Genomic DNA, 144,179 nt, shown 5'->3' with positions numbered 1-144,179 from the left:
ATGGTATTGATGGTGTGCTGTGTTGTCATGAAACTAATAATACAATGCATAAAACCTTAATGGTCCTAAAAAGATTACAGTTTCTTTCATTAAGCATAATAATGTAAGTATTATTTTATTTGATTTTGGAACACATTGCAAATAGTTTTCATTCAGTCATTTATTATGGATAGTTCTGTATGAATTGGCAGTGATTCCCAGTTCAGACTGGTCTGAATGTTAGACGTTGTGTGTTTTGGTCCTTCGGGGAAGAAACTGCTGAAAGCTCATATAGGTTTTAAAATCACATTCCTCACAGTTAATTGCTTGTTCAAATGAATGAAAGCAGTTCTAGTCACGCAAGTGGTTTACAAGTCGACCCAATTAACTAGTAAAATGAGCAAGAGCTCAAAAGACACCGGCAAACCCCGGTGGCAGATATATCATTTCTGTTTTAAAAAAGGAGACAACTTGAACTTTTAAAATAGGCTTTAAACTTGACAGAGTTCCCAGAAGGTTTAAATAAAAGGAAATATGTCATTTGAAATAAACACAAAGAGATAAAATATAATTTCCAGCTTTCACGTTTGATATTGGAAAACTGAGAGAGAAAAAAAAAAAAAAAAAAAAAAGTACTATAATGCATTCATGCAGTCTGCAGTACTTTTATACGGACGTTTATAATTTGTATTTTGTATTTTTATATCATTCAAGATGTTGTAGGAATTGGTTATTTTAATAAGGAATTAAATGTACCTCCAAATACACTCAGACATACGCACACACAGACACACAAGAAGAACAATGGAAGGAAACAACGAAATAATATAAGAGTGATATTATCTGCAAGAGGACTTATCTGCATCCTTGCAGGATTGTGTTGCAAACTAAGCACAAAAATCTCAAGACTGTGTTTTCCCCGGTTCCTCTGGAAAAACCTGAGGTGGCCGAACCAGGAACAGTGCATGTGGTTTAGAGTATATATATATCCGAAAAAGAATGTTCAAATGTGTTCATTTTTTAATGTTCATCAATGGAGAGAAAGGATTCTCGCTAGATTCTCATTTTTGCCTGCTGCTATTTTATAACCTGAGAAGCTCTAGATGAGAACAGGTTATTTTTATCAGATTGCTTGCGTGAACTGCTTAGAAGTAAGTTACTCTTTGTACATCCATTTTCCGGGACTGCCCCAGGAATGGATTAGCTGTAGAATCATAATCTGTAACCTTTTGATTATTTGCTAACAAGTTTTTAATTATTATGTAACCAAGTATATTTCTCTTTTGTTTAAATAAACTTTTATTTCATTAAAAGACAAGTATTCTTTCCGTCATACTTCAGCTGTACAAAGAAAGTTCAATAGCAATAGAGTAGGCACTTGTATATCTTCACCTGACCAGGACAACAAAGATCCAGGAAGCTTTCACTGGAGGGTAAGCATGAAAGATCTTTTGAGTCAATGATTGTTATTGTTCTATATGGTGATAAGGGACATACCTTAGATTTAACTGGTATAATAAACTAGCCAGTGTAATAAATCTGACCTGACAGCAAAAGACTACCTGAATAGGGGTTAATCAGGCAATGAGATAAAAACCAGATCTCACCACATGGGGGCTCGTCCGGAATCTATTATTATTAATTTAATAAGCAGAATCCTAGTAAAACAATAACTATTAAAAGCAATACCCCAGTACCATTCGAACGCTCACCATTGTCTCTAGTAGTGCATGGAGGAAGATAACTAGGGTGGTTACTTCCCTTCTAACCCTAAAGCCTTCTCGGGGACGCCTGAGAATGGTTTGGATTTGGATGGTTGGCCCGAACTCTAGGCATGATTCGTCGACCGAAGATGCTTGCAGGTCCCCTACCCTCTTGATGGCCAGTGCAATCAGCAGCAAAGTCTTCAAGGAGAGAAGCTTTAAGTCTGCTGACTGCAAAGGCTCAAAGGGAGCATCCTGAAGTGCTCGAAGCACCAGGGAAAGGTCCCAAGCGGGTATGAACTGTTTTGCCATCTATGTGGTCATGATATGCTGAAATAGCGGCAGCATGTACTTTAAGGGGGGAGGGAGACAGCCTTCGCTCCAACCCTTGCTGAAGAAGGAAAGCACTGACCCTATGGAACATCTTCGGGGGTCCTTCGAGGGACACCATTCGACTAACAGGTTCCACTTCAAGGCGTACGCACGTCTCGTAGACGGCGCTCGCGCAGAAGTGATGGTGTTAAGTAACTCTGGGGGTAAGTCACCTAGAACCACCGCGTCCCGTCCAGGGACCAGACATGGAGTTTCCAGAGGTCCGGACGCGGGTGCCATAGGGTGCCCCGTCTCTGAGTCAGAAGATCCTTCCTCAGAGGAACGGGCCAGGGAGGGGCTGTCACGAGGAGCATGAGTTCTGGGAACCAAGTCCAGGTGGGCCAATAGGGAGCCACCAGAAGGACCTGCTCCTCGTCCTTCCTGACTTTGCACAGGGTCTGTGCAAGTAGGCTCACTGGGGGAAATGCATATTTGCAGAGGATGCATGTTCAGCATGGCTCTGCCCTGTAGCAGCCTCTTTAAGCGGCTCAGAGCGAGACGTACTGCTAGCAACTCGAGGCAGTTGATGTGCCAATGCAGTTGGGGGCCCGTCCACACCCCTGACACTGCATGCCCGTTGTACGTGGCACCCCAGCCGGTGGCAGAGGCATCTGTGAATACCACAGCATGCCTGGACACCTGTTCCGAGGCTCCTGCCCGAAGGAGCAAGGGGTCTGACCACGGGCTGAAGGTCTGGCGGCACGCTGGTGTGATTGTGCCTATTTTTTCACATCTTCATGGACACAACAATGATTTCCCTCGTGTGTTAATATTTAGTGTATTGTGTAATAATGTAGCCTATGATTTGCAAAAATGAAAACTGCTGCTTCTGTGTAGATGAGAGAATCAAAGCGTATGCGCTTTGTGCACACACTACATTATGGCCAAGCATGCGCCCTCAAAATAGCATTTAAATAACATGTGCAGCGCGCCCCTGACTTTAGACTAGGTTTTTCCTGGTCAGTGGCGGAATTGTTTTCTGAAACTACAAAATAGCACCAGGGAACGTTTGCACTGGAACACGCCTCCTCTTTTCGCTGAGCCGCCCCCGGGAGCGCAAGTTCATTCCCTAATTTACCGACGTGTGTCTGTGGAGGGAAAAGTCCGCTGTGCGTGGGTGCAAAATAGGATACATGCGTCGGTGTACAAAGTCAATTGCACTGGGTGCAAGATAGGGCCTCAAGAGTGTAAGTGTACAAGCAATGAGCATGGTCGTCTGACCAGGTGTGTAGAATGTAATCTTTTGCTAAAAAGATGATGGATGGTCATTACTAGCCAGAAAGGAATCTGGCAAACCAGAAAAAGTGTGACCAGTCTAGGTTGCTTGGTAGGAGACAAGATCATGAGTAAATGGGAAGTTAACCCATTAGCCTTGGTTCCTGATAAGGCAGGCTACTAAATAGTAGAGGGCTTATACCAAAAGACTCTGAACCATTAGTGAAAGGTAGTGTACTGGATACGGTACTATCCAGGGACACGAACTTGGACCTTTGGAAAGAGGTGGTAAGGGTGTCAACCAGAAATGGGGACAGCGAAGTTTACCATAAGGTTCAAGGGAAATATGAGAAAACAGTGATTAAAGAAGTAATGGTAGAAATCATAACAAATATGTCTTTCCAGGAGGAATACCCTATTTCTATGCCAAGAGAATATCGCCATTATGTTACAGAAACATCACTGACTGTCCTAGCAAGATCACAACAGACTTTTGCAGGGACAGGTAGAGTAAAAGTCAAATTTGGGCCAGAAAGCAAAAGTGAGCTGGCACATATAACGACCACAAGTGATTACATGGGTCAAGGTAAAGCCATTGAAGGGGTTAAAGTGTCAACCCTTCGGATGCCTGAACCAAGCTCAGCTGAAAAACTGGCCAAACGGTGTGAAAAGAAATTAGGGAAAGCATAGGATGATAACCTGTTCTCTCTCTTATCTTGTGATTGCAGAAACATGGGTGTACAAGGAACTCATCTAAGGAGGAAGTACAAGAGATAGAGCCTGCTGGCTTGCATGATTATCTGGGTAGCCAGCATATTAGTATTATTCTTAGGCCTTACTGTAAGTAGTAATGTCAACAAGAAAAGAGTAGCCTCCTGCTCGTCTAAAGAAGTAATCGTACAGAACATTTGTTATAATCAAACTGTATATCTAAATAACAAAGCAAAATATGGCCCAGAAAGGATTAGAGATATGTTTGAAGGATTTATAAGAGATATTTTTGAACTGCACGGATACTTTTAATAAGAGTGTCCCTTTATTATACGGTCCAACTGTGCAAGGAAATAAAACCAGGATAAGATGGACTGTACTTAGAAGCCATAACCTGACACATGTAAAGCTACAAGACTTAATCTTAGTGATATAACAAATGTCTCGGACACCGTAGTATAAACTGTGAAACAGTCCTTTTTTGAAAGTTACAAAAATAAATGACTGGAATTGTTTGACAAAAGAGGTTGTTTCGGTAGTCCAGAATCATAAGACCAAAAGAGTTTGATAAAGTCGAACCAATAAGATTGGATATTAAAAAATCCAGTCATTTAACATTTACACCCTCATGATGTTACAGTATATAAACACACAACTAACTTCCTTCCATGGAAGACTAAATGAAAAGTTGGCATATTGACATGTTGTTTTTAATGACAAAAGGGTGAACTGTTTTATATGTAAACTATTCTAATCTGTAAGATCATGATCTGCATGAATGTCTCTGAACAGGAAGCATGCACAAATATTAATATGGCGTGCAAAACTTATAAAAAAAAATTTATTTAGCTTCTATCCAAATGTCATAAAGCCAACAATAATCATAAGACACAATTATGTTAAAAAAAGAAAGTATTTTTGATTAGTAAACAAGCTAATTTCAGAGGTGAAATGCAGAAATGTATCATTTTAGATTAAAAAAAAAAAAATCTGACCATACAAAACAAGTTTGTGAAATTCTCCTTATTATAGTGCTATAGCTTTTCACTGAAGGATTCACATAATAAAGTACGTCTGTGCAAGTTTAGGGGACTTTGTCAATTGTATAGTCCTTAGTTAAATGGCTAAAAAAAAGTGTTTTAAATGATATTTTACATTAGTGTTGAGGAGATGAGTGTTCCTTGAGTTCCCAAACTTCCCATGTGATCGGTTTCAGGTCAATACACTGTAAAAACTTAAAATTTAGCGCAAAGAATAACTTTCTAACTTTAGTTATTTTGAGATAACTCAAATATTCAAGTTGTCAACTTAAATTTTTTTGTTTAGTTAACTTAAAATGTGAATGCAACACAAACACCTTTTAATTTTAAAACAACAGTGTACAGAATTCAGTTTAACCTTTTAATCTTCAAAGCAACATGAATAAAATTTCAACAACCCCCCCCCCCCCCCCCCCCCCCCCATCAAATTAAGATGTGTAAACAAGAAAAAACAAGGATGAATGATGTTTGAGAGGTAACACTTCATTCTTACAAAATACGTTTTTATACAATTTAATAATATTAATATAGATTCAACATTACAGAGAATGAATGCATGTAGACTAATTCTGTCATGTGACGCTGCATTTTTTTGCATTAAAAAAGCCCTTGTTCTCGACTTGTTCTTGTGACATTTGAAGCATCGACATATAAGCCTTACTACTTGTTATTGCAAATACTAGAGTATAGAGAACAGAAGCACTTTGAGAAGAATGTTTTAGTGTTAATGTTTGTTCCCACTAATATGTAATGAAAGAAACTCCAGAGAATGCAGATGTTTGAGTGTGTAATAGCCGAAACAGATGGCTTTGTGTGATGCAGAACCCTGTAACTGCGTTTGTATATCCTAAACAGCGAGCCAGCTGAATGCACCATGATTACAGTGCATGCGTTCAAGGAAATGTTTGATGTTTGAGCATTCAGAAACAAGCCAAACAAACCATGTGACGCTTGCTTGGAAATCCTCATCCTGTGTTTAAGGACCATAGCGTTCATTTACCAGGTTAAGAGCATTTAATGACAAGGTGGCTTTCCTTCAGGGTCAGAGGGCATCACATTCATTACTTCCTGACGAAGAAGAAGAAGAGCTGCACGTTTCATCATATTTACCTCTTTCAACCTTTCCATTCAAAGCAGTGACTTGCATTATCCACTGTTTCACATTCTCAGACTTAAAGTGGCCTGATTCTAAAATGATTTAACTTATTGCTTCCTTTGCTATAACATGTCTTCTCATGTTTATTTACACAGACTAAATATCTCTCACTTCTTTTGCTCACTTTCTACACACGCAGTTCGCAGACATGCTCAGCTTGACTCTCTTCTACATTGATGTAAGTGTAAAAATATTAAGTCAAGTCAAGTCAAGTCAAGTATATTTGTATAGCGCTTTTCACAATACAGATTGTATCAAAGCAGCTTCACAGTATTAAATTAAAATAATACAACAAGGTTTGTTTCTAGTGGAATTTATTGATAAAATCAAATTAGATATCCAGAATATCCCCAACTGAGCAAGCCAAAGGCAACAGTGGCAAGGAACCGAAAGACTCCATCAAGTGACCTAATAGTGTCCTAAAACTCCATCAGGTGACCCAATGGAGAAAAAAAACCTTGGGAGAACCCAGGCTCAGTCGGGGGCCAGTTCTCCTCTGGCGTTTATTAACTAGAGGCCGGATTGTAATTTGGACTGTAAGATTAAAAATATTATATGAATGCCTGGCTGAAGAGATGCGACTTTAATCTAGTTTTAAACTGGGAGAGCGAGTCTGAGCAACGAACAGTATCAGGAAGGCTATTCCAGAGTTTTGGAGCTAAATGTGAAAATGCTCTCCCTCCTTTGGTGGTTCTGGATATCCTAGGTATGACCAAAAGCCTTGAATTTAGTGATCTTAAAGAGCGCGATGGATTATAGGGCGATAGAAGATCCGTTAAATAGACTGGAGCTAAGCCGTTTAGGGCTTTATAAGTCAGTAGCAATACCTTGTAATTAATACGGAACTTTATAGGTAACCAATGCAGTGATGATAAAATCGGTGTTATATGATCATATTTTCTTGATCTAGTAAGAACTCTAGCGGCGGCATTTTGGACTAACTGTAGCTTGTTAATTGAGGATGCAGGACAACCGGCTAATAAAGCATTACAGTAATCTAGTCTCGAGGTCATGAATGCATGAACTAACTTTTCTGCATCAGAAACTGATAGCATATTACGTAGCTTAGCAATGTTTCTAAGGTGGAAAAAGGCGGTTTTTGTAACATATGAAATATGATTTTTGAAAGACAGGTTGCAATCGAGTATAACACCCAGGTCTTTTAATAGTAAAAATATTAATAGTAGTCTATTTTAAAGTGAATTGTATATAATTCATTATATATATATATATATATATATATATATATATATATATAATTTGTTATTTTTTAAGCAAAAACTCACTGCATTTTGATACATTTAAAAAAAAGACTTAATATCCTCAGTTATTTTGTTCTAAATCTATCTTGATTTAAGAGTCTTTAGATATTTGCGCTGGAAAACAAGACAAAAGTACAGATGAAGAGCATAATTTATGGCAGTATATCTTTGCATGTGAAAACTCATGTTTTATGCAATGCACTTTATGATGCATGTTATGAAGTTGAAATATTGTTTCAAATAAGTCAGTCATAAAGTATAAGCTGATGCGTCCATGTTAAGGATGCTTTTGTACGATATTAAATGCTCCCACGGACTCACTCTGAAAGTAAATCTAACTCCCAGTATTTCTAGTTTTTGGATATCTGATCATCCGCGTGACACGTCCTTTCGGAGATGCCAGTCTTCAGTTCATGCCCTTTGACAAACAGAAATCTGCTGAAACAAAGACATGTGAACATGGACGATACCTGTGCTGTAATTCAGCTTGAATGCAAATCTAGATCAGTTAAACTGCAATGAACTGATGTGCGTGACAGTTGTTGTGATGCCTAGGAAAATATGTCTCTTCTTTCCAGCTTTCTTTTCTTGTTTTTATTTTTTATTTTTTATTTTTTATGTCTGGTATGTGTGATCTGTGTGCTACACATAGTTTTATGTCTTATCTCAGTTCAACAAAAAGAGAAATTCTACAGAAGCGATCAAGGAACTGTTTTTACTTTCTCACCATTCATTCGAGGTCAGCGTGTCTGTTTCCAGAGAAAATATTTACCTGGAAACTCTTTGAAATCGAAGCAGGTCTTGTAGGGTTAGTTCACCCAAAGATTCTGTCAGTAATTACTCTCCGTCATATTGTTCCAACCCCGTAAGACTTTCGTTCATCTTCAGAACACAAATTAAGATATTTTTGGTGAAATCTGAGAGCTGGCTCACTCCTCCACAGGCTTCTGGGTAATCGAGATCTGCCATCCCAGAAAAGTTAGTAAAGACATCGTTAAAATAGTCCGAGTGACTACAGTGGCTCAACCTTAAGTTTATCAAGCGACGAGAATACTTTTTGTGCGCGAAAACAAAACAAAAATAACGACTTTATTCACCTATTGATCTTCTGTGTTAAGGTTGAGCCACTGTAGTCACTTAACGATGTCTTTACTAACTTTTCTGGGATGGCAGATCTCGATTACCTAGAAGCCTATGGAGGAGTGAGACAGCTCTCAGATTTCATCAGAAAAATCTTAATTTGTGTTCCGAAGATGAACGAAAGTCTGACGTGGTTGAACAACATGAGGGAGAGTAATTACTGACAGAGTTTTCATGTTTGGGTGAACTAACCCTTTGAATGATGGTACCGAGAGTGACCACTGTGTGTCAGCATCAGTCCTCCTATCACACAATCCCATTTCACACTGTTGAAATCATGTATTCTTAACTATTTCATATTTATGAATTTAACGTGTTATATGATTGTGACGTGTTTGTTGAGCGTTAGTGAAACTAAGTTCATAGTTATTTTTTTGTGTAACTAGAATTATTTGAGAATTGACACTACATCCAAAGTTTTTAGGAATTTTAAATGTCTCTGAAAGAGTCTCTTCTGCTCACCAAAGCTGCATTCATTTGATTAGAAATACAGTGAAATATCATTACAGTGTAAATCAGCTGTTTTCTATGTGAATATATAGTAAAGTGTCATTTATTCCTGAGATCAAAGCTGAATTTTCAGCATCATTACTCCAGTCTTCAGTGTCACATGATCCTTCAGAAATCACTCTAATATGATGATCAATTATTATTGGTGATCAATTAATAATGGTCCTTATTATCAATGTTGAAAAGAGTTGTGCTGCTTATTATTTTGGAAAAAGCGATGCGTTTTATTTTTTCCAGGTTTCTTTAAGGAATAGAAAGTTCAACTATTTATTAGAAATAGAATCTTTTGTAACATTATAAATGTCTTTACTGTCACTTTTGAACAATTTAGTGCATCCTTGACTTGATGAATAAAAGTATTAATCTTCTTCTTTTTTTTTTTTTATCGAAGTTGAAACTTATCCACAAAATATGAATCAGCATTGATAACATTGATAATAATCAGAAATGTTTCTTAGAGTGATTTGTGAAGGATCATGTGACACTGAAGACTGGAGTAATGATGCTGAAAATTCAGCTTTGATCACAGGAATAAATTATACTTTACTAGATATTCACATAGAAAACTCTCACTTTATTATATACAGATGGTTAAAAGTTGGTTTAATTTTCTAAAGTTTTTTATTTTTACATTTTTTTAAAGTTCTAAAGTGAAACGTTTTAATGCTTCAGTCTGTTAAAGACTACAATGCTAATTATGTTGCTTTGTTAATTATTTCTCTCAATATGAGAGCAGGTAAGTGTGATAAACAAGAAAATTAGCTGATAATGTTAAAAGAAATGAATTGAGGTGCGGGTTGAATCTGAGCTAATAAGCATGAGCTCAGTGTGAAGAATAATGTGTAATGCTCGCTGTCGCCTGAGGGAGGAGCCGTACGTTTACACCAGCTCAAGGAAAACCAGAAAACCAGAGCAGAAATAATTGGAAAAGCGATTCAATACTAATCCTCGCCAGTTTACCTCAGCAAATATAGACAACACGCTATTTAACTCACTGTTCTTTCATGTCTGCCTATAAATTCAACCTTGTATGTTGTTCTCAGGGCATGGTTATATCAATGTGGCTATATAGCTCAATGTGGATGAGCAGAGCGTATTGTCATTTCCTTAAACATTCTCTCTGGTTTGAGCTGATTAAACATGTGGGCTTTTTGTGTTGTATAAATATTCCTGCTGTGGTGCAAAGATATGAAACCAACTAACCGTGATCCTAAGGCCACTGAGTGATAATAAAAAATTAAATGAACTTACATAGGCTACATAAACACTTGAAAGCACTGTATATTTGTCTTGTTCGCTCCTTTCCTCTTGTCATTCAGTCCCTTGACTTTAGCCGTTCAATAAAGTTGCCCAGTCGAGGCGAATTTAAACAGACCAGTGCATCTGGATATTGACTTGTTTTTTGATAAATCATTAAATTTGCAATTACAAAGCCTTTAAAAGTGCATTTTATTTAGCTTTTTCCCAATTTTATTGGTAGGCAATTCAAGTCATCTTTATTTCTATAGCCCTTCATAGGCCTACAGATTGTTTCAGAGCAGCTTCACTGTAATAAACAATCAATGATGCAAACATCATCAGATATGAGACAAGTTCTGCAGTAAAGCAGCTCTAAAGAGGCAATATGTTGTAATTCAGCTCAAGTCAGTTCAGTGCTGATTCAGTTCGGTTTAATAACTGTATTATGAAATGAGTTTAATTCAGCTTTAAGCAGCTCTACGGACGACAATAGTGTCTTTATTCAGCTCGAATCAGTTCAATGTTTATTCAATTCAGAATCAACATTGCAAGACAGAAGGCAGCTTCTGGACAATGATGCTGTGCATCTGCTTTACTGTAAGAGCAATTCAATGGATTTTTCAGATGAAGAGCCGCATTCTAATTATGAAATGCAACTGAACCACAGATTTTACCTCAACTTTGCTTCACGTTAATTCATTCTGTTAGCTAAATGTTTTATTTATTAAGCTTTATTTAAGGCTAGAGTAAACGTTTGGCCGTTTGAATAAAACTACACGTGATTTGCGGAGGAACATTGTTTTGATCGTTTCGTGAGTTGTGCTTCGGCTCCGCTGTTCTGCGCGGATGAATCTGATGTTTTTGAGGCGCACTGATGTGCTCATGGTTACAGATGATCGCTTATCAATGTTTACCAACAATTACCAACCTAGTAGTGTGATGCTAATGCTATATAAACTATGCTGATTCGTTTTTTATTGGTGACTTTTTTTTATAATGTGCTTTTTTTTGCATGCAAAAACTATTTTTGTTTCGATTGTTGTGGCTTCAAGCTATAGTGCATAGGCTATGGGCCTACAGGAGCGGTAGCTTGCTCTTCTTTCCTTGATTTACGGATATGACACCCACAGTTGATTTAAAGGGTTGGTTCAGCCAAAAATGGAAATTATCCCATCATTTACTCAAGTTAAGTGTTTATGACTTTCTTCTTTCAGCCAAACACAATCGGAGTTATATTAAAAAATATCCTGGCTCTTCCAAGCTTTATAATGGGAGTATAAAGTAATTTCCCTGGAAATCTGTCCCGACAACTCTAAAATATAAATAATTATTACTTACCATAGTCGTTTAGGGTTAGGAAGGTTTGGAAGATGGTTTTATGATGTACTCTGGCATTATTTAATTCAGAAAAAAAAAAAAACAAACATGATTTAATTTCAAATATGATGTAAAAAAAAAAGGAAAAAAGCCTATAGCTTTTTTTTTTTTTTTTTTTAATTTACTTTTATTTATTTATATATTTACTAAATGTGATGTATGGAAGAATAAAGTAAGAAAAATTACCATATATCATTGGTCAGTTAGTGAAGCAATATTGATTTGATTTGCTTTTACTACTATAGATTTCACTTTGCAGTGCTCACCATAGAGAGTAATAGTGGACATTACACAATTGTGGATGATTCAGAATTTCTAAAATATATATTTATAAAGAAAGGTTAACTATAACCTAAAATATAAAGAAAAGTGTTTAACTGAAGACTGTGTGGTTATGGAATGAATACTGTATACAGTGAGTGGATTGGATGTTGTCATATTGCCATAACACATGCAGTAATTGCTATGACAATATGATTGACATCTGTTTGTCTGAGCTTCCTTTTTAAGTCACAGAGAATGACAGTGAGCAAACAGAGAGGAAGACATGAGGCTATCACTGAGATAAACACAGAGAGAGATAAAGAGAAGCTTTCTTTTAGACTCTACTTTTGTTCTCGTTCACAAAGACAGTGTCAGTGCTGGTTCAGACGATGAGGTGAAGAGATGACACCTCTTTTTTTCTGTCTTATTCCTTGAAAACAAACGCAGTGGGGCTTAGATGTCCCGCTTTCTTGCTGGACGGATGATTCTGAGGTCTGTCAGATGTAAAATACCTCTCTACTGTTAGCATGTCTAACACTGACTGAGAGTTCACCTCATTTCACCCGCCTGTTCCTTTTATTAGTGATTAATGGGGAAATATTCTAAGTCAACATTATTTTATGACAGGTTTGTATTGAATAGAATTGAGTTGTGAGTGTAATCATCCAGTGATTCGCTTCAGATTGTTTGAGTCTTTTAAGATTAAGATTAAGATATACTTTATTGTCCCCGAAGGGAAATTTGTTTTGGACAAAGTTTTTAGAAAGACAACACAAAATACAAATACAAAGAATAAACGTCTCTCAACACATCCTCTCACCAAAACATGTTCTCATATACATTAGACAGGTACGTATATTGTAGGCACATTAACACCTTTCATTGGCAGTTTTAAAAATTACAACCGTTATTGATTACAGCTCCCATATTGCACATCCCCGATGGTATACATATTGCACATCACCAATGGTATACATATTGCACATCCCGATGGTATACATATTGCACATCCCTAATGGTATACATATTGCACATCCCGATGGTATACATATTGCACATCCCCAATGGTATACATATTGCACATCCCCAATGGTATACATATTGCACATCACCAATGGTATACATATTGCACATCACCAATGGTATACATATTGCACATCACCAATGGTATACATATTGCACATCCCTAATGGTATACATATTGCACATCACCAATGGTATACGTATTGCACATCCCGATGGTATACGTATTGCACATCCCGATGGTATACGTATTGCACATCCCGATGGTATACGTATTGCACATCACCAATGGTATACGTATTGCACATCCCGATGGTATACGTATTGCACATCCCGATGGTATACGTATTGCACATCCCGATGGTATACGTATTGCACATCCCGATGGTATACGTATTGCACATCCCGATGGTATACGTATTGCACATCCCGATGGTATACGTATTGCACATCCCGATGGTATACGTATTGCACATCCCGATGGTATACGTATTGCACATCCCGATGGTATACGTATTGCACATCCCGATGGTATACGTATTGCACATCCCGATGGTATACGTATTGCACATCCCAATGGTATACGTATTGCACATCACCGATGGTATACGTATTGCACATCCCCGATGGTATACGTATTGCACATCCCGATGGTATACGTATTGCACATCCCAATGGTATACGTATTGCACATCACCGATGGTATACGTATTGCACATCCCCGATGGTATACGTATTGCACATCCCGATGGTATACATATTGCACATCCCGATGGTATACATATTGCACATCCCCGATGGTATACATATTGCACATCCCCAATGGTATACATATTGCACATCCCGATGGTATACATATTGCACATCCCGATGGTATACATATTGCACATCACCAATGGTATACATATTGCACATCCCTAATGGTATACATATTGCACATCCCGATGGTATACATATTGCACATCCCTATGGTATACATATTGCACATCCCTATGGTATACATATTGCACATCCCCAATGGTATACATATTGCACATCCCTATGGTATACATATTGCACATCCCGATGGTATACATATTGCACATCCCAATGGTATACATATTGCACATCCCTAATGGTATACATATTGCACATCCCTAATGGTATACATATTGCACATCCCGATGGTATACATATTGCACATCCCGATGGTATACATATTGCACATCCCTATGGTATACATATTGCACATCCCTATGGTATACATATTGCACATCCCCAATGGTATACATATTGCACATCCCAATGGTATACATATTGCACATCCCTATGGTATACATATTGCACATCCCTAATGGTATACATATTGCACATCCCAATGGTATACATATTGCACATCCCGATGGTATACATATTGCACATCCCTATGGTATACGTATTGCACATCCCCAATGGTATACATATTGCACATCGACATCCCAATGGTATACATATTGCACATCCCCGATGGTATACATATTGCACAAATGACTTTTGACTGAATATGAATATCAGTCGACTCGACGGAGCTTAAGAACGTTCATTCATCATTTCATTATTTAAACGTTTTTCCAAAGTCCTCCCATGGAATTGTTAATTGTTAATTAAATTCATTCATCCATTGAGTCAATATAGTCCATTTTAGTGAGTGTCTTTAGTTGTTGGATAAGTCGGATCCCATACTGCATTAAATATATATTTCAAAATGTACCAGAAATTGGCAAAAACTCAATTGTTGTTGCAAAAATATGTAATACACATGCATCTGGTATTGCAGTCTCAGGCCTCATGCTGTCTAACATCTCCCATCCTACACAACATCATCTCTGAATCTTGATTTGATTCCCACTTGTCTGCAGTGCCAACTTTCATTTTCCTCTCTCCTATATTTGTATAACTTAATAAGCATCAATTTTCATTGGGCACCTGTCTGCACTTGACATGAGACAATATCTTATGAGTAGGAAGACAAGCATGATCTCCAGCCATTCATTCTTTTCTGCTCTAATTTAGTTTTCCAAATAGGATATCTGTTGACAGTGCTTTGTCAACACTTGTCTCCTGCGAGAAAAATAGTATATGGAGCCAGAACAATCCCTCTTCTCTCAATATATCTCAGCCTTGTTGTTTTTGCTGTGTATATCAACACCAAAGTGCCTTGTAAATAACTGGCCAGGAAATGTGATTGATATTTTGTGTTGAAATTATGGGTTAAGAAAGGCCAACCACACAATATCTGTCATATAAAACCAGCCGTTTAGCAGATTGAGTTGAGCAGAGCAGGAATTTTCAGTTCATTCCTTTATCGGACGCTGTGAATTGTGGGATTGACAGTGGGCTGAAGAAAGCAATGCAAACTTTATGAAGAACATTTGAATAAACTAAAGAATCTTTTTAATTTCCACTATTTGATCATTACGTGTCAACTCAACCTGGTTCAATTTTTAAATTGTCCAAATATCTTTTCTGGTGAAAGACATACATAATTGAAGAAGAAAGCCAAAATATTACATCTCATGGAATTTTTATTTAGTAATCCAGTATTTTGTCAAAATGAGAATTGTCAGCTGAGATCTGGAGCCAAATTACAGGGGGGTAAAAATGACTTTAGAAAGATGGCAGCATCAGTAAGTATTACTGTTAGTAATATCTGCTTACTTTAGCAATATTTCCTGCATTATATTCCAATGGCAACAGTTCAAAAATGGGGAAAAAGCAGTTTTCAAGTGTTTTCCCCCAAAGTTTGCATCCCTGTAACTCAAGAAGTATTAAAAATATCTTAACATCCTTTAAAATTTTGGTTCTTCACAAACTTTTCTATTGGTGTCTTTATTTTGAAGGCCCTATGTGGTTTAATTCCAGAGATATTGCTCAATATGGCTCCAAGAATAAATAGTTTGGTCAAAAAACTAATAAGGTTCACTTTGCACAACCGATATTTTTTTTCTTTTAAAGAGAAATGTCTCAAGAACAAATAATGTTTAAACTAGAAATGCATCTTGTTTCTTTGTATGAAAACGATAGCATAGAACATTCCATAAGACCATCTATGTCAATGAAGCACCTTTATGTGTTTGTCATGTGTGTTAATATTTCAGCGGTAATCGTAAGGGATAATCCAGCTAGCGATTAATAAATAAATTAAACACCCGAACCATTCTACCCGCTTTAAGTCAGACAAGATTATTGAATTAATGAATTATAGCAATTATTTGAATTAATTGTGAGTGTGTGTGTGTGTGTGTGTGTGTGTGTGGTTGTGTACCTGTTTTTCTATCCCGGTGGGGACTTCAACCTGAATGCACACAGACTCATGGCGACTCGTGCCACAGTGGGGACCTAAATAGAGGTCCCCATGGGTAAACAAGCTTATAAATCATACAGAATGAGTTTATTTGGAAATGTAAAAATGCAGAAAGTTTTCTGTGATGGGTAGGTTTAGGGGTCGGGTTAGTGTAAGGAGATAGAATATACAGTTTGTACAGTATAAAAACCATTACGTCTATGGAGAGTACCCACAAAGATAGTAAACCAGACATGTGTGTGTGTGTGTGTGTGTGTGTGTGTGTGTGTGTGTGTGTGTGTGTGTGTGTGTGTGTGTGTGTGTGTGTGTGTGTGTGTGTGTGTGTGTGTGTGTGTGTTTCAATGAAAGTAGCGCATTAATATAGACACAGTGATTAAACTGACTGGATCTACCTGTGCTTCTGCACTTTCGGAAACTGTCAAGTCTTGGCATGTTTTATATAACAGCTCCTGACCATCTGTAAGTGCCTTCTGGGACTCATTTGTTCCCCTCAAACAAACGCTAGCTTCGCGGTCCGACTCGCTCGGAGAGTTTCAACCCGGGCTGGTTTTAAATCTGCCTGTTGTTCAGTCTGAAAATCAAAGCTGTCTGTGTAGAAGAGGAGCGCTTTGAGACCCGTCTGATCTTCACACACATGTGCATGTCCACACTTCACTCTCTGATCTTCACACACACGTGCATGTCCACTTCATTGTCTGATCTTCACACACACATGCATGTCCGCTTCGTTGTCTGATCTTCACACACACACTGTGCATGTCCACTTCAAAGCTGACGGCGAGAGAAAGCACAGTCTGCATTAGCATCGCAAAGAGAAGATCGTAATGAATGCAAGCCTATTCATGTAACGCTGCATGCTGCAAGTATTCATCACAATATTAATATTGTGACGTAAAATCAACTAATTGATTGCACTATAATTGTCATGCATGAATATTAATGAACTGCTTTGCATATTCCAAACATTTCTTTTACATATCGCACATCAGCTCATATTGTTAGGACCTACCGAAAGAAATCTTAATTAGGTGATTACAAAAATGCTGATGTTCTTGATGGTTATCAGAGGACACAACCAGAATATAGTTGGAATATTGCTGAATATATTTGAACATTGATGTGTGTCGTATTTCAGCATGCGAGAGGGATTGTAAGAGTCCTTTGCCTATTGATGAGATTTATTTCGAGGGTTTACAAGAGCAAGTGAGGGCTTTTCTTTCTTTTAGAGTGGAAGAAAGGGAGGGAAAGAATGAGTGAGAAGAACATGCATCATCTAGGCTATTTAAAGGGCGATTGTCCTTGACCTGTTTCTGATTTTTTATTTCTTTTTTCTGTGCTGAGAAATCAATTAGCAAATTTAACAGAGAATTTATAGATTGATTATGATAAAAACATATTTTGTTTTACACTAAAGGCCAAGTTCACACCAAGGACGCTGACTTAAAACTATAAAGTTTTAATTAACATTCGAATTATTTGAGAATAGGAAGTACACACCACAACTAATATGTTAACACACAGGGGAAAGATATCATCTGAATCACTTTTAGAACGATTTTTTTCCCCAACCTGATGAATGATGAAAGCATCGACAACCAATCAGAATCCACCCGACTTTGAAGCGCGCGAGCAATGCAGGACTTTATCATGCGTTAATCTTTTAAAACGGGTGGTTGAATATGATTTCACTTTTCTAACTTTAGTTAGTGTGTAATGTTGCTGTTTGATCATAAACAACATCTGCAAAGTTACGACGCTCAAAGTTCAGAGCAAAGGGAGATATTTGCTTTTACAGAAATCGCTTTTTAAGGACTACAACAAACGGCTGGTAGAGACTACACCACATTCCTCCCAGGTTAGTGACATCACAAACCCTAAAATTTACATAAACCCCGCCCCCTGAACACGATTTATAGATTATCAAGACAAAATATGCTAATCAATGACTAGAAGATAACTACACATAAGCTACATAAATTCATCAGACATTCATTCAGAAATGTCCTGTTGCTTCTACATGTTGTCACTTCTTCTTGAGTCTCTCCATCATTGTCTGACTCCGGTTTGAACATAAAAGGCTAAAAGTTTTTTTAAATGTTCAGTGCATGTGTGTGTGAGGTAAAAGGACACAAGCTGTTGTAGCTCCGCCCCCTGTGCCGGGAGCAGCAGCTCATTTGCGTTTAAAGAGACAGACACAAAAAACTGTGTGTTTTTGCTCACCCTCAAAAAGTGACAACTTTAACATGCTATATAAAAATATCTGTGGGGTATTTTGAGCTTAAACTTCACACACACACTAAGGCAAGTTCACACTATAAAGATAACTATAACTGAAGTTTTACAAATCGTTCTATAACGACACAGAGGAACGCTATCATTGGAATCACTTTTAAGGCCCATTCACACCAAGAATGATAACTATAAAGATTAGCATTCACACCGGATGTTTATTCTAAGTGCGCGCTTGTCTGTCACTTTAAGGCTATACGTTCAGACTTGTCGGTCCAAATCCAATTTTTGTGCATATCCGATCATATTTAGTTTAACACTAAAAAAAGGTTAAAACTAATAAAATAGACACTTTAAAATAAAGTGCACACGTGACGAAAACAGTAATAAAAGTTTTATTTCATGTTCATGAGATCACATGCTTTCTCTCGTTAACCCTCCTTATTATCAGACACGTTCATAATAAATGAATCATGGATGACTGTCACTATAAGGTGTTTTTCTAATGGCAGAAAACTTTTGCATGATTCTGTATCCTGGAAAATATCACACAGGTTTGACATGAGGGTGAGACAATGGTGACAGAATGTTAATATTTTAGATGAATTGACCTTTTACCTAAATGAGATGATGCAACTCTCTGGCAAACGTGTCGCTTTTGTTGTAATTGCTTGAGTGTTTGATTAATCTGCGTCGGGTTGCAGGTTTAAATCCCATTTCAGAACCAAACCATCATAAAAGCACATGAGGGAATCATATTTTTTCCCCTCTCAGAAAGTTTATTCACATAACGTGCAATACACACATTCACATTCACGATTCTGTTGAACATCATGTCCAATTCATCTGTGTATGTTCATTCATCACAGGCGATTCAGCAGATTAATGATGAGTTATCTGTCTCTTAATGACTGTCTGCCTCAGGGACGTGTCCTTAATGAGCAAATCTCTGTGAGGATATATTTATTCTCTCTCTCTCTCTCTCTCTCTCTCTCTCTCTCCCTCACTCAGTGTCACTTTTATTTCATTGCTTTCCTGCGTCATACCACCTGAGCATATTAAAAAATGAATTCTTGCCAGAGGATCAAGTTTATCACCTCATAGAGACTATCAGTCAACCATGTGAACGCCTGAACGCAAATGTTCATCCATTTGAATTCACACAAAAACCATTTAGATGTAAAATGTGTTTATATGAATTGCACATACAATATCCATCCAGTTGGATTACGCTGTTTAAACTTAATGTAATGCATATTTGTTAGTCATACATAGACCCACTGTAAATGAAACGAAGCATGTATGATTTTTGCTGATAAACTGAATGTGTTTTAAATGCACAATAACCAGGTCTATTATCGTCAGTGATTTGAATAATTTGTTTCAATGTCGTACGTTTTATTTGCTTGTTCCACAGACATTTTTGAACCACATTTGGTTTGGGATCTTGGTTCACATGTCTTTTATTTTGTAGTTTTCATAGTTCCTGTTTGTCATGTCCGTCATGTGATCATGTCATGTTCTTCCCTAGTCTTATGTGTAATGTTCTGATTGGTTCTTCAGTTCTGTTTTCTCATTGGTTCACTGTCTGATTGTTCACAGGTGTTTCTTTGTTCCCTGTAACCGCTGTTGGTGAGTTTACGTTTGTTCAAGTTTAGTTGATGTTCCAAGTCAAGCTTTTGCTAAGTCTTTTGTTTGTTTTGTGTTTCTTTCATGAATAAACTGCACATGGGTTCGCACTACTTGCCTTCAGTGGACATGATTACACATACATTTTAACTGAGTAAATGTAGTTGTTTTCACAATTAAAGGGGTGGTATTGCCCTTTTCCCAAGATGTAATATAAGTCTCTGATGTCCAGAGTGTGTGTGTGTGAAGTTTTAGCTCAAAATACCCCACAGACATTTTTATTTAGCATGTTAAAGTTTTTTGAGGGTGAGCAAAAACACACCGTTTTGTGTCTGTTCCTTTAAATGCAAATGAGCTGCTGCTCCCGGCACAGGGGGCGGAGCTACAACAGCTTGCACTCACACACACATGCACTGAAAATTTCAAAAACTTTTTGCCTTTAATGTTCAAACCGGATTCAGACAATGATGGAGAGACTCAAGAAGAAGTGACAACATGTAGACAACATTTCTGAATGGTTAGTTGATGAATTTATGTAGCTTATGTGTAGTTATCTTCTAGTCATTGATTAGCATATTCTGTCTTGATAATCTATAAATCGTGTTCAGGGGGCGGGGTTTATGTAAATTCTAGGGTTGGTGATGTCACTAACCCGGGAGGAGTGTGGTGTAGTCTCTACCAGCCCTTTGTTGTAGTCCTTAAAAAGCGATTTCTTTAAAAGCAAATATCTCCCTTTGCTTTGAACTTTGAGCGTCGTAACTTTGCAGATGTTGTTTATGATCAAACAGCAACATTACACACTAACTAAAGTTAGAAAAGTAAAATCATAATCAACCACCCCTTTAACAGATTTATGCTGATTCGTCTTAATGAATGCACTTTGAAAATATGATTATTTAGATCAAATAAAAAAAATTAAAAATAGTTAATAATTATAAACTATGCTATGATTTTTGAGTGCATAAGTTTCACTTGACTGACAAATGTGCATCAAATTACATAAACTATGTAATCCTATGTAAATCCAAATTGACTGAAATTTAATATGCAAATCAAATAGGCAACTTAAATCTTAAATTTAGATGTACTGTAAAAACTACTTTTAATGCATACTCACAACTTTTGTAAATCGACATTTGTGGCCTGAGAGTTTAACGTTGTTTACAGACATCAATGCATCTAATAAGATCTCATAAAAGTTTCTCTCCTGATATGGAAATAAGTATGAGGCTTTTACTCACTGTCAGCTGTTTGAAAACCTATTCTGGATGAAAGATTGTGTTATTGCCATCAAGAAAAATAGGAGCAAGAGGCTCCATATGCTGACAACAGTATTTACTGAGCAAGTGTTAAATTAAATAGACACAGTAGGCTATAATGTCAAGCAGATAATTATGTTATCAGTCTTTCTTTAGATCAAAACATTGATTTATCCTGCTGAATGTGAAATAGTGTTGGGGAAACTACTTGAAATGTAGCTTACTAAGCTATAAGATACACAGAATTTAACTTCGCATTCAACAACAATTAAGCTGTTCCTAAGCTGCTGAAAAGTAGTTACTGTGGTGAAAATCCAGCTTTTAATGTTGTTTATATGTGTATGTGGTGTTTTTAATATGCTTTAAGACAAACCATGTGTAAGTTCATAAGTCGACACCATTGCTGAGTATTTCCTCCTTAAAACTGCAGTGAACCAAAGACAGTCTCAAAAACACGCTTTGAAATCGCTGATGTTTCTGACGTCACAAACTACCTTGTAACCAACCAGATCAACGTGTGATCGTCAACCAGTGGATCTCTGAGCTGAGTGAGTGAGCGGAGGCGGGGCTCATTTGCATATTCATAGAACCGCGCATACTAAATGAGGCAAGGGTGTCGAGTTACATTCAATTAATTTTTTTTAAGGAAAAATGTTTAAATATGTCATTTTGGTGATCAAACATGAGTTTTATTCATAATATTTGAGTACAGGGGGACTTTAAGTGTATAAGACAATATAATAGAAATGCACACAAGGACAAAGAAAATAAAGCTTGCTGTGTCTGATCAACCTGTTAAAAAAGTGATAAAAGACTCACTGATGTATTCTGTGAGGTGCTGCAACCGTGAGATATCAACACATGCAGTTCGCCCAAAAATTCCATAGTGATGTTTTTTCCTACAATATATGGGAATCAATAGTCACGTTTCAATTACAATTTTGCGCAAAACTTTTGCGACATTTTTTAAATGTCAGTAAAAAAACGATGGCAAACTTACGCCGTTTCCATTGCGACTGACATCATTTTTTCCAAACACCATGGCAACGGATGTTTATAGGTTTATATCCCAGCCACCGCACTAGCCATTATTTTTAATGGAAGGAGATATAGGTGTGTTTTCCAAGCAATAATGGCAAGGAAAGAGCATTATACGAGTGCCACATATTAGGTGTTTCTGGGTGTTTCTCCCTCAGATCTGCTTCGAGGTCTTGATTGTGGCATTTCTTTGTGGTTTAGAATACAGTATTCCTGTAATTCTTTTGTCTTTTATGAGTTTAATAAAGAACTCTGTCTCGTCTTCTGTCCAAACACACCGCGTCATCTTTAAAGAATGATCATGTGACTTTTATGTAAGTCAGGTGACCTGTAAATGCGCAAAAACTGTTTCCATTGCAGTTTTGTGAAATATTTCTTTTTCGAACTGCCTGGAAAACCACCTCATGCGAGCGTAAAAACTTTTTTTGCGATATATGGGAGTTTTTGCGAAATTGACGCGTTTCCATTTCAATTTGCGCAATTTGAAGGGTAATGGAAATACTGTCTGGTTACCACCATACAAAATATCTTTATTTGTGTTCAACAGAAGAAAGAAACTCATACAGGTTTGGAACAACATGAGAATGAGTAAATGATGACAGAATAAACATTTTTGGGTGAACTGTCCCTTTAATGAATCGTTCAGAAAGACTCACAAGGTCGTATTAAGTCACAGCGATTTGTGAATTAGCAGGGATTGGTTTGCGATGTGGATTACTTAGATTGTTGCTGTATTTATTTATTTATTTATTTATGTTCCCTTTTATTCAGGTGTTGTTTGGAAAAATGCTGATGAAACTGAGCCTCGTTCTGAAACATGAAAGACACGTTCTTTTGCATTCATAAATCAGTAAATTGCATTGAAATGAATGTGACAATGCAACAATGGTTTCGTTCCAGTGCTTCATTGTGACCTAATAAAGACACATCCTTCTGCCAACCAGCAAAAACAAGTGTTTCAGTTTACCTATTTATTTTTACATTTCATCTAATTTAATGTGACTTGCCAAATGAAAGTAATTCATATTCTGTGTTTCCTCGGGCAGATACGATCTAATATTCATCTCTGCAGAAAGTGATGACGCACTTTTCTCTTCGCCTGCTCTTGCAACTTGCATTACAGTTGTATGTAGAGACGCTAAATGCATTAAATACATAACTACTGTACATACTAGGCCTAGATATAACAGATGGCAGATATAAAACGAGGGCAATAAACATTTACTGCAGATGCATGTAAATAATGAACTCCGAATCAATGTTATAATCATTATTCAACGCCGTTTAATGAGCTCTGTCTCCATTCTGGGTCAGGAATCAATACATGTGATTACTTTTACAGCTTTACATGACGAAGGCATGTTTATTTTATATAGTTTTGTGTAAACCGTGATGCCGAGACAGAAAGTAATGGCAGTTTCTGCTGCTCGCTATAGAGTCTCTGAAGACTTGCTTTGTCAAACTTTGCAGTGTTGTATTAATAGCAGGTCATTTCTCCTCTCCGGAGTTGAAGCTCTTCGTCTGAAGAAGCTGTTGAACTGACAGGAGTGCGAGAACAAGTGTCAGACTGCAAACAACCTCCTTCAAAGTAGGTGGGCGATGAAGCCCGTATCATATTTGATACGCACATTTCTAAGGCCTCTACATGATCAACATCTGCTGATAAACCTGTCGCTCACAATCTCCTCCAGTCCTTCTGTCGTCTGATTTATAGTTTTAGTATAAACGCCCTCCTTTCACGTGTGTTTTTTCTGTGAAAACTTTACTGATTTTTATGAAGCAAACATAAGAATAACTTTATATTGTTATTAATATTTCAAGATGAACACTTACTGGACTGAAGCAACTTCGCTTTACTTGATTATCCAGACATCTTTTTTTTTTTTTAAATCATGAGTCTCAAATATGATCATCAGGCTTTTGATGAAGGTTTATTTGTTCATCTCTCAATCATCATTGTATTGCATTGCATTATATGTTTTAAAACTACAGAGCTTTGATCAGAAAACTAAACATTTAAAATATCATCTTACTATATTATTGGCAGATGTTGATATATGCAGTTTATGTAAGTATCTGCTATCGCTGTTATAAAGATCTCATTGATTTACATTATACAAGCATCAGAATTGAATCTTACATTTCGTTCATATAAATAACATCTGCATCAAAATGTGCATATTTTTGCTCAGTTTGACCCACTGAATCAAATCCTCGAGTTTGAGCTTCACTATATCAAGAGCCATAAAAGCCTGACGTGTCAAACATGAGACTCAACAAAAAATACATATGCAAACTTTATATATGAAGAGTTCAGATGCAAAAGCCTCTAAGTGCCATCATCTGAAATTTTCTTCTAGAATGATCATTTTTATCAAGCTTGTATTTTAGGTTCAGTAATTTCACTTTAATGACAATTAATAGTTCATTTCCATTGCCATTCAAATGAAATAACTGAACATAAACATACAAGCTTGATCAAAATGATCATTCTAGAAGAAAATTTCAGATGGCACTTAGAGGCTTTTGCATCTGAACTCTTCATATATTCGTCTAAGGTTTAATAAACTGTTCCTTTTTAAAAAAATAGATTTTATTTCATATGTCAGGCTTTACAGGGAGAAACATGTCTTTTGTTTCCTTCCTTCCTTCCTTCCTTCCTCAGCCAGCCACAAGTCTCCATATTCTGAATGAAAACGAACACAAAGAATGTTTGTTGTTGACTAAAGGCAGACATTAGACACATTTGCAGAGAATGATTAAGTTTATTCTCCCACACTATGTCATATATTCCCTAAAGCGACCAAAATCTGAAGCAGAGAACACCTGGACAGTGACATAGATCACCCATATCTGTGAAATCCGTGTGGGATCCTCATTTCGCTGGACTGACGCCACAGGGCAAGAGTCCCACACATGCCAGGAAGACTATATGCGACTGAAAGCATCATAAGTTAACTAAATAACTATTGATTCCTTCCTCACACACTGAAAATCTTCCAACTGCAACTCAACGCCAGTGTAAGACTTATGAATAATAAGTCCCGCTGGATATTATACCATTTGTCTTGCACTGGCCTCGCTGAAGATTAGATCTGCTCTTATTGTTTTGCCATGAAGATTTTCAGTGTGTCCAGAATGAATCGATGGTCGTTATTTAAAGTTAACGTATGGTTTCAGAAGACTTGATAAAAGTCATGTGGCACTTTGGGATTCTCCATGATTTTGGACCGCATAAGTGTATTTTTTATATTTACTATATAGGTAAGGTACTATGGACAGTTAAATAAAATGATAATGTACTCTACCGTTCAGAAATTTGGGGTCAGTGAGATAAAAAAAAAAGCATTTTTGTTAGAAGTCTCTTCTGTTCATCATTTATTTGATCAAAAATACAGTCATTTTATAGGAAAATATAAAGGAAAATATATATAAGAAAAAATATAGGAATTTACTGTATATCTGACCTGAGTATGTATAAATCTCTCCTCTCGTCCTTTTCTGCTGATGTTCATGCTGCAAAATCTTCTTATTTCCACAACAAGATCAACAGCTCCTCCAACGCACGACTACTCTTCAAGACATTCAACTCACTCCTCTGTCCACCTCCACCACCACCCTCCTCCTCCTTAACTGCCGATGATTTTGCAAACTTCTTCACCAACAAAACAACAACTATCAGCAGTCAATTCTCAGCTCCACACACACAGGAACCCAGACCGACCCCTTCCACAGCCAATACCCCTCTGTCCTCCTTTTCGCCGCTAACAGAGGAAGAAGTATCTACACTTCTCCTCTCCAGTCACCCTACCACCTGCCCTCTAGACCCCATCCCCTCACACCTTCTACAAGCCATCTCTCCCACACTTCTACCAGCACTCACACACATCATCAACTCATCCCTCCATACTGGCACCTTCCCTACAGCATTCAAGCAGGCTCGGGTCACTCCACTGCTTAAAAAACCAACGCTAAACACATCTTTTGTAGAGAATTACAGACCCATCTCTCTCCTACCATTCATTGCAAAAACACTTGAAAGAGCTGTTTTCAACCAAGTAACATCCTTCTTGTCTCTAAACAACCAGCTGGATGTCAACCAATCTGGCTTCAAGAAAGGGCATTCAACTGAGACTGCATTACTGTCGGTCACAGAAGCCCTACGGATTGCAAAAGCTGCTTCCAAATCTTCACTCCTCATTCTCCTTGATCTGTCTGCTGCCTTCGACACCGTGAACCATCAGATCCTTATGTCCAGCCTCTCATCACTGGGCATCACAGGAACTTCACTCGACTGGTTTGAATCCTATCTCACAGGTAGGTCCTTCAAAGTCGCATGGAGAGGCGAGGTATCCAGAGCACATCAACTGACCACAGGGGTTCCCCAGGGTTCAGTTCTTGGTCCCCTCCTCTTCTCCATCTACACTACATCACTGGGACACATCATACAGGCACATGGTTTCTCCTACCACTGCTATGCTGATGACACACAACTCTTCCTCTCATTTCGACCAGATGATCCCACAGTAGCTGCACGGGTCTCGAGCTGTCTGGCAGACATCTCCACATGGATGAAGGAACATCACCTGCAGCTCAACCTGGCAAAGACTGAGCTGCTCGTCCTCCCTGCCAATCCGTCTCTACAGCACGACTTCACCATCCAGCTTGATTCATCATCAATCACACCATCAAGGTCGGTCAGAAATCTGGGAGTAACGTTTGATGACCAGCTGACCTTCACAGATCACATTTCAAAGACAGCTCGATCATGCAGGTTTGCGCTGCACAACATCAGGAAGATCAGACCTTTCCTAACTGAGCACGCAACACAACTCCTCGTCCAGGCCCTGGTCATTTCTAGGCTTGACTACTGCAATGCTCTTCTGGCCGGACTTCCAGCATGTGCTACCAAACCTCTTCAGATGATCCAGAATGCTGCAGCTCGTCTTGTCTTCAACGAGCCCAAGAGGGCCCACGTCACCCCTCTGTTAATCTCTCTGCACTGGCTACCTCTCGCTGCTCGCATCAAGTTCAAGGCATTGACGCTTGCTTACAGATCTATCACAGGCTCAGCTCCCTCCTACCTTCACTCACTCCTACGAGCCTACATCCCCACCAGACGCCTACGATCAATCAACAAGCGACGTCTCGTGGTTCCATCACAGAAAGCCACAAGATCACTTTCCAGATCATTCTCATTCACAGTTCCATGCTGGTGGAACACTCTCCCCACCCTCATCCGGAATGCTGAATCCCTGACAACATTCAAAAAACAGCTGAAAACCCATCTCTTCCATGAGCACCTAAACTCATAAAAAATAATAAAAAAAAAAAAAAAAAAAAAAAAAAACCTTTCCCTTAAAATCCCACTTATCATGCTTATGCTACTCTGAATAATGCCTGAACTTCGTATTCTGAACACTTCTTGCGTTGTTGTTGTCTTTTGCCTCTTCATGATGACTCGCTTAATTTAGTCCTGATTTGTAAGTCGCTTTGGATAAAAGCGTCTGCTAAATGACTAAATGTAAATGTAAATGTAAATGTAAATGTATATAGGTACGCTATATACTGTAAATATATAGGAAAATCTTCCATAATATAGGAAAAAGTGGCCATGATATTCATAGATTCTCTATGTGTAAATGAGGGAATCTGAGCATCAAAATTTGTATGAAGCAATCCATGTTTGTTAGATGTCAAATGATAAGCTGAATTAGTGATTGCAGACCGGATTTGAGAAGGTCTTTAAGTGGAACCGAACAATAATTAGACGTGAATTAAATGGCATTGAGAAAGAGAGATTATTACCACAGTTCGTTCCTGATTGGTTATGATTCACAATTGGGAAGTTCAATACAAATGTTTTGTATGATGTGATTAGATAGAAGCAAGTGAGATGGTGTGATACATAAAGCCATATTTGTGGAGTAAGATTCATATTTGTGGGATTAAACAAGCATTCTTCCAAGTGTCCTTTATGGACAGTTAAATGAAATGACAGTGTACTAGCTAACAGTGTACTATACCGTTAAGAAATTTGGGGTCAGTGAGATAAAAAAAAAAATTAAAAAAAAATTGTAAGAAGTCTCTTCTGTTCATCATTTATTTGATCAAAAATACAGTAAAAAATTGTGAAATATTACAATTTAAACTAGTCATTTTCTATGTGAATATATAATAAAATGTAATTTATTCATGCGATCAAAGCTGAATTTTCAGCTTCATTATGTTATAACAGCATTATAAACCATACTGTCAATTTTGATCAATTTTATGCATCCCTTTTTTTTTTTAAATGCACTGATCCCAAACTTTTGAACGGTGGTATATATATACTGTATATGACTCTTACACAATCTTTGTAAGTGAAGTAGGCCTATATTCATAATAAAGTCTGACTTCCAAATTTGAAAATTGTATTTCCTTGAGATGCGAGTGTCACAATGTCCTGTGATAAATGGAGATGTACTCAGTTGGTGATAATAAAAAAAAGTTACCACGTAACATATGATAAACCTGATTAGCGAATGTTTGAAGAGACACGGTAAATGCCTGTCTGTACCACAGAACATGATCTATAAAGGAGATTAGAATCTGGGTGACAGCATGAAACATTGATAGAGACAGACAATAAAAGTGACAGCTGTCATTAATTTTTCATACAACATTCAGGACTACATAACTTCCAGGGAAGCTGAGATCTCCATTCACCCATGAATTTAGCACATTATATCCCAGAACCGCTTAACTATAAAGAGACAGGTTAGTCCATCTTTCTTTCTCCTTGACAGATCTGCCTCTCAATCACCCGTTCTGTCCGTCCCAGGAGCCTGTGATCTGGACAAGACTCTGACGTCCACTGTTGGGGAAAGTTACTATTAAAAATAATGTTATTGCATTCATCCCTAAAAAAGTATAGCCTAACTAATTGCATTAGGCCTACTTTAGTTACTTTTAATGGAAAGTAATGTGTTACGGTGCTTTTGCGTTACTTTTTCTCACCTGGGCTTGCTGGGTTTTACTGTGTGTTTTTTTTTTATAACAAAAAAAAAAAAGTTATATTTTTGGCAAATGTAACTATCCTTTCACTCCACAAGTGAAATGAATAAGACTCAGGCTGAAAGAAATGCAAATTCATGCAAATGCAAATTCATCCTTTCTGGATTACAGAAGAATTGGACGTTGGGGAAGAAAGTTCAACACTCTTACTTCAGCAATAAAAACTAAAACAACATGCATGAAACACAAATATGATGTTTATCTAAAGTCATTCTGACGTAAAAGTATGGTTGAATTGGATCATCAAAGGTCAGCAGCAAAGACATTGGTTAATAAAGTGAGATTAAATGCCACTCTAAAAAACGCAGGGTTGTTTTAACCCCAAATTTGGGTCAAATATGGACGAACCCAACCATTGGGTTATATTTGACCCAAATTTGGGTTGAAACAACCCAGCATTTTTTAGAGTGTATATTTGTATTATTTAACATAATTGCAGGTTTGCATCATATTTCTATTTATTTTGTGGAATACTGAATCTGTTTTTGTGCAAGTGAGATTAAGGGACCGTTTACACAATATTGTTTTCTACTAAAAACGTAAAAACGTTCATTTGCATGACAACGGCGGTTTAGGGGCCTGAAAACGCAAACTTTTGAAAATGGGTTTCAAAGTGCAACTTATAGTTTACTATAATACTGCGAATTGGTGAAAACAGTCTTCATGCACATGAGTGTTACATGTTAAATCTGTAGGTGCCTAGTGTTTCTTTACAAAGTGACATCGCCATCTACTGGCCTGACATGAATAATACAGCGTTTTTAATCGTTTTCATGGATGTTGTGAATGAGGATCGTCTTCTGTACAAGCAAACTGCTTTCCTGTTTTAGAACATCATTGTCGTGTAAACGTATTGGAAAAAGTAACTCAAATATTTTGTTTTAAATTTAAAAGTAATGCATTTCTGATAATAGATTTCTGATAGATAAGTAATCTGATTACGTAACTTGCGTAACTTATAACTCCGAACTCTTATGTCATATACTGTTTTAAATATTGGTTTCGAAATTATTTAGTGGACCCATGAACTATTGTAATGATTGTCTTAATTGATCTCAGGTCAGTTTGTAATGCAAGTAAAGTTCGTTTTTAATGAATACTAATAGGCTTATAAATGTATAATACAAAACGGGAAATGCTTTAATTGCTTTGAAAGGCTAGTTCTAATACCACACAAAACCTACACAGAACCTTCATATTTAATGTTTAATTTGTAGATAGATTACACTTTCGAGAAAACATTTGCATTTGGTTTGTCATTCACTCACATGAGATCCACCAATAGCAAACCACAACCACCCAACCATCCAATCAATTCCCCACGAACAAAATCAAGCCCCGCCCACATTTGTTCTTGTCCACAATATGAGAGATAAGACTATTGCAACTTTCGTTTCATCCCGACTTTAAAGATGCCATTTGACCTCTAAGCAAAATGATGTGAATTTTTGGTATGAGAAATTTCATATGACCAAGAAAGAAAGAAAAAGGCAGTATGACTTCGGCTCCCACTTGAGTCTTTTAAACATGGAAAGGTTAATCTCTTGCAGAGGGGCCGTGTCTCTTTTGTTTTCCACTGGACACTGAGACTCGACGCGGACACACACAGCGCTTCTTATTGACTGACTGTCTATTCAATTGTGCTTAAGTGCATCTGGCTTCTGTGTGTCTTCTGCTCAATACGAGAGGCCGATAATACAGCGGGACATTAATGTTCTTCTGCTCTCAGAGGGAAACATATGCAGGATACTTTGATCATGAGAATCAAACGCCGTCCTCATGATGGAGAGAAGCTTTAGAGAACCGAGAGCTCTTCATTTCTGCTCTGATTTCACTGAGATAAATGTGAAAAGGTCATCTGTGAAAAAACATTTTACTCGTGTGTGTGTGTGTGTGTGTGTGTGTGTGTGTGTGTGTGTGTCTGTGTGTGCAGAGATGATTACTAGTTACATTTTCATTCTCTAGTCTAAAGTCTTGATAGTTTTATTTTGAGTTTAACTTTGAGAATAACACACACACACACAGACACGCAGACAGTCACTCACACGCAGACATCCACACACACGCACACACACAGACACACACACTCTCTCTCTCTCACACACACACACACACACACACACATTTACACACTCACATGCACACTTTCTCTATTTAACACACAGACACACACACTCACATTCTCTCTCACACACTCACATTCACACACATGCATAGACAGACACAGACACTCAAAGACACACACACACACACACACACACACACACACACACACACACACATGCAGATACACTCACTCACAGTCACACACACACTCTCCCACACACTCATATGCACACTTTCTCTCTTTCACACAAACACACACACACACACACACACAATCACACACACTCTCTCTCTCTCACACACACACACACACACACACACACACACACACACACTCACATTCATACACATTCTCTCTCACTCTCACACACACACACACACACACACACACACACACAGACACGCAGACAGTCACTCACACGCAGACATCCACACACACGCACACACACAGACACACACACACTCTCTCTCTCACACACACACACACACACACACACATTTACACAATCACATGTACACTTTCTCTATTTAACACACAGACACACACACTCACATTCTCTCTCACACACTCACATTCACACACATGCATAGACAGACACAGACACTCAAAGACACACACACACACACACACACACACACACACACACACACACACACACATGCAGATACACTCACTCACAGTCACACACACACTCTCCCACACACTCATATGCACACTTTCTCTCTTTCACACACACACAAACACACACACACACACACACACACACAATCACACACACTCTCTCTCTCACACACACACACACACACACACACACTCACATTCATACACATTCTCTCTCACTCTCACACACACACACACACACACACACACACACACGCATACGCATAGACAGACACTCAAAGACACACACACACTCTTTCTCGATAGTTTTATTTTGAGTATAACTTTGTATTGTGACTTAATTAGGTCGATCTGTTCCCAAATGATTTCACACGCCAGTGACAGATGCTGAGTTTGCTCTATTGATAAGCTTTATCCAAATTTCAACAACTGTTCACCATAATTATGATTATCTATGATTCCCAAGCCTAATTTAGTTCAGCTAGATGGCTCACACCGAGAGAGAAATCAAATGGTTTTCTCATGACGTATTCTCTTCAAAGACAGAGAGCAAAGCTCCTCATTTAACTGCAGCATCATTAAACAGTTATTGATTAGATTGACCTTTGTTTTCTTTTGTTAATCCAATGCATATGAAGATGTTTGTCAGACCACACAGACAACCAAACATTTCACCGGTAATTGTCTGTCAGCGCTGTTATTGATCAAGATGTCCTCAGGCTTTCTCTTGAGGAATCAATCTCTTCGTGTCTCATTCCATTCTCTCGAAGAATCAAAGTCTTGATATCTGATAATCATAAACGTCAGACTGGATTGTCAAACACAATCAGACAGTACAGTAATTATTATTTTTTTTTTTTACTAATGCATTTGCAATAAAACAATAGACACACACACGCACATATATATGTTGGATGTATTAAAATTTAAATATTTATATTTTATAGGGACATATGTAATAAACTCTAATAGTTTAAATAATAGTGTTTATTTTATAAACATTTTATTTAGTCAAATTCTTGGAAATGTTTTAGTCAAATGGTGAACTTACAGTTTTTTTCCAATTGCTAACACACAGTTTTGCAAACTAGGCTGGTTTTATCAAAATACTTAACACAGTTCACAAAACCACACACCCAAACCGCAAAATACCTAATTATATCGCACTGCAACCAAAACTACATATAGCATTATCAAAATCAAACTTTTGCACGAAATGGCGCACACTTCATTCATATTACCAGATTTTTGTCTAATCAACTACACACTGTTGGGCATAATGAAAAGCACTCTCATCTTTAGTATGCTTTGCCATAATACTAAGCACTCACACAAAAGCCTAATTGATAATTGATTTGACAGTGCCTTGATTACCCTTTGACCTCGTCTTGTTAATAATAACGAGGGCTGTTGATTGAATGATGTGGGCGGGGCTGGTGCTGTTCTCCTGTCACTCACACGCGCACGCGCACACGCACGCACTCGCGCGCACGCTGGATGCTGATGCTGGATTCTCGCTCACTCAGAGAAAGAGCATCTCCTGCAGTCAGTGTGTGTAACACTGGAGTCCCGCGGAGTAGACTCACTGCCGCATGTCCATGAAAGCCAGAGGATCCAAATACCAGAAAAGAGTGTCGTTTTCTGAGGATGAAGATGAGCAGTGCTGGAAAGAGGAGAACGGCGGAGTGGACGCACATCACCTGACGACCAGAGACTCTTCAGCGGGATATTACCGACACAACATGTGAGTGTGTTCACACAACTCCACAAACTCACGCGAATCTCTCTGAGCTGACTGGAGTGACGCACAACGCGTGAAAAAGGCACAAGAAGTCATTTTAATAATATGAAAAGTCAAAGCAATGAGATTAAATAGGCTGCGTTTCTATGAGTAAAATATTAACGTAAAATATTACGTTTTATTAACATAAAACCTGAAGTGATTTCTAATTAAAATACATTAAATACTTTTTATATGCTGTTTATTTCCCTCTGTAAGTAGTTTTTCATTAATAACATGACACATTAACAAATGTAAAAGGTTAAACGACGTCTCTTAACATATATTTTATTTTCTAATTTAAGCTGTGACATAAACCTTAAAGCGCCACCTAGCGGATGGTAATTTGCCCTCTGAAGATTAATGAACTTGTGTGGATTTACTAAATCTGACCAAATCTTCCGTCTCGATGACGTCATTATACGAAAAGCTATTTATTAATAAATGAAGTCTTTCAAAATCTCTCAATCGTTAAAAATACGAAAGTCCATCATATAAATGTTATTATATATACATATAGCCTATTTTTAGACTATCATAATGTAAACAAAAAGTGAAATAAACATCAACCATGTCAGTATTTATTGTGTACAAATTATGTATTGCAGTTTCTTAAAAACTAGCCTGTATAATTTCCATCACAATGAAAATAATAGTTTTTTCAAAAGATAATCAAAAGTGTGATGTGTGAGGGAAAATATCTCTTGAACAATATTTTCATTGTGCATCGTTTCCAATCGAGATGCAATTTTGTCAAATTATGCAAAACCGGCAAAAAAGCCATTTTACACTTACAATGTTTTGAATCTCATTTCCACCACCAGACAATTCTATTAAACATCATCCATGTTTGCATTTACATTTAAATGTGCGTGTTTCTGTTTATCCAGTAAGATCTTGATTGACAGCTCCAGGTCATGCGAATTGGCTTCCTTCAAGTGCTTTATTTGACTCTTTCAAAACATGTGGTTTTAGTATGAGTCAAACTTCAGTCATATAAAAGCATGCTGATCCTACATGCATGACAGATAAATGCACAAATATTGATTTTATCAAAACAACTTACTTGCCTTCAAGGTACAGTATACATTTTACCAGCTCATGTTTGTAAAATGAAATGCAATTCAGATATGTCCACTGTTGACAAGGCCACATTAATGCACAGGCTTACCTGGGCTGAACTGAAGCCCAGGGGCCTCCCAAGTTCAGGGGCCTCCCATGTTCAGGTTCCTGATGAGCTGAAAAGGTCATATTGTTTTGTAACTTGTCAGGTTTTCTGTCAATCACTCTAATCGCACGTTACATGTCTGCTGACTGGGTGACCCACGTGGCCCCATAAGCCCCGATCACACAGTCGCTGTATGTCGCTAGTCTCTATACTGTGAAGTCGCCTGTGGGCGTTGGTAGTGCTGTCGCTCTAATGTTATTGGTAGACCGCTCGTCTGGCCACATCTATACAAAACACCATCACAAGTGATACAACTATATTATTTTAATTTGACTAGGAATTAGGCTCAAAAGAAACAGTATGCTGTTGGGAGAGTGTTTCTATATTACCACACAGCAGTGTTCAGTGGATTAAATCATTTATATTAGATTAACGATCGATCAGTCTACAAATTAAACTCACTCATACTGTCATAAATTACTAAAACATCATCCGAATTTGACAATTAATCAATTTTCTTGTCCCTAATAGTCAACATAATGCAGGGGAAACTGTCAAATGAACTGCTGCAGTGCTAAACTTGCATCATAAAACTACAATACTCAAATTATAAATGTATGAATTAAACTCCCTGAGAGTGTCGACAGTTTCTTTTCCATGCATCGTTTTATTATATCCATGTTTGTGGTTACAGTCAAATCATATAAAACAGTGAAATCGCCCTCGAACTCTTCTGTCTTGCCTGCACTCGAGACTCGAGACGGGAGCTGAGCTCCACTGAAAGGCTTCTTTCCTATTGGTTGTCGCTCACGAAAATCTCTTCTCATTTGCATAAAGTTGAAATTTCAACTGATGTAGATTACTAGCCTGGGAAAACCCAGACAAACTTCCGGCAAATTTAGATTTGCTCTGCAAGTAGTCTGGCAAAGAGCCCATTCAAGCCGATTTCTAATCCGTCCAAATCGAGGCACCGATCAGAAACGTTGAGGCGGGCTTTACACGATGACGATCGCTCTGATTGGTTTTAGGTCTATCCAATTGCGCCCAGAGGCATTTGAGCGACGTCCGTTGGTGAAGCGCACCAACTTTTAAATGCATTATTATATTCAAATTGCAAACACACGAGGACAGTCTCCATGAAAGACCCACTGGCAGATGAACGTGCTGCTACATTTCTCTCCGAAACGGTAGGAAATTAAATTAGATTTAATGGAGGATTTTAACTGTGACAAGATGATTGACAGGGCAGTTTACGTGACAGGATGCACGCGACAGATCCGTCCGATAAAGATGACGAAGTAGTATGTCCCAAAGCTTGCCTACTTTTTTTTACACATTCAAAAGTAAATACCTTTTCTTCACAAAAAGAGTACGTACTTTTATGGCGTAGTGTAACTTAGGCGAATTGGGACGCAGCATATGGCTTTACACGATGACGATCGCTCTGATTGGTTTTAGGTCTATCTAATTGCGCCCAGAGGCATTTGAGCGACGTCCGTTGGCGACGCCCCTTTGGAAATGAGTTATTAATGAAGCTTTGCCAGACCATAACTCAGTTACTACTGAGAATGGTCTGGTTTTAACCAGACTAGTAGATTACCTAGATATTACACTTTTTTAAAATGAGACTCTATAAATCGAGGGGATGGGGGGCCTACAAAACCTCTCAGCCTCGGGGCCTAACATTAGGCTCTGACTGTTGAACATTAAAATATTTATAAAATTAATTAAACTAATACTTTTTACAGGAGCTCAAACCTGAAAAGCTGAAAAGAGATTGTTATATTTTCTCATAAGCATGTTTTATTGTGCAAAAGTTGGGATTTTTTTCACTCATTTTCAAGTCTTCTTGATCAATTAGAAAATATAGCACAGCATTTGAGGTCCTGCTCATGTCTGTGGCACAAAGTTGCAAAGTTCAAGTACTCGTGATGGGCAATGATATAGTGATAGATTTTGGCCACTAAAGAAGTACGACGGCTGTCTTGATTTATGACCTCTGTGTTGACGTGTGCTTTTCAGGATAGACATGATAATGAATGAATTCAGATCTGGAACTGGTCTTTCAATACATCAGCGAGTCAGAATGAGCATTTGTGTGAGTGATGCTTTCATTAACGGTGGATGTGCTTCTGTGCACATGCTGTCCAGACTCTGAAATGCCCACAGATGTTGATCTGCGTGTTGTTTCTGAGTAAAACAGAGCTGCAGAATGACAGATATAGGCCTTGAAGCATTGCTGTGTGTGAACATATATGCATAGCAGGCACGTTTAACTCTCACTTCTGCACATGATTAACAGCGAGCTGCATAATTTACATCAATTGATCCATTTTTCACCATAACGGAGAGGGTGTTTTAATGAAAGGAATAGAAATAGCTTCAGCTCACTTTTTCTCTCTTTCTCCATAAATGTGATTCAACTCTGAATTTCTGATTTCTGTGCTCCAATTTGCTTTACCATGAGTCACCTTTTACAGCAACATCATCATCATCCTTAATATTAGGAAAGCATTCGTATTAGATGATGTGAAATTGCAGCAAAAATTCCACAAAACAGATCATCTATGTCTGATATTAATATTAATATCCAGTAAACGATATACTGTAGCCTGTCAAACAGGACCATTAATTAGCCCATATTTGACCATTTCAATTATTTTCGCACATTTTTGAGAATGTATGTTCATTAAACAAACACTGAATGTTCTCACAACATTCTGCAAACCTAAAAACAACATTCTGTCTTCATGAAGAAAACTGTCCTGGCGCACCTTAAAAATGCATGTTCTGAAAACGTATTGGGAACAAAACAATTTGTTATGTGGGTTATGATCTTAAAAATTTTTTTTTTTTTTTTTCATATGAATGCTTATGCTTAAATGCTTGATATTCATCATGTTGTAGACAAGTATAAATTGAGCCATATGCACAAATATGCACAAGTGTATAGCTCAAGAAAACGCCAAGGTCATGGGTTTGATTCCCAGGGAATTCATGAATTGAGATATACGTTGAATGCATGTAATGTAAATATATATTTTTTAAAGTAAGCTCAAATGTAAGAGAGTTTTTCTTTGTTTCTCACTACATTTGGTCATTCCATAATTCCCATACTTGTTATTTAATAGTTTTGATGAGGTTACACGCAGAAGGAAGTTCACTCAAACTTCTCTCCAGAGCAGATAAAGTCGTTTTCGGGTTGTCTGCTAGAGTCCAGGGGTTTTAGGGCTCTGCGTTTATTGAATCATGGTAGAGTTTGAGCCGCAGATTTCCAGCTGAACGCTTCTCTCCTCCTCTCCTCCTCTCCTCCTCTCGTGACCTGAGCTGAGCTGTGTGAAATCAATTACCCTGCTCAAGTAAATCCTGAAGACCGGGTCCAAATTCAGCCTTTAAATTAAACAAACTCATTCTATTAGGGCTGTACGATATATCGATATATAAGTCACATCGTATGATGTGGATGTCAAGTATAGGGATCGTAGTTGATCCGTACGGATTGCAAAGTTTAACCTGTTTATCATTTGCACATGTTTTAGGTCCGGTCAGCTTAAAGCTACACTGTGAAAGATTTTCTCCCATCTAGCGGTGAAATTGTATTTGACTACCATCTGAATATTACTTTCCAGCCCTTTCCAGCCCCGAGGGCGTTTTAACTCCTACGGTGGCCCGTATTATTCCAAGATTATAGAGCTATAGATGCTATAGTTAGCCAAGCAACTATAAAACTTTGAATTTACACAAATAGGCGGCATGACCTGTCGAGAAGAAAGTGTTTAAACTTCCTTTTAAAATCCTTGCTACTCCAGTATTGACTTTGGTCTTGTTGATTTTCCTGTCGCATTATCTTTTTAATTCTCTCTTTCGCTTCCTTGGCGACTCTGTTACATTGTCCTCGAGAATCGCGAGATCCTCCATCTTCAACAGGCTTTCAAATCTGCCGGCAGTCGAGAGTAATCTCCCCCTCGCGTTCGTCACGGTGCCACTGAGTGTAAAAGCACGAAAGGCGAAGCTTGAATTTCCAGGTGCGTCCCTCTTGGGCTAATGTATTTTCAAGATGGAGGCGCAACATGGCTGCCGCCATTCGAGCGACTCGCTCGTATGTATTCTGAATGGCAGATTCTACGCTTAACGGGAATACTTGATTAGTTGGTGGAAGTAATTACACATGAATGAGCACATATCATTTTGAAAGAACAAAGGGATTTTTGTGAAGAATCAACTTAAAAATTACCCAGTGTAGCTTTAAAGGGGTGGTTGATTATGATTTGACTTTTCTAACTTTAGTTAGTGTGTAATGTTGCTGTTTGATCATAAACAACATCTGCAAAGTTACAACGCTCATAGTTCAAAGCAAAGGGAGATATTTGCTTTTAAAGAAATCACTTTTTAAGGACTACAACAAACGGCTGGTAGAGACTACACCACATTCCTCTCGGGTTAGTGACATCACCAACCCTAGAATTTACATAAACCCCGCCTCCGGGAATGCGATTTACAGATTATCAAGACAGATTATGCTAATGACTAGAAGATGCTACACAAATTCATCAACTAACCATTCAGAAATGTCCTGTTGCTTCTACATGTTGTCACTTCTTCTTGAGTCTCTCCATCATTGTCTGAATCCGGGTTGAACATTAAAGGCTAAAAGTTTTTGAAATGTTCAGTGCATGTGTGTGTGAGGTAAAAGGACACAAGCACTTGAAGCTCCGCCCCCTGTGCCGGGAGCAGCAGCTCATTTGCATTTAAAGAGACAGACACAAAAACAGTTTGTTTTTGCTCACCATCAAAAAGTGACAACTTTAACATGCCATATAAAAATATCTGTGGGGTATTTTGAGCTAAAACTTCACACACACTTATCAGAGACTTATTTTACATCTTGTGAAAAGTGCATTACAGCACCCCTTTAAACATTCAAGTGATTTTAAACCATTTCAGTGGAAGAAGACGAGAGAGAGCTGAACACGCGCTGAACACCGAATCCTGTGCTCTTTCGCGTCTGTTTGTACTTTAAAGGGATAGTTCACTTTGAAATAAAATTTTGGTATGTTTTAGCTTACCTCAAGGGCATCCAAGATGTAGGTGTCTTTTTTTCCGCAGTAGTTTCAATTTTGATATTTTTAGGTCAAACCATTCTTGTCTGTCAGTCATATAATGCAGGTCGATGGTCACTGTCTCAAAACACAAGCACAGAGTCCAAATTAAAACAATTCCCCATCGTCCAAATGAAACAATTCCCCATCATAAGTACACATTGATGGCCTAAGACACGAAACGAGCGGTTTGTGTGAGAAAACGAACAGTATTTATATCGTTGTTATCTCTTGAACACAGCACACGTCCAAATGATCTGACGGCGCGGGCCGTTAAAGTGACAGCAGCCTAATAAACCTGATGTTAAGATGTTAACCAAACAACAAAATAGAAGCTTTTCATTTATATTTAATTTATACAGTGAAGACTATGCAGTGTTATTTTAAATTTGATAATTCAAGTTCTGAATCTGATTCTGAATACTGTTAGATTTACCTGAAAAATTAAAGCAGTTTAATTTATATTTATCTATGCTTGTAATTTGTTTATAATTTTCTATGCAGATTCGCAAAAAAATCACCTAAATCAATCTAGAATTATTCATTCTTCCAAATAGAGCTATTCAAGTCATCTGGTGGATTTATTTTTTTCATATCGCAATATATATATATATATATATATACCAGAAAAACTAAATATCCCAATGTCAGTTTTTTCCAATATTGGGATCACCAGGAAAAGCATGCAGTAGATAAACTTTCGTTTGATGTCTTGAAAACTATTTGTATTTATTTATAAGAGAACAATAACAGAATCAATACGGTTTCTTTCGGCTTTTCATTTCTGAATCTTTTTTAATGTGTTCTTGAGATTTGCTGGCACTGTGTGTATGTTTTGAAGGATTATACTGTGTTGAAGCAGAGAAGTGTGTCTGTGGCGTGTAATGTGTTTTATTAGTTTAATACAGCATGATTGTGGCTCAGGAAACAGTGTTGGTGGATTCTCTTGAGATTTTAATACTAGGGAGTTTAAAAGCACAGAATTACTGGCAAAAGTCATGGAAATTCATCGGTCAAAAGCTGTGGAAACCCTTTCAGAATAAACATTTGTAATTTTGGGAGAGTTCTAGTACCAAAATCCCAACTCCCAACCAATTCCCCAAATGTTTAGGATGTTTTTTAGACTTTGTATGATACAGACTGTAGAGAGGAAAGTATAGGATTCGACTGACTGCAATCAAACCGGCAGCTTTCACCATGATGTATGTCTCAAGATGTCAGGAGTTTGTCAACGCAGGCTCAATAACTTTTAAAGCCCCCCTGTTGTCAATAATTTTATTCCTTAACTCGTCTTTGATCACCAAAATGACATTTAAATGTTTTTTCCTTGAAAACAAATTCTTCATGCCTTATAATAGCTTGAATGTAACTCAACACCCTTGCCTCATTTAGTATGCGCAGTTCTATGAATATGCAAATGAGCCCCGCCTCCACTCACTCACTCAGCTCAGAGATCCACTGGTTGACGATCACACGTTGATCTGATTGGTTACAAGGTAGTTTGTGACGTCAGAAACACCAGCGATTTCAAAGCGTGTGTTTGAGACTGTCTTTGGTTCACTGCAGTTTTAAGGAGGAAATACTCAGCAATGGTGTCGACTTATGAACTTACACATGCTTTGTCTTAAAGCATATTAATGCGCACCACATTGACACATAAACAACATTAAAAGCTTGATTTTCACCACAGGGGGACTTTAATACTGTAATAAGTATTCACTGTTGCCTGTTCTGTTCCCCTCGAGTGCTTACTAAATGTGAGTCAGCTGGATTTCAGCACAGACGTCACTCCACCTGTTGTCTGAACGTGGCATCTGTTGCGTTTCATTAAAAAGCTATTAAAAGCCAGAGGGCGATCTCGCCTTCAGCAGGACCGTCCGACCCGAATCACCTCAGCTTTGCATCCCTGTGGGATCACGTCTCTGACGACACGCCACTTCTCATCTCTCTCACTCTGAGAGACACTCAACATGTTGGATGAAGAGTGACGTGAGGTTTAACCAAGCGACTATACGTGCACTTCCATTTGGATGAGCTTGACGTATAGGGTCTGATTGTCAACCATATAGAACTGGATAATATTCTGAATGTTCTGATCCAATCTGACTTCTGACACTAATCACACACGGTTCGTTCATTGGCCAGAGGAGAACTGAGCGACTCAGGTTTCTCCCAAGGTTTTTTTTCTCCATTCTGTCACTGATGAAGTTTTGGTTCCTCGCCTCTGTCGCCTTTGGCTTGCTTAGTTGAAAACATTTAATTTAATATTCAACAATATTATTGAAAATGCATGAGTCCACATTACAATTTAGAGTGATCTGTTATCAGAGGTCACTGTCTAAGTTATGTATTTTAGAAATGTACATATACAAAAACTGTATTAATTTAAACAATGTAATAATTTAATGCAGAAACAAGGAGCTCATTGAAGTAATGAATACTTGTTTGTTAACAAATGATCATGGCATTTAGAAAAAAGTAGCATTGGTGCATGTTGATTCAGAGTTGGCGTCATCTGAAGTCTTCGCGGGGGTCGGCGCCGTCTCGTCACAGGTGTTGGTCATCTGAAGTCTTCATAAGAGGCTGGAGACCCAAACCGGAGCTGACATACTCTCTCGTTACCTCAGGACGGGCATCCCGAGATAAAACAGAGAAGCAAAGAAAAAATAATTAGCATTAAGCAAGAATAATCATGTGCATTTGATCTGATATAACTCTATAAGGTGAGGAGATGCATTATATGAATGCTAGGCTAAAGAGATGCGTCTTTAATCTTATTTTCTTCTAGAAACAAACTTTGTTGCATTGTTTAACTCTGCTTTGAAACAATCTGTATTGTAAAAAGCGCTATATAAATAAAGCTTGACTTGACTTGATTGTAATGCACACAAGGTATAAATACTTGTTTTTCACTCTGCAGGAAATCCTCGGATGCTTTCCCCCATCGCAGGATGACCCTAACGCGAGAAAAGGGTCGACGCCAAGCGATTCGCGGACCGGCGTTCATGTTCAACGCTCGGGGAAGCAGTCTGACAGCAGAAGAGGAACGCTTTCTAGACGCAGCGGAGTACGGGAACATCCCAGTGGTCCGAAAGATGCTAGAAGAATCATCCACGCTCAACGTGAACTGCGTGGACTACATGGGACAGAACGGACTGCAATTAGCCGTGGGTAACGAACACCTAGAGGTCACCGAGCTTCTCCTGCGACGAGACAACCTGGCCCGTGTCGGGGATGCCCTCCTGTTAGCCATTTCCAAAGGTTACATACGAATCGTGGAGGCCATTCTGGGACATCCGTCATTCGCGAGCAGCGAACGATTGACCCGAAGCCCCTGCGAGTTGCAAGACGACGACTTCTACTCGTACGACGAGGACGGCACGCGGTTCTCGCCCGATATCACTCCGATCATCTTAGCCGCGCACTGCCAGAAATACGAAGTGGTGCACATGCTACTAATGAAAGGCGCCAGGATCGAGCGACCACACGACTACTTCTGCAAGTGTGCCGAGTGCACGGAGAAGCAGAGAAAAGACGCGTTCAGCCACTCGCGGTCTAGGATAAACGCGTATCGTGGACTCGCTAGCCCGGCGTATCTCTCTTTATCCAGCGAGGATCCCGTACTGACCGCGCTGGAGCTGAGCAATGAGCTCGCCAAGCTCGCCAACATCGAAAAGGAGTTTAAGGTAGGAGGAATGGACCAACATGGTGTTTTTTTTTTTTAAATGTGCACCATTTTTTTTGCTTTAATATCATGTTTTGATTTTTCCTTAAATATTTTGCATAATAGTTGTATTGGCCACGTACACACAGCAACGTTTTGGGGAGTCACAGCCACTTTTTAATTAAAAGAGCGAATCTTTTAAATTATTGCGTTGCGTGAAAATGATACAGGAGTCACTCTTATGTTTCCATCCAAAGTTGCGAATTTAACTTATGCGGAACTTTGGATTATCGCATAAAAATAAAAGAGTAAAGCAAAGTTTTCATTCCATAATTTAAAAATCGTCAATTCCTGAGAAACTGAAGCTAAATATCACTAAGAAAAAGTATTTTTTGGTGCGCATCGGGGAATTGATTCGGTAAATGTGTTTCCATCATAGTTTATGCACATGTTTTCTTATTGGATAAAAAGCTTTTGAAGGGATGAAGCTTTGTTTCCACCACTGAATAAAAAACTAAAAAAGCTAATTGCAACTAATTGCAAAAAAAAATAAAAAAATTCTCAGAATTGCATGATCTAAACTTGCAATTGCAAGATATAGTCAGAATTGCATGATATAAAGTCGCATTTGAATGTTATAAAATCAGAATTGCGTGTTATGTCAGAAATGTGAGAAATAAACTCGCAATTTAGTCTTTTTTCCTCAGAATTGAACTATAATAGAAAAGACAGAATTTCGAGATATAAATTGCGAGAAAAAAGTGAGAATTGCAAGTTATAGTCAAAATTGTGAGGTAAACTTGCAATTGCGAGTTTATATCTCACAATTCCGACTTTTATAACTCGAGTTTGTTGACATCATAAATTGCATTTTGCAGTCAGAATTATGAGATTAAAAGTCGCAATTATCATTTAAATTGTTTTATATCTGTGGCCGAAACAAGCTATATGTATTCGTAATTTCGTACAATGTGCATTGTGTGAAAATGTGTGATTTTTAGAAAAAATAAGCTTGAAGGTAAGCAGTTCGTAGGAAAGCGTACGGTTTCATTTGAATCGGCCACAAATTAAAACATAGTTACGTGTCATTGCCATGATATTAATAGGGTTGCCTATTTTTTCCAATTCCCACAAATAAATTACACTTCTGATTTTTATGGCATTTATCGCAGCAGGCAAAGTGTTTTTTTCATTTGCTGTTGCATAAAATACGCATAAAATACGAAATTCTAACCCTGCGCCTGTAAACCGTTTATTTTTGTTGCGCAAAAGACGAATGACATTCTGTACCTTAAAGCACTAAATACATTCGAGTAACTTGTATTTTATTTTTAGATATTAGTGTTCTACCGTGATTCCGATTCGTAAGCACATGACTCTTTTGAGTTGTCTTTGATGAATCAGTCAAACAGATCTCGAATCGAATCAGATTCAGTGAATCGTTCAGAGATGACAAATGACTCCCTCACTGAACTGAGTCATAATGAACCTGTGTGAACGTGGCCACTCTTTCTCCAGCTGCATTTTGTTGTGTTAAACATGAATTTCCTTCTCCATCCCAAACTCTCTCTCCATTTTAACAGCATTTTAACTTCTGTTGCGTGTGTGTATGTTTGTGTGTGTGTGTGCTGCCGCCGTCGACAGGATAAAAAGAACCGTAATAAAGAGACATCGCAGCACAATGGCTTCACTCTGGTAAATATGTTTGACTACATTCACTAACTCAGACTAACAGTAAATGTCATGCTTGCTGATTCAGCTTTTATGTCAAGGTTAGACTGTCTGTCAGCGTATCAGTGCCGAGCCAGGGATTCACTTCGAGCTCTCTCTTCAGCTCTGTATCAGTACAAGAGCTTTTATTTCAGACAGAATTATGAATTATGTTGTATGTTATATTTTGCTGCAGATCTCATGTGTGTATTCAAAGGCCGCTGTTTCACAAAAAACACTGATAGATAGATAATGCATTCATGTTTGAATCTCACAAAGCCTGTCTAGAACAGGTCATATTTCAAAAGAAATGAAAAATAATATATTTTGCATGAAGAAAATGTATACTATTTGTAAGCACATCTCATTACCGTAATACAGTACAAATGTTTGAAAATTATCTTTTGAGATTTTTTTTCAAGTATTTGTTTGTGATGTTAGTTTATTTAAAGGTGGTACAACATTATGCAGATTTAAATGTATGAGAATCAAATGAAAAGTAAATCATCTGAATGCATTACAGCAATGAGAATTTAGAATTAATTTATATTTATTTAATTAATTATAAGATTTCTGTATATTTTATGTTTATTTCTTTTGATTTGGTGACTTTGGATATGTTCTTTTGTGAGATTCACCAAAATATTGCTTTAGCTCTTGGTGTACTTTTACCTTCTGTCCTATATTGAGCAAATAAATGTCACATTTTCGCAGCTATTGTACACTCATAATACCCACTTTGATAACGTCATGATGTCTGGGTTCAACATATGGTCAGTTATATTGCTTTCCTCATGCTGATAAGAGGTTTGTTGTCGTCCTGGTGGTGTGAGAAGGTAAAATGAATCCCACAGAGAACAATAAAACACACAGCATGTCATGTTTTAAACAGAACCTCAGCAGCAGTGCATGCTGGGAGATCACACTCATATATGACCCTGGACCACAAAACCAGTCACAAGGGTCTTTTTTTTATTTATTGAGATTTATATATCATATGGAGGCTGAATAAATAAGCTTTTCATTTACATTGCTGCATGGTTTGTTATGATAGGACAATATTTGGTCGAGATACGACTATTGTAAATCTGGAATCTGAGGGTGCAAAAAAATCGAAACATTGAGAAAATCTCCTTTAAAGTTGTTCATTTATGTTCTCAATTGTGCTGCATTCACTCACAAATGATAATTTTTTATAAATTTAAGGTAGGAAATGTACAAAATATCTTCATGGAACATGATCTTTACTTAATATCCTAATGATTTTTGGCATAAAAAAATAAAAATGTATAATTTTGACCCGTACAATGTATTGTTGGCTATTGCCACAGATATACCCGTGCGACTCGTGACTGGTTTTGCGGTCCAGGGTCACATATGGATGACTACACACTGTTTGATTATGCTTATTCAATCATTCAATTAATTTCTGCTTGGTAAAAGATTTATTCAGTGTAAATCAGTCAGAGAATCATCCAGGATGATTCACATAAACACAGACTCTCATGATTCACATAGATTCTCATGATTCACATCTCATGATTCACATAGACTCTCATGATTCACATAGACTCTCATGATTCACATAGACTCTCATGATTCACATAGACTCTCATGATTCACATAAATTCTCATGATTCACATAGACTCTCATGATTCACATAAATTCTCATGACTCGCATAGACTCTCATGATTCACATAGACTCTCATGATTCACATAGACTCTATCATGATTCACATAGACTCTCTCATGATTCACATAGCCTGCGTCCCAATGTGCATACTATCCATCCTATATAGTATGTGACATTAGTAATTGTCAATACTATTTAGGGCAGATAGGGCGGATAGTATGCACATTGGGACGCAGGAATAGTTTCTCATGATTCACATAGACTCATGATTCACATAGACTCTCATGATTCACATAGACTCTCATGATTCACATAGACTCTCTCATGATTCACATAGATTCTCATGATTCACATAGACTCATGATTCACATAGACTCTCTCATGATTCACATAGATTCTCATGATTCACATAGACTCTCTCATGATTCACATAGACTCTCTCATGATTCACATAGACTCTCTCATGATTCACATAGATTCTCATGATTCACATAGACTCATGATTCACATAGACTCTCTCATGATTCACATAGACTCATGACTCATGTCAAGTGAATCAATCAAGAGTTCTAGAAAACACAGTTCATTGCTATTGGAAATAGTTCAGAGTTAAGACTCCATCACATTTAATTAATTTCAGAGATTTGTTAATTTCAATGTATTCAATTTTTTTTCTTTGAAATAATATGCACAAGTGATTCATTTACATTAAGCCCAGTAATACATATTATAAATTGTGTGAGTTTTGATTTCATGTTGACTTTAACTCACCCATTTCTGTTGTTTTATGGTGTGATTTTAATGTGTAACTCTTTTCTGTTCCAAGGACTTTTCTAACAATGAAAAAAATTCTAACTGGACTCAAATTATTTATTTACTGTACTTAACATATGAATATCAGTAGCTGTACATTTTTAGAAGAAAATGTTCTATATAGAATCTTAAGGGGTTCCATCATGGGGTAATTTTATACATTTAGTTTTAATGTAGTTTTAATTAATTAAATTAAATGTTATGAATTACGCAGCTTGCAAACAGAGTTTGTCATTCGAAAATATTGAAATAACCCGTTAATCCTGAAAGTATTATGCATTCATTTGAGACATTAAAAAATGAAGCATTGTCTTAGTTTGTTAGACTTCAAACATGATGAATAAAAGTGATGTTAGTGAAAAGATCCGGACAGATACAGACCTTAGATTTAAAATGTTATACAGTACGTTAATACATTTGTATAAATGTCCAAATACTTTTTGTGGTCAAATCATGTTTTGCTGCTTCCCTGCTGTTCAGGTATGAACTAGTGAAAAATGTTCTAGACTTGCGGTAATGTTTTGATATCAAGAATGATTTATTATTCCAGGCCAGACAATTTTCCTTAAAGAACAACAAAACTTTAATTTAGCCACAACCAACGATAATTGTAGTTTGATCACAATCACGAACTGAACCATGTTCCCTGTGAAAAAATTGCAAGTCTTGGAAGAATTTTGTTGGATCAGACCATTGCTTTCTTTCTTTTTCCAAGAGAACTATAACTTTTTTTTTGCACCGTGTTTGAACTTTGTTTGATGGATTCTGACATGTATCTCCTTGAGTCGGCTGTTGGTTGCAGTGGTTGTTTGAGTCTGACAACCTTTTCAACCGAAAGGCCCCTGTGGACGGTGAATTCATTTAAAGAGGAGCTATTCTGCTTTCTTCTCATGTTCATCTTTCTTCAGTGTGTAATGTTGCAGTTTGATCATGAAAAATCTCTGCAAAGTCACACAGTTCTTCTCTATATCAGTGTCAGTGTTTCTGAACTCCTGAAACGCCTCCATTGTAGTCTTGAGTTTCTTCCGGGAACGAACACGTCACAATATTCCTCATTATAATAATTAATGCGCAGAATAAAGGGGCGGGGCCTGGTTGAGTTAGTTAGTAGTGTGTTAAACTGGCGGTTATGGGAAGGAGCGGGACATTTCCCCAACACACTCGAAGCACTCGACCAATCACAACACACTGCTCCAGCCGACCAATCAGAGCACAGTGTGCTTTTCAGAAGGAGGGGCTTCATAGAGACAGGAACTAAACAGGAGTGTGTTTCCCGAAAGCATCGTTAGCCAACTATGTTCGCAAGTTCCGTCGTTATCAGCAGTTCAACGAGTCTTGTGTTTCCCGAAGCCATCGTTCGTGTTTTAGTTTGTCAAGAGATTTAAAGCGTTGTGTTTGAAGAGTGCGCATGTGTGAACGAGCTCTAGTGCGTGAGAACGAGCCTAGATCTTATATAAATCTTTAAATAAAGCAAAATAACTGAGAAAAATAAGAAATATTCCTCAGATGCCGTCTGTAATTTATAGCAAAACATCTAGCATTAATTCGATCTCAAGCAGATTCATTAAAGAAGTTATTACTCCACCACGTGCGTGACGTCATTAACCAACATGGTTCAACGACCAATTTGCGATTTTCGGGAAACGATGCATCGTACTGTGATAGTGAAGCAGAGAGTTACGTCGCTGTATGGGAAACACAGTCCAGAGCGTTACTGACAGACTGGGAAATGTGGAGCTGCAACAATGGAGAATATGAGGAAAATAATCAACATTCAAGCAGGAAAACCTGTTCTAGAGCTCGAAAACAATAGACTTTGTAAAAGGTTATAATAGGCCTCTTCTAAACAACTGATCTGCTCTTTCTCTGCTTCTCCACAGAACGACTACAGAAAGCTGTCTATGCAGTGTAAAGACTTTGTGGTTGGCGTTCTGGATCTGTGCCGAGACACCGAGGAGGTCGAGGCCATCCTGAACGGAGATATATCGGCCGAGCTCGAGGAAGGCCAGCATCATCGCTCACTGCTCAGTCGAGTCAAGCTGGCCATTAAATACGAGGTCAAGAAGGCAAGTGTCCGTATAATCATGCCTATTCATAGGGAACACTACACTTCTTCTTTTTTACACTTTTTTTTTTTTTTTAGATGTAACAAAATTATGGCAGCATATTACAACAATATTATTAAGTAAAATATCTCTTTTACATAATATTAATAAAAAATTATACAAAAAATTAACTGATAATAAATAAAAACAATTCAGTTATCTATACATTAACAAGAGTTGGAAATACTCATGTATACAAGAGAAGCAAATTATGATATAAAAAGGGGTGATTTAGGAAAACCAGTAAATTAATAAATTATTAATGGTTTAGTAGGAAGAAAATGTGAGTATTTTATCTCCTTCTACCTCATTTATTATATTACTAAAATCATAGTTTGAAGTAAAGGATATTAAAGGTTTCCAAATATTCTAAAAAAAACACAGTTTACCTTTCAAATGTCACATGATCCTTCAGAAATCATTCTAATATGATGATTTGATGATCAAGAAACATTTATGATTATCAGCAATGCTGAAAATGAAAGTTTGGGGGCAATATAAAAATGTGAACACATTAAATTTATCGAAAGTGACATATATATTTATAAAGATGCTATTCTTTTTTAATTTTCCATTCATTAAAGAATTCTGAGAAAAAAGTATCATGGTTTCCACAAAAGTATGAAGCGGCAAAACTGTTTCTAACACTGGTAGTAATAAGAACCATTATTAATGATTAAAAGTACTGACAATAATTGAGCAACAAATCATCATATTAGAGTGATTTCTGAAGGATCATGTGACACTGAAGACTGGAGTAATGATGCTGAAAATTCAGCTTTGATCACAGGAATAAATTACACTTTACTATATATTCACATAGAAAAGTTTTTTTTTAAGTGTTAATAATATTTCACTATATTTTTACTGTATTTTTAATCAAATAAATGCAACTTTGGTGAGCAGAAGAGACTTCTTTTAAAAACATCCATTATTTATTTTTTTGCTGCCGTATGTGCATTCAATGTTCATCAATGCACAAAAAAAAAAAAAACGTTCGAAGCAAATATAATCTTTCATAATCGGGTAAATCTCATGCTTTCATAATAACACATCATATTTCATCATATAACCACAGTATGTATCGCTGCAGATTGTTAACCTCAATATGCATTTATAAAATAACCTTGTAATAGCCTAAGTGTTAATGAAAAGCTGCTGAAACATTATTTAGGAAGGACGAGGACTGGCGTTTGTCAAAGCTGCTTTGATTTATCGGTCTCTAGTTTCTTCCGAGGACACAATTAACCTTCCCTGGAATCCTGGGTGAAGGATGTCTGCAATTCACTGAGAATGTAATGACGAGAAGTAGATAAAGAGGGACACTTTAATCACATGTGTTTTATTGTGGAAGTGTGACTAATCCTCTGTGCCGACTTAGTTTTGTTTAATCACCGGACACACACACACCTCCAAACAGGCTAACACACACTCTCCGGGACGTGATCGGATGAAGTGTTAATCAGGCTAACAGCAGCATGCGTCAGCGCCCAGCCACCCTGACATAAAGTGTCATTTAAAGATGAGATTTCAAGAGCCCTAAACGCTCCCAGGAGGACCAGGAGTGTGTGAGGACGAGGAGTGTGTGAGGCTCCGGCTCGCGTTAGGAAATGAGTTCAGAGTCAGCCGTCCGCATTACGATGATTACTTCAGTGGTCGCTTCATGCCTGAGAAGTGTTAAATTAAAAGTCGTGAAGCGATTGCTTACTTTCAATGAGAATGACTCTGCTGGCTGGTTGCATTGTCACTTTAAAAAATAAATATTCGATTGGGTGAATCATATGGCGATCATTAAGTTCTTCAAATTTCTTCAGTTTTAAAAAGCATGCTACTAAATTACTCTTAATAGATGTCTTTAAATAGCAGAAATGGTATTTTATAGTATTTCGCCCACTAAAGGGACGTGTAAAGTTACTAATTAAATCTGCAATCGATTTTAACACAGAGAGCAAAGCTCAATGCACAGTTACAGTTATTCTGAATGTGATTATTTGCAATAACTACGATCTTTTTGCACTTTTTACTGATTTTATTCTTATTTTACTTCTTTCTGGTGTGTGCTGGGTTATAAAAAGAACAGTGTGAATCAAAAAAAGAGAAATATTGTAATAGTTATTGTATAGTTTACAAAGCTCTAAACGGAAGTCATGCAATTTATTTGTTAAAATCAGTTCTATTTAAAGTGGCGTTTTATTGGCATGATTGAATGTCACAATAACAAATAAGAATAAAATAGAATTTAAATTTCTAGTTTTTATATATATATATATGAAGAGTTCAGATGCAAAAGCCTCTAAGTGCCATCAGAAATTTTCTTCTAGAATGATAATTTTTATCAATCTCGTATATTTAAGTTCAATAATTTCACTTAAATGGCAATGAAAATTACCTATTAATTGTCATTTAAGTGAAATTACTGAACTTAAATATACGAGATTGATAAAAATGATCATTCTAGAAGAAAATTTCAGATGGCACTTCAACTCTTTTTATATATATATATATATATATATATATATATACATACACACACACACACACACACACATACACATACACACACACACACACACACACACACACACACATAATACACACGCACACAAATCAAAAATACAGAAAATAACACTGAAATATTATTACAATTTAAAATAATGGTTTTCTATTTAAATATTCTTTAATATATAATTTATTACTGTGATGCAAAGCTGAAATTTCAACATCATTACTCCAGTCTTAAGTCACATGACCCTTCAGAAATCATTCTAATATGATGATTTGATACTCAGTTATTATATTGATTTTTATCTTATGTTGAGCGTTAAGAGGTTTCAGTGGTTGTGCAGCTAAAAAATCAGTTTGTGTCTAAATAATTGGAAAAATAACTTTATTTTAGTACGATGTACAAAAGTGACGTGCGCCGCATGAGAGACAGAAACTGTTCCTGCAGCTTCAGTTCGTCTTGCAGATGTAATGTGCCTCTCTGGTGCAGTTTCAGCGATTGCATGATGAGGGATTCGCCATTACCCAGCAGACCGATAGAAACCCGTCTGCCTTGATTCACAGCCAATCAGATTGGACCTTTGCCAGGCTGTTGAGAAATCCATTTTTATGTGAGTGTAACCCGAGAGGAAGGCAAAACCTCAGGAACCTTTTCAAGGTTGTTTGGATTCGCTCCAAGTAGCATTTACTCATCAGAAGAAACGTCAAACCTCAACGGCTGCTTTTGACGAGACCAACGCATCTTATTTCCTCACGCACACATCCCAGGAGAGAATTAAACACGTGCTTCATGACTTTGCTGTGATAGCAGTTAAATGTTTGAGATTTTAGAAAACAAGCATTAATCTCTCTCTCTGGGGGGTGGGGGAATCTGTCGTCTTAGCACGAAACTTTAGTACTTAAACCAGCGCTGTCTCAGACACACAGGGCCCTATTTTAACGATCTAAGCGCATGGTCTAAAGCGCACTTAGGGAGTGTGCGAATCCACTTTTGCTAGTTTAACGATGAGAAAAATGCTCTAAAAGGGTCGTCCCTATTCTCTTAATGAGTTATGGGTGTGTTTTGTCCCTATTCTCTTAATGAGTTATGGGTGTGTTTTGTCCCTATTCTCTTAATGAGTAATGGGTGTGTTTTGGGCGTAATGTGCAATAAACCAATCAGAGTCTCATCTCCCATTCCCTTTAAAAGCCAATTGCGCTCGCGCCATGGCGGATTCGCTATTTACATGGAGGACTTTGCAAGCGGAAAGACTGAACGTTTCTCCAGAGCGCAAACGGATGGTAAATGGTAAATGGACTGCAGTTATATAGTGCTTTCACAGACCTATGGCCACCAAAGCGCTTTACATATAGCCTCACATTCACCCATTCACTCACTCATTCATACACCGACGGCATCTGGTCGTGCGCGAGGTTAAAGCTGTGTGTGTGTGTGTGTGTGTGTGTGTGTGTGTGTGTGTGTGTGTGTGTGGTTAAAGCGTAAGCAGACCATCTACGGGTCAAGCCGGATTCCTCCATATCTTTATGTACACAATATTAATCTTTTAAAAGTGTATGCGCGTTGTGGACCCGCCTATTGGCGCACATTACTAACACGCTCTTTAAATATATTTCGCCATTGACTTTAGAGCAGGTTTCAGTCGGTCAATGGCTCAGTCTATTTCTGTTCCTCAAAATAACAACGCTCCAACAATGCGCCAGAACACACACTCGTTCTCAGACCAGCAGCCCATGGGCGCACAAATAGGCGCAAATACATTTACTATTTAAACAACGAGGCGCAGGACGTGAAAATGATAAGTGCGTCAGGCTGGAACTAGCAAAACACACTTGCGTCGCGCCTGGCGCTGCATTGCACCGGGTGTGTGATAGAGCCCATAGACTTTAACAACCATCAGCCGTCTCTAAAGGTGTTGAAAGATGTTTGTGGGTGGAAAGAGATGTTTTGACAGTGATAGTTGTGTTGTAATGAGCCGGTTTGTCCCTTCAGGCCACACTCACTCACTCACTCCAGAGAATCAGATGGGAAAGTCTGGTTCTCGCTGTAGCTTTAGGGCGTCTTTTTACAAATGACAGGAGTGAAAGCAGCGCCACAGGCTGCAGACTCTACGCTGATGATCTTATCGTTTAGTGAATTACACTAATGTCTGGTGATTCTTCTCATGGGATTTAAACTATTTTGTCTCTGTTATTTAGGCAGAGTGTCAGCGTTTAGTGTGGTGCTGTTGATTGAATGGTACAACAATATACTAGAACAAATTATTGTGAAAATATAACGTGTTAAAATGTCCCTATATGAGATTTTGTCTCGTATTTATATCATATGATATAGTTAAGCAATATCACACGAGTAACGAGCGCAATATCACACACGACTGCAAATTTTTCCCCCGAATGGCACGAGTGCAAATGTGACACTGATTTTATACATCAGTTCAATAAGAAGTTAATATTGTGTTATATTTTAGACACAATATTGTCTGTTTTTGTTACCTATAAAGCCATAGCAGAGTGACTGTGCTTCTCCGAGCAACGCACATTGGAGTTTCTGAATGAATTCGCGTTTTGAACGAATCGGGTGAACCAATGATTCAAAAATCCATTCCTAAAGAGAGGCATTTACTTAATTCCTGAATGAATCTGCTGTTCGAGTGAATCAATCGGGTGAATCAATGATTCAATGATTCATTCATTAAGAGAGCCATTTACTTAATTCCTGAATGAATCAGCCGTTTGAATGATTTGGATGAATGATTCAATGACTTACTCATTTAGACATTTACCGCCACCTACTGGCAGTTGTAGTTTCTTATTTAGAGTAGGCCTATCATTAAATAAATTAATAAAAATCCATATTAATAAAAAACCTATTAAAGGTATAGTCATAATTTACTAAATCAGAGTTTATGTGTAATAAATTCTATGTTGAATCAAATAAAATATTTTAGCTACTTTTAAAGTATTTTTTAAAGCTACTTTTTGTAATGTCTATTTGATGCTTTTCTCATTTAACACAATGACTTTAAACGATCATTCGAGGGTCATTTTTCAGCCAAATTTAATGTGTGATTTCATCGCCACATTTAGTAATTAATTAGCTTTAAAATTTTACATTTTCTTTTATTTTCATAATTTGACCGCTCTAGTTTATACATATACATGACAGCTAAAACATTTCAAATTTATGTTGTGTCTTATGCTCACCAGTTCATTTATTTGATCAAAAGTATAGCAAAAGGATTAATAATGTGAAATATAATTTACATTTATATAGGCAATTTAGATGCTACATGGTACTTCCATGGTAATATTATTGTAATATTGTTGTTTTTACAGCATGAATAGTTTTGAATATGCTAAATACTGTTTAAATGAAACAGAATGCATTAAAAACTGATTGTCCCCGTTTTCAGTCTTTCAGTTTTCTGTCCTCTTCTCAGTAATATAATTGTGGCCTGTTATTCATAGCCGTTCTTTCGTCCTGAGTTCATTCTTTCATTTAATTATGTGGATGTATTTTCAAGTCATTTATTCTGAGCCTCATAATTTATGGCAGGAAGGGGTTTATAGGACAGCCGTGAAATTAACACCTGTTTTTCTCTGGGGATTGAAGTTAATTAACCTACTACCTTAATACAGACCGTCCGACACACGGGAAGTGGCGGTGTGTGTGTACGTGTGTGTACGTGGCCCAGAAAACACATGTTGGATTGCACACCTGGGGAGGAACGGAGATAGTTTTATTGAACTTTGTTTGAAATAACTAAAATAAACTTCTCATAACAGGCATCTTTAAAAATCTGTGAATGATTTCAGCCATTTTACTAACTTCAACCCCACACTCTCTGCTTCAAAACGCTCTTTAAACTGATGGAGTGCATTCTTACTAAAAATGTTAACGGCAAGATGTCATTTGCTGATATTGGGCCCATCTTGCACCCAGCGCAATTGACTTTGTACACGACGCATGTATCATTCCTTTTCTGCACCCGACGCACAGCGGACTTTTCCCTCCACAGACACACATCGGTAAATTAGGAAATGAACTTGCGCTCCCGGGGGCGGTGCAGCGAAAAGAGGAGGCGTGTTCCAGTGCAAACGTTCCCTGGTGCTATTTTGCAGTTTCAGAAAACAATTCCGCCACTGACCAGGAGAAACCTAGTCTAAAGTCAGTGGTGCGTTATTCAGATGCTATTTTAAGGGCGCATGCTTGGCCATAATGTAGCATGTGCACAACGCGCATACACTTTGCTTCTCTCATCTTCTCTTATACAGACGCAGCAGTTATATAATACTTATACTAATAAGGTAATACATAATTACAAAAAAAATATTACCACATGAGGGAAATCATTGTGAAAACCCATTTTAGATTTCCGAGATCCGCCCACAAAGTTACTTGCGTTTCGCGTTTGATTTCAGATAATTAAAATAGGGCCCATTATATGACTATCCTGAGCTGTTATGTCAAAAACAGTCAATGTCATGCTTTTAAGAGCCTCTAAAACATCTACTGTAATAAACAGTGCTATTTTAGTATCGTTGAGGTACTGTTGTAGTTTTTTATTAATTATATTTCAATCATGACACCTCTGAATAGTTTTAGCATGTTATTGACTATAGCTATGTTAATGGATTTGGTCTTGCTGCTGCTGTTGATTATTGCAAGTGTGGACTTGCTACTTTTAAAAGATACACAGTAGGGCTGTCACTTTTGTGAAAAAATCCAGTTTGATTTTTGAGACATAAGTGTTCATTGAATCGATTGTAAAATAGATTTTCCATGTCTAAAGACGTTTCCATTTTAGGCAAATCCACGGACAACTAACAGGCATTAGGACGAACGTAAAGGCTTGAGACACGCGTGCACAAGTCAGCAAATATTTCTGATGATTTATTGGCGTGAAGTTTCGTGCACAATGACAAACAGGAGTGCAACATTCTCGAAAAACAATAATCAGAGTGACACCGCCATAACATCAGTGAAAAACATTACTGCAGTCTTCAACATGGCTGTGTTTATGATTAGAAATGTCAAACAAATTTCACCTACGTAGGCGATTGTAGACTGTAGCCCGAATCTGTATCTGAATGCATGAGACTGTTTGAATACCGGCAGAATTCACAGTTTTGTAGTAAAAAGAGACACATTATGCAGAAGTATAATTTGCTGTAAAGTGTGTTTGTCAGAGCCTGCCGTTGCTGTGTGACGCGCGTTCGCTGCGGGCGTATCGTGACGAGCTCCGAGAGAAGGCCGTTAAAATCGATTCCCTATTTTCGTTTTCGAAACTTGCGTTGGTTGGTCCAATCGATTGCGCAATCGATTTTTGAACGCAAAGTGACAGCCCTAATACACAGACACACTGCCGTGAGCATGTAAATAATGCTGCTGCTGCTGCATAAGACATACATAAATCCTGTTGCAGATTTCTGCAGGTGGAGCTGGGGAGGTGGAGGGGTTCAGAGGAACTCTGATAGCGCTAGTGATGTCCAGTTCGCGAATGAATCGTTCTTTTGAACCGGTTCTTTTTAGTGAACTGGTTGAACCAGTTTCCGATCAGATCGACTGGTTGAACCGAAACAGTTCAGAACTCGAGTCAGCACGGGTATACAAGTTACTAAATTCAAAACTCACTTTTGGACGTAACTGACAGTCGCTCCGTCTCAAAATTAGCCAATAGCAAGGAGAATATGATCCTATGATGCCGGTTATATATATATATTTATATATATATCTGTAAAACTGAGATCAGGACTGGACCACTGTCTCTCTTTACTGTCCTTCTGTTCTTCCTGCTGATAGGAATAATGCATGCTCTCTAAGTTAATTTTTCAGTGATTCCACATAACATAATAATGGCCAGAACCCTTTTCTGCGCCATCCGCTCCAGATCAGTTATGTGTCTGCTGGGATGTCTCAATGGTTAGTTGCTATGGTGACGTCTTGAGCAAACTTCGCAAGATGCCATCATCGCACGCAAAGCCATCGTTTTAAAGAAGGACATATTTCAGTGTTTATACCCGAGACAGAATTCTTTTTTTGCAGTGTTAAACAGCTAATTTTAACCAGTTTGCATAATCCAACGTTAAAAAAAACCCTCCAGTCTTCAGTGTCACATGATCCTTCAGAAATCATTCTAATATGATGATTTGCTGCTCAAGAAACATTTCTGATCATGTTGGAAACAGTTGTGCTGCTTCATATTTTTGTGGAAACCGTGATGCTTTTTTCAGAATTCTTTGTTGAATAGAAAGTTCAAAAGAACAACTTTTATTTTAAATGGAAATCTTTTGTAACATCATAAATGTCTTTACGCACGTTTGATCAATTGAATGCATCTTTGCTAAATAAAAATATTAATAAAAAAAATACTGACCCCGTACTTTTGAACAGTAGTGTTAATTATGCCACAAATGTGCCTCTCTTTCTTCAGTTTGTGGCTCATCCAAACTGTCAGCAGCAGTTGTTGACGATCTGGTATGAGAATCTGTCTGGTCTTCGGGAGCAAACCATTCCCGTGAAGTTTCTGGTGGTTTTGGTCGTGGCACTGGGACTCCCCCTGCTAGCTGTGGGGTATTGGTTTGCCCCGTGCAGTAGGGTAAGACGCTTTTACACACACACACACACACACACACACACACACACACACACACACACACACACACACACACATATATATACAATATATATATATATATATATATATATATATCATCTGTAATACCATGGCTATTTAGCCCTTTATATAAACATTTGAGCCCTGCACGGGCCAAGAATTCCAGCCCTAATCCGGCCCTGGCCTATGGCGTTATTTTTTAGTCAAATGTCATGAGCGTGTAAGACATGCTCACGAGCACATTATGTTATTTCACACGCGCAAAAATGAACCTTCAGCTGGCATGATAAAAGTACTCGCGCACAAATTCAACAACCGAGAGGTGTACAAGTAGCTGCGAGCGAGCGCCTGGCATATGCTCATAGGTTAACTCTGCTTGTACAGTGGAATCCTGCTCGCGCGCACCGGGCTTCTGCTCGCGGAGTGCTGTTTTGCTCGCGCAGTGGATTTCTGCTCGCTCAGCTGATTTCTGCTCGCTCGAGTCTACATGACTTTTGACAATTTGGGGGCGGAAACCAAGGAGGGCACTGACCCTCTTATGATTGGTCACTTTCATCATGGAAAATCTTGGGAAATCCTAACCCCGCCCACCTTCTGACGCAGCGCGCGTCACTCAGCTCGCTCTGCTACTCTGGCTATCTCTGTGTATATTTTACAACGAAATATGTGATAAAACACCATACTAACTCTTTTCGTTTTCATTTAAAGAAATCTTAAACATGATAGCCACACAAATGTGGTTCAGGCAACGCATATTGATTATATTCACTGCACATTGCCTATTTATAAAAAAATATATATATATAAAACACAAACCTGCCTCTTTTCGTTTTAAATATAATATAAAAACATTAAACATTTTAATATGGTCCAGGCAATATGTGCATTTGTACTAAACAACAGATTTTGCAGTAAACAACATTACAGTTTTTAAAAATTTTACATACAATTATTACAATTTAAAATGACAAAACTCAACCCAGTCTCTTTTAGTTAAGTTTCAGTTTTTATCAATATTAGCCATTATAAAAGTATCCACCTTTTTCTGCTCAGTCTAAACAATGCGCGCTGCCATGACGACGACTCTGGTTGCCTACTTCCGGTTCGTAGCTTGACCTGTACTAGCAGCGAGAGAATGAGTTCAAGCTGAAGCTCCTCATGTGCAGTTGTTGGTTGTTTTAACAATTCAAAGAAGATTTCAAACTTTTTAGAAACTGAGTGTTTCGAGCATAAGATAAGGAGATAAGAATTTATTTTCTAAAGAGCCGTGAGTCAAAAGAACCGGCTCTTTTCAGTGAGCTGAGTCAAACGAGCCAAAATGTTTTTCACATCTGTCATGTTAACATGGACAAAAGACAATCTCACAACAACATCACATCCTTTTAAAAATAAAAACAGTACAGTATACAGTAGTCATAACTTAGAATTTTATTATAATTGTATTTCATATAATATACAATAATGTAATTTTTACTTGTCCATAACAACCCCAAAACTTGCCTGCTTGCCTTGCACATCTAATTAATGGGCAAAGTTTTCCGACTTTTTTTCTTATGCTTTAGTTTTAACGCAGCTAACCACTCTAAACGTTTACTTTATTGAATGTATCTGATACGGAACCGGACATGGGCATTATCTCCTTCTTATCTTATGCTCGAAACACTCAGTTTCTAAAAAGTTTGAAATCTTCTTTGAATTGTTAAAACAACCAACAACTGCACATGAGGAGCTTGAACTCATTCTCTCGCTGCTAGTACAGGTCAAGCGCTACGAACCGGAAGTAGGCAACCAGAGTCGTCGTTATGGCAGCGCGCATTGTTTAGAGCAGAATAAGGTGGATAAGTAAAAGGTATAGACCTTATGCACCAGAGAAACAAGGGCGCCGCCATCTTTGGAAAATTGTCTTTTAACTTCCGTTTTGCGGTCGCTCTGTATATTTATATGGCATTTCTGTTCAGGAGTAATTAGCTTTTTAAGTGGATTTACTTAATGTAAAGTTAACGAAAGTTATCATGAGGACTGTAATGTTTAAAGCAGATGACTTAACAAATGAAAATCGACCGGGAAGATTTTAAAACGAGCCGTTCATTAATAAACACGCAAAACGCTGTGAAAATACAGACCGGAAGTCTAAAGACAATGAGCGCAGCGCTGAAAAGGGGCGGAGCTACATAAGGTCTATAAGAATCTATACAAATAAAGCAAACAATTCAGTCAAACATACAAAGTCAGCGCTCTAGTCTAACCATACAACGGTAAAGTTAAATAGCTTATATGTATAGCTTTATTTGTATAGCTTCTTATACCTTTTACTTATACTTTTATAATGACTAATATTGATAAAAACTGAAATTTAACAAAAAGAGACTGGGTTGAGTTTTGTCATTTTAAATTGTAATAATTGTATGTAAAAATTGTAAAAACTGTAATGTTGTTTACTGCAAAATCTGTTGTTTAGTACAAATGCACATATTGTTTATGTTATTAAACATAAACAATATGTGGACCATATTAAAATGTTTAATGTTTTTATATTATATTTAAAACGAAAAGAGGCAGGTTTGTGTTTTATATATATATATATATATATATATATATATATAACGTTATATATTTATAAATAGGCAATGTGCAGTGAATATAATCAATAAGCGTTGCCTGAACCACATTTGTGTGGCTATCATGTTTAAGATTTCTTTAAATGAAAACGAAAAGAGTTAGTATGGTGTTTTATCACATATTTCGTTGTAAAATATACACAGAGATAGCCGGAGTAGCAGAGCAGCTGAGTGACGCGCGCTGCGTCAGAAGGTGGGCGGGGTTAGGATTTCCCAAGATTTTCCATGATGAAAGTGACCAATCATAAGAGGGTCAGTGCCCTCCTTGGTTTCCGCCCCCAAATTGTCAAAAGTCATGTAGACTCGAGCGAGCAGAAATCAGCTGAGCGAGCAGAAATCCACTGCGCGAGCAAAACAGCACTCCGCGAGCAGAAGCCCGGTGCGCGCGAGCAGGATTCCACTGTACAAGCAGAGTTAACCTATGAGCATATGCCAGGCGCTCGCTCGCAGCTACTTGTACACCTCTCGGTTGTTGAATTTGTGCGCGAGTACTTTTATCATGCCAGCTGAAGGTTCATTTTTGCGCGTGTGAAATAACATAATGTGCTCGTGAGCATGTCTTACACGCTCATGACATTTGACTAAAAAATAACGCCATACTGGCCCAACAATGTCTGCAATTTTTCTACCCGAACCCGACCTGACCCGAGACCATTATCAATATCACTTTAAGCTCTCTCTGATGCACACTCTCTGATACCCGCTGTCTCTGCCACACACACACACACACACACACACGCTACTAACACGCTAGGTAACTTTTATTATAGGCCTCAAACATAACTACCACCACCGACAATCATGCCCACAAATATACAGACTGTTCATTACAGAGAAGCATAAGCATAGAGAAGAGAATATGCAGTAGAGAATATTATATACCCAAGCTATGTGATCCAGCAGCAAATAAGTAAATAAAGATTTACGGCCTTCCTTTTTTTGATGTTAAGTAACTTTACTGAAGATCAATGTTTCAAAGAACTCTTCGCCAACTGGCTAATGTTAAATAATAATAATAATAATAAAATTAGTTGAACTGAGTAACGTTAGGCTACATGTATGTTTGTTACTTGTACTTGTATTAGGTATTGCATTTGGATATATATTTAGACATTATTAAAGTCTAATTCATAGCTTTATTAGCTTTATTGGTAAAAAGGCTTTACATTGCCAAAGCATTGACAGAGCTTTGATCCAATGGTGTTGAGCATTGTCAAATTTACAGCCAATAATGGGAAGCGTCCTGATCTCATCCTGAATTTGCCGAGTTAGACACGTTCCTGGGTCGACATGTTTTGTGGATCCTGAAAAAACTAAATGTAATGCTAACCATATCCTTACCCCTAAACCTACCCCTACCCATAAGTTACCCTAAAATCAGTAGGAATCGATAGATGAATAACACTGATATAGAAGCACCTAACCCTGGTTGTGAGCCTAAACTTGACATGAACTGTAAACCTGTTCCTAAAATCTGATTGGTTGATTGGAATGTTGTTCTCGGATCAATGAAGATTTTGATCCAGGAACATGTTGGTGAAATCAGGTTCTGTGGGAAGGAAATCATATTTCTAGTCCTACAATACCATCCACTCTATTTTTATCAGTCTATTTTAGTAGTATTTTCTCTGCAGTTGTCAACTCTGAAGTTACTTGTGTTGCTATATATGCCATGTTTAAATTCTCATGTTTAAGATGCATGCAAAGCTACAATGTAAAAAAAAAAAAAAAAATTCATTATTAAGTTGTACATTTAAAAAAAGCTTATTGGAGTTAGTTTTAGTCATTTTACTTCAAAATTATACTTCCTTTTTTTTACTGTTTTCTTGTAATTGTTTGTGAAATTCACTAGCAATTTCTGAGTTTCAAGAAGTAAATCCTTCCCTTTTTTCAGTGTAGTGAGTCTGTGTTTGTTATTAAACATATTTGTTGATCTGCCGTTGATCTTTTCCATGTTTTCTCAGCTTGGTAAAATACTACGCAGTCCTTTTATGAAGTTTGTTGCTCATGCTGCCTCCTTCATCATCTTCCTGTGTCTGCTGGTGTTCAATGCGTCGGATCGGTTTGAAGGAATCACGACCCTTCCCAACGTCACCGTCACTGACTACCCGCTCCAGATCTTCAGAGTCAAGACCACACAATTCTCCTGGACAGAAATACTGATCATGGTCTGGGTTGCAGGTAATGCACGACATCAGCAATGCTTGTAATCAATGTTTAAAGCTACAATATGTAAGATTTTTGTTATAAAATATTCAAAAATCACTTGGATTTTTAATTTCAGAGAAATTCCAGTTTTAAATAATGGCTTGTCCCTGTTCACTTGTCGCCTGTCAATGACGTAATATCCTGGTTTCCGCTCGTTTTGCCGTAGTAACCATGGCGACAGACGTGGACAACTGCGTTACGTCTAGCGGCGCGCTCACGCTGTTGTTGTTTCGTTCAAACGTTATGGATCATGGCAAGCAGACTTTGGGACAAAAGGAGAAATAAAATGAGGATCAATATCAGCGTGGTGTTTTCGAGATGCCGAGAGCTAGCGTCCGCGGCTAACTTAGACTTGACAGAGACGCTCTTGCGTGTGCTTTATTAGACAGGTGAGCTAATGTACATAAAACTAATCAATGTTATACAGCTCAACATGATGAAATGTTAGAATATGATCAGTATGTTATGCTAATGTTGATCTCGCTCACTGCTAGTCTCATACAGACAAACTAACACACAGAATAACATTATAACTTTAACACACTCAAATGCAGTTTAGTGTGATAGTGTAGAGCAAGTGAAACAGCGCTGCGTTCCCTCACACGTTTCATTCGTCTAATAAACTGCCCTGTGTGAGTGTTATTCAGCACTAGCGGGTAAGTTAGTTCGGCAGAATGAAATGTCCTTATTCATTTATATCCGCGGGACTCGCATGTGGCGCTGAGATCTGTCTCTCATTAGCACTCGAGCCCTGCTTCACCACAGTCATGTTAAACACATCAGTGTATTCACTCATCCATAAACATTATTAGATCCTTCAGCATGATGACGAGTTCCATAATTCCGCTTATGCGTCATCAACCGACGCCTTTGTTATTGTAAGAGGTTAGCGACCCCTAGTGGTGAAAAAAATGACATTGTAGCTTTAATTTATATGATTTCAACACTACATGATATCCCTTTGTACAACTAGTATGCATACTTGAAGATTTAGACATTTGATGAGGATTTTATCTCATTACTGACTAGGAGAAGCAATTGAGATATTGAAGAGATCTCATTTGTGACTGTTCTTTTATATATAAAATGGCCAGTTTTAGTAATATAGGACATTTAATTAAGAGACTAATCTATCACTTTCAGAAATAGAGTTCCTCACTCCAGGACCAAACAAGACGATCAATGAACCTCTCAATCGTTTTGTCCTGATGAGACTGAGGGAGAGTGAGAGTTTGAGTGGATTAGAGCCAGTGATCTCTGAAGTGAATGAAAATAATGTGTTTTCTCAAACTAGACTAGTGCTGGGCAACAACTTACAAAAAATAGTGACGCTTCTAGCATTGCTACAGTTTTCAGTAGCATGACCAACCATTGCTCATCTGTTTCCAGAACAGTGAAGCTTTTTCTAACCTGCTTTCCTACAGCAAGAAGTGTTGGGAAGTGTGAATCATTTTAGTGAATCAGTTCATTCGGAAAGTTCATTTCAAGTAACCATTTGACTAAAAAGTAAAAAAAATTCAGTTCTTTAGTTTTAACATATTTTGTTTAATCACAAAATTTTCTACTAGATTATGAATTGAGGTTTTTCAGTTTCAATATTTACTGTAAATGATCTGCTCAAGATTAATTCTGTTATTTTTGTACCTGATAAATATTTCTCTGATCGCAGAATATATTTGGGGTTGGTCCGATTTTCTTATGTTTTTGAAAGAAGTCTCTTCTGCTCACCAAGGCTGCATTTATTTGATCAAAAATACAGGAGAAACAATGAAATATTAGTACAATTCAAAATAATTGTACATTTTCTATGTGAATATATAGTAACGTGTAATTTATTCCTATGATTTCAGCATCACTACTCCAGTCTTTGATGAATAGAATGTTTAAAACAACGTTTATTTGAAATGGAACTTTTTGTAACATCTTGCACCCAGCGCAATTGACTTTGTACAGCGACGCATGTATCATTCCTATTTTGCACCCGCGCACAGCGGACTTTTCCCTCCACAGACGCACGTCGGTAAAGTAGGGAATGAACTTGCGCTCCCGGGGGCGGTGCAGCGAAAAGAGGAGGCGTGTTCCGGCGCAAACGTTCCCTGGTGCTATTTTGCAGTTTCAGAAAACAATTCCGCCACTGACCAGGAGAAACCTAGTCTAAGTCAGTGGCGCGTTGCGCATGTTATTCATATGCTATTTTAAGGGCGCATGCTTGGCCATAATCAATGTAGCGTGTGTTGTGCCCTTAAAATGCGCCGCATACACTTTGATTATCTCATCTACACAGAAGCAGCAGTTTTCATTTTTGCAAATCATAGGCTACATTATTACAAGGAAAAATATTAACACACGAGGGAAATCATTGTGGTGTCCATGAAGATGTGAAAAAATCTAGCTTACACATTTACCCAAATTATCATACGCCTGTTTAACCGAAGCTAATTTGTGTGTGTTTCTCCATCCCCAATGTCACTTCTCTGTCTTTTACGGCCCTGATGAGAACGTCGGTCTCCTCGGCTGTGAACCGCTCCTGGCGTGCGTCTGGCAAATCCGCCGTTATAATAGCAATCCGCCATGGAACAAGCGCGCCTGCTCTTAAAGGGAATGTGAGATGTCGCTCTGATTGGTTTATTTCACGTTACGCCCAAACCACACCTATGAGTAATGAAGCTACTTCAGACCAACCCATTTTAGATTTGCGTCGGGCGCAAGAGTAATTTATCCCGCCGGTATAATAGCAACAGCTATTCGCTATAGCCGAGACCAGCCCACAAAGTTACTTGCGTTTCGCGCTTGATACTTGCGTTTCAGATCGTTAAAATAGGGCCCTTACTGTGTCACTTTTGATCAATTTAATCATGTGTCCTTGCTGAATAAAAGTATTAGTAGTATTAAAAGTATTACTTAGCTCAAGCTTTTTAACAATAGTGTAAATCTATACCATTAGTTATATATTTTTCATCAGTTATATAATACAATGTATTGCCTCCTTAAACAGCCTTTATGAGTTTAGATATTTATAAGTAACACGTACTGTGACTTACTACTTTTCTTTTTTTAAAGGGCTTCTTGACTGTAGTTAATCTAGTTAGTGTCTTATCGTTTAGGAAGGCACAGTTCCACACTCACGTCAAGAAAGGAAAAAAGCGAGCAAGAAAGGAAAAAAGCGAGCAAAAAAGGCACTGTTCAGCATAATATTTTCTAGCCGTTTGCAACGAGGCATGTTCATTCATCACTGTCGTATTGTGAAATAGATTTAGTAATGTGAGGCTTTTCGCAGGCAATGCATCATTGAGAGAGCTCAGATTGGATTGAGTTTAGTTCCCATTTGGTATGTGGTTCAGAGAGTTACTCCCACAATGAGTGCACCTCATTACATTTGGTGTAAGAAAATGTTTCGCTTTTTTAATGCAGGACAATATGAGCCTAAGGGCAATATAAGTCCTTAGCTGAAACAGATATGTGCATCTGTTATTTGTCATTTTGAGAGGAAAGCAGTACGTTTTTTTGGGGACTTTTTTCATCTTCCAGGTTTGAAATTAGTGTGAGGATGCGATTCATTCCTGCACTATTGCTGCAGTGGCTCTTAATTATTCATGATACTATGTGACTTGTTCTCTTGAATGGTGCTAAAATCCAAAAAGTGTTGTTTGGTTTCCACCTTGATAGTGACAGAGTTGACAGGCTCTCAGTAAATGACGACACATTTGAAATGTTAACGTGAAAAAGCCATCCTCACTGTGAGTGTGTTAACCGATCGAACCTGCTTGGATTGTGAAAGTTACCATTAGTCCATTAGTGGTGTTATTTTTCACTCTACAAGCCAGAAGAGTGTCGCCCTATGGACACTTAAAGTGCATGAAGTGGAAGTGACGTAGTGAAACGCTTCTGGAACAAGAACAAATGTGGGCGGGGCTTGATGTTGTCTGTGTGGAATTGATTGGATGGTTGTGGTTTGCTATTGGCTGATCTCATTGTGAGTGACAGGTTGCCCCGCCCACACCATCCGAGAAGAGATGTTGAAGAGGAAGTTATTCTGATTCAAGATTATTAAAACAATAATAATGTGCACGGATAAATTGTTTAGAATAAATACTGCAATATTCCATAAAAAATAAGAATTGTCCATTTTGATTACATTTAAAGCAGTGGTCACCAACCTTTTCAAGCCTAAGATCACATCCAAAGTCCAAATGTAAACCAAGATCTACCACTTGCATAAAATTATGAAAAAACAAGGCCACAATGTAGTTCTACTTTGACATTCTTTGTTGCCTGTTAGTCACTAGCAAAATATTTATTTAACTATACAAATAGTATATAACTATACAAACTGTCAACTATAATTCAACATTTGCGGAGGTGCGCGTGCTGCAAAAAATGACGTCATTGTAACAGCGCGCGCGCCTCCGCATCCGAAGATGCACGACTTTCAGCCGAATCTGCCCGAGCAGACGGATATTAGTACATCTCATCACACCGGCACCCAGTTTGCGCGTCTTAATCAGTTGTATGGTCTGGTTTTCAGTCTAAAACAGTTGCGTCAAGTATAAATGCCTCGTCTGTTTGGGGAGGTGCGCGCGCAGTCAGCGGAGGCTAGCGCTGCGGTGCAAGGCGAAAGTATAAACAAGGCTTAAGTCAGCGGTTGTTTTACAGACATTATATGTAAACTATAGGCTATTTGATTGGACAGATATACCCATTTCCCTCCCCTAGACACCATTTACTACACACAATAGGCTCACACATGGTGCATTTTAAATTAATAAATAATAATGAATAAAAAAATATATATATATTTTTTTCTCTGATTTTGAAAACTCTTCGCGATCGACTTAAAATGCTTCCAAGATCGACTTACTGGCCAACTGGCGATTGACACCATTTCATAAACTCGCCAACACCGATTTTTACTCGTATACTCGCTTGGCGAGTGTTAATTTTAGGCCCTGTTTGTACATTATGAGTTTAGGATGTTTAGTCAAAGTGTGAGTTTAGAATGTTCATTTAGAATGTGATTCTAGTGCTCATGCTAGTGTAACATTGGTAAAGTGTGTGTGTGTGAAGGTTGATTATAGTGGTGACGGTTGAGGGCTCAGCTTGACCTCTGACCTTCTCGCTTCAACACCAGCTCCTGTTCTCACTGAATCCTCTGGCTTCTCTCGTGGGAGTTTGGTGAAGTAATGGATTTATACTTTTGGAGATTAAATCACAGTTCTATCCCAGCATGCTTTCCGTGACTGATTAAATTGAGCGATGTATTACTTGGATTTCCTTCGGCATTCTTCTAACTTGGATTTCAAATTAAAGTGCAATGCAAATGTAGTTCATCGTTTTAACAGAATTTGCTGAGGCTTCATACAGAAAATTATCATACAGTGATTTCCCTGTCAGACTGTGTTCTCCTCCAGCTCTTTGATTGTCTGATTCATTTTCTCTGTCTCTTTATCTCTCTCTCATCTCTTATGTCCTCATATCTAATATGAAAACACATGAGCTCAGTCCACAATCAGTTGTGCTGCTTTTTCTGCACTTTGATTGTCTTGTCTGATCAACTGGGAAAATTGTACAATCCCATGGCGTTCACCACAAGAAACAATTTAGATTAAGTTCTATTTTCAGCCACACCATAACAGCTGATAATGAAAAATGTGGTGTTTTCATGGTTGACCATCAGAATCGCTGTGTTTTCTGCAGGAATGATGTGGTCGGAGTGTAAAGAGCTGTGGACGGAGGGGCCGAGGGAATACATCATGCAGCTCTGGAACGTTCTGGATTTCGGCATGCTCTCCATCTTCATCGCCGCGTTCACCGCGCGGTTTTTCGCCTTCATGCAGGCCATGAAAGCCCAGGAGTATGTGGATGAGAATATCCACGCCGCAGACCTCTCGCTGGTCACACTGCCACCAGACATCAGATACTTCACATACGGTGAGGAGAGTCTGAGCGCTGCTGTCACTCCGAGAGAATGTCTTAAAGGGGCAGTGTGTCATTTTTAGCGGCATCTAGTGGTGAGGTTGCGAACTGCACCCAACAGAAGTTACGGTGGCCAACAGGAAGTGATGTCATCGTCTGAGAGAGCAGAGAGTAATCATCAAGATCATTAAAGATCAAGTACATGATTCTTTAAAATCATGGCACACTGATAGACCGATACATCAGCCTGATTAATTAGCTAACATTTAGACGAACCACTGTTCCTCTAACTCTTTCAGCTAGAGACAAGTGACTTCTGTATTATTAAAACTATAGTATGAGCTCATCGAAATTAAAAGAACACTGATACTAAAATAACTAAAACTAGACTTTTTTTTCTTTTACTAGTAAAAATGAAAAACAACAAAATTCTTAAAACTTTTACTAAAATTAAAGTGAAAAATAAATTAAAACATTAACAAACTATATTGTATCAAATCAGTATATCCGAGATTCTAAATCAACACTGGACGATAATAGATCATCTTAAACATTTGCTCATAATGCTCACTGTGACAAGCAATCCTTGTATTTGGCCAAAAATGAAAGATCAATTACATTAATATTTTAAAGGAGTGGTATAATGCCCTTTTCACAAGATGTAAAATAAGTCTCTGATGTCCCCAGAGTGTGTGTGTGAAGTTTTAGCTCAAAATACCCCACATATATTTTTATATAGCATGTTAAAATTATCACTTGATGGTGAGCAAATACGCACCGTTTTTGTGTGTGTCCCTTTAAATGCAAATGAGCTGCTGCTCCCGGCACAGGGGGCGGAGCTTCAACAAGCTTGTGTCATTTTACCTCACACACACATGCACTGAACATTTCAAAAACGTTTAGCCTTTTATGTTCAAACCGGAGTCAGAAAGATGGAGAGACTCGAGAAGAAGTGACGACATGTAGAAGCAACAGGACATTTCTGAATGGTTAGTTGATGAATTTATGTATCTGATGTGTAGTTATCTTCTAGTCATTGATTAGCATATTCTGTCTTGATAATCTTGATAATGGGGTTTATGTAAATTCTAGGGTTGGTGATGTCACTAACCCGGGAGGAATGTGGTGTAGTCTCTACCAGCCGTTTGTTGTAGTCCTTAAAAAGAGATTTCTGTAAAAGCAAATATCTCCCTTTGCTTTGAACTTTGAGCGTCGTAACTTTGCAGATGTTGTTTATGATCAAACAGCAACATTACATACTAACTAAAGTTAGAAAAGTCAAATCATAATCAACCACCCCTTGGCACACTGATAGACCGATACACCAGCCTGATTAATTATCTAACATTTAAACACACTACTGTTCCTCTGACTGTTTCAGCGAGAGATAAGTGGCTTCCGTCGGACCCTCAGCTGATCTCCGAGGGCCTGTACGCCATCGCTGTGGTCCTCAGCTTCTCTCGCATCGCTTACATTCTCCCGGCCAACGAGAGCTTCGGGCCGCTCCAGATCTCCCTGGGGCGAACCGTCAAGGACATCTTCAAGTTCATGGTGCTCTTCATCATGGTCTTCCTCGCATTCATGATCGGCATGTTCATCCTCTACTCATACTATCTGGGGGCAAAGGTCAATCCCGCCTTCACCACGTGAGTGACAGTTATTTACAAGAGAATACTATTTCAATCTTTCTACTTCAATATTTCATGTTTATTTACCATTTCTTTGTAATTATTTGTGAAATTTACTAGCAATTTTTGATTGACAAAAACTGGTCTTGGATTTACTTTCACACAATTTTCAGTGTCCATGTTCTGCAAAATATATTGTTTGAGGAAACATTACTTCACAAAAATATGTACAATTAGGGATGTGCATAACTACATATTTTCAAAACGCACTAGTTGAGATAACCAGGTGTAAATAGTTTAATAGATCACGTCTACCAGACCACATGTTCTTGTACTAGTCGACCATCCTGACACACTTAACACATATTTCTAAGTACTACCAAATAATAATCATTTTAATATCTTAAAATAATTTTACATTTTTTCTTTTTTTTTTGTAATATTTTTAAAAACATGTTTTTCTTTTTTTTCTTTACTTATTCTAATTGTTTTTTTAAATCAAAATCAAATGAATTTTTTTTTATTTAAAAATTAAGATTGTTTAAAAAATGAAAATAAATCATTTTTAAGCAATTTTTTATATATATTTTATAACAGGTTTTTTTAACTATTCAAATTTTTACATTATTTTTTATTTCGAAATTAATATTAAAAATATAAAATTATAATATTTAATTTATCTTTTTAGATTAAGATTATTTGTATTTATTTTGTTATGGTTTTTAACCATTTTACAGTTGAATTTGTATTTTTTAATTACATTTTTTAACTATACAATAATTTAATAAAAAAAAAAAATTTTTTAAATATTAAGATTATAAATAGCTTAATTCAAGTGAATTCCTTTTTTTCACAGTGAATTTCTTTTTTTGACTGAGTATGTTACTCCTCACAGTGTATGTGGCCGTACATCTGTGTAAGATGGTCGTCTGCTTGAACATGTGGTCTCTCAGGTGGAGATACAGTGAAAGTGTCAGTCCAGTGAAATGAGCTCTTGGTTTTCCCGCATCAAAAGTGCTGGAGCTCATTTCACAGCAGGGTGACTCCGACAGGACGAGGTTTGTTTCGCAGCGAGCGAGAAGTGATGAAACAAGTCTGACAAGTCAGCTAATGTATGTACTCAAACAATAGAGCACATCATTCTGAGCAGAGGATGTTTATTTACACCAGAAAATACATTTACATTAATGTCATTCTCCTACTATCCCAGCGGATTTTACTTAAAAATGTTGAAATGTTACACCGTTGTCCATTTTACTCTCTAGTACTTACTTACAGTAATTGGGTGTTTTTTTACTCACACCAACCACTAAGCCAGTTCATATTTAAAGTCAACATGAAACAGTTGTAATTGTTAGCTAAAACTATTTATTTATTTATATATATATATATATATACTAATTTTCTTTCAGTTATTTGCCAAGGCAGCATTTTTCAAGTTCTAAAGTTACTAAATTGATTGCTGTGCTGTACATTGAAGCTGTAAAGAAAAAATTATATAAAATTGACAAAAACATACAAAAATGACTTAAACTTGAAAATATAAAAATAAAAGCTAATTCAAAATATCAATAAATACTATAATAGTATATAAATAACACTGGCACTAAAATAATTTTAACTAAATCATCTAAAAATAAAAGTTAATAAAATCTACATAGACATTTTAATAATAAAAAAACTAATAAAAATTTTAACTAAAATTAAAGTGAATTTAAAAAATAAGAAACAAAATATTAAAACTATAATTGTATGATCTCATTGAAACTAAAAGAACACTGATGCTAAAACAAAAACAAAATAAACATTCACAAACTTTATATACTTATTTTATTAAAAAAAACAGAAACTAATAAAAAATGACAAAAACAACAAAATTACTACAACTTTACCTAAATTAATGTTAAAATAAAATAAAATAAAAATAAATTAAAACATTAACAAACTATATTTTGTTGTGTTGTAATTGTTAGCTAAAACTAAAACTATTTTTAAAAAACATTTTCAGTCATTTCAATTTCAGTTACAATTTTTTATATATACTAATTTTCTTTCAGTTATTTGCCAAGGCAACATTTCTCATTTTTTCAAGTTAAAGTTCTAAAGTTACTAAAAACTGAAATAAAATTTATTAAAGCTGTAAAGAAAAAGTTATATAAAATTGACAAAAACATACAAAAATGACTTAAACTTGAAAATATAAAAATAAAAGCTAATTCAAAATATGAATAAATACTATAATAGTATATAAATAACACTGGCATTAAATCAAAATCTGTGCACATTATTCCAAACACACAAAAAAAGCTTGTTTTATAAATATTTAATATATTGCTCTCTGCCTCTGAAATGATTTTACTTTTCTACTGATGTTACAATGTGCTTTAATGTTTCATAGAGACACAATCCAGCTAATTCCTGAAGATAAAATACACTTTTAAAGGGGTGGTTGATTATGATTTCACTTTTCTAACTTTAGTTAGTGTGTAATGTTGCTGTTTGAGCATAAACAACATCTGCAAAGTTACAACGCGCAAAGTTCAAAGCAAAGGGAGATATTTATAGAAATCGCTTTTTAAGGACTACAACAAACGGCTGGTAGAGACTACACCACATTCCTCCCGGGTTAGTGACATCACCAACCCTAGAATTTACATACCCCGCCCCTTGAACACGATTTATAGATTATCAAGACAGAATATGCTAATCAGTGACTAGAAGATAACTACACATAAGCTGCATAAACTCATCAACTAACCATTCAGAAATGTCCTGTTGCTTCTACATGTTGTCACTTCTTGAGTCTCTCCATCATTGTTCGACTCTGGTTTGAACATAAAAGGCTAAAAGTTGTTGAAATTTTCAGTGTGTGTCTGTGTGAGTGCAAGCTCTTGAAGCTCCGCCCCCTGTGCCAGGAGCAGCAGCTCATTTGCATTTAAAGGGACAGACACAAAAACTGTGCGTTGTAAAAATATCTGTGGGGTATTTTGAGCTAAAACTTCACACACACACTCTGGGGACATCAGACTTATTTTACATCTTGTGAAAAGCATTATACCACCCCTTTTAAAAATAAAGCTTATTTTTTGCTATGTGTGATTCCATGAAGAATCTTATATTGCACAAAATGTTTTTTTGTTTTTTTTGTGGATCTCCAGATTATTAGCAGGTTTTTTCACTGGTGAACCAAAAATGGTTTCGCTTTTCTGGCACCTTTGTGTTTTTGTGTGCACATCTTTTTCTTGTTAAATATCAGTCTCGCATCACATTACTGATGTACAACGTGTTAGCGAAGCTTCATGTTGACTGTAAACACTCTCTTCCCTCTCGTCTGTGTTCACAGGGTTGAGGAGAGTTTTAAAACGCTCTTTTGGTCCATATTCGGGCTGTCTGAAGTGTCCTCTGTGGTTCTGAAATATGATCATAAATTTATCGAGAACATCGGCTACGTGCTTTATGGGATCTACAACGTGACCATGGTGGTGGTTCTGCTCAACATGCTTATTGCCATGATAAACAGCTCGTACCAGGAGATAGAGGCGAGTTATTTTCCCACGCACTATTTTCACTTGAATTAAGAGTTCAGATTAAAATCACCAACGCCGAAACTTAAGAACAAGTTCATCATAATCAAGATTTAAAGTCCCCCTGTGGTGAAAATCCAGTTTTTAATGTTGTTTATGTCTATGTGGTGTTTTTAATAAGCTTTAAGTCAAACCAATAAAAAAAAACACTCTCGACCCTGCCTGCACTGCCAACTACCGCCCAATCTCTCTTCTTCCATATTTCAAAACTCCTTGAGCGTCTAGTTCACGTACACCTATCACAATACATATCCGTCAACTCCCTCCAGAGGTGGGACAAAGTCATTGTTATGCAAGTTACAAGTAAGTCTCAAGTCTTTGCCCTCGAGTCCCGAGTCAAGTCGAGTCAAAGATGAGGCAAGTCCCGAGTCGAGTCAAAAGTCAAAGCCAACAAGTCTCAAGTCGAGTCCAAAGTCCTACCATTTTAGTTTCGAGTCATTTCAAGTCCTCTTACCACAGAAATAAAATGTATACAAATCATGTACGTCTGTAAGATTTGTATTTATTTAAACCTCTTTTTATACTTTGATTTATAATCAAATACAGTAAAAAACAGAATTTTATTTTCACAAAAAATGCTTGTATTTCAACAGCATATTGCACTAGAACAATGCACAGCATGCAGCTTCAGTCCTGTATTGTATTAACCTCATATTGCAAAACAGTTTAACTTTCAAATAGACATGGGTCGTTTTAGCCTAAACCTTTTTAAACATGTCATCAATAAAATCCTCACTCCTCAAAATTATCACTTCTGAAAAACTGGACCAACCTGATAATATAATTGGAATGCGTGTTGCAGTGCGTATGCGGTGCAAGACCAGCACGCGCAATAGTGCTTTCACATAATGCTGCGTTTGCAGTGCGTGATCCGCGGCTGTACCACAAATACATACTCACTATTTGTATTTCAAATCCAGAAGTTATTAGCATCTTTTATTAAAAAAAATTTTTTTGCCAGCATTGCGATTCTCTTTGTACACACGTATACACTCTTTAATAGACGTATTCACGTTTAAATACATTTTAAACAACGTATTATTTAATGCATTACTCTTATATAATTATATATTAAGTTGCTCAAACAAGTGGTAAAATATTTAACCATGTACTTATATTAAAATCGCATAGCCTACATTTTAAATTAAAACTTAAAATTGACAAAAACAGCAGACTCATACTCTTTCTTTTGCATAATTTAAATCTTTATACAATAAATCTCGCATGTCACAAAGAACTTGTTTTTCCACCTCCACGAATGAGACGAGTGTTATGTTGCCTTGTTGAAATATGTATTTTCCCTTGATTTAGGCTACCCCGGTCTTACGTCTCAGCATTGCGATTCTCTTTGTACACATATACACTCTTTAATAGACGTATACTATGCACGTTTAAACACAATTTAAACAACGTAGGACTATTATTCAATGCATTACTTCTACTTATATTAAGTTCCTAAAGCAAGTGGTCAAATATTTAACCATGTAGGCTACTTATATAAAAAAAACAGCCGACTCTCATGCCTTTTATTTTATATTTAAATTAATACAATAAATCTTGCATGTAACAAGGAACATGTTTTTCACCTCCACGAATGAGACGAGATTTGCTCATTATGTCGCCTTGTTGAGGTAAATTGTAGTTTTCATTGCTTTACCCTGGTCTTAAAGTGAAAATAGTATTTAATTAAATACATTTATGGTGAGATTACTACATTTTATTTAATTAATCACATTTATGGTGAAATTACTAAATTTTTAGGTCAATCTGTGTTCATGTTGACCACGAAACATGCGCTGTCACTTTAATTCAGCGCGTGCAGCACATGTGCAGCACAGCAGAAATAGACTCGGTGCGGAAACGATCGCGGCACTGCTGTATACGCACCGCACCTGGAACGGATCGACGGACTGCAACCGCGTGCAGTGTGAAAGCTCTAACCTGTTAACATGGGTACGGAAAAAAATACGCACCCGCTGGCGCATACGCACTGCAAACGGAGTATGTGTGAAACGGGCGTTAGATGCTGTCGAATCAAAACAACGTGGGACTACAGTGATTGGATGTCGTGCAGGCAGCGCGCGTGCTCTCTGCATGCATACAGGTGGTGCACATTTTTTTCACAGATGCAGATAAACTGAGAGCGGCGCGGCCATGTGGACATTTTTCCCCCCAGTTTTCATGGGAAGTAGCAAGTCTTCTCGAGTCAAAAGGCGCAAGTCCAAGTGAAGTCACGAGTCATTGATGTTAAAGTCCAAGTCGAGTTGCAAGTCTTTGTACATTTTGTCGAGTCGAGTCTGAAGTCATCAAATTCATGACTCGAGTCTGACTCGAGTCCAAGTCACATGACTCGAGTCCACACCTCTGACTCCCTCTACCCCCGACTCTAATCTGGTTTCCGTCCTTTCCATTCCACGGAGACTGCTCTCTTCACTGTCCAGAATCATCTGGCCAACTCCTCTCATGCTGGCCTCTCTTCAATTCTCATTCTCCTTGATCTCTCCTTTGCTGCCTTTGACACAGTTGATCATCCCATTCTCCTCTCCACCCTTTCCAACCTCGGCATTTCTGGAACACCCCTTAGCTGGCTGCACTCATACCTATCTTCCCACACCACTGCTGTTGCTTTCAACAGCTTCACTTCTCCCCCCTCCCATCTGACTGTTGGTGTTCCCCAGGGCTCTGTCCTCGGACCCTTGTTATTCTTTCTGTACACCTCACCTCTTGAAGCTCTAATTTCTTCATTTAATTTCCCCCACCATTTATTTGCTGACGACACCCAGATTTTCGACGACACCCTTCATCCTTTTTTTCCCCTCCCGTTCTACCCCCCCCACCATCTCATTCCCTCCCATGTCCCTCATTCCGGTTAACTCTGTTCGCAACTTCAACGTCATCTTTGACGCTTTCAAACCTCGGCCACTACACACACCTGTCGATTCCACCTATTCAACATCCGCAAAATACGCCCCTCCATCTCTTTCTCTGCCATTAAATTCCTGGTTCATGCCCTCATCTTCACCCGCCTCCTTCTTGGCCTTCCCTCCTACGCCTTCACACCACTACAGAAAATTCAAAATGCCTCTGCCCATATTATATTCAACCTACCCCACTCCTCTCACCTCCCCTCTTCCCCACCAGCTACACTGGCTCCCTGTTTACTATCGCTGCTTATTTAAATTCCTTACCGTAGTCTACAAATCCCTCCATGGTCTTGCCCCACCCTACCTGGCTGCACTTATCACCTACTATGTTCCCTCCCGTCCCTTACGCTCTCAATCTCTGCTGTCCCTCTCGGTCCCACCCTCGCCCTGTGCCCAATCCCGTTTCCCTCCTGGCTCCCCTTCAGTGGAATAAACTCCCACTCCATATAAAACAGTCCCCTACACTACGCAGTTTTCGCTCCTCCCTTAAAACTCATCTTTTCACCCTAGCCCATCCCACTGCATATCCTAGCCCCTAACCCCCGGTCAGGACTCTGCTTGCTTGCCCAACCCTGCCATAGCCTCTGTTCTCACTGTAGCACCACCCTGCTTACTCACCCTTGCCCAATAAACGTACCTTCTTCCTTCAGCCTTTTCTTTTCAATGTACCACTTAGTTTAAAAATGGTTTAGCGCTTTGGTTAAAGGTGCTATATAAATATAAATAAATAAAATATTTAAATTCATAAGTCGACACCATTGTTGAGTATTTTCTCCTTAAAACTGCAGTGAACCAAAGACAATCTCAAAAACACGCTTTGAAATCGCTGGTGTTTCTGACGTCACAAACTACCTTGTAACCAATCAGATCAACGTGTGATCGTCAACCAGTGGATCTCTGAGCTGAGTGAGTGAGTGGAGGCGGGGCTCATTTGCAAATTCATAGAACCGCGCATACTAAATGAGGCAAGGGTGTCGGGTTACATTCAAGCTATTTTAAAGGAGTCATGACCTCGTGTTACCTTGGATACCCAACGCTCTATTATAGTCTTTCAGGCACTTCTAAAAAAAAAAGTGGAAAAAAAATAAACACAGAGCTCCTCAGACCCTTATTTCTAAAGGCATTATTGTCTCGTGAGATCTGATGCGATGTTTTGGCTGTCGTGGACGGTCATTATAATAATGCAAATGAGGGGCGCGTTGATTGGTTGCAGGAAGGAGGGGGGTTGACAGCGCAGGTAACTCTTTAGCATATCATTACAAACTGACATAATGGCGCAAGTTGTCAATGAACCAGACCCTGCCGCGACCTAATCATACCTGCTTTACTTTTATTTCGTGTAATTTTCAACGTAACGGCGTTGCATGCTCGTAGTTTCTTTTGCCCTTGATCAGTGAGGCGATACACAGCGCGGGCGCCTCCGCATTTACGCGTGTATTGAGTGTGCGCTCCGAGCACAGGATAACAGCTGACAGGACAAGAAAGTCAGTTTTTCTGAAGTGAAAGACTTTATTTCACCGTACACTAATGTCACTGTCTGGTAGTTCCTATTGTGCTGGGGTTTCTGAAGTAGTCATAATTCATCTCTCATAACATAACATGCTCTAAACACGCACGCAGAGTGGAAAAGGAAGAGCGGAGGCGCGGGGAGCAGAGCGCAAATTTGAACTAAGATATATGCGATATGGTCTAGCAAACAGTTTTAGCCACTGACCATGGACTCCTGTACCATCACTACTGTTGTGTAAAACAAAGTGGAAAGATGTGGATAGCATTCGTAGAGTCCATTCACCGTGTTTATCTCGAAGCTAACGTTACATACAATAGCCGCATTAGCAGTTAGCTGAGGTTTGTTAACGTACACACAGTAGAGCAATAAAAACACAGTCTTACCGTTTCAATTTCAGGCAGGTCTCTGATGGTGGGGATGGCACCTTTTCCCAAACGGAGCTTCGAGGCCAACTTCGCCTGATATTGTCCCAAATTACTAAATGAATCCTGTGTAAAATGTTTAGCGCAGACACCAAACGTTAGGCCAGTTGAAAGGGTTGTTGGGACAGCGTCATTAAAAATGAATTTCATCCACTGATCCCTGATAGTTTCGTCCGTTTTGGGTAGAGAAAACACATTAGAATGCTGTTTATGGCGGTCACCCACAGAGCAACGCAGGTGTGCACTTGGTTTCTCCATCTTTCTTTACCGAATGAATATGAGGGGGAGAGGGGGAGAGGGGTAGGGCGTGGCTTCCTGCTGCGCTGTCCATATATGGCATATCCTCCACCGTCGTGACGTCAAGCCAGGGTAGAAATCAAAATCTCGTATTTGAGTGCGCGTGCACGTGGGATATTTTACAAACCCTGAGGTAAACAAACGCTTCACTTTTAAATATCGGCTTCCCGGCCAGTGTATAATCGTTAGGCAATCATAACATCCCCAAATTGCTAAGGCTGTCCCCGAATAAACTGTTTTTGCTAACGTTTCAGAACATTATTAAAGACCAGATAACTTTGAACGAACATTTTGTTAACATCACTGGAAGAACGTTAGTTCATAACTTTGAGAGAACCTTTCCAGAATATTCTGATAATGTTCCCCGTTAGCTGGGAATGGCATCAAGAACCATTTTTGGTTCCCCAAAGAACCCTTCAGTGATCAGTTCTTAAAAGAACCATCATTCTTAGTGTGAAGAACATTTGAGTAATATAAAGAACCTTTTTCCACTATGAAGAACCTTTCATTTCATTTCTTGGTTCTTCATGGAACCACAGATGCCAGTAAAGAACCTTTAATTTTAAGAGTATATTTGAGTTATAGATCTTTATGGGCTTCTTTGCCCAAAATACATCTGTAATCAGATCAAGCTTGTCCTCTGTGTTTCCACTAATCCTCCGGGAGAAAGACCCTGAGCTGCATGTTAAACACTGCTGTTAAAATGACTGTAATCTTTCAGAAGGATACGAGACGGGTTTCAGCTCTCGCTGAGCAATTACACTTGTGCAAATGGCCCGTACTTCAGATCTCCAGAGGAGAGGTGTGGAGACAGAAATGTCACAAACCCATTACGGCTAAAACAACAAAACACTGCAGATCAAACAACTAGTCGACCGCACAACATCACTACTCAGAATTATCCTGATCTCTCATCCTCACTCACTTAACTCAGATTTCTCAGGACTTCAAAGCTATTTGTTTTACATAAAAATCATTGTAATACTTTTTTTTTTTTTTTTTTAAGTTGAATTAATTTAATTAAACCTTTTTATATATACTGTGAGGAAAATAAGTATTTGAACACCCTGCTATTTTGCAAGTTCTCCCACTTAGAAATCATGGAGGGGTCTGAAATTGTCATCGTAGGTGCATGTCCACTGTGAGAGACATAATCAAAAAAAAAATATCCAAAAATCACAAATGTATATAAACTTTTTTTTTTTTAAGAATTCATTTTTAATGATTTTTTAACAGCTTAATTCAAGTAAAATCCCCTTTTTTACAGTGAATTTGCCTTTTTTTTTCTTTTTCTTTTTTGACTTCTTACAGTAAATGTGACTAAATGTGTGTGCAAAATGGTCATAAATACCAAATGCAACAGTTGAGCACTGAAGCAGCGGGGACAAACCCACGGGCCGAGAGCTTCCTCGTGTTCTGAGAGTCTCTGACCTCTGTCTGATGCTGTGAGGATTTCTGTGTGTTTAATACTGTGTGTTTCTCGCAGGACGATGCAGATGTGGAGTGGAAGTTCGCCCGCTCTAAACTCTGGCTCTCGTATTTTGATAACGGCAAGACTCTCCCTCCTCCGTTCAGCATCGTCCCGAGCCCGAAGTCCTTCTATCTGTGTGTGAAGAGACTCATGAACCTGCTCCGGTGCCGCAGACGCATGAAGAAAGATGTGGAGCTGGGCATGGACAACTCCAAATCCAGGGTGAGTGAGTGTGAGTGTGAGTGTGTGTGTGTGTGTTTGTGTGTGTGTTCATGTTTTTCTATCCCGGTGGGGACTTCAACCTGAATGCACACAGACTCATGGGGACTCGTGTCACAGTGGGGACCTAAACTGAGGTCCTCATGGGTAAACAAGCTTATAAATCATACAGAATGAGTTTTTTTGGAAATGCAGAAAGTTTTCTGTGATGGGTAGGTTTAGGGGTCGGGTTAGTGTAAGGAGATAGAATATACAGTTTGTACAGTATAAAAACCATTAAGTCTATGGAGAGTCCCCTCAAAGATAGTAAACCAGATGTGTGTGTGTGTGTGTGTGTGTGTGTGTGTGTGTGTGTGTGTGTGTGTGTGTGTGTGTGTGTGTGTGTGTGTGTGTGTGTGTGTGTGTGTGTGTGTGTGTGTGTGTGTGTGTGTGTGTGTGTGTGTGTGTGTGTGTGTGTGTGTGTGTGTGTGTGTGTGTGTGTGTGTGTGAAGAGACTCATGAACCTGCTCCGGTGCCGCAGACGCATGAAGCAAGATGTGGAGCTGGGCATGGACAACTCCAAATCCAGAGTGTGTGTGAGAAAGAATGTGTGAGTGAGAAAGTTTGTGTGTGTGTGTGAGAAAGAGTGTGTGAGTTTGCATGTGTGTGTGTGTGTGTGAGTGTGAACTTTTGAATGATGCATGATTTCTCTCCTCTATTCTCTCGCTCTGTCTCAGTTCTTCACCTTCGTTCAGAGTTTAAAGGATAAACTCTCTCTCTCTGTCCTCCTCTCTCTCTCTCTCTGTGATAATACACTCCAGACGATTAATTCTCCATCAGTCTTCCTCCATTCTCAATAAGACTGTTCTTTTTGTCCAGTGAGAATAAGTCAGTGATCTATCTGTCCAATAAAGAGTGCATAATCCCTCTCAGTGTCATTAATTAACTAATTGACATTTCCCGAGCAAACCCGTTGTTTTAGTGTTTCCATGAGAAAGACGGATAGTTCTGAGCGTGTTTGGCCTGCGGAGAGAATCGATGCGCGAGGAAGAGAGCGAAGATGAAGAGCTGGGAGAGGATGATCTGTGAGAGCGAGAACATTAATGTGATTCATCTGTGGCCGAGGCTTCGTCTCGTTCCCTCCGGTCAGGACAGCGTCTCCCGTGGGATGTGGGGATTGACACACTGACGAGAGGAGGAAAGAGTCTCAGATCTCAGATGTCGAATCCGTTGCGTGAGCGTCAGGGAACATTTGGCTCTCAGGTTTAAGCTGTTATAATGAGCTCAATTATGTTGTATTTCTATGGGTGCTTTCACACATGATGTTTCATTAACAAAGTTCTGGCGTCGACTAATGAAACTTGTCCAGCTCGAGGGGCGGCACCAAGCATGCATTTGAAAATCTCAATGCATGCAATTGGATAACACTACGACCAATCACAACAAGTTATCGCTTAGCTTCCAGCGGAGCTAACTGGGAGATTAGACTCTTGCCGTATCCGGTCGGCAAAACAGTAGAAACGCCCTTCTTGCGACGGAACGATTCGAACGGCGTCTTCTGTTCCTCTTTTAGATAGAAAGCCAAGTCTAACTCGTTCATTGTAGCGGCCAAAGCCGTTTCAAACAACTGGTGTTCATCAATAGCCATCTCGCAATGTTTACTAATGACTTCGACGTCACAGCGCTGTCGTCATCTCGCCTCTGCCCCGCCTATATCAGATAACCCGCTGTGATTGGTGCAGCTCGGATACAAGTGCATATTTAATGAGCATCATTACTCGACGCCAGAGTCACTCGCTGAGCAAATTCAGCTTGTGCTCTCGCGAGAACTCTGGATTACCAGGGTAAATCAAAAACTCAGAAGTTCAGCCCACGCAGTCGTCTCTCCATAGGAAACAGCGGCGAGTTGTCTGACGGATTTCCTCCTCTTTGTTTACTTCCGGGAGTTCTGTTGGAATTTTCCCGCACGTTAATTCTGACTAATCGAAGTGCAGTTATGGAAATGCGTTCAAGACACATCTGGCCAATGAGTGATGTGGATGTTGTCACGTGACTGCATTTTGGTTCGTTTCAGCAACTCATAAACTGATCCGGACCAGAGCGATCAGTGTGGTGTGAAAAGGAACCAAAACGCCTGACAAACCCTTGGTCCGGACCAAATGAACCGAACTACAGATGTGAAAGCACCCTATAATACAGTTGTAACCTCTAAAACATCCCCGCAATCAAATATGTGACCCTGGATCACGTCACCAGTCACGAGTCGCACGGGTATATCTGTGGCAATAGCCAACAATACATTGGGTCAAAATTATCAATTTTACTTTTATGCCAAAAATCATTAGGATATTAAGTAAAGATCATGTTCAATGAAGATATTTTGTAAATTTCCTACCGTAAATATATAAAACATGTATTTCTGTGAGTGAATGCAGCACAATCGCCAACATAAATGAACAACTTTAAAGGAGATTTTCTCAATGTTTCGATTTTTTTTGCCTCAGAATCCAGATTTACAATAGCCGTATCTCGACCAAATATTGTCCTATCCTAACAAACCATACATCAATGGAAAGCTTATTTATTCAGCTTTCAGATGATGTATAAATCTCAATGTCCAAAAATTGATCCATCTGACTGGTTTTATGGTCCAGGGTCACATATTGCCCTTACCTGGATTCAGATGCACTGGGCATTTGCCAAAATCAATATTTCACTACAACAATCATGAAATAATGCTAGGGAAAAATCACTCTGAGACTTGTTTAATAAGGGATAATGTACATCCAGCCGGTGGTTCTCCCCCGAAAATATCATACCTGTGTGTATCTCATAATCCAACATTAACACGGATACTTGTCACATAAGTAAATAATTAGACACGAAATATTGATTTGAGTTAAAATATTTTATTAGCTCTTTAAACGCAAAGCTTCACGGAGAGAGCCGTTGCAGCGGCAAGTTCAAACTAGACGGACATTTAAGAGATCCGGTATACAGTCATAACGCTTATTATACAGCATTTAATTATGGGGATAAGAGATATTGATTTGAGATTGAAACTGTTTTAAAATCGTACCTGTTTGTATTTTATATTCCAAAAGTGTACAAAACAATCGTCGCAAAATGGCGGCAGCGTTTGTGTGAAACAAGAGAGCGAGTCCACGATACTGGATGGCATAATTAAATAACTGTACACAAAATATAGATTTGACTGAGTTTTAATATTTTATCCGCTCACCAAACGCAAAACTTCCACGAAGAAAAACCGTTCCTAGCGAGCGGATAGCATACAATACTTGTAACAATGACCCTTAGTTTGCAGGTCAAGCCTGAATTATGCTTTAAAGCTACAATATGTAAGATTTTTGTAATAAAATATCCAAAAATCACTTGCACAGTGGGATATATTTCCTGCAGTTGTGTACTTACAATATCCCAAAAGTTCTCAAACTTTTGAAACTATCGAAACTTAACTATTGAAAAACTATTTAACCATCGAAAACTATTTCTGTTAATTGAAATAAAATGAAATAAAATATTAATATTAATTGAAAAACTTAAACTGAACAAATTTTTAGAAATAAACTGAAATAAGTTGAAGTTGAAGCACTGGAAGTAAATAAAAACTGAAACTGAAAGAGCAATTTTTTTTTTACCTAAATAGAGATATAAAAAATTAAATAAAAAAAATAAAATGATAAAAGCCCATAATGAAATTTCTAAAATTACATGAAAAATAAAAAATATATGAACTAAAATTAACTAAAATAACACTGGGATAATATAATATTGTATATATAGCTTTTAACATTTCTTTATTGTTTTATTTCAGTTTTAATCATTTTAGTTCTTGCCAAGGCAACCTTTCTGTTTTTAAGTTACATTTTTTTCATGTGATTTTTCTGTTTTATTTTTGTTAAGCTTTATTCCAATTACCAAAAAGATTTTTTTGCTAGTTTTAGTTTTAGTTAAGAATAAGAAGTCTTGTGATTTCAGCGGTGTGTGTCGCCCCCTGGTGGCCAAAAGTTATACATATAATCATTTTGATTTTACATTTGATTTACTTCTGAAATGTTATCAATTGTTGAATGTTCACTTGAACACTTTAAACTGCGGCTAGATACCCAAGAACATCACTTATGTCTTTATTCTACTATTTTTGTTTTATTTCTTTTGATTTATTTGTTCACTATTTTATTATTAACTGTTTACTTGCCTTGCTCTCATTTGTTAGTATTTAAATGTATTTTTCATTATTTAATTTCAAGGCTCCAGCATCACCGCGATCCTCAGGACAAGCGGTTTGGAGAAGGAATGGATGAATGGATATTTAATATTAATATTATATAACTGTTAAATGTATGAGATTAATGAATAAATGAATTAAGAGCATATTAGGATTTGTTGTGGTATTGTAAAATTTTGCTGGTTTTGATATCAGCTACTGAAATGTTCCTAATCCGCTGTAGAAACAAATCCGCCAGAAATGTATGATGTAAATACTGTTTATTAATAATCAATATTTCACAATGCTTGCAGTTGAACCTCTTCACCCAGTCCAGCATGAGGATGCCCGACTCACACAGCTTCAACAGCATCTTAAACCAACCCACACGCTATCATGTAAGAACACTGATCTCTCTCTCTCTCTCTCTCTCTCTCTCTCTCTCTCTCTCTCTCTCTCTATCTCTCTCTCTCTCTCTATCTATCTATCTCTCTCTCTCTCTCTATCTCTCTCCCTCTCTCTATCTCTCTCTCCTCTCTCTCTCCCTCTCTCCCTCTCTCTCTCTCTCTCTCCCTCCCTCTCTCTCTCTCTCTCTCTCTCTCTCTCTCTCCCTCTCTCTCTCTCCCTCTCTCTCTCTCTCTCCCTCTCTCTCCCTCTCTCTCTCCCCCTCTCTCCCTCTCTCTCACTCTCTCTCCCTCTCTCTCTCTCTCTCGCTCATATGATGAATCATCACTGCAGATTTCATCAGTTTCTCTGATCTCTCTTTCGTCTGATTCCCTGCGCACAGCAAATTATGAAGCGCCTCATCAAACGCTACGTACTGAAAGCACAAGTGGACAAAGAGAACGATGAAGTGAATGAAGGTGACGTGTGATTTACAATGAGATTCTGGGGTTTCTGTAAGTGCTAAAAACAGAATAAACGGGAATGTTTGCCACTAAAACTAACCAACTGGATAAAAAAAAAAAAGTTATGATGATGGTCTGATTATGATATAATAATAATAATAATAATAATAATACTCAAAGTTGACGTTTATGTAAAGTTGAGTCTCACAAAAACATGTCCAGGTCATATTTTACCTCATAATTAATTCAGATAAATTATATTTTGCTTATTTTGAAAAGGAAGCCTATTGTTTTTTTTTATGACAATATTTTCATGACATTTACCCTCTGGTGTTGTTCAGTTCTTTTAGACCAAAAAATATATATATATATTTCGAATTTTCAAAAATCGTAACTTCACTGGAATGATACGAAAATTGCTGACATTTGCTATGTGATCACAAAAAATGATTCGAAAAGGTTAAATAGTCGTAAATAAATAATAATCACACTTGTGTTGTAAGCGGTCAAAAAGGACCACCATAGAAAGCAAATGGGAAATATGAAAAATACAGTATGTTAGCAATTAGTAATTATGTCTGAAAACACTGTTCTCAGTAACGAGGGAATACATAGCCCTGGATATAATCATATATAGGACTATACAGACATCTAGTGGCTACACCATGGTATTACAGATGATTTTCTTTTCTTTTTTTCCACCAGTTGGCACTAATCTGCCTCCATTTCAATGGATCTGAAGTACTTTTGCTGTGTGTGAAGTTTTAGCTCAAAATACCCCACAGATATTTTTATATAGCATGTTAAAATTGTCACTTTTTGAGGGTGAGCAAAAACGCACGATTTTGTGTCTGTTCCTTTAAATGCAAATGAGCTGCTGCTCCCGGCACAGGGGGCGGAGCTTCAACAGCTTGTGTCCTTTTACCTCACACACACATGCACTGAACATTTCAAAACTTTTAGCCTTTTATGTTCAAACCTGAGTCAGAAAGATGGAGAGACTCAAGAAGAAGTGACAACATGTAGAAGCATCAGGACATTTCTGAATGGTTAGTTGATGAATTTATGCAGCTTATGTGTAGTTATCTTCTAGTCATTGATTAGCATATTCTGTCTTGATAATCTATAAATCGTGTTCCGGGGGCGGGGTTTATGTAAATTCTAGGGTTTGTGATGTCACTAACCCGGGAGGAATGTGGTGTAGTCTCTACCAGCCGTTTGTTGTAGTCCTTAAAAAGTGATTTCTGTAAAAGCAAATATCTCCCTTTGCTTTGAACTTTGAGCGTCGTAACTTTGCAGATGTTGTTTATGCTCACACAGCAACATTACACACTAACTAAAGTTAGAAAAGTCAAATCATAACCAACCACCCCTTTTAATATTGTTTAATAACACAGAAAAACATTATTGAAATTAAATATAGTGCATTAATTTCATAAAAATGACATTATTATATGATTAAGGTCTCCGGTCTGTTTTGGCCACCAACAACACGAGTGTGACTCCCGAATGAAACAACACCAGAGCTAAGCACATTTGACGCACCAAATGTTTCCTGAGCGGTTTGGTGTGAACTACTATCTTCATATTTGCGTGTAATCTGTAGGTGAGCTGAAGGAGATAAAGCAGGATATTTCCAGCCTGCGATATGAACTGCTGGAGGAGAAGTCTCAGGCCACAGAAGAGCTTTCAATCCTCATTCAGAAACTCAGTGACAAACTCAACCCACGTCCAGTCCATCCGCACTGACCCCTGCTGGCCAACGGTGAACCCAGTTTTTATGTTAAATATATTATGCAGAGATCATAAGTAAGCCATTTTTACACTGCAACATGTCAGTTTTGCTGAACAGTGGCAGACGAAGGCATAAATGCTACTCTTCTCCTTTAAGTTACTGTAGTTCGTATCCTGTGAGTGTCACATTAGCTCCACCCTTTGATGGTGATTGGCCTGGTATGTTTTGATTGACAGCTCCATAGGCTCCACCTATTTTAACAATATCTGGAAGTGCAATACTCAGAGAACGAGTGTGAGTGACACTCACTGTCTGTTTCTGTTTGTATTACATGTCGGAGGACTTAAATTATGCTTGTACATTTAGAGTGACTGTATAATCACGGATTCTGAATGATATTTGTGAATCTGTCTTATTTAAATACATTGTTTATTCATGTTCAGGTGTTTATTGCACATAGCTGTGTGTATCGGAAACCATGCGTTTTATATACAACGGAAGTCATTGTGAATATTTCATTAAGTGTATTTCTCAAGCAAGTTTAGGCAGGGATATTTGTTGCATATACTGTCTTTATCCATTCATTACCTGGGAACCTGTGTTAGAGTTACTGTGAAGCTACAAAGTAGATGAAATATTAGTGGTCCGGTGTCCCTAAAACCTATTATGCTTTTTCAGAAACTTCCTTTGATGGAAGTTTTCGTCTCCTAAAAGAAAGAATCGATTCTGAACTGAAACGAGTCGTCAGTAATTCGAGTCTCACTTCCTATGTAGGTTTGTACCTAATTTGCATAATGCCAGCCTGTGGTCTTGATTGGCTGAGCAGCGTCTCTTAGCCCCGCCCTCAAACACTGTAGTGTATCCGAGACTGGAAGAGTTTGGTTCGTGTTGTTCATGTGGAGAAGATGCTGTTTTCTGAGACTGATACGGTAAAGCCCACGCCATCGTTACTGTTCGTATCACTGAGATCAAGAGCTGAGATTCAGATATGATAATGAGCGTTTGCTTTCTGACCAATCAGAGCAGAGCAGCTCTCAGAGAGGCGGGGCTTAGAGAGACTGTCGCTGACTCGCTGCACTGGAGATTATGAGGAGAACATTAAAGTGCTTTTGACCTTAGATGCGTGTAAACCTGTTGTAGGAGACTCTAAAATAACATTAGGAGCCTTTAAAATAGCGTAATGGGGCACTTTAAGATGGAGAGACTTTTAGCACAAATCTATGCAGGGTAAATGTCTGTATGTTGTCATGATCTGACAAATTATTATTAATGTTATTTCTTGCTACAGTACCTTCAGTTGTTTGGCCCAAAAATCATGATTTATCAAACCCATAAGGTTTATATCCTTGTGTGCAGCTCAAAAGGAATAATCTGAACATAGAACCATTAAAATAGTCCATATGACTCTTGGACTGTGCGTGCATTATTCCTTTAAGATGTTTTTTGGTTTGTTTTGTTCACTGTTTTGTGATGTCTGAGCAGAAATGAGCTTGTGAAGATCATGATATCTCACTTATTTGTATAATGTAAAAACCCAAACTGTTTGCATAAACATGAATGTTGAGAATCGCTGTAGTTCGGCTGTAGTAAAGGTCATTTTGGTCCATAGATGGCGCCAGTTCATTTCACAAAGTGCAAGTCTGCGTTTTTTTTATTTTTATTCAAGGCTCTCCTGATGAATTATGTATGTAGAATAGCCATATAAAACCAGTAGATGGTATATTTCAAGATAGACACAGAATATCTGCAGCAGTTTATATGTAGGATCAGAGATCTACTCGAACAAAATATCACGTGTGTGAAAATATGTGCAATTCAGATGTTTTTGCTTATGTATATTTAGACATTTAAGCTATGCATTTTCATATACTTATCACTTAAATGATTTTAGAGCGAAACCTAAGAAATGTAACTATGACATATATAAGTATTGCTGTAATACACTAGCACTGAGACTCTAAATTTGACATTTTTAATGTTTTATATAAAATCTATTCGAGAAACCAAACGTGTTGTGTTTCATTTATCCTGAGCGCATCACACACAGGTCTACAGGTGAGAACTTCACGCAGTGATTAGGCTTGTTCGACCTGAACCGGCGCTGCTCAGACCGATCGGTTTATGATATCAAAGTACCGCGAGAGCAATTCAAAAGCATAAAGGAGTCGTCTGCTGTCTATTCGCTCTCGCTGTATTTTGATGTCATTCACCCATCGGTTTGTGCAGCGCCGGTTCAAGTCGAACAAGCCTATTGACTGGGTGGGGGCGGGGCCAACTTCACGCAGCGATTGATAGGGGGCGGGGCCATCTTCACGCAGTGATTGACAGGGTGGGGTGCGGCAGGGTGGGGCGGGGCAAACTTCACGCAGTGATTGACAGGGGGCGGGGACGTGATCGGCTCGGAATCCATTCTCAGTTTGCACATTGAATTTTGATACGTTCATTGCGGGACATTTCATGAAAATGCAATCGCAAGTGTCTTAACTGTGTGTAAATACAATTAAGAAAAATAACATTTAAATGATAATTTTGCTAACAGTTTTGCTTGAACATATTAAACATATCTAATCATTTCATTTTCATTTTGCAACTTATAAAGCGTTAAAATAATGTATTCAATTTAGCCTACAAAATAAAGCTAGGGTACTGTACGGTTATCCGGACCACACCTGACCACAACCGCTCTTGGTTGGTCGTAACCCCAGTGACAGGTAGGTTTAGGGGCGGGGTTGGGGTAGGTCATCACATGTGGTCCGGATAACCATATAGTTCCAAAACTAGTGTGTGAAATGGCAAATCTAAATGATATAATTGAATTATCATTTTCATTTAGCATCAGACGTTGCACAATTGTAATGGAAAATGTAATTTGCAGAAATGCATTGCCATTTTACATATTCTATTGCCATTTTACATATTGCATTGTCATTTTGCATATTACATTTCAAATTGAATATTGCTACCCATATGCTTCCAAACACATGATCATGTTCTGACCTTTCTTTCTTTTGATATCCAATGTTTTCCAATTTTTTGACTCCATACAGTCTTCCTCTGTGACGTTTGTATAAAGTGTGTTTCTTTGAATGCGTCACATGATCATGTTCTGACCTTTCTTTCTTTTGATATCCAATGTTTTCCAATTTTTTGACTCCATACAGTCTCCCTCTGTGACGTTTGTATAAAGTGTGTTTCTTTGAATGCGTCACATGATCATGTTCTGACCCTCAGGAGTTACAGCAGATCATTCTGGAGAAGTTATTCATGATGTCCCATGGTTCAGTTATGACATGAAATATTATGCAATGGGGCTGCGGACAATGCAAGTCTAAGTTGCCATATGCAGTGACTGAAGAGCCGTGCTATCAGTGTTCAACACAACATTCTCAAGCTTTGAAGTATCATTTTGGCATGATTAGATCCTGAAATGAAGCATGCATGATACTATTATTTAAAAACATTTTATTTTATATTAATTACAGACTAACATGCAACTGGACCAAACAATTCCCTTTCTGTCCGGAAAACATTAAGTTCAATGAGTAATATTCAGCATCTTATGGTGTCACCATTCTCATGGGTGATAAATCACATTTATCGAAAGGCATTTGATGGATAATAGAGGAGGGCTGACCATGAACTTCGGCACACAAACAATGAGTGTCATAAAGTAAATGAGCTTACTCAAGTAATTACATCAGTGCTCTGTTTGCAAACTTTAAAGACACTTAAATTGTGTCTACAGTACACTAGTGTTTATAAAAATAACACCCTCCTGACAGGGTCACATTGCATTTTGTGGGCAGATGTGGCGTCTTTAGGATGATGCTGGAGGACCAGGACCGCAGAAGAAGAGCATGTGGTGGGTTGTTATTCATGACTATCCTAAGAGAGGTTTGAAACAACAAATCTGAAAAGCTCCATAGATCAGACGTTTGGTTTGCTGGTCTTAAAGGTAGGGTAAAGATGAACAATGAGTCCGCACACCAGAAAGTGCTCCTTAGCAATTTTAATAGTTGCTCACCAACTTGTGACGTTTCGGGCCCAAGCCCTTCATCAGACATGAAAAAATTGGGGAGACACACCTCCATAATATCTTTATTGTTATCATATCTTTATTGTTTTGGATGTGCGTGCTGCACCTTTGAACTTAAAGGTAGGGTGGGCAATTTTTTTCATAAACACCATAGCAATCAATAATAGAAGTGATTTAAATATTAGGTGTGAGGTAATTTAACGCTGTCTCTCGTGACGCTTTGCAAACTCTATGGCTAAATCCGAAACCCTCATTCCCTATACGTTAGTCCACTTATACTGTTCACTTGAAGGAGTGAGCGAATTCGGACAGCCGTTGAGTGTACATCGGTTGTACGCTTGTTATTGCAGTGCAATGTGGGATTGAATAAGTGCACTCAATAACGTCCACTATGGTTTCGGACACCACTACAAATGTCTGTCCTCTCAAATAATGCCCTATTTGAGGGTATAGGGGGCGATTTCGGATTCAGCCTATGTGTTTTGAAGGAGACACTGGGATCTTATGCTTTCAAAGCTAGCTTGCTTTTACTAGCCTGTCTGAAATTGCTTACCCTGCCTTTAACTGGCCACCAAGCTGGTTTCCTTTACAACATGACTTCTCAACTGCAGAGTAAGAGACTAGCAAAACCGGCTACTAGCTAAGACCAAACAATAGGGTGATCATCAGACACCTCCATTTTCCCTCGACAGTCCTGGGATTTGGTGTCGTGTCCCTGACTCCCTGACTGGATCTGTCCCTGGAAATGTCCTTGTTTTACAGCATGTTCAAAACCAACCAACGTAGCATAAATCAGAATGAGCTTTAATCACAATCAGAAACATAGCATGAAAGCATGAACATAAACAAAAAAATAAAAAAATTAAAGCTGTAATTAATGTGTCATTAATATATATTACAGTTTGTGAAAATGAAACCATTACAAAAATAAAGTCAAAATATTTGTTAAATACCGTTTTACTTTTTTTTATGTGTTTTTTAAAGTCACAATTTTGTTATAATATTTTTTTATATATAGTTTTGCTATTTGCAGTGTTTACTATTTACTATTTTTATAGCGTGATATTTGGTGAATTGCATTAAAACATCATAATAAAATTATTACAATATCACAGAACCCACAACAATTAAAAAACAAAGACGTGAAACCAAAACATGTATTCTCCCCGTTTTTTTTTATTAATATATAGTAAATTTAAAATAAGACTTCAATTATATTTTTACGGCTGAACTAGGAAATGTCAGAGCCCGTCTACGGAGAGCCTGCCCACTCCCTATTAAGCCCTATTGTACCGAATTTTGGCTGTAGTACCACCAGAGTTCCACTGGGGGCGATCGCCATGAGTGCAAAATGAATGGGAGTCTATGGGGCTAGACAGCTAAATTTGTCTCTTTCACCCGATTGCCGTTGAGAAATATCAGATCTGATTGTAGATTTTGCAAGTTCAACATGGGTTATAGGTCGAAAGTTGAATTAACAAGTACTTATGTCCTTTTGATTTCTTACAGGTTGAGTTGTTGTTGCCCATAACACGCTAGCATTCTGCTAATGACGTCAGCATTCTGACGTCATTGACATTTTGAAAGACTTTTTAAACCAAATAAGTGACTCTAAAAAAATCTAACACCCAGCAATGTGTAATTTCTTTGCATCTCCTTTCGAATACAACATTCAAATTACTAGACAAAAAATTATATCCTGAGAAAAGTGGATTTTGAGGGGTATACCGCCATTGACCTCCATTCATTCTGCACTCGTCCTGTGAGCGCCCTCATATGGAATCAGAGTGGAACTGCAACCAGTTCAGAAGCCGGAAGTGTAGTGAGAGTGAAACTTCTCGCCATATTAGACATTCTCTGGAAATGTCCCCTGTTTTAATTTCGGAAATCAAAGATGTTTTTGCAAGCCATAAGCTTCATAGCAATGTCAAATTCAAGCTATTTTTATTTAATTCGGGTCAATTCATTTTATTTGTATTACCTTTTCTTTTCTTTCTTTTTTCGCAACTTTATACTTTTTTTTTTTAAACCCAGGGACTTTTATTATGAATGGAGCTGTTCTGTTGTGAATCTGCGACGATGGAGCCCGTGTGTCAGGATGGCCGAGCGGTCTAAGGCGCTACGTTCAGGTCGTAGTCTCCCCTGGAGGCGTGGGTTCGAATCCCACTTCTGACAAGATTTTTTTTTTTTTTATCGAAATAAATCCTGTAACATAATGCCACTATACCACACGACACCAGCAAGTCCGAAAAATGATGAAAGGCTGGTGAAAGTGTTACCCATCCTACAGGACATCAGGTCATTTATTTGATAAGTTCTGTTGTTTATGTTGTGTTTTGTCTCCATTATACTTCAGGACACACCCAACCGTTCATATAGCCTATATACAAGTTCCCACTTCATTTTTTTTCTTTTGTGGGATCACAAAGACTTGGCATAAAGCACTGAGTTCAGATTACAAAACACCATTCAATACCCAGACTGATGTTACAGCCGCTTGTTAAACATTGGTTCCCTTTCCGTGATGCTCATGAAATATTTAGGAACAAATTGTTGGACATTTTTAAATGAACTCACCTCAGCTGGAAGGAGAAATGTGTCTCGAGTAGCCTAACTCCATTATAAACAGTGCAGCATTGTCTACAAATTCAGTGTTTTCTGTACTTTTGTGTGTGTATTTACTGTATTATCTTCATGCTTGCTCAGAAAGCTTTTCGTTGTCGTTTTTATTGTGACCAGTGAACTTTGAGCCGCTCAGCCTTGGGAAAAGGTTTGTTTGATTTGTGTGGGTTAGTTAAGCACAGTTTAAGAATAGTTTACATTAAATGCGTCTTCTGATATCAATATGAGTTAATGCAATTTAATGGTTAACAAAAGTATTCCTCCACTTTCATTCACGTAAATATCACATTAAGCACTTAATAAGTAACGTGACACATGATAGTGCGGGTGTTGAGCGGTGTTTGGTCACCTGACCTCAGTGTTTGAAGCATGCATGCTGTGACTACAGTGACAAGAAAGAAAGAAAAGAAAGAAACCTTGCATGGATTAACATCTATTTTTCGTGGCATGAATGCATGGGTGTGAGCCGAAATCAACTTCTCTCTACATGACAAGACAGTCTTTACTCAACAAGACCAGAACATGAGTCAAATTAGAGATGTTGAAATGTTCATTGCACCCTCTATGCAACTTTTTCAAATAGAATATAACCGGGATTGATAAAATAAATGTTTGTGACAATCTAAGAACCTCTATTAACCCTTTAATGCATGAACATTATGTTCAGTTTGTATAGGTCAATCAGAAGACTATAATCACAATGGGTTTCATGCTAATTCTATTCTGGATTGTTTAACCGTTTCTGGTCCCCGTTAACTTCCATATTTATACTGAAGTCAATGGGGAACAGAAACTGTTTGGTTACTGATATTCTTCAGAATATCTTCTTTTGTGTTCAGCACAAGAAATAAATTAATACGGGTTTGGAACAACATGAGGGTCAGTAAATGATGACAGAATTTTCATTTCTGGGTGAACTGTCCCTTTGCAAGGATGGTCTAGTGTGCCCTAAAAAAAAAGAGAGAAAACTTCTATGCTGGCTGAAAGTCTGTCCTTTTGTCAGTGTTGTCATGTCATGACTTGTCATGTTGTTGAACTTGAGAATATCAATGCCTTAAATCAGAAGCTGGACATGGAGAACTACTGTAGATTTCATGTACAGGAATAACTTCAATGTTGATCCAGTCATTTCAGGACAAGTCAGCTGGCGAATGCAAACACACTTTCGGTACAGTTGTATGTTTGCTATGGCGTTTATATGGTGTGTTAGGGTGATTCTGCACTTCTAGAGACTGGAAGAACCAGTTTTTGAATAATCACTGCAAACGCAGCCGCAAACACTGAGACGATTTACATTCAGATATAATGGTTTGCATTGGTCCTTCCTTTCGCTGTTGAAACATGCAAGTCACAGTGAACAAAGGAAACGGTTGAAGATCATTAATTAAAGACATATGGGGCAGCTTTTACATGGCTGACGTGCTAGTTCTCCATAACTTAGGCCCAGGAATATATATATATATATATATTTAACCACCTAAATTAAACATTTATTTTATCCACCTTATTTTTATTCCTCTGGTGCTGTTCGTAATTTTTTATTATTTTTTTTATTGAAATTTTTACTTCATCGGAATGTTATGAAACTTAGTAAAGGTTTTGGCAATGTGAACACAAAAAAAGATAATGGACATGATAGGTTAAATGCTCCTGAAAAACACAGTCACACTTGTATTGTTCGCGGTCAAAAATCAAGGGGGTAATGTTTCAGAAAACACTGAAGCATTGATTAGCAGACCATCACCTGCTGTTAGCATCCCATTGACTCCCATTCATTTTGGCGTCACTTTGACAGCGAATAACTTCACATCTGAGGCGTTTAAAGACTCCATTTGTCCATTATTTATTTCTAAAGAAACACGACAATGTATAAAAGGCTCCATTACCTTGTATCTTACGTTATGGCCCCGAAGATGCAGTTTTTGTAGAAATAGGCTAACGATTGCGTCATAACCACGCGACTCTCTGTCTCTCACAGTAGAGAGATTACCGTATGGACAGGAGAAGAAGCTCGCGGGCGATCGGGGGGACGTGGAGGCAAAGTGACAAAATAATTAATCAGAATACTTAGCAAAAGTTTCTCCTGCTCCAGCTCATGGACACCTCCGACTCACACTCTCCGTCTCTAGAAGTTTCGGAAGGGAATGATTCAGATTTCTCTCGGCACAGCTACTAGAAGACAGACGGGTTGCTCACGTCACATCTACGTCGTCAAGCTCAGTGTGAGTCTGCGCAGTACGCTCAGCCATCAGGAAGTGAGTGCTTCTAATTGACTTCACTTGTCTCCGTTGAATCCAACGGGGTCGCTGTGTCCATTTCTTTTACTGCCTATGTCAAAAATGGAAATGAATGTGAGACTAATTAGCGTTTGGTACTGCAGCCAAACAAAATATCACTGAAAGCTAATTCTTTTAGATATCAACCTCAAATTTGGGACACAACTTGTTTAGATTTATGGCTTTGGTTTTCACACAGGTTTAGAGTAAACCCTACAATTTCATTAAAAAAAAATTCAAGTTTACATTGTAAGTTTACATTTCACTTCAGCAATAATCTGACAAGTGTCGTCTTTAAAAAGAGACCAAACTGAAGTCTGTGCTCCAAAGCATTCGAGACACCAAGCAGGAAGTGAGACTGTATCTTTGCAACGCTTTTGGGATGTTGTAATAAAATGAGTGACTTTGCGACCATGCAAGAGTTCGGGAACAATGCCAAGTGCTCAGAGCACATTAAAGTTAAACCTGTTCATAATCAGAATAGCTATAAAATTGCCAAAAAAGTCCTTCTTTTCTTTGGATCATATTTAATGCAAAAAAACTGATTAAATGTTACTGATTTGTTCGATTATTTCGCAGTGAATATAGTAAAGTGAAATTTTCCATGTTCTCGATCGTTCTTTGCTTGTCAAGTTCAGGCCAAATGAGAATCAGAAATCACAGCAGAAATTATAATTGCTTGAAATGCCTGTTTATGTTTGTATTTGTGGTCTTTAAATGAATTATTAGCTAATAATTCATTTAAAGACCATAAATGCAAACATAAACAGGCGTTGCACATGTTTGACATGCAGAATATCATCCCTAAAACGTATTTGGCTCCTAAACGTTAGACCATACTTCTAGTTTGTTTATGCTGGTTTATCTAATAATAGTAACCTCTTGTGCTCAGAGCCGTTACCCGGGTGAGAGGATCCACAGGAGACGGAAAACATTATGGGAAAACCTTAGCTTAAATGCACTATGCTTTAAGACGGATCATATTGATCTAAATACAATGCAAGACACGAGAAAACATCATTTAAAAAGGGTCATTTTCAGGAAATGGTGCAAATTGTGCTTGAAAGCCTTAGGATTGTTTAGAATTTAATTTGGAAAAGTCCATTTTTCTCATGCACACATATGAGGATGAGTCCACTATTATTATCATTATTGGTATGCTTTTTTAAATGGATCCTTCATTTTCAAAGTTGGCATGAAACTGAAGTTGTGCTCATATTTTCTTCCCAATTGTGCCGTATATCCGAGTGAAACGCTTCTGGAACAAGAACGAATGTGGGCGGGGCTTGATTTTGTCTGTGTGGAATTGACTCGTTGTGGTTTGCTATTGGCTGATCTCATGTGAGTGACAGGTTATAGCCCCGCCCACATCATCAGAGAAGCTGCAAGAGGAAGCTATTCTGATTCAAGATTATTAAAACAATAATGATGTGCAAGTTTTGATTTCATCTCAAACTGAAATGGATACATCCCTGATAGACCAAATACTAGAATAACATGCAAGTTAATTCTCCACAATAAATGTTGTAACCACTGCTTTCATTGCCAAGGGAAATAATGACATTATACTACTTACCTTGTCATTAAAAGCAAAATATCAAACTGTATGAAGTCCTTGCCCCCTATTAAAACACAGTTATGATCAGGTGAATTTAAAAGGTTTACGGTTAAGCTTTTAAATGCATGCAACTCACAACTCACACTTATGCACACACTTTCCCTAATGCCTTTTGTTCAGATAATGTGACATTTAATGCTGTATATTTCATCTGCACGCTCTCAGCTGCTATATAATCATCTCTGAACTCTTTCTCTGAAGACGTACACGATCAACATAAAGGCCCACATCCAGTTAATGTTACACTGACAGTGTTTGAATACCGTACAGCAATGTGAACACATTTAGATTGTGTGCTTTATGCATTTATACTGTAGCCTTTAAACTTGGTGTATAACGGTGATTCTGCACTTTTACCTGACTGTTTCACCTCCACAATGAGGACTGAACAGGAAGAACCAGTTCTTATGATACAACAGCAAATACAATCCCAACGACTGACTGATGACAGGAGGAGTGCAGATGAGGCCAGACAAGCCCATTTCTGTCACTGAACTGAGACATGTACATTAAGTTTGGGTTGCATGAAAGTCTCTTGCATATGCATTTTTTAATGGATTCTTAATTCTTAAAGGATTAGTTCACCCCAAAATGAAAATTTCCTAATAATTTACTCACCCTAATGCCATCCAAGATATCCATGTCTTTCTGTCCTCAGTGGGAGAGAAATTATGTTTTTTGAGGAAAACATTTCTGGATTTTTCTTCTAACAATGGACTTCAGTGGTTACTAATCGTTTTTAAGTCCAAATCAATGCAGTTTCAAAAGTCTTTGAAGTGTTTAAACGGGCTGTACGCGATCACAGCTGAAGAAGAGGTTGTTATCTAGCGAAACGATAGGTCATTTAAAAAAAAAAAAGATAATTTATAGACTTTTTACCTTCAATAGTTCGGATTGAGCTGATCAACAAACGGACAGGGAACTACGTCATCACGTTGAAAGGTCACGCCGGCGCAGGCAGAAGTACCGCCCCACTGTTTACAATGCGACCGTACGTAGGAGGATAGTTCAAATAGTATTGTTTGCTATTATATATATATAGTAATGGTATTCAGTGAATATGAATATGAATAGTATATGAATAACATTCTGATGAATATGAATAGTAGTTCAAATAGTATTGCCGGCGCCGGCGTGACCTTTCAACGTGATGACGTAGTTCCCTGTCCGTTTGTTGATCAGCTCAATCCCAACTTTTGAAACTGCATTGATTTGGACTTAAAAACGATGAAACCAATGAAGTCCATTGTTAGAAGAAAAATCCAGAAATGTTTTCCTCAAAAAACATAATTTCTCTCCCACTGAGGAAAGAAAGACATACAAATAAAATGACTTGACTTTAAAGTCAGCATGAAACAGAAGTTGCAATCATCTTTTCTTCCCTATGACGTATATCCGAGTGAAACGCTTCTGGAACAAGAGCAAATGTGGGCGGGGCTTGATTTTGTCTGTGTGGAATTGATTGGCTGGTTGTGGTTTGCTATTGGCTGATCTCATGTGAGTGACAGGTTGCCCCGCCCACATCATCAGAGAAAAGATGCTGAAGAGGAAGTCAACCTGATTCACGATTATTACAACAATAATTATGTGCACGAATGAATCGTTTATATACTGCATTCCAATATTTAATTTTTAATAGTTCATGATAACTTTAAACATATAGGACATTGCATTTGACATTTCCTGCTCGCAAAATATATTTTGACCCATCAGACTAAACTGCTGCCAAACCCTGGTTTGTTTTCATCAGGTTAGTAATCCCAGGTGTGACGAGTAACAAGCTCCTCTGAGATAAATCATGTACAGAAGCACTGATACTGATAGTCTCTTCTCAATGCAAGCAATAAAACTGCTATCTCTCTCTGTCTCTCTCTCATTTCCTCCCTCTCCTTTCCTGCAGCTGTTTGGCCAACTGTCTAAGATGGATGATGGAGACCAGACCAATGCAATGAAAAATGCTTGGCATGCAAACTGTGTGGAAAATGACCTTATCTGACCTGAACTGTGTTGGCTCTCCGTTTCTCATTTTCTTTCTTTGTTTTGGCATATGAAAAAGACGTGCAAACCAAGCCATATTAAACCAGATTCAATCACAAACAAATGCAAGTTATGCTACAGTGTTGCCGGTGGTTTCTTGCTGAATTCATGTAATGTTTGGAGGTGTTAATTGATTTGCCTGACTCAGATATTCGGTGTGATAGAATCACAGACATTATGATATTACAAGATGATATATACAATTAAAATATAATACAAAAATATTTTGAGTTGACATGCAACCCAACCTAACCCTCACTTTATTTCTACCCTTTTCTTCAAGCATTATCCTTCTAAAAAGTTATATGTAATAAAGTTCAGGTGCTCGAGCTTAGCGATAACGCCTGCTGTAATACTTTAAACATCAAAAGTAAGCATATTAATTTTTAAAATGACCGGTGCTACAACTTGGCAGACCCACTGGAAATCAATCAATCATACGCTTTTATTAGAGTGTTGTCATTTGAATGCACATAAAACACACTTTGCGTGCAAACAGGGCGCGAGCGTGACTCATCAAAAACTGAGGGTTTATAAAGGAGCCTCGCGCGCACTTCACTTCACTTCAGGATCAGCGCGCGCTCACAGTCTTCAACCCGCTCAAGATCTACTACACGAGTAAGTACTTCATGGCTGTCACATGCACTTTTGCCTTCAGCTTTAAGTGCGCACTGTGAGACCATGCATTAGTGTCGGATGCATTACTTTCCTTGCTAATAATTGCATTGCGCCGCTAAAATAAATGATTGATGGCGTCGTCGTCACTGTCAAGTGTGGCTGATGATATTTATAGAGCTTAAGCGGATATTAGGCTACATAACGAGCAGATATTTAAATAGATCTACTCGAGTCAATCAATGCACGCATATCCAGACTGAGCTGCATAGGTTTTTAGTGCAGCAATGGGTCTATGCTATTCTTATTTGAATAGGAACTTTTTTTTTTATCGTATGTACAAAATATGTGCGCAAATGTGACGTAACGCTCAAATGCTCATGCATTGAGACAAAAAAACAATGGCGTTGTGGAAGGGGCATTACTAGTGTGCAGTTTAGTAAACTATAGAAGTAACCCAACCAGTGTGCAAGTCTATGTTTACAATCGCTGCTATAGGCCTACATTCAATCTGATTACTTCCCTTCGGCTGCTTTCATGTGTTATGCAGTTTCCTCTCTTAACTGTTTTACTCTGTGTTTTTACAGTGGCTCCCTACACACTCACGTACTTCGCGGTCAAAGGTTTGTATGAAAGCTGTTTCGTAATCTTCTTCTTGTCACATGATGCGTGTCTAACCCTTCAGAGAAGTCTGGAAAAGTTTTCAGCTGCGAGCAAAAGTGCAACTCTTACATAACTGACTCTCATATTTTAGTAGATGATTGAATCTGCATGCAACTTTTAAAAATGCACATTATAATATAGCTTGTTATTTTACTAGACGATGCATAAATGCACTCTTTGCTCCATTCATAATCTTTGGCATCCGGACAGCTCTTAGTTGTCAGTGTCTGAAGGCGTTTGCCCTAGATTGGGAATGAGGAATGAATGGCAGTGAACTTCAGTCTACATACTCCGCTCATAAACTGGCAAATAACAAATAGCTCCTCTTGATAAAGAGTGAAGTTATCGGGAACCACAGTCTGAAGTAGTTGTATTATTTCGTCTAAAATGCCTATGTGCTTTGATGCATGATTGCACACTAAGAGGATTGTACTATAGTAACACCCCGTGTCATGTGCCGTTTGCAGGCAGATGTGGAGCCTTGAAGATGATGCTGGCTGACTATGGGCAGCAACTGAAGGAGAACCTGGTGACCTTTGACGAGTGGATGAAGGGGGATGTAAAAGCCACCTGTGTGAGTGTTGTTTTTATACAGGATTGCAATTTGAATTTGAGAAATGTAAATAATCCATGCATGGATTTATGTTAAAATCCTTGATCTGATTGATAATGTGTTGCTTGATTTGTTTTAGGTCTTTGGACAGTTGCCTAAATTCGAGGATGGTGACCTGGTCCTGTATCAGTCCAATGCTATATTAAGGCATGTGGGCCGCAAACATGGTAAAAAGAGAAAGAAAAAAAAGTTGGATAGTTTACCCAGAAATGAAAATTCTGTCATTGTTTACTCTCAACACAAAATAAGATATTTTGAAGAATGTTAGTAATCGAACAGTTTCTGGTCCCCATTGACTTCTATAGTATTTGTGTATGTACTGTAGAAGTCAATGGGGACCAGCAACTGCTTGATGACCAACATTCTTCAAAATCTCTTCCTTTATGTTCAGCAGAAGAAATAACTTAATGCAGGTTTAGAAAACATGAGAGCGAGTAAATGATGGCAGAATTTGACTTTAATGCATCAGAATCAAATCAAGCTTACCTAAGTTTGTTTTATAATGTAAGAATGAGATATTTGGAGAACATTTTGTGAAATATCCAAACAGAGCATCCTGCGCTGGCTACTCTTTCCCAAAATGAAATGCAATGAACCAAAAGTATTGTCAGCCATGATTTCTTTTAATTTACTTGATATTTACACTTTTTATGCATTCATTCCTGAGATGATATCTGGACGCCTCTCGCTGATTTAAACATGCATACTACTGTATGTACAGAACTGTCTTCATTTATCCTCTCACACATTCAGGTGCATATGGAAAGAACGACTGCGAGGCTTCTCTTATCGACATGATGAACGACAGCGTTGAGGATCTGCGCCTAAAATACATTAAGATGATCTACCAGGAATATGTGAGTACTGTAAATCTCACAGATGTTCAGACACTGGAAATAAATAAATAAATAATCACCCTTTGAGCCATTTTTAGAGCAAATGCATGATAAATATCAATGTTTTGTCAGCGATATGACCCTAGACATGTGTGTTATTTTGTGTAGGAGACTGGTAAAGAAGCGTTCATCAAAGATCTGGCCAACCATCTCAAACCATTTGAAACCATTCTGGCCAAAAACAAATCTGGCTTCCTAGTTGGTGATCAGGTGAGGCTTCCAGTAGAAATACTAACTCATTTTAGTACTTGTTAAATTCTAACCATCACCAATGTTTCATGTCTCTTCCTCGCAGATCTCATTTGCGGACTACAACCTGTTCGACCTTCTGCTGAATTTTAAAGTCCTTAGCTCCACCTGCCTGGACTCCTTCCCGGCGCTCAAGAGCTTCGTGGATAAGACCGCTGCCCGGCCCAAAGTCAAAGCCCTGCTCGAGTGTGACAACTTCAAGAAAATGCCCATCAATGGCAATGGCAAGCAGTAATTCTTCAGCTCTAGACAACCTTCTCAAACAATGGCACTTTCTGTTAAAAGGCCTTAACTGGTGCTCTGTGATTTAGCGAAATAACTGACGTCTTTGTATGAATATCTATTTTGTATGTTTAACTGTTGTTGATGCTGTTTACTAACAGAAACTTGTGTATCAATTATTATGAATAAACATCCAGAATGGTTTAATTGCTGTTTTTATATACTTTGTTGTAGAACAACCTTGCACCTATATATGAAATTAAATTGCATTAAAATATAACCACTTTATTAGTATTATTTTGAAGCACTCTCATGAGCCCTAGTGAATATGCATGTTTGTTTATAAATAGAAATGATGCAGGTAAATTTGGACCAGAAATGAGCATTTGTGATATAAAAATATTTATATGAACATTTGTATTCCATTTTCATGTTTTATTAATATAGTTATATTAGATATGTATAAAATTATTTTAATTTTTTTCTAATATATACAATATTACATATATACTCTTTTTTTTTAATAATATTGCACTAAATAATGACACACTAAGTCATAACTATAAGACAAAAAGTCGAAGTGGTTAGATAAAACGTATGAATTTTGTCATGCTAAGAGAAAAATGACATTGAAAAGTCAAATTTATGACATAAAAAGGTGAAATTATGACACTCCAAGTCGTAATTTTGACTGTCACAATTATTAGATAAAAAGTTATAGCTTTGACTTCATCTTATAAATATGACTTAATGTGTCATAATGATGACTTTTTAATGTCTTTGTGATTTGTGATTTGTGTCCTATGTGACGGAAATGGGCCAGATGTGAAAGTCTTTGTCAGGCTTTTATTTTGAAAGCGCTCTCACTCAGGCTTTTATTTTGAAAGCATCTTCATCAAGCTTTTATTTTGAAAGCGCTCTCACTCAGGCTTTAATTTTGAAAGCGTCTTCATCAAGCTTTTATTTTGAAAGTCTTTATCAGTCTTTTATTTTGAAAGCGTTCTCACTCGGGCTTTTATTTTGAAAGCGTTCTGGCTCATGCTTTTATTTTGAAAGCGTTCTCACTCGGGCTTTTATTTTGAAAGCGTCTCGATCTGGCGTGGCTCTGCCTTCACGCGTCTGTCATCTCCCATAGCCCTCAGTCTGCACAGTTAGCATTAGCAAGGTGCAGTTTTCTGCAATGTCTTCTGTTGAAGAAATGTCCAACTCCGTGGCGGAGAGTTTGGAGGAGGACGGAGTGGAAGAGGAGAACATCGTGGACGAGGCAGAGATGGAGTACGAGGAGCCTGTTAAAGGAGGTTATATCTTCTACAGGTGAGCTTAGCGGCTAGCCTAGCATGGGAGTGTGCGGCTAATCACTTCAATTACAGATGTTTAATGTACTCATTCTCCTCTGTATTGTTTTGGACGTCAGCTTTTAGATGACACGGTTCGTTACATACAATCAATGCACATCAGTGTACAGAGAGCTGTATTAGTTAGATGAGTTTTTCACTTGAACTGAATCAGGAGCGCTTTTTAAAAAGATCTGAGTTAAAGTTTTAGCAAATCTCGTGAGCAAGTTTGATATATCCTAAGCCACTAAAATAACTCTCATTATGGCCGCGTTCATTTCTCATTTTCTGAGAGATTCACATGATCTGAAAAGAGTCCCTGTAGTTGTAATCCTCGGCTGGATGAGTCTGTTTAATCCAGATCAGGACTGGGTTTAATCCTGATTTATAGCAGTAAGTGTTTTCTGAGGTTAGTTTAATTGATTGTGAGTGAGTCACACAAGATGTTCCTTAAAATTGAGCCTCAAGAAGTTTGATGTGCTCTGTCACTTTACCCATTTTCTGAGGGATTCAAATGAACTGAATACAAGTTTGTGAGAATGAAGTGATTCAAATGAACCGTTTTCTTTATTGATTCATTTATTATATTGACACTCTGACCCCTATAGCTGTTTTCCGATGTTCTCTGTCACTTCTCTTTATTTCTGCCTGATTCTGAATAAAACTTGCTGAAGAGGATTATGATATTATTTTATATGAACTTAATCAAAATAAATAGGTAGGACTAAAATAGCCTTGAAGTGACATGAAACATAAGTTGTGCTCGTCTCTATTGTGAGTGAAACGCTTCTGGAACAAGAACAAATGTGGGCGGGGCTTGATTTTGTCTGTGTGGAATTGATTGGCTGGTTGTGGTTTGCTATTGGCTGATCTCATGTGAGTGACAGGTTGCCCCGCCCACATCACCAGAGAAGAGATGCTACGAGAGGAACTTATTCTCATTCAAGATTATTAAAAGAATAATAATGTGTACCAATAAATCATTTAAAATAAACACTGCAATATTCCATAATCAATTTGGATTATAAGGCGACTTTAATCTACATGAGAACAATGATATCATTTATTTCATTGATATTATTACTGATGGCTGCTGATTCAAAATGTCATATTATTAACAGAATCACTTCTTTGGCTTTATTAATTTAAACTAGATGATGAAGTCTTGATAAAGTGAAATGACTGGGCTCTTTAACTAGCAAGTGTGTGAACTGTCATTTAATGTGCTTGTTTTGTTGTTTTAGGGACAGAAAAGAGTGGGCCGATCTAGAACCGGTTCCTCAGGATGATGGCCCAAACCCTGTGGTGAAGATTGCCTATTCAGAGAAATGTAAGTGCCTTTTCATTCAATGACATTTGCTCTTTTTTAATTTTATTTTAGTATCACACATTATCACTGTCTCGTTTGTTTCATATCTCTCGTATCACTCCGCACTCGTTTTCTTCTCGCATTATTGAACAATCCCAATTTATGTCCATTGTTATTTTTCATTTCCATTTATTTATTTAAGTAGCCATGCAATTAATGTGACAATGTGAGCTGTAATTATCACAAAATAAATTATTTAAGTCCAATTCAAGTCCCGATCATGCTGTCAGGGTTTATTTTGTGATGACTAGCTCACTGTATGCTGTTAGTTGTTGGTTTAGTTAAAGTCCCTCTGTAAAGTCAATCACTGTATCCCTTAAAACTCATCTTTGATCATTAAAATGACATATTTAAAAGTTTTTTCCTTGAAAAAAAATTCTTCATGCCTTAAAATATCTTGAATGTAACTCGACACCCTCGCCTCATTTAGTATGCGCGGTTGTATGAATATGCAAATGAGCCCCGCCTCCGCTCACTCACTCAGCTCAGAGATCCACTGGTTGACGATCACACGTTGATCTGATTGGTTACAAGGTAGTTTGTGACGTCAGAAACACCAGCGATTTCAAAGCGTGTGTTTGAGACTGTCTTTGGTTCACTGCAGTTTTAAGGAGGAAATACTCAGCAATGGTGTCGACTTATGAACTTACACATGCTTTGTCTTAAAGCATATTAAAAACACCACATAGACACATAAACAACATTAAAAGCTGGACTTTCACCACAGCAGGACTTTAAGGCACATGAAATGTTAAAGGTTTGTCTTGTCATCTGCAGTCACAGACGTGTTTGACATGTTCAGAGCGCTCCTGAAGAACGACGAGAAGAGTGACCGAGCGTTTGCACTGACCGCTGAAGCCATCGAGCTCAACGCCGCCAACTACACCGTGTGGTGAGACGACTGATGTTTAAATTAACATATAAATGTGAAATACGTTACAGCCCAGTGCTCTTTTAATATGGCAAACCTGATGCAATACCATTCAAAAAGGTCTCTTCTGCTCATTTATTTGATCAAAAATACAGTCAAAATTCTGAAATATTATAATAATGTAAATCATCTGTTTTCTATGTGAATATATAGTAAAGTGTAATTTATTCCTGTGATCAAAGCTGAATTTTCAGCATCATTACTCCAGTCTTCAGTGTCACATGATCCTTCAGAAATCACTCTAATATGATGATTTGATGCTCAAGAAACATTTATGATTATTATCAAAGTTGAAAAAAAGTTGTGCTGCTTCATAATTGTCATACATTTAATTTTTCAGGATTCTTTGATGAATAGAAAGTTCAAACAAACAGCATTTATTTGGAATAGAATCTTTTAACTCTCTTTTAATCAGTAAAAGTGTTTATTTCTGTATATAACACACACACTATTTCCTATAACACATTTCCCAGTGTGCATCAGCAACATCAGCAAGCTGCAAAAAGCTACAAAGCAAGTTCAAGACGCTTGAGTCGTGCGTTAAACTGTGTGTTGATGTGTGTGTAGGCACTACAGAAGAGTTTTACTGCAGGCTCTAGATAAAGACCTGAGAGAGGAGATGAGGTATATAACGGCCATCATAGAAGATCAGCCCAAGAACTACCAGGTTTGGTAAGTCCACCTCAGCCAGTAGTTTTTGTTTTTTACAGATCTTCATCTTTCTTCAGTGTGTAATGTTGCAGTTACATCATGAAAAAGCTCTGCAAAGTCACACAGTTCTTCTCTATATCAGTGTCAGTGTTTCTGAACTCCTGAAACGCCTCCATTGTAGTCTTGAGTTTCTTCCGGGAACGAACACGTCACAATATTCCTCATTATAATAATTAATGCGCAGAATAAAGGGGCGGGGCCTGGTTGAGTTAGTTAGTAGTGTGTTAAACTGGCGGTTAAGGTAAGGGGCGGGACATTTCCCAAACACACTCAAAGCGCTCGACCAATCACAACACACTGCTCCAGCCGGCCAATCAGAGCACAGTGTGCTTTTCAGAGGGAGGAGCTTCATAGAGACAGGAAGTAAACAGAGCGTTACTGACAGACTGGGAAGAGAGGAGCTGCAACAGAGTGAAATTGTTATTATTTATTAAACAATTTGTGCAGGCATCACAGGCGGATGGTGGTGGAGTGGCTGAACGACACGTCGGATGAGCTGCAGTTTGTAGCAGAAATTCTCAGTCAAGATGCGAAGAACTACCACGCGTGGCAGCACAGACAGTGGGTCATCCAGGTACAGATTCACAGCCTCGCGTGGCGTGTAAACTGTTCGCTGATCTGCATGCATGTTGTGTTGTCAAAAGCACCGACTTCGGTACCAAGTCGATATTAAAATGTAAAAAATTTTAAATGTTTTCTGTGTTGACACAAGTCCTAAACTGCCGAGATAATCACACAACGTGTGCCGAAGCCTACACGTCCAGTAATGACACGTCCGACTGGCGAAGTAACGACTCCTTTGAACCGCTTCACTTTAATCTGGTGAAATTGTTTCAATATATATCGCAGAAAAATGTAATATCGCAATGTCATTTTTTCCCAATATCGTGCAGCCCTACTTTGAGCGCTGTTGAGCGGAATCATAAACACCTCTGATTGGCCATTGTGTTCACAAGCTCAAGTATGTCTGTGATTGGCTACACTCATCAGCGCTTCAAAAACATATTGTAAATATACATCAATAGGTGCGTTTCCATTACAGATTTGCGCAAAACTTTTGTGAATTATTTTTTAATTTTTTCTAAATGTCGTCAAAAAACTATTGCGAAATGACGGCATTTCCATTAACCGATGTTATGCGACTAAAACTACATGTTTTCCCCTCGTGATAAGTAAAATCATTCCAAAAACCATGGCAACGGACGTTGGTGGGTTTATGTACTATATCTCAGCCACTGCACTAGCCATTATTATTAATGGAAGGACACGTAGGCGTGTTATCCAAGCATTAATGGTGAGGAACGACCCTTATTATACTTGTGAGCGGCACATATGAGGTGTTTCTGGGTGTTTCTCCCTCATTTCTGCTTCGAGGTCGTGATTGTGGCATTTATTTGAGGTTTAGAATCCATTATTCCTGTAATTCTGTCTTTTATGAATTTAATAAAGAGCTCTGTCTCGTATTCTGTCCAAACACACCGCCTCATCTATATCAGCTGACCTGTAAATGCGCAAGAACTGTTTCCATTGCAGTTTAGCGAAATATTTCTTTTTCGAATTGCCTGAAAAACCTCCTCATGCGAGCGGAAAAACTTTTTTGCGATAAATGGGAGTTTGTGCGAAATTGACGTGTTTCCATTGGGCGTATTTTCAATTCGCAAATTTCAATTTGCGCAAATTGAAGGGTGATGGAAACGCGGCTACTGACACTCTTCAGCGAGTGCTTGCACACGGGAGCGTTTGAAAGCAGACGTCTATCAGCGGATCGGTCCTGCTTGTGCTTTCAAAACACTTTCAAACGCTCCCGTGCGTCGATCATTGTAGCCAATCACAGACATATCCAATGAGCTTGTGAACACAGTGGCCAATCAGAGGTGTTTATGGTTCCGCTCAACAGCTCAAAGCACCACATTTTTCAAAAATGTCAGTACCGACTTGGGGCCGGTTTCACAAAGATAGACTTTGACTATGGCTTAGATATAGTAGATAGTCAGACTTCAGATAGACATTGACAAAGCACTGAAGACTCTGACTATCTTAAGTAGGACTACACTGCAATGCATTCTGGGTAAATTAAGACACTTTGCAAAACAAAAAACATGGCGGATCGAGTAAGCGCATTCAACCGCTCAGTGCCGTTTACCCCAGCGGAGAATATGTGTTTGTTGGAGGAGTATAACAGTTACAAGGACAATTTACTTTGGAAATTTAGCAGAGAATGTAGAAACAAGAAGAAATGTTTCAATTATGAGCCATTTTCCCTTTTCTTTTGGCTGTTTGTAATGTAACTGATTGTTACTGCTGGTTGCCAAGGTAACAGAGTCTTAGACCTGAGTTAGCCTGGGGGTAAGAGGGGTCTAATGTTTTTGGTCTAAATTAAGTCAGTCTTTATTTTTGTGAAACAGTCTAACTTGCATTAGCCTAGTCTATGAGTGAATTTTAGACTTGTCTAACACTATAGACCGGTCTAAAATAGCTTTGTGAAACCGGCCCCTGGTCTCTGTGCTTTTGACAACACTATGCACATGTTCATGGTCTGAGTGTGTGTGTCACAGGAGTATAAGCTCTGGGATGGAGAGCTGGAGTATGTGGAGGAACTGTTAGAGGAGGACGTGAGGAATAACTCGGCCTGGAATCAGAGACACTTCGTCATCAGTCACACCAGCGGATACTCCGACCCTGCCGTCCTCGACAGAGAAGTGCAGTGAGTCTTAATCGCTGACAAAACCAAGAACCTTTCTGCTCAAAGATAACATTCTTGCGCAAAAATACCAATGATCACAATTCATTTTTGTTTTGGTTCTCAGGCTTTCAAAGTTTTGAGTGATTATTCACCAACTTGAGATGCATCTGAAAAAATTGCAATAATGAAATGTTTAAACTGATTTTGTCCTTAGTTCAAAAGGAAATCTGTATATTTCTTCAATACACACTAGGGCTGGGTTAAAAATATTGATTTCTCTATTTTAATCGATTCTTGTTTTTTTTAACAACCGATATAGTTTCTTAAATCCCTAAGAATCAGTCTTTCAGTCTAAGCTGTTTTCAGTTGATCAATGAACAATTTTGTAGCGCTTCCATCCAATAAATCACAGTTTTAAATGTTTAAAGCTTTAAAATGTGCTTTTGTTACTTCTTAGCTCGGTTGTTTTACGAAATTCAAACAATAAATAGCGTTTTGTGGCTCTTTAATGTGCCTCAGATCAAGCAAAGCGGCACGTGAACCGATCATCTCTTCCGCTTTACTACTAGTTACAGCACAAAATAAACATGAGTGAACATCAGAAGGTATGTTGGAAGATATTTAATGTATGTTTGAATAAATCCATCATTTTTTTATGACAACCATCAAACAAACAAGTAGAAACATTGTCATTAAATATGTATGATAGCGTTATTATTGAGTTTTTCTAACCCTATTAAATGTATGTGTCATGTTTTGGGTCAAAATTCCATTAATTTAATTATTAATACGATAAATAAAGCAATAGATTAAATTAAATCAATCATTTCAATCAAATGAAATCAGTATGTTGTACACACACAGTTTAATGCTGTTCACATGTGGCATGAATGCAATTACAATGGCATAAATAATGTTTTAAATAAAAAATGTTCAATAGAGAAATATTAAATGATGAAATGATACTTTTAAATATGAAACTAAAGCCAACTGTAGGTGGCGGCGGGTCACTGTCTTAATGAGCGAGTCAGGGATGGAAATTAGCACCCGCCACCAGCCAAATGCGGGTGATTTTGTGTTGTGGCGGGTAAACTCGCTTCACCTACCGGCCACCGTGGCGGGTAAATAAAAATATACTGTTTCACACAGACGGCGGACACTTTTAGAGGACATAAGTGTACGCTGAAATAAAGTCTTTCACCTCAGAAAAACGGACTTTCTTGTCCTGTCACGTCAGCCGTTATCCTGTTCTCATAGTGAACACTCTTCAATTGCACGCGCATGTGGCGGCGCGCGCTACATCGCCTCACTGTATAAAGTGCAAAATAAACTACGAGCATGCAACGCCGTTACGTTGTAAATTACACAAAATAAAAGTAATGCAGGGATGATTTTCATTCTATTCATCAGGAGTAGTTTCCATGGTTCATTAACAGTTATTGTTAATATTGTGTATTCACCATGGTAACTGTCGTTTCCATATTAACCCCAAAATGCCACTTTATTTTTCTTTGTGTTATTTTTTATATTTTTAAATGACTCTAGTGGCTCATACCAACATTGTATTAACAAAAACTAGTTTGGGACTGCTATTTAATAGCTTTAGCATAGGCCTAATGTTTATTTATTAGTACTAGTCATATTCTTACAATTTATGTTAAGTAAAGGGGGACAGTACTTGTGTGTGTGGAAATAGCCGGTTTCAATAAAACTACTTGTGACATGTCATATTTGGCTTTGATTTTGACTGAACATTTGCTCTCACTTTGCGGAAAAAATATTGTGATATATAGCCTAGCCTATCGTATATCGATATTCAGCCTAAATAATCGGGATATGACTTTTGGTCCATATCGCCCAGCCCTAGTTTCATTGTTGGGACTAAAAACCTAAAACTGGAAGCCATAAAAGACCACGAATCATTCAAATGCCACATCCAGGTAAAAAAGAGAAATATATATAAGAGAGAAAGAGAAAATGTCTATTTCATTGAGACTTGAGTTTAAATAAACTGCTTAAGTATTGTAGATCTTGTAGTATTAATTTTCACATGCAGTTACACATTGTCGGTTAAAAACAAGAAAGTGGCTGGTAAAAACATTGAGTGGCTGGTAGATTTTGAAATCCACCAGCCACAGTGGCCGGTGGACAAAAAAGTTAATTTCCATCCCTGGAGCGAGTCATCGAGTCATTCATTCAGTAACGAATCAAGTGGCTGACTGTATTTATGAATGAGTCATTGAATCATTGGCTACGTTTACAAGCACAACTTTTGTTTCAACCGGACTGAATTCACTCCGATTGATGAATCTGAATGTAGTGTTTACATGAACGCTAAACACGTGATCGGGTTGATGTGCGCGTTTATACGTCACAAGCTTCAAAGCTTTGAATATACAGAGTTAGTTTCCTGCTGTTTACACATACTAACTATTCTCTTACATTGGTTCTTTATTTGTTTTAATCAGCAGACTTAATACTTATCCATTTCTGGTCATAATTTGGTGTAAATGAGCATATGAACCGTTGTGCCGCTGCTTATATTGATCACGCAGTAAAAATGGCCCAAACCAGTCATGTGTGGATTAGAGTCTGAAACCAGGACTGGTGGGACGTTGTCCTGCTCCACTTCACTGGGAAATGAGGATTATAGAATGACGGGAAACTCATAAATATGACACTTTATTCAACAGAAGAACAGCTCGTTCAGCGCGTCAGACGTCATTACGCTATTTCTCCGTCATAGAGCATGCGCAATCCTTTCAGTTTCTGTTTTCAATCCGATCAAGTGTTTACATGTTCTCTCGATCGGATTAGAAAAAGAATAAACCAAACCACCCCTTTCAATCCGATCGAAATCTCATTCGGATCGATTAAAGTGTTTGAAGGCTTTTCAGTCCGACTGAGCCGTCAGTCCCATTACTAACGGATTATTAGGTTGCATGTAAACGTAGCCATTGACTCTTCACTAAATGTATGTTGCTTGGAGATGCACTAAAGTTCTGCTGTGGCTTTCATTAAGCAAACAATTGTGAGCAAACAATACTGTTTAAAATGTACATCAGTTAATGTTACCTTTTTTGTTTGTTGAACTGTTGTGTAAATCAATGTCACATCTGGAATCGTGTGGATAATCGGTCGTTCTTGCTCGTATTATCGACATTAAAAACAAGAACTCACACGGTTTCATGTTTCTGAAGGGAGTTTAAAACTTAAATCGATCTCTATGCCCAGCCTGTGTCTATAGTTGTTCTTAATGCTAAAGTGCTAAAACCTAACTTGTACAAAGGTACATTGTCGAGAACGGCAGTAATGTAGCGTGATTTGCTAAGGCAGCAACTCTACACACTGTCATCATACGCTTGTGTGGATGCAGTCAGTTTTAACCGTAAAAGATGAGGAGTTTTGATTGGATGTCAGGTTTGCAGCACTAGCATTTTCCTGGTTTTACCGTGCAAAAATGTATATCATAAAACGGTTTATGCGCCGCTCGCCTTAAAGCTGCTTGTCTGATATCTTAAAAAAATAGTGTAAAACTACCAATGGTCACAACTAATTTTTGTTTTGATTCACGTTTTTCTTAGACTTTCGATAAAAGTGAAGACCCAACTTTATGCATGTTTTGTAAGATTCCCCTATCAGTTAAACATATTTTATTAGATTGTCCTGGACTTAATACAAGTAGAATACGCTTTTATGAAGGCGCCTCACTTAAAATGTATTTAGTAAGATTATGCCTGAAAAGGGTTTTGTATTTTTTTATCATAAGTTAATTTAAAAAATCTTGTATAATATGACTTGCTGTTTTTGTTTGTTTGGTTTTTATTGTGTTTATAATATATTTGTATTTTTGTAATCTTAGACTTTCGAAGTTTTGCTTTACGCAGATTGAAGAGTGATTTATTCAATAACTTACAATACAAAATTACAATAATGAGAAGTTCAAACTTATTTTGTCCTTGTTTCAAAAGGAAATCTATTACTATATACTGTCGTTAACGCTTTATAATGCCTTTCATGAACGTTAACAAAGGTTTATATCATCTAAAACGGATCATTAGTGTCGCTGCTCATATGAATAACTTAAAGCTGCTCGTCTGAGGAACACGAGAGTGATTACTCTCCAAGCAAATACTGAAACATGTGAATGTTTATTTGATTCTACCTGCTTTGGAAACAATTTATTATTATTTTTATAATTCACATTTAAAGACTATTATTTGTTACTGGCAAGTAAAAATGACCAATTACCCATGCAGTGCTCCTCTCTCTTCTCCATACAGTTGAAAATTTATGAAATTATAAAGAAATGTTGTGCTTTGATAAGGATGATGAATGAATGTTTGCTAAATGTCTTGAGTAAAGTGTATGTCTATTAATTGGTTATAAATTATTTAATAAAGTGTGTGTCTCTCTCTCTCTCTCTCTCTCTCTCTCTCTCTCTCTCTCTCTCTCTCTCTCTCTCTCTCTCTCTCTCTCTCTAGGTACACACTGAAACAAATAAAGAAAGCTCCTCACAACGAGAGCGCTTGGAACTACTTAAAAGGGTGAGAGACATAAACATCTGATTTCTCGTTCATACACTCAGTACATTTCAAGCATACACCAGCAGATGGCAGATGCTCACCAGTAACAGAAGAAGATAAACACAGTTTGCACTGAAGAGCCTGAATGAATGCTTATAAGAATATATGAACAAAAGCATAACATAGATCATTAACAGATCCAGTGTTTGCCAAGGCAAGCATCACTATTGCTGTTGCTCATACTTTGAAATCAATAAATACCAGTTTTAAACATTGCATATTTATGTAGATGTGTTAGTGTTTATCTCAGAACATCATGATTCATTTCAATTTCAATTTTCAATTTCAAATGAGCTTTATTAGCATGACTGTGTATGACAATGTTGCCAAAGCATTAACATATTGTATATAAATAATAAAACAAAGAGACAACACATATATGTGTAGATCATGACATGTGTGACCCTGGATCACGTCACCAGTCTCGAGTCGCACGGGTATATCTGTGGCAATAGCCAACAATACATTGTACGGGTCAAAATGATTGATTTTTCTTTTATGCCAAAAATCATCAGGATATTAAGTAAAGATCATGATCCATGAAGATATTTTGTACATTTCCTACCGTAAATATATAAAACATGTATTTGTGTGAGTGAATGCGGCACAATCGCCAACATAAATGAACAACTTTAAAGGAGATTTTCTCAATGTTTCCATTTTTTTGCCTCAGATTCCAGATTTACAATAGCCGTATCTCGACCAAATATTGTCCTATCATAACAAACCATACATCAATGGAAAGCTTATTTATTCAGCTTTCAGATGATGTGTACATCTCAATTTGAAAAAGTTGACCCATGTGACTGTTTTTGTGGTCCAGGGTCACATATGTCATGTGATATGTATAGATGATGCATGTGTGTGTCCCGTGACTCAGGATCCTACAGGATGGTGGTTTGTCCTCGTATCCTGGACTTCTGGAGCAAGTGACCGAGCTTCAGGACTCGTGCACTTCTCCATATCTCACCGCCTTCCTGGTCGACCTCTACGAAGACGCTCTGGAGACCAACAACTCCAGCCATGACCTGCGAGACACACTCAACAAGGCCTTGGAGGTGAGCTGGGACTTCACACACACACACACACACACACACACACACACACACACACACAAACAAGGGCCATGTTTACATGAACATCATTTACAATTCAGATCCTTATTACAAGGTTTGTACAAGGTGCTTTTTTTATTTTATTTAACTCCTGGAAAACCCTTGAAAACAGCCATATTTACAAAGAGGTTACATGAGAAGTGCTTGACTTATTTAAATACGATATATATGAAAATTAAAAACAAATACAATCTTCTCGTGCTAAATTAACACAGCAGCCCGTCTGATAAACCCCCATCAGACCTTTTCTCGATACAAAATACAAATATTATGTATTGAACAATAATAGCCATCATAAATTTTGTATTTAATATATATTATTTAAAAACGTTGTATTTTGGATACCTCATATCTATAATTTGAGTAAAAAAAAAATACTAAAGACGTTGTTTGATAAGTGCGATCTCTGATTGTAGTCCTTGAAAACCAAAAAAGTAGTGCTTGAAAAGTCCTGGAAATTCTTTTTACAGCATCTGTGCAACAAACCCTGTTATTAAGCCTTTAATTAAATAAAATATAGTCTTCATAGGTTTGAATATACCAGTCGACAAGTAATCAAAACTGCTATCTTTCTCCCTGCTACTCTCTTGTATAGTCATATGCCATCTGTGTTATTAAATGCATTTACATCACGCGTGCATATTCAGAATATAACCAAATGCTGATATTACTGAGCATGTAAACGTGCTTGCTGTGAAGTTTCCATTTTGTGCGTAAACGGCTGCCTTACAGTTAATAACACCATATTTATCGTTTTTAAATCGTTGAATAATCATCAAAGCGTGTAATTGATGCAAAACTGCTGTTGTAGAGCTTTGCAAAACGTACATAACGTGCCCTTGTGCAACATTACTGTACTTTAAGAACTGATGAACTCAGTTAGGAGCGAGTTTTTCATCATAAATATTTCATTAGCTCATATTACATGTAAAACGTTTTCATTAAGAATACGTGGTTTTCATCCGTTGGTGTAGTAATAATATTTCATCTCTTGTAGCGTTCAGGTTCACTCACGGATATCTATATTTTATAGAATCTGTTGAATATTTCACAGTTTGGCGGTTCGTACAAAAAAAGAAAAGAAAAATAGACATCATCCACGTCCAGTGATTTGGGTAATTAGAGACTTCTGAAATTCTGTTTTCAGCTGAAAGCACTTGTCTTTAAATATTAACTCAACACAACTTTAATAGATGTTAGTTAATTATTGATCCATGGTTTCATATCAAACTAAATTCATATAAAACATTACATGGCCGCCTCCGTACAACAAAGAGCTTGTCTGCACCATGAAGGAGGGAAAATCAAAACGTATTATTCGTCTCTTGAGTATTTTTCCGTGACAGGCCTCATGTTTTCCTCTGCGTGCGGATGTTGTGTGTGTGTGTGTGTGTGTTGAGGTTAATGAGATTTCTTTTCTGTGCGTTTCTCATCCGGAGCCACAAAATGATGATCATGATGGAGTTGAAAATGATTTTCTGTTTTGAAATTGAGGCCATGTGTATGTGTTTAAAAGCTGGTTCAACCTTTCAGCTTCCGTCACCCTCACACGCATATGAGATGAGGAATATGAGGAGCGTTCGGAGGAAAAATGTCCACGGATATGAAATGTGAAGTTCTTCTGTGCTGAGAAAAAAAAAAAAAAAAAAACACTTTATTCAGTGAATTGCATAGTTCTCACGTGATTCTAGAACCAATTTTAGGTAACACTTTATTATGTCATTGTTTCATGTGTTACTATAGTAATAACTATTTGTTATTACATGCATTACATAATTACATGCAACTAACCCCTTAACCAAACCCTATTCCTAACCCTTTAGAAAGTACATGTAGTTGCTTAATTTTACTCAGTACTTAAATGTATAATTACAGTGTGACAAAGACACCTTAAAATAAAGTGTAACCCAATTTTATTTTGGAACACACAGTTCTAGATTTGATCAGAACAGAATCTACCATAAAGTTCTCAGTTGTAGTGGATGTAGAAATGATTTTTCATGATTCTAATGAATTTGAACTCTCACATGGTTTTAGAATGTTCTGAAAGATTATTTGTTGTAACCCCACAAGCGGTTCTAGAATGTTTAATTCTAGAGAGCACTGTCTCATGGTTCTAGAAAGGTTCTAAACGATTATTTGATGTAACCCTTAGATCGTTCTAGAATGGTTCTTTTGTGGAACCCTCACATAGTTCTGGAATGTTTGTGATGTTTCTACAGTGGAACCCTTAGAATGGGTTCTACAATTGGTTCTGAGGGGTTCTACTGTGGAAACCTCACACGGTCCTAGAATGTTTCTGATGGTTTCTACAGTGGAACTCTCAGAACAGTTTTAGAATGGTTCTGAGGCGTTCTATAGTTGAACCCTCAAATTGTTATAGAATATATTTGATGGTTTCTACAGTGGAACTTTTACAATAGTTCTAAAATAGTTCTTAGGGGTTCTGATGTGGAAACGTCACACTGTTCTAGAATGATTGTGATGGTTTCTACAGTGGAACCCTCAGAATAGTTCTAAAACGGTTCTGAGGGGTTCTATAGTTGAACCCTCACATGGTTCTAGAATATTTGTGATGGCTTCTACAGTGGAACTTTTACAATAATTCTAAAATGGTTCTAATGGTTTCTACTGTGGAAACCTCACACTGTTCTAAAATATTTGTGATGGTTTCTACAGTAGAACTCTCACAACAGGTCTTAAATGGTTCTGAGGGGTTCTACTGTGGAACCATCACAGTTATAAAATATGTGTGATGCTTTCTATAGTGGAACCCTCAGAATAGTTCTAAAATGGTTCTGAGGGGTTCTATAGTTGAACCCTCACATGGTTCTAGAATATTTGTGATGGCTTCTACAGTGGAACCCTCAGAATAGTTCTAAAATGGTTCTGAGGGGTTCTCTAGTGAAACCTTGAATGGTTCTAGAATATTTGTGATGGTTTCTACAGTGGAACCCTCAGAATAGTTCTAAAACGGTTCTGAGGGGTTCTATACTTGAACCCTCACATGGTTCTAGAATATTTGTGATGGCTTCTACAGTGGAACTTTTACAATAATTCTAAAATGATTCTAATGGTTTCTACTGTGGAAACCTCACACTGTTCTAAAATGTTTGTGATGGTTTCTACAGTAGAACCCTCACAACAGTTCTAGAATGGTTATAAGGGGTTCTACTGTGGAACCATCATACAGTTATAGAATATGTGTGATGCTTTCTATAGTGGAACCCTCAGAATAGTTCTAAAATGGTTCTGAGGGGTTCTATAGTGAGACCTTGAATGGTTCTAGAATATATGTGATGGTTTCTACAGTGGAACTGTTCTAGAATGGTTCTGAGGGGTTCAATAGTGGAACCCTCACACATGGTTATAAAATAGTGATGTATTTATAGTGAAATTTTTACGGTTCTGCTCTGGAAACCTCACACGGTTCCAGAATATTTGTGGTGGCATCAGAACCCTCACAACATTTCTAGAATGGTTATGAGCGGTTCCTCTGTGAAACCCTCATCGTGTTACAGAATATTCGTGATGGTTTCTATAATGGAACCCTCAGAATAGGTCTAAAATAGTTCTGAGGGGTTCTATGGTTGAACCCTCACATGGTTCTAGAATATTTGTGATGGCTTCTACAGTGGAACTTTTACAATAATTCTAAAATGGTTCTAATGGTTTCTACTGTGGAAACCTCACACTGTTCTAAAATGATTGTGATGGTTTCTACAGTAGAACCCTCACAACAGTTCTAGAATGGTTATAAGGGGTTCTTCTATGGAACCATCACATAGGTATAGAATATGTGTGATGCTGTCTACAGTGGAACCCTCAGAATAGTTCTAAAATGGTTCTGAGGGGTTCTATAGTGGAAGCTTCACAATTCTTGAAAGGTTCTAGAAAGGATTCTGCTCATGTTTCTAGAGAATTCCTCATCAGGTCGAGCTTGAGAACTCAGACCGCTGACCTTTCCATGAGACTGTGAAGTGCAGAATATTGATGAGCATAACCAGCAGATTTCCTTTCATAAAGTCTGAACGGGCTTTTTACTGTCACTCAGAGGGAGCCGTCGGTTCTCGCACGCAGACGCTCGTTACATGGGGAAATGTCAGCGCTGCATTTAGACTTTACTCCCCTGTTGTTTTACACCGGTTGAAATATGTACAGTGTTCACGCACTGTTTAAAATCTCATCAGACATCTTCTTGAACATCACTGAGCTTACTTAAGCTGGACTGTGATGCTATTTTCAACAAACGCTGTTGCATTATTTTCCCGTTATCTCTGTAAAGCTGCTTTGAAACAATCTGTATTGTAAAAAGCGCTATATAAATAAAGGTGACTTGACTTAAATATTAGCCAAATTCTAATTCTATTTGCATTCTAAAGGCAATACTTTAAATAAGTCCTGTATTGTCTCCTATGCCCACAAGAGGGCGCAAGCGAGTGCAATAAGCAAATATAAACCAAATCATTGCATGTTTTATTGAAATGAAATGACATTCACTTTTTAAAGAGCATTAACTTTCAAAACAATTGTTCTTAAATAAAATAGTATTTCCTTAATGTGCATGCAAGGAAAATTAGGTTACCATAGTGCATAAAACTGTAAGTGCATCAATAACCAGAGAAAACACGATTCGACAACGTAATGAACTACATGAACACAAAACAGCGAACTGCCATTCAGAAACACTCCACTTCCACTCACTACATCTACATATTGTTCGTCAAAACAAGTTTTTTTTTTTTTTTTTTTTTTGAAGAATATTCAAAATTTGTATTTTTTATTTGTCAGCCCTAGTGTCCTGATGCATCTCTACGGTCTCCGTCGATGATAAAGAGCCTTGATTTTGTTTGTGTGTTTTAGCTTTGTAAATTCCTGGCCGAGGAGAAGGACACCATTCGAAGGGAATACTGGGATTACGTGTCCCGATCTCTCCAGAACACGTATGGCTTGGGTGACTCCGCCCCCTCCTCTTTAGCTCCGCCTCCTCCCTCGTCCCAGCATCTCGACGGTGAGCCCATCGACCCCTGAGGAGAAACACACACCTGGACACATGCTGAGAGGAGGAAGAAGAAACACTGAGACATGATAGACTCTTTATCTGTGTATGTGTGTGTGTGTGTGTGTGTGTGTGTGTGTGTGTGTGTGTGTGTGTGTGTGTGCGTACAGCCAGGCTTCGACAGCAGTGCTTGCAAGTCAGAACGGCGTTAAACTCCAAGTAGCCATAAGCTTAAATGCTCTCAGAGTGAGCTGTACACTCACCTTGCAGTGAATGAAGTGAACACAGGGAGTTTGGCAGGTATTCATACTCATGTTTTAAACTAGCATTTATCTTTTCAGAGGTCAAAAGTGTCATTTATCAAAGCAAATACCTAACTGACATGCTTCAGGTGTAGTCAGAAGCTTTTCTTGCCAAAGCATCTCCTGGTCTGTTACCAAACTCTGCTCAGACTGACTGTACACGCATTTTTTATGTTCAGAAATAATAATGATTAATGCTAAAGCTGAATGACTTTTTGTCTTGCATTTTTGCGTTTCCTGGTGTCTTGTAACAGGAAGACTGTTTTCATGTGTGCCTGTAGTGTTTGATTTATGGATGGATTTCAATATTTTTAGCAGATAGACAACTAACATAACACCTAAGCTTTTGTAAAAATTAATTTTATACATCTCTTAACCCTACACTAATTTTTTTTTACTTTAGAATAGAATGTACGCTACCGTGCAAAAGTTTGGGGTCAGTAAGATTGTAAAATGTTAATGTTAAAAGATTTCTATTTCAAATAAATGTTCTATGCTATGGAGCTTGTTTCCGCCACAGAATAAAACATTTTAAAAGATAATTGCGACTTTTTAATCTCACAATTGTGAGTTTACATCTCGCAATTCTGACTTTATTTCTCAGAATTGCGAGATATAAAGTCAGAATTGCGTGAAATAAAGTCGCAATTGCGTCTTATAAAGTCAGAATTCTGACTTTTTTTTTTCTTGCAATTGCGACTTTATATCACGCAATTCTGACTTTATAACACATAATTGCAAGTTTATATCTCGCAATTCTGACATCTTTTCTCAGAATTGTGAGATATAAAGTCCAAGTGTAAGGAAAAAAAGGATGGATTTTATTTATTTTTTTTACCTCAGAATAGTTTATACAATTCAGACTTTATATCTCCCAATTGCGACTTTATATCTCGTAATTGCGACTTTATATCTTCTAAGTCGCAATTCTGAGAAATAAAGTCACAATTTTGAGATAAAGTCGCAATTGCAACTTTATTTCTCAGATTTGCGACTTTTATCTCAATTCTGACTTGATATATCGCAATTGTGAGAGAAAAAAAGTCCGACTTGTGAGAGAAAAAGTCGCAATTATTATTATTTATTTATTATTCAGTGGCGGAAACAAGCTTCCATAATGCAGCAAAAAATCCTAAAAAAAGTTTTTTTTAAAAACATTATTATTATCAAAAGAAACGTCTTTTAAAAAATATTTTTAAAAAAACCTTACTGACCGCAAACTTTGTAACGGTGCTCTTGAGTGTTTACCGCTGGTTATGTTTAATAAGCCGACTACAACTTTAACCTTAGCCTTAAACCCTGTGATTTTATCAAGGAAAGACTGAAAGGTTTGAGTTCACACAGTTAAATCACAGGATTAAGCAGTGTACATGCACAGAGAAGCCAGGCGTACTGGGCAAAAATCATTACCGTTGTCCAATAAATGAACGATTCGTAAAGGTGTTCAACCTGACAGCTCTTTGCACAGACCTAAAGTCATTTGTTTTTACCAAGAATCATTCATTTCCAGTGACGGCGGCCGAAAAACCGTTCCTTACGCCATTTACATGACTGATTGTAAAGCCTACTTTTTGTGCATTTTTTTACATTTATGTATTTGGCAGACGCTTTTTATCCAAAGCGGCTTACATTGCATTTCAAGGTACACATTTACATTCTTATCTGTACAATATCCGTTTATCCTAATAATTCTAAAAACATAATTTTTAAAAAGGTTTTTAAACACTCATTGTGGTCAAGTTAGGGCACTACAGGTATGAGAAAGCCTTTCCTTTATGGCTTCCAGTGAAGGGTATTTCTACTTCATTAACTGAAGCTATAATTTGCTATAATGAGTCTTTTTTTGTTGTTTTGTTACTAAGCACATGCTGTATTTACTCCTCCCAAGCCTGACTTCATCAGAGACCGGGTCAGATCAGGACAGCTTCCCTAACGTACAACAGTGTAATGATCCTCGTTCAAGGGCACTCGTCTGATGAAGAGCCCTGTTGTGGGATCTGGAGTGTTTATGGCAATGAGACGACCTCGCTGTAGCTTTAAAACATTACAGTATTGAATCAGCACAACTCATTATCGAGTTCACAGGAAGCGAGGTGGGAGAGAGATGGGCGACGGGATCGGGAAAGGTCCACGAGCCGGGATTCGAACTCAGGTCACCCGAAGCGCAGCAGCGATAATTTTCTGCAATAATTCAAAAGCCAATGGAAAAATCCTATTGGGATTTTGTCGAGGGAACCAGGGAGATGACGTCAAAAAGATGTCATCTTGCCGGCACCGATAGCCTCATGGGTAGCGCCGACCCGTAAGTCGTCATCTCCCTGGTTCCCTCGACAAAATCCCAATAGGATTTTTCCATTGGCTTTTGAATTATTACAGAAAATTCCTGAGATCAGGTAAAGTTTATGATTTCTACACATTTTGTTCAGCATGATAATCTTCACAAATGAACAAAACGTATGAATTTTTGAAGCCTAAATGCAATCGGCAGAAGATAAAAGCTAAACGTAGGCTATAAGTGAACTACACCACGGTCACATGACTTCAGCATCACCACCATTAAGCTTCAACAACTCTTTCAGTGTTTATTTCAAAACATTTTCCCTTAGAGTTTGAATGTGAAGAAGAGTTTATAAGCATGACGATGCTGTGAAAGTGATAAGTGATTTTTTTTTTTTTTTTTTTTTTTACATAATTCCTGCATAATTAAAAGAAAAATATGGTATTACCAAGTTGCGTGTCCTTAACAAAACCATAAAATACCACCATGGTTTGCTTAGCCATTTATGAAGGCTTATATGCTAATGAATTGAAAGTTTGATTGAAGTTGAATATGTTCTAAATTTAATCTTGTTAGTGTTTAAATTTGGAGTTGGACTACTTTTGAGTGCAAATCTCTATGTTGCAGCTTAAAGTTTCAGTTGCAATTTCAGAGCGACTAGCAATAGCAAGCTAGCTTTGAAATCCCACTTTTAGACCACTTCTTTTATTGATTGCAATCTGGATGTGAATTTATTTCAACCATTTTAACAAAAAGTGTTTATAAAACAAATTGCCTATACCCTATCTTCAATCAATTTCCTTCATATATATATATATATATATATATTGGTTTGGTTTGATGTGTTTGTGCATTACTATTTCAGAACTGTTGGAGTGAGTTTAAGCAAGCACACTTTAGTTTTGTGTTGACGTTTAATTTAATGCTGCATTGAATCAAGGTCACAAAAACAGAAATTTGCTTCCAATACTGGAAAACATTTCGCTGCAAATCTTTATGAAAGGAAAAGAGCAGTCAAGTTAGCTCTTCTTTGCCAAGTGAGAGTGTAATTGAGATGCACTATAGTGTGAGAAAAGAGGATTGTATCTCATTTCCAGATGCAGACATCGACTCGAAGAAAACAATGCCTCCCGAATCATGCGGCGAGATCTGCAGAATACAGAGCAGGACGAGCCCACGACGGGAGCTTGTGGAAAGGTAACTCTCATGTGAACTTTGCTGCAAACTCACTCAGGCAAACTTGGACGAAATGAAGTTTAGACGCGGCTGGATGATTTCTGGTGTTTGACAAGATGTCAGAGGCAAGTGACGGCAGTAGCTGTTAAAGGGTTAGTTCACCCAAAAATGAAGATTCTGTCAGTAATTTCTCTCCCTCATGTTGTTCCAACCCCGTAAGATCTTCGTAACACAAATTAAGATTTTTTGATGAAATCTGAGAGCAGTCTCACTCCTCCATAGGCTTCTAGGTAATCGAGATCTGCCATCCCAGAAAAGTTAGTAAAGAGTCGACGTCATTAAAATAGTCCGAGTGTAGTTTATCAAGCGTCGAGAATGCTTTTTGTGCGCAAAAAAACACACACAAATAACGACTTTATTAAACTCTTCATTTCCTTCTGTGTTTCTCTGAGTGAGTTCACGTAGTGTAACAGCGCAGCGCTTCTGGGTTGTATGTCAGAACGGAGGCTCACTATTGGCCAACGCTGGTCATGTGAAGCTGGCCAATAGTGAGCCTCTGTTCTGACGTACAACCCAGAATCGGTGCGCTTTTACACTACGTCAACTCACTCGGAGAGAAACAGAAGAAAATATTTTTCTTTTTTCTTATTAAATTCGCACAAAAAGTATTCTCATCTTTACTAACTTTCTGGGCCGGCAAGTTTCGATCCCATAGCAGCCTGTGGAGGAGTGAGACAGCTCTCAGATTTCATCAAAAAATATCTTAATTTGTGTCCCGAAGATGAACGAAAGTTTTGCGGGGTTGAACAACATGAGGGAGAGTAATTACTGACAGAATCTTCATTTTTGGGTGACCTATCCCTTTAACAGCAGTGGGTTACTGGGAGATTCGGCCTCTGTGACTTTCTACTCGCTTTAAAGGTGTGGATGTTGTTCTGCCTTTTTCTATTCTGTTTTAATTTCTTTTTCAGGGCTTTGATCACATTCCTTTCAATTAATCAAGCTTATTCTTTTCTTGTTTCTTGTCAGCAAGAAGTTTGTTCACTTGCGAGTCAAGCAGGTTCGGTTGAACTTCTATTTATGTTCGCTGATCAATGTTTATACATGACCCTGGATCACGTCACCAGTCTCGAGTCGCACGGGTATATCTGTGGCAATAGCCAACAATACATTGTTAATGTCTGCTAAATGACTAAATGTAAATGTAAATGTACATTGTATGGGTCAAAATTATCGATTTTTCTTTTATGCCAAAAATCATTAGGATATTAAGTAAAGATCATGTTCCATGAAGATATTTAGTAAATTTCCTACTGTAAATATATAAAACATGTATTTGTGTGAGTGAATGCAGCACATTTGCCAACATAAATGAACAACTTTAAAGGAGATTTTCTCAATGTTTCGATTTTTTTGCCTCAGATTTCAGATTTTCAGTAGTCGTATCTCGACCAAATATTGTCCTATCCTAACAAACCATACATCAATGGAAAGCTTATTTATTCAGTTTTCAGATGATGTATAAATTTCAATAAAAAATAAAAATTACCCATGTGACTGGTTTTGTGGTCCAGGGTCACATATGTGAATAAAAGCCTAAATTAAATCTGTTCATCATATAAAGTGATCAAGTCTCTTCAGAAAATGATGGACTAAAACCACTCAATTAATATGGATTAGTTTTACGATCTCTTTTTGAACTTTTGAAGTGGCAAAGTGATAGTTGCGTTGACTGTCAATGGAGGGACAGAAATCGCTCAGATCTTTATTGATGAAATCTTTATTAGTGTTCCAAAGATGAACGAAAGTCTTACAGGGTTTGGAACAACATGAGAATGAATATTTAATGACAGAATTTTTCATTTTTGAGTGAACTAACCCGTTAAGCACAGAAATGAATAGATTGTAACGAAGTAGCTTCTCAACTTCTCTAGTCATTTGGCAGTTTCTGATAAACAGGCATCCATTACAGCAGACGAAAACCTTGTTTGAACAAAGCTTGATGGAATGAGATCAAATATATCACCCTATAATTCCCACACAGCCTTTATGAGAACCTGACACAGGAACGCAGGGCTACAGAACTTTAAATAAGAACAAATCCACATTAATCGTGTCTCTTCAGACCCCAGTGGTTCTAATACCAATCCCAAACTGTAAATCCTCAATTTGCAAGTACGCAATGACAGGATTTTGCAGTCATTTGTGTGAGGTGACAACATGTTCAGCTGGATTTCATGGTCTGTTTCATAACCTTTATTTTGATGGTCCCTTTCGAACATTCTGTTGACTATAAGTAACTTTGCAACTACATGTCAACCTATTCGGACGGGAATAACTTTACAAGGGTAGATAGAGTAATGTAATTTTACCACAGGACGTCTGTAATATTAATGGCCAATTCGCACGGGATAAGAGATCTCAGTAACACTAGCAGAAGTGGGAGAGTAACTCGATTTGCGCATCGCCGTCACTCCTGTCGTCATGTGTGTGTTACGCTGCTTCCTGATATCACGTGCGCAAACACATATAACCTATATTTATATATATATATAACGGTTAACCGTTATGTCCGGTCGAACGATGTATTAATGAACTTCAGATTGGGTTGTGTTGGTAATAGACACTTACCGAACGCTAAAAGAAGTTTCGTGCCTCTAACAAGTGCTGTCGATCTTCTTTCTGATCTGAATGGTGTGTGTGTGTGTGTGTGTGTGAAACACTTGAGTTTGCCACAGACTCGTTCCAGCGCCTAGAACGCAACTGATGCTTTATCAAGCGTCTCCATACTTGAAAAACCGCGGAAAACTACTTTTAAACAGGAAATTACGGAATATTTACGTACAAGTCGTACATATTTACATTTTCGCACGGGATTAGTGTCACCTGAGGTCATTTTTCCGGACGGAAAAGGTAAAAGTCGCCGTAATCTTTACTGACATTGTCCGACATGATCACTGAGATGCACATTCAGACGGGACTAAAATCACTGAGAAGATCTGGTAATTATTACTTTACCCCTCCTCGACATGTTAAACTAGTCCCGTCCGTATAGGGCTTTAACTCTCATTAGAGTATTAGTAGACTGTCTGACTGCTAATTCTTTATTGTGATGCTCCTCCAATAAACAATACTGACTAAGTAACTTTGCAACTGCATGTCAACTTATTCTTACCCTACCAGTCTACTAATACTCACACTCTAAAGAGAGTTAGTTCACATGTAGACCAGCATTACTTATAGTCAACAGAATGAGTTAAAGGGACCATCACAATAAAGTGAAACCCATAACCTTTCCATCCAGCAATAGACTTCAGCAGAACAGAGTTCATCTGAATGGAGAACGAGAGAAAGCGAGACACATCTCAGCCAGCTTTAAAGAGTTCCCGCGAGGAACGCCAGGAACATGATCCTAAATGAGGCAGAAACTCATCAGAGGAGGTCTGGGGGAAATGCCTTGTGCGTTTCCGTGTGTAAATAACATCCATCCATTATTAATCGCAGCCTGTGCCAGAGACCTGAATTCCAACACACACACACATCGACGCCAGAGGTCACACACCTGCCCTGATGCCTCACACACTCCGAGGCTTCATAAATCTGCTTTTTCTCCCCATGAAATATTTGTGCTAAGCAAACCAAGCAACTATACAGTTTTTTCTTTGTCCTCCTCACGCTAAACTTTGATACTTAATGGAGATTATGGTTGCTAAGCGACACTGGGGTAAAAGTTGCTTCATCATAAAGCCGTGTCTGTGTGTGCATGAATGAGATCTCGAGCATCAAATGCAGCTGTTGGTGGGCAGGTAAACCTTTATCTGTTGTTCAGCTCAGGGAAAGAATACTAATAGAATATAAAGCCCTGCTGATGGAGATGAAAGTTAGTTTGAAATGGGAGGACGGGAGGCCACAGTGTTGTTGGTGTGACATGAATATGTGTTTAAGGATGGATGCTGTGAAGCCCTTACAGACAAGCCACACGAATTTCACATGTGCAAAAACAAATGTGACCACATGTACATGCGAAAACAAGCTAAAAGCACATGTGAAGTGGGTAGATCCCATGTTTGCACGTGGGAAATGTGTGCTTCTGGAGCATTTTTGTGTGAAACACATGTAAATTCCCATGTTATAACCCATGAGATCACATGTGAAACACATGTCAAATTTCCATGTGAAACCCATGAGATCATATGTGAAGCACGTTAAAAAATTATGCTGACCATGTGTAATATTCCCATGTGAAACAGATGTAAACTCATGTAAAACGTGTTTGTGAGGGCTATACTTGCACCTTAAAATGAATATTCTGTATTTTACTCACCCTGTTGTTTCTTCAGAACTGTAAGTCTGTTGTGGAATGACAATGTTTTTGTCCATGCGATGTAAGTCAATGGACTCCACTGTTGACCTTCTTCAAAATGTCATCTGTGTTGCAAAGAACAAAAAGAAAGTCATACAGATTTGGAACAAACTCAAGTTTTGGATGGACCATCCCTTTAAGATTGCTACTTTGAGTGTGTAGACCTTATGCGCCAGAGAAACGAGGGCGCCGCCATCTTTAGAATATTGTCTTTTAACTTCCGTTTTTGCGGTCGCTCTGTATATTTCTATGGCATTGCTGTCCAGGAGTAATTAGCTTTTGAAGTGGATTTACTTAATGTAAAGTTAACGAAAGTTATCATGAGGATTGTAATGTTTAAAGCAGATGTCTTAACAAATGTCAGTCGACCGGGAAGATTTTAAAACGAGCCGTACATTCATAAATACGCAAGATCGCTGTGAAAATACAGACCGGAAGTCAAAAGACAACGAGCGCGGCGCTGAAAAGGGGCGGGGCTACATAAGGTCTATAGGATCTTTGGGTTGGTTTTATGTGTTTGGACATTAAAAAGTTCTTTATGTTGCATCGTAGGATATGTTCTTTAGATCAGTGTTTTGGTTTTTAAAAATATGTAATGCTCCAGTGCAAGATGGTTTTCCACTTCCATAAATTGGAAGTTAATGGGCACCAATGTGCATGCGCAACCACTTTTCTGAAGAAATAGAAAATAACTTGCTTAAAATGTCTTTTCTTATGACGGTATGTTAAAGAAGATATCACAATGGAAGTCAATGGGTCCAAATGTTTGATTCCCAACACTCTTCAAGATGTCGTCTTCTGTGCTCCGCAGAAGAAAGAAAGTCAACATGAGGGTGAGTGGTTTTCAGATCACCACTTTGGGTGTAAAAATGCTTCTTGCGTTATTAAAAAAGTTCTTGATGTTGCATTACCTCTTCCGATCAGTGTCTTGGTTTTTAAATCTTTGCACCTGTCCATGATAGTCTGAAGAAATACTTTTAAAAGTTTTGTTTGACATCAGATTATATAATACTTGTTGGGCCTATATTTTGAAGACTGTGGTTTTCTCCTTCCTTCACGCTGTCATTTAAAATTATAGACCATATTGAGAAGCCAAACTAACTATACGTTTGTATTTTCATCAAAACAACTGTGCCACTAGTTGAAGAAATGTCCTTGTCTGAGTGGCCCAACATCGGCTCAAACAATGGCCTGAGTTTGGGTGGGAGGGTTTGTCTGGTTCTTGAGTGTTTGAAAACAGTCATTATTATTTTTGATATTCTGTTTGTTACAGCTAGTGGCACATAACACGCCCCCTGGAGGAGAGTGGAAGTCTTGCATTCAGAATATAATATCTCTGATTCGTGTTTAATATGGACGTCGAGTTGTCTCTTCTCCTCCTCCTGTGTGGGTTCTGTCACGATTCACTGTAACATAATTAGTCCAAACAGTTAATCAATATAAAATACATTCTGCCTTCATTGTGGCTTGACCTTCTGGTTGACTGTCAGATCCAATGAGTGTGTGTCGAGGAGGGAACGAGTCTTTGCTGCTCCTTTTGAGAGAGTGAATTTGTTATTAATAAACTGCACATAATTGCTTTGGATGAGGAAGGAAGACAAGAGTACGTCTATTATTAGGAGTGTTTGCTAAGTAAAGCATCGCTGTTATTATTGATCATACATCGGGTAAGTGATTCAAACAAACCCCTAACATACAGTATTGAACTTTATGGCATGTAATTCATCCTGCATGTTTGTGTTTCATCTAGACATGAAAGAATCTCCAAATTATTTGGAGTTTTTGTTACTTTGCAATGAAAATTGACCAGCGAACGTTCTTCGAACTTTAGCTAACAATGTGGAAAGGTTCTCTCAAAGTTATGAACAAATTCTTCCAGTAACGTTTGTTATGTTGTCAAAAAAGTTAGCACAAAAAAAATCTATGCTATGGTTTTAGCTGAAACGTTTGCCTAAACTTTTTCTAAAATGATACTACTTGTTTCAGAACATTCAGAGAATATTCAAAAGTAAAAAAATCCCATTATGTTTGCAAAATTATGAAATGTAATGTTCCCTTAACGTTCACATAACCAAGAAAAAACGATTTAAAAACTGGATGTTTTGAGAGAACATTCAGAAATATAATATTTTAGAACATTTGTATAACATTTTTGCTGGGTTGCAACCAAAATCAAAACATGCTAGAAAGTTGCAATTACAGTACTGTGAGTATTTTTGGCTCTTTTATGTGATAAATTGCTTTTGATGATCCTCATTTGGATGAAGCGTTAAATATAATGTAAAAACCACTGAGGATTTTAACAGCCTCATAGCAGTGCTCTGGAAACACCATTTGCAAATCAACTTGAATTTTTTTCTATTTAATGCATTAAATTTCATACCCTAAATATGTCTAAAACATCTTACGTGCTCATGCCACCAGACACTGTAGTCTTTTTCATTTAATTCTGCTTTGAAGGCATGCATCCAGCTTGAGTCCTGTTCCAGTTCCTCCTGATTTTGAATAGTGAGATCTCGCTGTTGTTGTTTAGTTATTTGGCACGTCTGTGTCTCCGGGTTCCTGTTTGTTTCTCCTGGGATTTCTTAGATCTGCCGGTTCTGCCATGTGCCAATGAGCGTCTGTGCCGGAGAAGAGAAGAGCACGCTCGAATTGTTCTGTTCACTCTTTCCCATGCAATTATAATAAATGGGTACTGACGTGTTCCAGCTTAAAATTGACGCAAAAAGCACCATTCAGATGTGATAAAAATAGTTTGCAAATGTCTGTTATATTCCAAATCTTATCAAGTTGTATGACAGCTTTGTGTGAGAAACAGAGTGAAATTTAAAGCCATTGGCTGCTATGACCAGATCACTGAATCAGTGGGTTGAACTTGAGAACCGCAAAAGATTTGTGAATAAATTTTAATTCATAAAATTCCACAACTCTCTCATGAACGTGCCAAGGAGAGAAAGGGTGGAAGTCATGATTATCAGTAAAAAATTTGTTACATTTCTTAGGGATGCATTGATGTGAAAATTTCGGTAACGATAACTCTTTATATTTGAAAGCCGATAAATCTAAATTCAAATTTTAATATAATTTTTGAGAGCATAATTACACAGACAAAAGTCTCACCATTAAAAGCCATGTCCCAAACACACACTTATAATGTTCTCATCATACTTTTATGTAGCCTATTTGACAGACTTGCACTGCACATGTTGCACTGAACTGTATTTTTTCCTTTTTTAAGGGATTTAAATCATATTTTAAGCAATTTAAAACCATTATGTTGAACAGTGCGTGTCTGAAGTGTCTCAGCTGAAGGAAATAACACATTAATTATTAACAATAACTATTACATTACTACAAGTACACTGAAAAAACTATATTTTGGTTGCTTGTTCAAATTGCTTCATTAAAATGAGCTTAAGCAGCACAATTGCTATACATTTTGTCCAAACTTAATTTGACTGTGTTCAATCTGCTTAAATATGTAACATTTAAAGTTGACTTAATCCGTTTGTGTTGGATTACATGATTTGTGTTGCATTAACTGAAACTGGGCGGTGCTTGTTGGTTCCCAGCATGCTTTGCATATAGCTGAATTAAGAGAGAATAAATGTTGAAATTAAGTGTTATTTTATGTGTTTTTGAGAAAATTAGAAAAGGGGAAGACTTGATAGTGTGTAATTGTGTTTAATGTTCAATTACATTGCAATTATTAGAACCATTTAAATTGCAGTGGGTTACCATTGTGGAGAAGAGTGGAGCATTTGGTTAGGATGTGGACTGATTCTAATATGTTTATTCTTTATAGACCTTATGTAGCCCCGCCCCTTAACAGCGCAGCGCTCTTTGTGTATTGTTTCCCGTCTGTATTTTCACAGCGATCTTGCGTGTTTAAGAACGAACGGCTCGTTTTAAATTCTTCCCGGTTTACTTACATTTGTTAAGACATCTGCTTTAAACAGTACAATCCTCATGATAACTTTAATTAACTTTACATTAAGTAAATCCACTTCAAAAACGAATTACTCCTGGATAGCGATGCCATAGAGATATACAGAGCGACCGCAAAACCGGAAGTTCAGAGACAATATTCTAAAGATGGCGGCGCCCTCGTTTCTCTGGCGCATAAGGTCTAGCTGAAGGAGCATATAAATCTTAGCATTTAAGATATTAATAAGTGCTATTATTAGCTAATAACTAGCTGTAGTCTAGAAATTCAATTTAATGACCTAAAGTGACCGATGTACACACTATCAAATCATGAAAATCCAACACACTTTTTTTTTCAGTGCAGTTTTAAATAAAGTAAGCATGTTCACTAAACTTAACCGGTTTAAGTTACAGGGAAGCAGTTCCATTGATTTGGTTGGACATTACTGTTTCACATAGATTCTTTCTCATTCAGTTGTGTTGTCAATGTCACGACACGAGGAGCTTACATAGATTCAAAAAAATCCATTAATGTTAATAAAAAAAGAGTTTGCTTGTGTGGAACCACTGTCCATAATTGAATTCAATTAAATTAGTTTAAAGAATAATTTTTTTGAGTGTATATATATATTACGCAACCCTGCTGACTTCAGATGACTTAGTCATATGGATTTTATGGTACGTTTGTGGTGTTTTTGCAGTTGTTTTGAAGTCGGAAAGCCTCAGTGCACTTTCATTGTAATTGCATGGGGAAGAGCTCAGTCACAATGCAATTCTTCAAAATTAGTCCTTTTATTTTGCACAAAATATAGAAATGCATAGTTTGGAATGACATGAGGGTTAGTAAGAAATGGCCTATTCTCACAGACAGGGCTTGGATCAAACCAAGATTAGAATTTATAGTTCAAGTAGAACATTTAAGTTAACGTGCTTTAGACATACATTACTAAACGTACATTACTGGTGTGCATCTTGAGACAAAACAACTGATATATTTTAAGATATGCCAGTGCAAGTTGTTCTCAGTTAAAACAGCTCAAACACACATTTTAGTCTGGGACTATCTTAATCCTAATCTGTGAAATTTGGGGGAATATTCATTTTTGGGTGAAAACCCCACTTTAAGCACTGATAAATCTTAAAATAAGTCAGTTGTTTTGTCTCAAGATGCACACCAGTAATGTACATTTAGAAATGTATGTCTAAAGCACGTTTATAAAAGCTACTTAAATGTCCAAATTGAACTATAAATCCTGATCTTGGTTTAATCCAATTAATAAATCTGAGTGAGGCTGAGAATAAACAACTACTTTCATTACTAATATTAATATGAATAAGCAATTCTTATACCAAGTATAATTCATCTGCTGTAGGCTGTTGTCAATTGGTGCATTTCATAAATTATCATAAATCATAAAGTCTTTTGAAGATGTATTATATTTAAATGTCTCTTTCTGTTTTGTTTGGCTGTGGGTTGTATTTGTCAGACTGACAAGAGTTTGATGATGTTTGAAAAGAAAAGTTAGTACTGATAAAACTACCTGTTTGGATCGGGTTTGTCTGTTGTTTAGGCCAGTTGGCAGACAAAGGGAAAAATATGTTGACAAAGCCATGGCTTACTGATTCTAAGACACAAAGATATATTTCTTGATATTGCTCACAACTTGTCCAAAAGCTTGAAGTGTCCTCTAACCCTGTTCTTAACTCTTAGCCCTTTGAAGCTTTACTCGGATGGGATGGTAGTAAGACCCGAGCCATGTCCATCATTTCAATGTGCAAAATGATAATAATAAGATAGTAAGTTTATTCATAATCTTTCAACAAAATAACTCTCTGAAAGACTCTTACAAAGTCTCGATGTCTACTACAACAGATTTTCATGCTTGAATACTGGTCATTTTCTAATGTGTGTGTTACACAGATGTTAAGCGCTCCCCAAAAATAGCTATTAAAATTTCCCACAAATTGTTCAGATATTGCATTATGAAAAGGCGACTGCTAATTACCCGCATGTTTCATTATGTTCAATATTAAATACTGGCTAAATATTGGAGTTCATATAAATGCCACCAGGGAGTTTTTTTATTTCAAATTAAAGGAAAAATAGGGGAAATATTTTCAGTGTTTGGACACTTTTCATGTCTCTTCTCCCTCTTTTGCATATTTGCATCTCTGTGAAAATGTGCATCTCACTCTCTTTTTTAATGAAATAAGGTACTGATGAAAAAGCAAATATTCACCTCATAATCTATGTAAATTTAATACTAAGTACTAACGTTGAGAAACGCTGGAGGAAAGTTTTAAAGAGCCCATATTATACCATTTTACTGAGTCTTGATGTTGTTTCAGGCTCTACTAGAACAGGTTTTCCTGCTTGAATGTTGATTATTTTCCTCATATTCTCCATTGTTGCAGCTCCTCTCTTCCCAGTCTGTCAGTAGGCGCGTTTCCATTACAGATTTGCGCAAAATTTGTCTTTTTTTCTTCTAAATGTCGACAAAAAACTATTGCGAAATGACAGTGTTTCCATTAACCGATGTTATGCGACTAAAACTTCAAATTTTCCTATAGCGATAAGTAAAATCATTCCAAAAACCATGGCAACGGACGTTTGTAGGTTTATGTACGATATCCCAGCCACTGCACTAGCCATTATTATTAATGGAAGGAGACGTATGTGTGTTTTCCAAGCATTAATGACAAGGAAAGACCCTCATTATACTTGTGAGCGGCTCATATGAGGTGTTTCTGGGTGATTCTCCCTCATTTCTGCTGCGAGGTCGTGATTGTGGCATTTATTTGAGGTTTAGAATCCATTATTCCTGTAATTCTTCTGTCTTTTATGAGTTTAATAAAGAGCTCTGTCTCGTATTCTGTCCAAACACACCGCCTCATCTACGTCAGCTGACCTGTAAATGCGCAAGAACTGTTTCCATTGCAGTTTAGCGAAATATTTCTTTTTCGAATTCCCTGAAAAACCTCCTCATGCGAGCGTAAAAACGTTTTTGCGATAAATGGGAGTTTTTGCCAAATTGACGTGTTTCCATTGGCCATATTTTCAATTCGCAATTTCAATTTGCGCAATTTGAAGGGTGATGGAAACGCGGCTAGTAACGCTCTGTTTACTTCCTGTCTCTATGAAGCCCCTCCTTCTGAAAAGCACACTGTGCTCTGATTGGTCGGCTGGATCAGTGTGTTGTGATTGGTCGAGCGCTTCGAGTGTGTTTGGGAAAATGTCCCGTCCCTTCCCATAACCGCCAGTTTAACACACTACTAACTAACTCAACCAGTGAAACACTGAAGAAAGATATTTTGACTACTATTGCAATGGCCATAATATCCATAATCTGGCTTTTCAAAATCCAATGAATTTCTGTTGAATATCCTGCTCTAGTCAGAAAAACTTCACGTTACGGTATAAATGTACGAAACATGCACAAGAAAGAGCAGTTGTTTTCTTTTTAGTTTAAAAGAACATCAACATGCAGAGTCTTGGGAGTTTTGCACCGGGAGCGTTTTCATGATCCGTCATAGTCTTGGATGTGGTGTTTTGTCTCGGCATGAGGTGCAGAAATCATGAGAACGCCTCTCACCCATGAACAGCATTTAATTGCGGTGATTACCAGCATTGCAGAGATAATTGTTCGGTTCTATGGTTCAGATTGGAGCTTTTGGGGATAATTTGCTCTGTTTTACTGTGTATGTATTGGCTTGATAAACTGGTTTCTCCAGGGAACGGAGAAACAGCCCTCCTCTCGGCAGGGGGCTTGAGGGAATCAGCCAGTCCTGAAATTACCAGAGTTAATTTCACTTCTCAACTTCACGTCACTTCGAATGAACTTTTAGCTCCATATTTTTCTTTAAAGAGGAGATATTGTGCTTTTTTCCACGTTCATCCTTCCAGCGGGAGTTCTTCTATATATCAGTGTCAGTGTTTCTGAACTCCTGAAACGCCTCCATTGTAGTCTTGAGTTTCTCCCGGGAACGAACACGTCACAATATTCCTCATTATAATAATTCATGCACAGAATAAAGGGGCGGGGCCTGGTTGAGTTAGTTAGTAGTGTGTTAAACTGGCGGTTATGGGAAGGGGCGGGACATTTCCCAAACACACTCGAAGTGCTCGACCAATCACAACACACTGATCCAGCCGACCAATCAGAGCACAATGTGTTAAACTGGTGGTTATGGGAAGGGGCGGGACATTTCCCAAACATCATCGAGAACGACAGCTCTCGAGCGGTGCTTAGAAGCATAGTTTCTTGTTTGCATGACATGCCATGGCCGTAATTTATGGCATTACAGGTAACTATTTTGCTCAAGATAAATCCTAGCAATTCAGTACAATCTACTGTATATCTTTTATTTCAAATATATGCAATTTTCATTCACGTCTTTTAGTTTGTCAAGAGATTTAAAGCGCAGTGCGCATGTGCTCAAGTGCGTAAGAACGAGTCTATGATTGAATCTGGAAATAAAGCAAAATAACTGAGAAAAATGAGAAATAGTCCTCAGATGACGTGGCCATAATTTATAGCAAAACATCTAGCATTAATTCGATCTCAAATGGATTCATTAAAAGTAGTTATTACTCCTCCACCTGCGTGACATCATTGATGGTTGAACAACATCGGTTTTGGGAAACTAGCGATGTGTCGCACTATGGTAGTTTCCCAGTGAGTTACGATGGCGTTACTGACAGACTGGGAAGAAAGGAGCTGCAACAATGGAGAATATGTGAAAAAATAGGGTGTTTTTTTGAACATTCAAGCATGAAAACCTAATAGACCCTTCGAAAGGGTTCTAATATGTACCTTTGAGGGACTTAAATGCACTCTTTAGGTACAAAGGTGTACCTTTTGAAAAGGTACCGCCACAGCTTTTGTACCTTTCTGAGAGTGAAGAATAACTATATTCTGCTACAGCACTGTCTGGTTGCATTCATTTACCAAAAGCATCATTACAGTTTTAACAAGTTGCAAAGTGCATGAACTGCTGTACAATCCAAACGTTCCTGCACTGTACATGTTTATTTCACTCTTGGCTTGGGTAGGAGTTTTCATTCACGCTCCGTATGATATAAAAGCACGACTCTAGAAGCAGCAGAGCTCAATGTGTTCATGCAGATTTGGTGCAACATGCTCATTTGTGAGACAAAGAGTCATTTTTCCATCTGCACCTCCATCTCTGGGGTGTGTGTGTGTGTGTGCAGATGAAAATCCACTGCCATCAAACACCTTTCAACATCACTTGCTGCGACACACAAGGCTCTCCCTAAAATAGGATGTGTGTGGTTGCGCATGCGGGACACGTCTGCTCTAAAGAGCCCGTAAAAGATGAATCATCTGCACATCAGACTGTGTTTTAGAGGTGACTGACGCAGAGACTCGCTGGAGATCCACACAGCCTGAAGAACAGGTCCTGCTCTGAGAAACACAGCATCTGTGGCGACTGCTTCACATTTGGCAAATAGGTGCATTAGAGACGGCGTTGAAGCCCATGAAAACACTCCTGTCTGAATTATGAAAAAGATTGTAGGACATGTACGATTTTTTTGACATTTCATATCAAGTTTCATAATTGGCAAACCTTTAGTGATTACACATGCACGGTGTGGTGTGCTAAAACTTCTCAAACTGTTTTAAACAGCATTTTGCTGATTAGTTTATCATAATTTTCCATGCAGCTCTAATGACCCTAACATTATTTGAAAGACTAGATTGATATTGTTCTAATTCTGTTGTGAAATTCCCCATCACACTGCAGGTCTGCTAGTGATTAAAAATGAGAAAAACTTATGATGCCGAACCATCAACACTGCAAAAAAAAAAAAAAAAAAAAATGTATATATACAAATATATAAACGTTTTAAATCAAGATACATTTAACGGAGAAGCAAAATAACTTTAGATATCAGGACTTGTTTTCTGAAAATGTGTGGAAATGAAGTGAGTTTATGCTTGAAACCAGAGAAAAACATCTGCCAATGGGGTCAGGAAAATAAGTTTTTTTTTCTGACCCAAATGGCAGATATTTTTTCTTCTTTCAAGCATAAACTCACTTCATTTCCACACATTTTCAGAAAACAAGTCCTGATATCTAAAGTTATTAAAATATACACTTGTAAAATATACACTTTTCTTTTATGCATTTTAAAAAATGTATTCTGATTTGTGAATTAACTACCATTTGTGGTCCAAATTTGAGTGAAAAGTTCAATTGAAAAATGTACGTGTTTGATTTGAGAATGCTCATAACTTTTCTTTGTTTCAAAATTTTTATTTACTTTTGTATTTATGCATTTGGCAGACGCTTTAATCTAAAGCAACTTAAGGTAAATACATTGAAATTGAAATGGAAAAGAAAAAGAAATCCTAGATTTTCAATGAGTATACAGTCAAACCAACATTTATTCAGACACCTTCTACATGTCTCACTTTCTCACAGTTTATTCGCTATAGTTTAGAAAACGGTAATGAAATATGAGCAGAACTCAGTTGATATTTGGCTGGTTTTGTCCGTCCTTCTGTTAGACTGTCTCACACATGAATTATGTTGAATATCTGTCAGCTGTTAAATTTAACTACACAATTAGATAATACCAGTTTAGCTCAACCAATCACCAAGCAATGCTTCATTGTGTTCAGTCTGTGTGTAAAAAGAGCATTAGCAATTAAAGACAAAACACTTCAGCAAAACATGATCAGCTCAAAGTGTTTGAATAATATTTGGTCCGAAAATTGTATACGTTACTGGTAGTATGAAGAATTTATGGGTATAATATGTCACAGTTTGCTTTATTTTTCTATACTCTATATAGTGTCCTGCACCCACTACTAAAAAAATATATTAAAAATCACTGGTGTCTGAATAATTTTTGTTTTGACTGTGTATATTTAGAGCGCCTGATGATGACACGCTGTTACTGTTGTTATTTTTAAACTGAGACGGTAATTTATAAGCGTGACAACACGAGCAACACTGTGTGACACATTCAGTAGTTGGTAAGTGAGACCAGTAGGGGTCGGAGCGCTTTCCCCTGATCTCCAGCCTCCAGCATATGTTCAGTCTCAGTGCTGCATGAGAGAGAGAGAGAGAGAGAGAGAGAGAGAGAGAGAGAGAGAGAGAGAGAGAGAGAGACTCTTCTCTCTCCAGCATCAGACGCGAGGGATGCGCTTCATCTCCTTCGGGGTCTCGATGGATGGAGCGACAGGGTCATGAAGGTGACCACCACCTCTGGGTTGGATTTAGGGGGCCGTTACCGCAGAAGGAGCATATCCATAATTAATAAGCGCGAGTCGGAGATCCTAGAAGCGAAGCGCAAACACCGGCGAGTCATGTCACCAACCGACAGCGCTTCCAGAGGAGCCGACGAGGAGGACAAAGGAGGATGAAGGAGGCAGAGGAGGATTATAATGAAGCTGAGTGGCAAAGGACTGTGCACTATCGTCTCCAGCTGTGTGCTTTTCGTGTGTGCCGTGAGCGCGGTGATCGTGGGATTCAAATGCATCGCGTTGGGCTCCAGGGTGCGAGCGCACTTCCACCTGGGCACCGCGGCCGGCGCGTTTTACTCGGGCATTTTAGTGGCTGTCGGGCAGGTTCTGATGGGAGTTGCGCTGGTCTTTTGCAGGGGGAAGCCCAGATGTGCGAATTTCTTCCTCTTTGGGATTTTAGTGTTTCTTCTAGGGGTTCTCACTGCGTTTTCGGGCGCGGTGGTGGATGGCGATACGGTGTCCCTGGTGGAGAGGAAATACGCGCACTATTGCGCGGACTCTGTGGATGTAAACCCGGCGTGCGATGGGCTCAAGGTGTACCAGCGGGGTCTGGTGGTCTCCACTGTACTTAACACTCTGGAGTGCCTGCTAGGGCTGATGAACCTGATTATTATTAAGCGTTACCACGCGGCGCGGTTTCGCCGGAGACGCAGGACGCAGCGTCGGAGCGCGCGCATTATCCTCAACGAGGAGCGAGACTTCACGGTAACGGAGTTTCAGCCGGTGTCCTACATCAACCTGGGGGTGTTTCACGCGTTGGACGAGGCGGACGGAGAGGTGCAGAGCAGGGGTCACCCGTGCATGGAGTTACCGGGCTTTTCGCCCACCAATCCGGAGCTTAATCACTCGTACCCGTTCTCATACCCGCTTCACAGCGAGATGCCTCCTGCGTACGATGACATATTCCCTGGAGAAGAGAGCAGCAAATAGCAGAGGAGAGCTATACACGAGGAACCGTTTTGCACTGACAATCACGCTGAACTTGCAATTGGCACGTTTATTTATAGTTGCCTAATGTACTTTTTATTCGTCTCTCAGTTGTGCATAAACTACAGGACAAACCTGTGAGAAGGTAAACGTGCTGAAAGGATTATGTGCAACATTTGTTTTTGACCTTACTTGACTGACTGATTGATTGTATTCTCGGTTCATCCCATGTCAAAATCCCAAAGGTTTGTGTGTACAGGATTCCTATTGGAATTTTTGTCATAGTTTGGAATCTGTCCTAAAGGATCCTGATTTTCTTACAGTATTCCAGCAGGGCACAAAACAAAAAGAAGTTACCAACTGAGCAAAAAGAACATATGAGAAGGTAAACGTGATAGACATATGCATCATGTAAGTTGTTTTTTGTTTTTGACCTTCCTGATTGATTGTATTCCCAGTTCATCTCTAGTCAAAAAGGTTTGTGTTCAGGATTCTGCTGGAATTTTTGTTGCAATTGGGAAGCGAATGACCCTAAAGGATCTGTTTTACAGAAAAGAAGTGATGAACTGAGAAAAAAAAAAATATGAGAAGTGTGTGAGTGTGTGTTATGATTTAGAACCAATCATAATTTTGTACTAGTATTCTAACAGGTAGGACTATAAAGATACCCAACAGGATAATCCCTTCTGAAAGGTCTAAAATGAGACGTCTCATGATTTGTTTGTAATGGCTTCATCCCTGATGTTCAGACAGAAAGCATCTGCTGTTGGCGACACTGAAATGACAGGCGTTACCCATCAGACTGAACATCGTGGGATACGATTAGTGTTTCTGAATCATGTTGTTCCAGAGTAATCGGAGAACATGTTCAGCTGAAACACATTTGATGTCCAACACTGTAAAAAATTAAACCGTGATTTTTACGGTAAAAAAACGGCAGCTGTGGTTGCCAGTACTTTACCGTCAAAAATACGGTAGCAACGTTATTGGTTTTACAGACTTAACTTAAAATTTACAGTAATAAACCGTAAATGTGAATTTAGCGTCCTATTTGAGTATTAATATCTGTTTTGTACCATTGTAATACACTGATAACCAACAATCACAGCAGTGATGAGAGTCACATGATCAATCAAAGCTCAAAGATCAAGCAGCTTTTCCACAAGAAATGTAATACTAATATAATAGAAGCTGCACAGTGTCATTCACAAACATTAAACACCATCATGGTAACACACATGAAATTTAAAAAATGCAATAAACATTAATTTAACAACATTAAATGTAACATAAAACCCTAATGTACATAACTGATTAGAACAAACTAAGAAAACTATGAAGAAACATAGTTATTTTAACAAAAATAGATCAAATGTGAAGCGTCACGCAGGGAATTGTGGGAATGTCAATTTACGTTTTTTTCAC

General features: G+C 37.9%; 5 protein-coding genes across 5 annotated transcripts in view; all 5 read left to right on the top strand.

The window, feature by feature from the left end:
• Positions 1 to 25,941: 25,941 nt before the first annotated feature.
• LOC311304137 (uncharacterized protein) lies at positions 25,942 to 28,014 on the top strand (the record flags this gene model as incomplete). Its single annotated transcript, XM_084430998.1, has 2 exons — positions 25,942 to 26,785; positions 26,984 to 28,014. The coding sequence occupies 2 exons, from the start codon at positions 25,942 to 25,944 to the stop codon at positions 27,781 to 27,783; spliced, it is 1,644 nt and encodes a 547-aa protein (XP_084287124.1). The 3' UTR covers positions 27,784 to 28,014.
• Positions 28,015 to 33,783: 5,769 nt separating this feature from the next.
• Positions 33,784 to 90,335, top strand: trpc3 (transient receptor potential cation channel, subfamily C, member 3). The gene is made up of 13 exons (XM_084431069.1): positions 33,784 to 33,999; positions 43,223 to 43,988; positions 45,611 to 45,661; positions 50,005 to 50,190; positions 59,166 to 59,330; positions 63,931 to 64,147; positions 69,869 to 70,102; positions 71,469 to 71,733; positions 75,059 to 75,254; positions 81,939 to 82,145; positions 86,664 to 86,747; positions 87,137 to 87,212; positions 88,804 to 90,335. The coding sequence occupies exons 1-13, from the start codon at positions 33,848 to 33,850 to the stop codon at positions 88,944 to 88,946; spliced, it is 2,742 nt and encodes a 913-aa protein (XP_084287195.1). The 5' UTR covers positions 33,784 to 33,847; the 3' UTR covers positions 88,947 to 90,335.
• An 11,681-nt stretch (positions 90,336 to 102,016) lies between these two features.
• gstp1.2 (glutathione S-transferase pi 1.2) lies at positions 102,017 to 104,986 on the top strand. The gene is made up of 7 exons (XM_084430067.1): positions 102,017 to 102,139; positions 102,724 to 102,759; positions 103,267 to 103,373; positions 103,492 to 103,579; positions 104,166 to 104,269; positions 104,417 to 104,518; positions 104,604 to 104,986. Coding segments are annotated over exons 1-7 (627 nt in total). The 5' UTR covers positions 102,017 to 102,138; the 3' UTR covers positions 104,793 to 104,986.
• An 860-nt stretch (positions 104,987 to 105,846) lies between these two features.
• fnta (farnesyltransferase, CAAX box, subunit alpha) lies at positions 105,847 to 123,011 on the top strand. The gene is made up of 9 exons (XM_084429850.1): positions 105,847 to 106,093; positions 107,358 to 107,443; positions 108,260 to 108,374; positions 108,981 to 109,085; positions 109,572 to 109,698; positions 111,680 to 111,828; positions 116,292 to 116,354; positions 117,274 to 117,451; positions 122,372 to 123,011. Exons 1-9 carry the CDS (start codon positions 105,960 to 105,962, stop codon positions 122,537 to 122,539), a joined length of 1,125 nt encoding a protein of 374 aa, XP_084285976.1. The 5' UTR covers positions 105,847 to 105,959; the 3' UTR covers positions 122,540 to 123,011.
• Positions 123,012 to 141,722: 18,711 nt separating this feature from the next.
• tmem271 (transmembrane protein 271) overlaps positions 141,723 to 144,179 on the top strand; it is a 3,676-nt gene continuing 1,219 nt past the window's right edge. Inside the window, exon 1 of the mRNA XM_084430948.1 lies at positions 141,723 to 144,179. This exon is cut by the window's right edge and continues 1,219 nt beyond it. Within this exon, the coding sequence (XP_084287074.1) occupies positions 141,969 to 142,757 (789 nt within the window). The 5' untranslated portion in view covers positions 141,723 to 141,968 and the 3' untranslated portion in view covers positions 142,758 to 144,179.

The sequence above is a fragment of the Rutilus rutilus genome (genome assembly GCF_951802725.1).
Source record: "Rutilus rutilus genome assembly, chromosome: 14".
Lineage (NCBI taxonomy): Eukaryota > Metazoa > Chordata > Actinopteri > Cypriniformes > Leuciscidae > Rutilus > Rutilus rutilus.
This window is presented reverse-complemented; position numbering and strand designations above follow the sequence as displayed.

Bases quoted from the DNA above. Each gene is read 5' to 3' on its own strand.
- gstp1.2 (XM_084430067.1), top strand. The intron at 103,374-103,491 runs GTGAGTGTTGTT...GATTTGTTTTAG, and splicing joins GGGATGTAAAAGCCACCTGT to GTCTTTGGACAGTTGCCTAA. The intron at 104,270-104,416 runs GTGAGTACTGTA...TATTTTGTGTAG, and splicing joins AGATGATCTACCAGGAATAT to GAGACTGGTAAAGAAGCGTT.
- fnta (XM_084429850.1), top strand. From the start codon at position 105,960: ATGTCTTCTGTTGAAGAAATGTCCAACTCCGTGGCGGAGAGTTTGGAG. The intron at 106,094-107,357 runs GTGAGCTTAGCG...TTGTTGTTTTAG, and splicing joins GGAGGTTATATCTTCTACAG to GGACAGAAAAGAGTGGGCCG. The intron at 108,375-108,980 runs GTGAGACGACTG...ATGTGTGTGTAG, and splicing joins GCCGCCAACTACACCGTGTG to GCACTACAGAAGAGTTTTAC.
- trpc3 (XM_084431069.1), top strand. From the start codon at position 33,848: ATGTCCATGAAAGCCAGAGGATCCAAATACCAGAAAAGAGTGTCGTTT. The intron at 70,103-71,468 runs GTGAGGAGAGTC...TGACTGTTTCAG, and splicing joins CATCAGATACTTCACATACG to CGAGAGATAAGTGGCTTCCG. The intron at 71,734-75,058 runs GTGAGTGACAGT...CTGTGTTCACAG, and splicing joins GTCAATCCCGCCTTCACCAC to GGTTGAGGAGAGTTTTAAAA.